Genomic DNA, 116734 nt, shown 5'->3' with positions numbered 1-116734 from the left:
GGTCTCCAACTTTAAGTCATTTCTTGACCAGAGACGTTGTTGTAGGGTCCCAAAAGCTTTCGAGGCGGTACTTATACACTTTAATATTAATCTCTAAATCTACACTGTTCTTGCTCGTGACTGTACTGCCAAGATACGCGATGTCCTCAGCACACTAGAACACCTCGCCACTGACCTGCAATCGTGGCTGCTGTGGATGACTGTCTAATGGAGATGGTTGAAACAGAAGTTTGATCTTGGTAGTATATGTTTTTAAGCCAAACTGCGTGGCAGCAGCTGCAAAGTGGTTCACAATTTCTTGGGTGCTAGCGACGTAGGTAAAAGAGCAGAATCATCAGCAAAGAGCAGTTCTCTAATTCAGACCTTTCTTGTTTGACAAGATGATCGTAGACGTGCAACATTGAGTAGTTTACCATCCAGACATGTTCGCACGTACACACCTTTGGTGAGGTTTACGTCAGCAATATTTAGCACAGCTGCTAAATAGGCCTAAAGCGTAGGCCTAAACAGGGTGGGGACCAAAACACAGCCCTGTTTGACTCCGTGGCACACTGGGAACTCACCCTGCCTGTCATGTTATCATGGAATGACTTCATAATATTGATAAATTTTGGAGGACATCCATAAATTTGTAACACTTTCCACAGCGTTCCCCTATCCATAGTGTCGTAGGCCTCTGAGAAGTCTTCAAAGATGCATGTACAACGGCTGGTTTTGTATGACAACTGCCTTTTCCTGAAGTTGTCTTAGTGCAGATATCATGTCTGTTGTGGTTCGGGATGACTTACAGCAACACAGACTTTCTGGTAGGATTCCTTCCATCTATTGGAAATTTCCTTAATATCTGTCCGAATATGGCTGCTTGGGAGCCGTTACACTGATAGAACCTTTCTATATATTTCTTCAGCTTTCATGTTCCACCAGTCATTCTTCATAACCTGATCTCCTTCTGTACTTTGCTTTTGATTGCTTGGAAAGCAGCCTTGCTTCTGGCAGTATTTTCCTTCAGGTGCTGTGTACATGTGGCAGAGCCAGAAATGTTTATGTTATTAAGTACACGTTTTTACATAGAAGTAGTTCCCATTTAAAATGTTTAACTTAAGTTTAGAGTTCTTGATTTTTTTTCTAGTAGTGTGCCCCCCTGTTCATTTGTTCAAGCCCTAGCTTCCCCCATATAGAGTTGCCACATGGTCTGGTCACACTCAGTGTAGCAGATCAGCAAAGACCAGTCACCTTCACATGCACCTATGTATTGTTCCTCCTAACTGGAGTGTGGTTTTCTGTTTGAGTCCCATTCGGCTAGGAGTCAGTGATTGAAGTCTGAGTGTAAACTCATAAGGTCCATTTTACGCACTGTGTTGGGTTTGGGTTTTGAGTCTTTTAAAGTCTTAGTCTTTGGGTGTGTTTTAGTCCTTGAGTCCTTTTAGTTTTTTTTCATTTTTTCTGTACTTTTTCATTAATAAATTATTTTTTGTCCCTTTTTTTGAAGTCAAATATTGGTGTCTGAGTCCTTATTAATTCAGTTTCCTGCGACTTTTCCTTCAAAGATCTTTGGTTTAGTTAGAGTTTTTGTTGTTTTGCTAATTCCTCATAGCGTGCCATTTTTCCCTGTTACATACACACCTTCTGTTTTTCGTCTAAGAGGGAAGCTTGGATGTGACCTTCGTGATCGTTGAACTAATCAGGTGTTTTTCTTTTCAGGTAAGCAAGAGTATCTTCTGCTGCTGTTGTAATCACTTCTTTGATCCTTCTCCAAACTAATTCCACATTGCCTGGTGTGAGTATCTCGTCTATGTTTCTCAGTCAGCTTTTTATGTCCAACTTGTGAGGAATAGCACAGGCTTTCTTGTGTCTTGGGAAGGACAGACGCAGCTTGAGCTTGGTCCTGATTAAATTAACGATTGGTTGAACAATCTGCTCCGCTCATGACCCTTGTAACTATAGCACATCTTTCAGATCTCTTGCACAAGTCACCACATAGTCCGGAAGATGAAAATGGTTGGACCTTGGGTGCATCCAGCTGTAGAAATGAATGTCAGCTCGATTAAAATAGGTGTAGTAATAAAAAGTTGGTATTGGGCACAGAAATTGAGAAAAAGCTCCCTATTGGTATTCTTATTCCCTTTCCCCAAACTTTCCAATCACATTACTGTATATGTAGGAGGTGTAGTCTTTCCCGACTCGGTCGAGCATTAATTGAAGTCATCAAGTATGACGAGCTTGTCTGCGACGGGTATTGTACTAAGCTGTTTAGCTTGCTGTAGACTTCCTCCCGGCTTCTTCTGTGTACGTCATTGTTGGTGCATATACATGTACCTTGATCAGGGTTACATGACGATCTCTCCCAACATGAATGCGAAGTTACATGAACCTTGCGAGTGTCCCTTTGGGAGAGTTGTGAGTTTGTCCACTCTTGCATTTGAAACTGCAAACGCCACTCCAGCCTCTCGCCTCTCGTCTGTTTTCCTGCACCCAAAAAACGTGTGTGATTTCTCCTTCACCTGGCATTGGCCTTCTAATCTCGTCTTTTGAGTGCCGTTGCAGCTCTTTTAAAATTAGTGCTGATTTTTTTTCAGGTCTATCATCATTGTCCAACATTGTTCGGACATTCCAGGTCGCAGTTGTTGTTTTGAAAATCTTCTTTATTTTTCTTCCCACTGTTATGGAGACACGTTGTCCTTCTTCTAGGTGGGCTGCCTCTCACGGCCAAACAGCCGCACCTGCCCGGAGCAATGTCGTTTTAAGGTGCATCGCCTATCACACCTCTGCCATAAACAGGCAGGGGGTCGGCGCGACTCGGAAGCCAAGCAGTGGGAGTTTGGTTAGGAGAGGCTGTTGGAGCGTGGGTTATTTGCAGTGGAATATTTCATGGGGAGGGAGTGGCTCATTTCTCCCTCCCATCCCGACCATCCTAACCCCTTGACCTCCAGGTTGATACCAAAGGAAAAATTCAAACGCATAATTTAAATTTTGTCCCACCATTGTGTTATCGCTATATCAACGATTATTATCTGGAAACCGGAACAAGGACAAATTATGGCAACGGAGCTATCCCAACTATCATGTCCGCAGTTAGTGTCTGTTATTTCAATCCCGAGGTCTAGGCCTATGTAGTCTTCATATTCGAACCCTAAACGCTCATAACAACTCACAGTTCTGTCGCTTCTAGTTGAGTCTTGTGAATCCCGGCCCTTAGGCCTAATGACCGCATAGTTCCATATCCACCAGAGCGGTGAATGTATTTAAGAAAACGGTTTCTCCAACGAACAGATCTTGGAGGTGAAAATGACACAGTTTGGCTTTCGGAGTTGTTTGATCCAGGTTGCCTTACATTCGCTCAGGCTTTCGTTTAGCATTAATAAGGTAATCTAAGTTGAGACGGATTTAGGTCGTCACACTCCATTCTTCGCTCGTCTTCATCAGTGCACGTGTAAAAGATCGCCCCATAATCCTTCGCCATAGGCACACTATGCAAAGTAACTCAGGCTACTGAGAGTGCGAGGTATCTAAGGTCACATGCATCGGTGCTATGTAGACAACACAAAGGTTACAATTAGCATAGAAGAGTACATGTATGAAATCTTGGGACTTACACGAAACAACGCCATGCTAATAAAAAAAAGCGCGTTGACTAAGACCTCGAGTCTTGGCTACAGTAAGTGGTGCTCACACTCCCGCTGCTTAATTTTGACTGCCGTGGGGAGAGGGTTTATTCCCTTTTTGGGGGAGGGGGCAACACGCATTCAACAGTGTAACTTTTACCGTCTTTCTGGGATGGGTGTTTCTTTTTCGGTGTGTTACAAAGTTTGGGGAGGCAATGAAATACACTTCGTTTCAAAACACGCCATTCTCTCCCTTTGATTTTACAAGCAACACTGAAATCATTCGGGGGGGGGGTAGCCCCCTTTCCACCTTGGAAACGACTGTACATACGATCTTATTCCAATTTCCATACTTTCGTTTTGTGCAATAATAATGTTCGCATAAAACTGAAATGAATCCAGATCCAAGAGTTGAAGTGGTCTGCATTGGCCGCATCAAGGATATACGGGCCCTCGACGGAAGTACCACTTGCCGTTAATGGACTCATACTTAATGAAATCTTTCAGTTCATTAATTATACCTTAACAGTTGCTGACATTCGGGTGTTTAGTTTTATAAACAGATAGTTAGTTATCCGTACACTTTTGCAAAAACTGCTTCGCGTATATACAAGTTGATCTCAGTTAAATAACTCATGATTTACATACGGGTCTATATAGGCCGACATGGTGAACCAGTGGCGTAACTCCTCAGGCTTTTGAAGGCTCGTGCCCCCGGTCATTTAACATTTTGATATTTACACCACCTACACAAGCCGCAGTTCATGGGCTTTTGGTCCTACCCACTTAACCTTTAAGAGATGTGTGCACCACGAGTGCCCCCCCCCCACAAATTAAAAACATGTAATAATAATTCACTGTGATATACTCACGTTGTAGCACCGATACGTCTGTTCTACAACACTGTAAAGTTATGCAGTAATTTGACCATGGTTAAATTACAATTCTCTCTCTCGGAGCTACCTGTTAGAGGATAACGTTCGTGAGGATTGAAAGTTCATGAGAATTACGCATGCTTACTGTAAGGTTAAAGTCAGGAAATGTTGCAGAAATAAATGCTTTCGCGAGCACGCGTGCAAAGGTCGGATCAAAGTGTGCATATATAGGCCCAGCCTCATCAGATTGCGAACGAAAATGAAATCTGTTCTAGTATAAAGTACGAGGTAGCGTGGCCGAGCGGTCTAAGGCGCTGGTTTAAGGCACCAGTCATTTCGATGGCGTGGGTTCGAATCCCACCGCTGCCAAGTTTTTTGTCTTTTTTCCTTTTAAAAAAGACTGAACTAGATTCACACTACCTGACAATATCATGGTAATAGACCCGATTCACCTACGACGTGCGATTTCCATTTGTATTTTAGGAAAAGTACATACTTTTAACGACGTTTTGCCCGTTTTTCTCTTTTTGTCTGTCCGTCAATTACAAGGTATGCAACCATAATTACCCTATGGAATCACTGCTGTAATAATACTGTGGAATGTTTCGTTGTAAGTTCTTAGAAGAGTCAGCTGTTTCAAGTCTCATGTTCGTCATCATGAGGTTTGAAACAACTGGTTCTTCTGAGAACCAAACAGTTCATGTCCACCGTGTAAAGCTATGATCATTGAAGTTTAACTTGGCTCTAAACATAGTTAGAGCGTCCTATAAAATGCAACCAATAGTTGCTTAAAACTGTGCAAACATGGACGAGCCATGATGGGGAATGAATTCTGTTTTCGTTTACGTTTTCCTGTGATTTTATTTTGTATTTTAGTCTTTGTTTCTGTCTTTAAAAAAACCCAAAAAATAACATAGGCTACTGAGGAATCTGCCACGAAATTTAAATGCCACATTTGGAGCCACACTGAGTTGTACACTCCGACCAATAATATTTGCTAGTAACATTCGATTTTCAATCCAGTATAATCCAGTTTAATTATTCATAGTCATTCAAATTTGCTATCATTTATTTGTGCGAAAGGAAAACAAATGATTTCAACTTAAACTTACTATTAATTGATGCCCATAAAATTATAGGCCTCTTTGTCTAACTTGAACCTGAAGGTATGTACAATTTCACAAGAAGGTTCTATCACATGACTGCTTATTTCCTATTTCATTTATGATAAAAATGATTCCATTATACGAACATGGAGATTGTCTAGGCCTACGTGGTTGTGCGACCGGTGAAGTATACAAGACAAAAAAAACTGACAACAACAATAACAACAACAAAGCAAGAAAATGAAAACTGTTTGACTCCAGATCAACGTCTACGATGACAATAACTGCTATCCACATACATGTACATCGATAGTCATAGACGTTACAAGCATTAAAATGATGATATAACGAGATGCAATGAGCAAAAGTCGCGTTTTATTGAAGTATGCCTCAATATTGCGCTTATCAGGTTTCAGTTGAAATTCTGAGCCACAATTGACCCAATTTTGCAGTCACTGATCATACGATCAGTGGCTGCGTTAAACTTGTGGCATTCGAACCTACCCCCCAAAATAAAAGGTACCGAATACTTTTGTCGATTCTGGTATCTTTAATTTCTAAAATTCACAGGCAAATCAGAGAAAACATTAGGAAAAAAATTGGCAGCGGTGGGATTCGAACCCACGCCATCGAAATGACTGGTGCCTAAAACCAGCGCCTTAGACCGCTCGGCCACGCTACCTTACACCAAATGACGGTATGCTTACTCGACCAGTTTCTGCGATGGATTGAATCGAGCTGGCAAGGAGTGAGATAGTAAAAGAAGTACAGTTGGAAAAGATGGCAAATAACCGTTTGATCTCAAAGACAAGGCAACATGATCCATTCTTTGTTAGAAAAGCCAGAATTCCGCGTACCTCTTTGAGAAATGGACTTACGCAAGCGAACACGTGAGGTACCCCGCGTCTTTTGAACGGGTTTTTCATTTGTCCTACATTGATCGTTTTAGTCTGCCAGCTGCTGCTGACCGCAGTCAGCTGACTGCGGGGGCCGTACGTACAGTACATATACACGTGTTACTTCCTGGTTTACGCTGAGCGCCGTGTGGAGCACATGGTTGGACGTTCGGTGACCTTGTGTTATATAGAGTTCTATATCTGTGCTAGTGTTAGGGGTTTATTGACCCTGTCTGATAATCGCATGTACGTTTACAGGATTATTGGGCGATAGTCTACCCAGACGCATGTACATGTACAGTAATGTACACACAAACTGTATGTATGCGAAATAACCAGGTATATTTGATTCAAGGCCAACTACCTTCGCCCGATCCCATGCATGCACGCTCAGCAACGCCAACCACTCAATTTTTTGGCAAATATTAATGAAAAAAATACTGTTCCCAGTTCATAAATTACAACTAAATAATTAGTTTGATCGCATGAAAATTATTTCAAATAATTTTCTAAGGTAGGCGAATTAATTCATGCAGGTAGGAAAACAGAAGTACTGCATGCAATCGGAAATTGAGGAAGACACTCGCTAAGTTGACAACAAATAATGAAACACAAGACAGAAAAGCCCTGTATTATCTGTAAAAAGTTCCAAATTCAAATCTCACGCCTTATACGTTCTGCATGATGGCGTAATAAAAAAGGGGGTTGTTCAGGGGTATATCCTTCAAATAAACTTAATTCCCTTCTCGTCAATTATTTGCATAATATTTTTGACCGTGTGCCCCCCCCCCCCCGCGGATGCGCAGACCTTTCTGTTTGGCTCTATGTGCCCCTTCCTCATATCAAGCTAACCGTGACAAAATTTGCTCCACGCCTACGTAAATTCCAATTTTTGTAGCACTCTGCAGAGGCGGATCTAGAGGGGGGTTGGGGGTTGCAACCCCCCGTTCTGCCGCGGATTAAAAGGAACTACGAGTGAAATGACGGGAAATGAGTAAAAAAGAAAATAAAAATACTGGACGAGAATTGCGCCGTCCATTTCCATCTGCAGTGAAGTTTTCTTTTCAACAGGGAACAGTGCGTGATATGCTTTATTAACAGGGCATCCCTTCAAAGGCTTCAGTACGCACATCAACTCCCGCGTTTCGTGAAGTGAAAGCTATAGATCCGCCCCGCCTGCCCATTGCCTGAAACTTTAGTTGCCGTCACCTTAGAACAGTTTACTTCTGAGGAACCACGAAACGGAACATACATTTACCAAAGGAAAAAGGTTTCAGAATTATTGTGCTGTCTGAAACATAGTATACTTTGGTAATTTGACGGTAGAAAATTCACAGTCGACACTATAACACGGGCCTCCTATTCATGGACATACACTTGTGTAGTGGTAAACATGCACAGATCCTTGTTCAACGTAAGCGATCATGCACATCGTGCACAACAATCGGCCACCAAGGACAGGTTTACGGCGTGGGGGTATAAACTGGACGTTTTCGGTGAGCCATAAAAATTTGAATCAACTTTTGCAAGCAACTTTTGATGGCAAGAGGGATAAAGCTGGATTCTGACATACTTTTGAAAGTAAGAGAAAGGACAAAGTCCCAACAATTGCCCTTCGTTATTAAAAAATGGCTTCGACCCCCCCGTTCCGCCCTTGTCATCCACCATCAAAAGGTAGGAAAACAAAATCCAGCTATTGCTAGAACACAGAGGTCTCCAACTTCTGTCCCATAAAAGTAATTTTATTACCATAACCGGAAAAAAGACATCAAAGATGACCTGGGATCTGGTTAAATTCCATTTGTAATATCCTTTCACCCGTTATGCCATGAACAGCACTAACGTGATATTATTGCCCTCTCGGTACCTAAAATAACATAAAAATCTTCAAGTAAAATGAATTCATAAAGCTAGGGCTCTCATACAAATATTCAATGTATTTGCAACAAATTTGTGGTGACAAATGCAGGAAATAAAATTCCACCAAGGCCGATGTCCTTCCCTTATTGCACTAACGGTAGAATTGAAGTGTCCCAAAATATCTAGTTTTTTTAATTATTGATAACACCATTCGTATTTTTATTACATAAAGTTAAAATGTACAATAAAAAGATTGTCTTTTCAATGTTGCATCCTCTGAAGAAAATTTATTTTAAAATGATGTTGTGCATGTTTACATAAGTGTCAGAAATTTATTTAAAAACTTTAATGAATGAGTGAAATTCATACCTAAGCTTTGATAAATGAAAACCTGATGTTCAAGCAAAGTTACAAAAAAGTGCCGTGGGAATAAGTTGTTGCTGGGGGAGGGATGAATTAAAGTTGCCAAAGGCAAGCACATCTGAGGAGCTGAGAGGTGAAATTAAGGAAGAAATTAAAATCTCTGTCCCAACCAGGAAGGGAGTACAGGGGCATGCCCACCAGTGGAAGTCTGTGCCCCGGAAGTGAAGCCCCCCATGAAATTTTGTACAAAAATGTACAAAAGTCTATGTACAAACCACAGTCAATTTGTTTCAGTGCCCCCTTGGAAACAATGTGTGCACCCCCAGGTGCCCCTTCTGAAATTTCCCCCAAGTTTGCCACTGTTTCCAGCTTCTTTCGATTGACGACCATGACGGCTACAGACCTTTTTCAGGATGCTGCCATGTTTGTCTTGTTCCCTGTAGACCTATTGGCAACAGTGATATAACATAGAAGAGAACAGACTTGGTTACACATGAATTGTATAAAAGCATGATGGCTGCCACATGATGAGGTCAATACCATGCAAAAAGTATCATTTTATGAAGTCGAATATGTGATACATACAGCTCAAGACTTCCTAAGTTTTTAAGCTGAGCCAATTTGAATAATTGAACATTCAAATTTCCACCTTCCATTTGATCAAATGTTGGAATATTTGGTTATACAAGATTGGACACATAATACGCATGTTTATGTGGTTACCTGTCTCGCTGAGCTTTAGCACAGGTGCCCATAACCTGGTTGGTGTTTTATGGCCTTTGGAGCAAGTCAAATCAAGCACCACAAAAAGTAGCCCCCCCAAAAAGACCACCCCCCAAAAAAAAAGACACGAAAAAAAGGAATGCTGGACGGTCATTTTCTTGCTTTTTTTGTTGGGCATACACTTCAGCTGCCTTAACAAATCCAATTTTCTTAAATAAATAATTGCATATTTCCTTGTTAGTTCATTGATTTTTACACGCCGAATATTGGATTTTGAGAATATATATCTGAATATTTGTGATTGAATGTTAAAATATTCAAACATTCGTCAGTACAGCCCTGTAAGTGCTGCAAGAGTAAAGGGTGAGAGACTAAATGAAGCAATACATCATTTGTCTTTCCAACAAGTGTACAAGTCTATTTTTAATTGCTTTCACTTATAAATGCTACATGTTAGAGAAATGTAAGCTTTGCAATTTTTTTGATGGACAGGGGCTAGCCTGCTAGTTTTGTATTCTTTCAAAGTGAACAACTTAAGTCATAGATGTTGGTAGGTGGGAAATATCTTGGTCTCTCTGATCACAGCCAAGTTGGGGTTAAGTTGTCGCTTTCATTCTGTGAGAAACTCGTGGAGGGAGGAGAGTTCAGTCTTCAGGCATGGATGAACTGAGGGCATCTGCAAAATCAAATGACAATGCAGACCTAAGATAAAAAATACCAATTACACATAAAGGCAATAAATATTGACTTCAACCAGTCAACTATTCCACTCCAACTTTTTTAAAGGTTTCTTACTGTGAAGATTCCATTACAAATGCAGCAGGCTAAAAAGTCCAAAATTTAGGACTACTTTTAATTTTCTACATTACATGTATTTAATATCTGGGAAAACAATACATGCTCCAAACAGTTTGTGAAGATTGTCACAGTTGATTTTCAAAACATGCTTATTGACTTTCCCTCAATAGTGTTATAGAGGCTACATGGAATATTAATCCTAAATTGGTCTTATAACAAAAGCAATCATTTATGTGCTTGTTCTCTAACCACACACGATTTGTCACAATGATTCTCCCACTTTTGCAAGAGTTGGTCTCGTGTGATTGATGACAGCGAGACAACTACCTCGGCCATATGCTTCACGGTCTCCTGAAGTTCGCTCATCGCTCCTGAAGAGATCTCGTCCACTTCAAGTCCCTTGGCTACTGAACAGAGGAGCCTGACGTAGAGGAGTTGCCTGTAGATGGCTTGATAGGGTTTGCTGTGGCTGGACACACCGCAGAATGTTCCCCCTGCAGTGAAAAAAGACCAACAAACCTGTGTCAGTGGCGTACTAAAATGGACGCCAACAGGCAGATGCCTTTTTGAACAATTTGTTCAGAGTCCTCTCTGACAGTTCAATGATGATGAGGAGGGGGGGGGGGTTATTTGGGATTTATCCACCCTACAACATAACCAACTGAATCCATTGATGTCTATTTATCTCCTCCACTGAAACCTGACACTGCTTGAGGAGTAGAACCCAACCAGGCCATTCCCTGTTACTGGACTCCAATCCATGTTCACATTCTTCAGCACAGTGGAACATAAACTCCCTCTCTTTTTTCCTTCAGTATCAAGTTTACAGAGAGCACTTTGCTCCTGTTGCTCACGAAGGCACTGGGGAACATGGGTAGGGGGCCATTTAGCCCCTACTTCCGCTCAACAGGTAACTGTGATATTTCTCACCCACATAATGTCTATTATTTCTCATCAGGATGGCATGCACCAAAAGGGAAAGCTCAGTTTGGCTTTTCTCATGCCAGCTAAAACAATATTACCCAGACCAGACGGCCCTGAGACTCTTTTGAAGGATCTGGTCAGTATTATGATTATGTCTTTCAATAGCAAACTTTCACTACAAAACAAGGCACCAGTTTGGACACTTTCAAGCAAGCTCTTGACAAACGAATCCAAAAGAAATATTTCACTTTTGTACAACGACTTTGCAAGTTGTTATAATCATTCCACCTAGTGCCGTGTATGTTTCCAGGATTTGCTGTGTGTTGACCAGGTCTTCGTGGGCATCCAGCAGCTGAGGCACCCCCTCGTACCAGCCACAAAGCCAGGTCTGGAAACCGTCCGGGTGTGCTGCTTGCTCCCTCTCCACTGTGTGCTGTCAAACAGGTCAGGGGGAAAAAAAAACAGCATAAATAAGTTTGTACAAAACCTGTATCAATTCCTGTCATCTGGCTGGTGAGTCGAAGATCACGTATCATGCCCACCACCAGAGATATGTACGTAAGCACGGTGCCGGAGCTCATTCTGATCAAACAAAAATGCATGCTAGAAAAAACATCAGAGCTTTGCATGATTATCGCTGACATGTGCCTTTTTCACAAAGTGGGTCACAAACATGCTCACCATGATTGCTTGGTACAGAAGTTTTGCCTCCATGATGCCCTCAGCATAAATGTTGGCGCTTTCCTGTCCGAAGAGATGAGAGCCACTGGAAAATATAAAAAAGCATTCCTTCCCATAAAAATGACAATAGTTGAAATCGTTCCAAAGTAATTTGCTTTAAAGAAGAAAACTGAATTTTTGTAATGTTGTGCTCAACAGGGATACGCCCATCGACCAGAAGCACAAAATGTACATGTGTGCATCCACACAGAAACAAATGAGTCCCTACCCACCTGCCTACATTTATGTACCTTCTATTGTTTTCATGCAGTTCAGAAAACTGAGTGAAAATACCAATTTTCTTGAACTGCAAACATTCTTTTTAAACTTGAAATTTTGCTGATGGCTTAACTGTTCCTCGTCCTTCTTCAGATATTAACCCTAACCCCCAAAAGCCCCAACAACTGTTTTCCACCGGCAACCTTGTCGTCATTTCGCAATGGAAACTCAGACTCCACAATACCTCTGAAGTAGTTTTTAGAGAGGGGAAAACACTGTGCGGACTCGTGGGAGTCAACAAAATGTCTTCTTACCCTACAATATGTGGACTTCCTTTGAGTGGAAGTCCACACTACATGTATGCTACGCTGGCTCACATTAAGAAACACACAAAAGATGTACAGAATCTTAACCCTCATGACACAAAATACATGCAGCTAGAGCAACAAACAGTCTGAGCATGTGGGATCACAGAGGCACTGAATGGTGTCAAAGCAGACATTTGTACAATCACCCACGTTAATGAGAATACCAGTATGACTGTGCAAAAGCTAAGCTGGAGTTAGATATTCCGTTCTTTGTAGACAGATCTCATACACGTTGAGGGCACATCTGCACAGCCTGGAGTTTTGAGCTGAACAGGCAAAATGTTAGAAGGAAAGGAAGAAAAAGATGGATGACAGTGTATTGCAGATGGACGACGGTTAATCCCAGTACTTGGCAAAAATCGGTTAGTGCGTGTCATTATAACATACCCAGATGCTAGCTGTTCAGTTGTCTCCAGCACATCCACCGATCCGTGAAGCAAGCAGACAACCGATGTCATGAATTTTGGAGACCAGGAAAATGCTTGGCACAGGTAGCCAAGAAGCACCTGCAGAAAGTTAACAATCACAGGGCCACATGTATCCAAGTTTAGAGGCACTCTTCAAATGACCGAGAATTTCTGTAGCGACACTTCTCAAAATTAAAACCCCAAAACACTTTGTATGGGGCGAGCAATAGCATCCGTTTACACAAAACTGAATTCAGCATTAATTGCCTGTGAGTTTGAAGAATAAAGTGTTTGAAACACACCAAGCTAGGCTACTGAACCGACAAGGAACACTTCATAGAGCTTGAAAGCACACTAGCGTAATTGCTCAGCAAACTCTGCATTTCCTTGACACAGGGAGTTTGATGAAATTGACACCTCACTGCCATGACTACGTTCATGAAACGGCTTGCTGATGGACACTGGATTCACCTTTTCACTGGGAAACAGTGCATAGATCAAATACAGTGAAACGCTATTCTGGACAGTGCTCTTGCAAGCTATAAAACATGTTCCCAACAAAATGATAACATTTGGAAAAATTGTTCAGAAGGAGAACGAAACAGTTCACTCTGCCCTATTCTCAACGTGTGCAGTGTGTATGTAATAAAAAACTGCTGCAAACTGCTTGTCGACTACTGCAACTTAAAATACAAATCACAACGTAGGGACGGCCTGATGTTTCAGGAAAGATTCGAAAGGATCGAAATGCCAAGCCCTCCTTATTTTGTGAGAGTGCAGTTTTTGTGTGATTGTCCACGGAAGGAATTCTGAGGGCCAAAATTGACTCATGAAATCGAGAGGCCGGGGTGCTGCATGTACATTTAGTTGCAATTCCATGTCTCCTGCTCACACGTGTGCCACACAGGGAAATAAAAAAGGAAGGAACAGGTTTCTCGCTGACCCCCTGAGCAGCATTGCAGTGCAGATGCCTATGCTGAGGACAGACTGACTCTCTTGGTAACCGCAGCGACACGACCTCTGCAGCCTCCAGTCGAACATCTTGGAGTTCATCTTGTAAGAGACGGAGCAGTACTACCATCAAACTGGGGTAGGAAAACGATACACTCAGAACAGACAGAGTAACACGTCTACTATGCTGGTGTGCTTGAAGGTTTACAGACATCAAGATGGAAGTGTTTTTAATTACAATTGGCAAGATTTTTTTATGTTACTTTAGGTACCAAAAAGGCAACTTTTCTTTTTCTGTGACTGATTAGCCCTGTTCATCCACTTTATTCCACAAACCAGTAAATTCAGGATAAAAGAACAGGAATGGTTGCAAGGAAGAGACAAAGTTTCACAGTTGTAATGAAACACTTTCAGTGGCAGCGTTTGTGCATTTTAACCACAACTGCATTATGTGGTACACGTATCTTCCATTTCGATTGTAATCTCCGCCCTCTAAGAAAAGGGCTAGAATCACTTGTTAGTGATGTTAAGCAGGTTCACATACATCTATAGAACTTGTTCTTTTGTTGCCGTGGTTGCAGAAAACGGACGTTATGAAATTGCAGTTTGTAAAAGGTTGTTAAAGGGATTTTTTAAAACTACAATCCTTGAAAAAATTTGTTCTGTTGAGTGAAAAATACTGGACTCATTGCTGTTTAGTGATGGCTTTCATTCGCTTAAATTATCACACAGATTCTGGGAAAACACTAATAACCATGCAGAACTAAGAAACCATGGTACAAAAACCACAATTCATAACCACGGATGAGAGCCCATCATGTGGCCAGTCTTTAACGAGTGATAAAGCACACTGGCTAACTCATTGTGTGCTGCACCATCTCACAGAGTACACATCATGGGTGCGCCAACTACTCACGACAGGCACATACCATTTTTTTTTTTACATGGGTATAAAAAAATGACGTAAAACTCGAGAACAAAATCATTGGAAATTTGTAATTTTTAAACTCTTTTTTGACTTTCTGACTCATAGTTATGAAGCAGTTATGAATGGGAAATAAATATGTGCTTGGTCGGTCTTCAAGAAATGTTTAAAACAAGCTTAGGAGAATGTACGAGACTGCTGGCCAAGCCTCAGGCATGTGGTTTTCAGTGTTCATTCTTCTCTGTCAGTCTTCTGCACTACGTTAAGACCACCCAGCGCACACTGACTTACTGACTTACAATTTCAAAGCAACAAAAAAGGAATCCAAGTTGAAGTGACTCACTCCAATGCTATGTCTATCCTATCCTCGCTGAGCTGCTCTGCTATCTGGCTCCACACTGCAGGTGCAGCTATTCTCATTGACTGGCCGGCAGCCAATCGTATAGTCTCGCTTTGCGTGGGATGGCTGTATTTAACCATCCAGCTGCACCAGGCATCAATATGTGTCCAACTGGTTTAAAAAAAAGGCAGTCAGTGCAAAAATAGCATAAACGTTATAGGAAATCTGGAAGAAGATGGTTTCATTGTATTGATACAATGACTAATGCTGTAATTATGTGTACTTTGCTATGTAGCCTGCACATAGAATCTGAAAGTTGACCCCTGATGGCGTGCTTCTGGAATCCTTTGATAGGAATAACATGCACAAATTTTAGAATTTGTAATTGTTTTTTGTTCGTTTACTTCTCAAATAAAACAGGCAAGCCCGACTGAACCTAGAACCCACTGACTGTAGGGAGGTAAATCGTCTCAAAGTTATATACCCTCAATCTCAAATAAGTACATGAAGTGAAAACAAACGTGCATATTAAAGGAGACCTAAAATTGACAAGGACAGAATCTCAGTGCAGGTGACTTTTCCCACAATATCTCTACAGTTTTTGGTTCAGAGAATAATCAATCCATCACTGTTCCACTATATACATGTACATTGTAGCCACAGGCAATAAAGTTACTGGTAAACTGGTGGGATTATGAGTCCTTGTTAATACAAAAACTGTGAGACAAATGACAACATGCACCCAGGATACATATTTCAAACAAGGCCTTCAAATAGCCACGTAAGCAGTACCTGTCTTTAATGTGGTTCCATTGCAACATCTGACCAATAGCAGGCAATGACGCTGCAACTAGACCACTCCCCCTTTGGCCCTCCACCAATCCCCTCAGTGCATTCCAGAGACACTCCCAATCACAGGATGGCTGGCTTTGAGAACCCTGCGCTCCTTGTCCTAACTCCACCCAAAGTGCAATGGACCTCTCCAGACAGCTACTGTCTTGCTGTGGACACGTCAGCAAGTCCACCACCCTTTGCTGGAGCAACTGAATACTTGCGGTGTTGCAGCATCGCAGCATGCCTGTCAGGCTAGACTGCAGGTAGCCCAGGGTGGCTAATTTCACATCTGGGTCTTGAGAGGTCAAAAGAGCCTGGACGGAGGTCAGCAAGTCGGACGTCAAAGAATCAGGAGTCATTTTGATCAGTCTGAGGTAGGCAGTTGACATGGCTTTATTGAGTGTGGCTACACCAATCTACATCGAGGTATGAAAACAGACAAAAACAAGGCATGTTAACATACTTTATTACAAAATGATTACAGTTCTCACACACAAAAAGTCTTTTAAAAATTCAACCTAAAAATTCAACGTTTGGATCGGGATTTTCTGATACAGCATTGATTCTGAGATCCTTACAAATATAAGGATTAATCATGACTAAATCTTGAACAACGAACAGACCTGAAACGGTGAAGGAGTACCCTCAAAATATGCCCTCAGAATTCTCCTCATTTCCACTGCAAGCGTCATGGCCCCTGAATCTGGACAAACTCGGTGGCACTCAGCAAGCACCGCCAGAGCCACGTTGACAAACAGAGCTCTGACAGGCGCACAGGGGTTGCTGTGCCCCGCTATCCATGTTCTGTCACCCAGCTTGGCTTGGATTCCGACCAGGTCTTCCTGTTGAATACTGAGAGACAGCCGAGACAGACGTGCATAAGAAACAACTCTGCGCTTAGCTTGACCTTCCAAGTCTCTTAAATTTGCCTGTATCAAGGTGAAATCCAACCCATGTTTTTTGGCCAGAATGATTTAGAGTAAAAATGCTTACTGTTGATTGGTATTCACCTACAATTTTTCTGTTGATGCTGGAAATGACCAACTGTAGAACTAACTACACACAAATGAGGGCGCACTGACTAATACCACTGCCGATGCAGACCTTTCTGAACAGTATACAACTATCTCAACATACGCACATATTTTTCACCTGGTTATGAGGATGACACACATACTGAAATGCAGACACTACCCAAGAAGAGGCTCCACCTTGTGGAAGGGAACGTTTCACCTGTTATCCCGTGAAATTATTTGTACCACTGCACTGATAAACATACATTTTTTGTGTCCTATTTTGCTACAAGACAAGATATCATTTGCAAGAAAATGTAGTTAATAAGCCCTCCAAATGTAGCTGTCATTATTTGATTACATTATGAAAGAGGTTCACCACCTTTCGTTCTGCAGGGCTGCCTGGAACAACTTCTCCACCTGCAGCAATTCTCCGTGAAGACGATTACAATCTCGCGCAGACTCGGCAATGCCAGGCAACTGGTCAATGATTCCGACTATCTCCTGTGGCACATCATGTTGCCGTATGAGGGGAACCAGAGAGCGGGCTGCCAGTTCACGCACAGCGCATATTGCACTGCCGGCCAGCTGTTTCACAGGTTCCACAAATTCCCACAATGACCTGTGAACCGTCACATCAATCTTTTATTGAGGGGTTGGACAATTTGTTAGGTAGCTTGTTATGTCCTTTAAATGGTCTAAAACTGTCAGATGTCCAATTGTAGAAATGGGCGAGGTGTATATTTATCACACATTTTATGGCAAAGTTTTAGTAGAAAGCGCCAGGCATTTTGGAAACATTTTAGTGCCAAAAGACAAGACACTGATTGGAAAGAAGAATTCTTGGAAAAGGTAAAAAGCAATCAGAAACTAAATCTGTTAGGGTTAACACAACCATTCTAGCAGTTGTAGGTTGCAACACAGTACATGTATGCAAATAGCACATTCTTTTAACCATTGGGGTGGCTGGTACCGGAGATCTTGTACACATAGCCGGGGTGCCAAAAATTAGAAAATGGAGCGAGGCCTTGTACAAAAAAACGTACTTGGTACGAAGACCAGGCTGCTGGGAATTGCCAACATTTTTTCATTTGTCAAAAGCGGGGGTATTCCGTAATTGTTTTGAAACAGTATACTACTATTTGTGGCATTCAGTGTGGAAGGATTATCACAGGGGACAAAACCGCTCCAGCAATGAGCGATACAATGCCACTGCATGCTAATCTGGCTGCATTTGAAAAGGTGCAAGCAGCACACTAGGCCAGTTTCGGGAACAAAAGAACATTATGCAACACCGCACAATCTGGGCTCTCTTTACAAGGCGGCAGGCCTGGATGAAATACATGGGCATCAATAGATGTTGCCTATCAGATTAGAATAACCTCCAGACAGTCATTCGTGTGGGTGTCAACGTCCGGTAAATGAAGTTATGAATTTTTGAAGAATTTTGAAAATGGAAAATCTTGAAAATCCCCGGGGAACTCGTCATGCAACTTCAATTTAGACCCGGCAGCATATGGTTAATACAGTGTTTGTTTCTAAGGAAAGTAAGACACTAAATGATAAGCAGACACGCTTTGATACTTACTGAGTGTCACTGTTGCCAACCCCTGGCCCCAGTTTGGACAGTAAGGTGAGCACTGGATGGAGACTGGGATGGAGAAACAGTCTTCCCTCATCTCTCCTACCTCCTCCCGCTCCAACCAGCCCGCCCCTCTGGCCAACTCCATCTCCCTCCATGCCTTGGCCAGCCTCACCAGAACTGCCCACCACTGCATCCTGTCCCTGTCTCCACTCCACTGAGCAGCTGTCCATCTCATCCCCTCCACTCAGTCTCCCTCCAGCTTTTGTGTCGTCCCCATCCTCCTCACCCCTCAGCTCTTCTCCTAATTTAAACTTTCTCAGCTCCTTGAGGAGGAAGTGCTGAAGAGCCGGGTAGCGGGTGAAGAAGGTGATTGCGGACATGGTGTTGATCTGCGAGTGTTCATCCTGTACTTTCTTCTGTCCGAACATGCGAGCAACAAGAGCACCTGAGTTTGAATGAAACAAAATATAGGGTTACATTCATCCCAATGTGTTTTATCTCTGCCACTGTTGGTCTTCTATAAAACCTTATTCTCCGGCTTCACTGCATTAAAAAATTTTCCAACTTATTCCAGAATCAAATGAAGCCTGGTAGTTCAAGAACTGGACCTCTGGGATCTTCTCACTAGATTAACTCATGGCTAACACAAAAAACATGTCTTAGTTTGCAGTTTCAGTGAAAACAAAAAGGGGCTTATTTTGTAAAAGCTTGATATCAAGTAATTCACAGGATGTATGAGGTGACATTGGGGCTAATCAATGCAGAGAATGCTGACTCGACATCCCATAGGTCTACCACATATAACAAACATTTTACATAAACTGTAACTTCATACTAACACAAAATTGTCCATGAAATTCTGTCCCTGGATATGAAGACTGCCAATTATGTTAACACAACCTCCGCTGCAAACTGATTATTAAGCACGTGTGACTGTATCTCATTCTGAGATACTCAGCCACAAACTTGTGATATAAGCCAGATTACAATTACTAACTGAAACATTGAGAGCAAAATGACAATCCACCCTTCAAATTCAAAATCTCACCAAATAGTCTCATGGAGCAATTCCTGATCATCCAGCAGGGTGACGCAAACCCGCTGATGGCCATCTCCACAGCCCCGGGGCAGTGCTTCATCATGTCGGTGCCCACCGCCGAGCAGCGGAAGAGCGCCATCATGACGTTGAGGGCGTGGGCCTGTGGCAAGTCCAGCCTGTCGTTGGGGTTGGATGGTAGGGGCTCGTTGGCTAGGGCCATCAGCTTAGTCATGACGTAGGCCAGCAGTGGTCTCTGATGACAGCAATCATATTAGGCTGCCTTTTATTACCCCTGACTGGCAGGCTTACATTCCAGAACACTCTCTCAGCAATGTTCATGGTGAAAAGTGACAACTGTGGTAGAAATCTTAAAGGTTCCTTTAACGTCAACCTCTGGCCTTCTAAATCTGCTCAGTTTTTCTTTCATACCCAGTGAATGCCTAGATAATTTGCTAATATAACAACTGTATGATCAAACGTGATCATGAGCAAGTGGAGGGCTATTTACTGATGGTGCATACGTGCATGCAAAACGAGGGGGGGCCATAGACTGCTGCGGAAGGCATGACAGATGTGACAGAACATTTTCCAATGGAATGTGCCCTGGACCAATGTACAGTTTGCCCTGGGCCATTGTCAGTCTTCAAGATATGTAGCCAAGTACCGGTCAAAATGCATGACAGAGACTGCTTAAAACTGTACTAGGTGCTGACACCTTTCCAGTAACTTTTGAAACAAAAAAAAAGACTGGTTGGCAGCAATGGGATGGTGCAAAGAAAAATTTCCCTTTATTTTGAAAGAAACATCCCATTCTTTACAAACTCTGCCAAGCACACAAAAATTAAGTCTGGTCTTAACCCCTCGACGACGGGAACTTTTTTCTGAAAGCCAACCCCGAGAATTCCAGCCTCGCTTGGCCACAAAGGCCACCTGCCAAACCGCGAATTCTCGGTTTGTGGCCCTGCGTGCTCTGCACGCTTTGAATTACACAGTGAAAGTGGGGACTACTGTGAAACTGGTGATTATGAAGGAAATTCGGTCTTTCCATTTCTGGGCTACACCACTGCCAATCACCATATATACAAGAGCCAGGGTCTGCCTTCTTTCACCGTGTTTGCTCAAGTATGGCCGAGAATAATAGCTGAAAAGCAGGCTGAGGATCTCAATTTTTACGGCGGCTCTTACCGTCATCCGTTGCGAAGGGGTTAAAGGTTCTAGATTTTTGACATGGAAAAAAAGGAGCAATACAGCATGCTTATGGACACAAGTGATAAGACCCGTCAGCTCAAGGTCCAGACATAGTACAGAGACCAACAAGTAGACCCCAACAAGCCACTTCCAAAAACATACCTCTCGTCCCCGTGGCTCGGCACTGACGATAGATTCCACCAGCAGAGGGAGCCCTGCACTCTTTTTGGTGAAGGAGGACCCGGCTCCTTCGTCGGTAACCAGCGCCAGGACCCGGTCAAGCAGGGTCTTGGGTATGGCCTGCAGCTCTGGACAGGGACTGGCCAGGAGGCAAGAGCACAGCCTAGCAAAGCCCTGGTTGCAGCCATCAATAGCACCCTAAAGGTGAGTAGGAAAAAAACTAATATGCACCATCAGGGAAACCTCACTCGAATCCTGTTATGATGTACATGAAGCTCCACCCTCTACAACCACAGCGCAGCATTAAAATTCTCTGTCACCATCTCTGAAATCCACACTACAATATTCAGAGGAGAGCCATATTACACTGTTGGCAATCTTAATAAACAAGAAAGGGAGCGCTGTTTTCCAAAGAACACTTTTTCTCAGACCACAGATTGCATGCATATGCATCCCCAGGGGTACTTGGTGCTGCCACTTTGAAAGGGCACATACGAAGCTTTGGATTGTGGAAAAAACTATGAAAAAACTTATTCAACCCAAAAAGTTATAGCTGTCAATGATTAAGACTTTTAAGGAACAGATGCTTTTAAGCAGAAAATACACTAAAAAAATTTATGTGATGGCAGGCTTTAATTGCAAGACGGCCATTTGGACTTGTGCTCCCCAACTTCATTTTATTTTGAAGTATCCATTAAATTGCAAGGAAAGTATTCAACATTTTGGCCCTTTTGCATCATCTTTGTCCCACATACATACATGTATCTTGTTTTTTTCAAATGTTTTTACTTGGACGGTCTTGTTTTTGATTAAAGATTCCAATTTTTATTGAAGACTCGTGGACAAGCGTAATGCAACTTTGGATGTGCAGTGGTCATGGAAAGAACTTCCAAAGTGGGGATGTCACGCTCAGAATGTAGCCACTTGATTCACCAGTCAGTGTGGCTGTTCCACTAGGGTTCTCATTATTACCTTGTGCCGACACCTGGTCAGAATGGCTACCAAGATATTGGCCATCATGGTCACCTGGTCAAAGGTCAATATGCCCGGGTCGCCCTCACTGCACATTGGCAGGGCTTCAGCCAAACCTCCTAAGAGTAAGCTACACTCCTGTGAAGTAAACATATACAGGTATGTCAGGCTATCTGCTCTGCATGAGCTGAAGTGCACCCTCACCGGCAAAAGAAGACAGATGGTGCTAAGTTTTCGCACGTGTGAGTCAGTGAATGGCTGGACTGATAGGACCGACTATCACAGGTGTGCGTAGCTCTTTGCGAATAGCCTTGTACTGAGCATGCTCTGTTAGAATACCCCACTGGCTCATTGTCACCGAATGGAATCATTCTTTGCTTTGTTTGTTCTATACAATGCCTGAATAAAATTTATCAGAATATCATTGCAGGGGTTTCCCTTACCGGTAGGTCTGGGCGATGCTCCCATCTTCTCAAATAGCTGTTTAAAAGGCTTCAGTGCTATCAGGACTGTGCCTTGAATATTTTATTACTTTCAGAGATATTTATTTGATGTTATTACCTTGAGATTGAGCCAGCAGCAGGCAAGGATTAGCTGATGTTCCTCCGACAGCCCCAGCATCTCCTCATTGCCTCCTTCTCCAGCCTCCTCCTCCCCTGTCCTGTAGGCTGCCAAGTCTGCTATCAGACGTTCGATGGCCTCTCCCATCTGGCCAAACGAAGGCGCCATCATTGTGGACGCCTTGCCCTGCCCTTCCTTCTCCTCCTGTACCTCCAGGGAGGGTGACAACCTGTCCCGGCCCGACAGGATGAGCAGGATGAAGCCAGTGATGTCTTGGACGATGGCCAGGAGTTTCTCCATGAGGGCTGACCAGTTTGCAGGGTCTGAGGCAAAGATGGGTCCCAGCATGGTCGGCTGCTCAGTCACACACCTACGGATGGCACGGATCAGACCTGGACACAGACAGCAGTAGCACATGATAGACTGGGGTACAGTTTGAGTCCAAAATTACCTGGCTGTCAGTGGAAATAAAACAGGGTTGTATGGGGCAATGCTCAATTTCCACAAACTATATTCACTGCAATATTAGGCATAGTCCTAAGCACCAGATGCCACTCTGGTTGGTATGTGATAGGGGAATGAATACGTGCTTGTCCAGTCTAAGACCGGACCAGGAGAACAGCCGCTGATAATTGCCAAAGCCAAATTGCCCATTCATAACTACCTCTGAACTCACAAATTCAAAACAGGTTTCAAAAATTATGAATTACCAACAATTTTGTTTGACAATTTTACTCCATTCTTTTCGAACACCTTCTAGCCATGTTATGGTATATTCCTCTCACAAGTAGGCGTAAACAAGTTTTCATATGGATATTGGGGTATCGTGGTGCGTACTATGTGAGAAAGCACACAGCCAACCAACAATTTGTCAACCATTTATGCCCAGCTGTGTGATGAGCTCTTGACCAACGGGAATGGCTGACCTCTCAAAGCTATTTCTGAATTAATAAATAGTTATCTTAAATGCTCAGCAAATTTGATCTGCTTATTAACAGCCCCATCCAACTGCGGCCCACCCACCATGCATGGGCGTGACCGAGGCAGCCTGCAGCAGGTTCCGCTTGCAGCACTTGAGCTGGAAGGCGAGGCTCGTCAAGAGAGACTCCACAAAATGGACTGTTCCATTCTCGGTGGAGGGGCTGTTGGATTTGACAGGTGAACCAGGTGGGGAACTCATGTCGCCGTCCAGTTTCTTGAGGCTCTTGACAACCGAGTGTCTGTTAAAAAAAGAGGGTAAGAATCATCTCTTAATTTCAGAAATGTTTTATTTCGTCCGCATAAAAAACAGTTCAAACAAACATCATGACCAAAGACGTGCTACCACCAAAACAAAATCATCCAAAACTAATAAAAACAAAAATGGTATTGAAAAACTGACTTTGGGAAATGCCAAGATATCTTTATGCTGATCTTTTGAAGTGCAAATTCATGCATTAAGCTGGAGTTCTTTGCTAAAACAAATTGACACTAGCAAAAATGTAACCTGCAAAAAAAGGTTGCCATCAATGGACTGGAAGGTATTACTTTGACAACAAAAATTCCACTGCAGCTACAAACAGATGTACAGAGTTCATGAGGTACCACCGATCATTTCATTTCTGTTCCTATTGAACTCTGAAGGCAAACACGTGTGGCTTAAACCAACGCTGGGTTTACAAGGTGAAGTCCGCAGTGAAGGGTAGCAAACTAAATGTAATTAGCTAGAAAAAAAGTTATACAGCCTGTTAGGGAGCGTTTCATGATTGTTGAAGGTGGTACTTACTGCAGTACCGCTGTTTTTTTTAGCGGCACCGCACTAGTTACCCTAAAGGGCTTAATGCTGGTACCGCAAAAATACAGCGGTACCGCAGTAAATACTGCCTTCTGTAATTATGAAACGTTCCCTTATCTACACGGCTATGTTGAGATAACTTCTTGCAGATATTGATTTTGTGTGATCACTGATTTTGCTTGCCGTTTTAACCACAAAGCGACATGCAGCGAGATGTCCAAGAGTTGAAAGGGACTCTGGGAAAACACCAGACAAAAAGAGATCAGCTGAGATAAGATGAGACACGATAAGACAAAAATAAACGGCCAAAACGTCCGGCAACCCACTTGTAGAATATCAGCTTGGTAAGCAATGCTCCAGCCTCACTCTCCTGTACCTTGGGGCTGGATACCAACTGCAACGCCGTGCATAGGACTTGGGAGGAGGAGGTGTAGGGGTAGGCCGAGGAGGAAGGGAGGGGTGCTGGGTAGAAGGTGGCCAGCAGGTGGTAGGACGATGACCTGAGGTCATTGGAGCTGTCCTGGATGCACTCCAGAAGGAGGGAGGCGTTCCTACAAAGATGACATGGGAAGAGGTCATCGTTGTGGTTGGAAATATTTTAGAACTTTCTCTACTGAAAAAATTGTGTGAAAGTATGTTGTCTCTAGCTCCTGTACAGAGTAGATATATTGGCTAGATATCCTGCTCAAGGCATCAATATGGATTCGTCTACAGGTGAAAGATGAACTGGCAGATTTGTCAAGTCTCTGTTTAGCAGAGGTAAGCACAAGAGCTCCCACCAACTTTATCAGGCAAACTAATGAAGACATTGGGTAGCCTACAAAACATGGTCTATACCATAATCATCAATGCAAACACATTGACGGCCTAAGAAGGTACTCATTATCTGAATAGCAACCACTGTGTGGTGCTTACCTTTCAGAGAGCAAGTTGCATTTTCCGTGATCCAAAGCCCATGTCATTAAATCTGTGCAAGGCAAAGGGAAAAAAATCAGAACATTTCACGTGCCTTGTTGCTAATCCATTTAAACAGATGAAATTGATCCTTCACTTTCCAGCAATGATTTGAAGCAGTTGTGCAAGGTTAGCGAAGCCATCAAGGTCTCCTCGGTATTTGAAAATAATGTTAAAAGCCCTGGTACTACATGTCCATGTATCTCAAGTACTGTATAACGACAACAGGAAATCTGTCTCTGGTACAGAAGACCCAACAAACCCAAACAAAACAGGAGACTCACGTCCTTTTATTGCATGTCAACCAAGCTTTGCACCGATAGCCTGGTTCTTTACAATGCTCTAAGCTCTTAGGGCCATTCCTGAAGAGTATATAGGACCCTGGTGTCTCTTGTAAAGTGATTATGTAAGTGTACAATGTAATTTGAAAGTAAGAGATTCTTGGCATCATTCAAACTAAATTGGAAAACAGCTTCTTAACCCTCCTATGCTGAAGTCACTCTTTGGGTCACTTGGTAAATACCTCAAAGAACCGCAGCTGTGTCATGTTGTGCACTGCATCAGCTGTCCCTCACAGGAATATCAGATTGCACTTTTGTGCTGCCCAACAACTGTGCTTCACTGTTTCATGTGCATAATTGTGCAGTAAACCAAATGCAGTGAAGAGGACTGCACCGAAGACCCTGTGTCATTTTGTGCTGGCAACCAACTGTGTACACACTGAACCTGTGCATGTTTGTGTTCCGTATAGAAAACACATGCAAGAGAGTGACCGTGGGCACTCATTCATATTTGTGCTGTAAAACCAAAGGAGGGTTAATTGAGAAATGAAGCTACAGCCTGAAACACTGTACAAAAGTAATCAATACCATTTACATCCTCCAAACAGAATTCCGTATTATGCATCCCTTAAAAGTTAACCAGAGCAAAAAAAACCTGCCCATGTACCTTTAGTGTTTTGCTGCTTGTCTGCAGACAACAAACTTTCGAATGCGACGGCCAGAATGTCCAAGGCTGCTCGCTTGCGTTGATAGCAGGCTCCCGGGAATAGAGACCCAAAACACATTTCTATAAGCCAATCTAGGCAGTCCACTGCCTGGAGGAGTCTTTCCTTTAGAAGGGATAGTTGTGCACTCTCAGTTTCAGTGAGTCCATTGCCAACATGTGAAGAGGATCCTTTGGTTTTCCTCTCGCTCACGTGTGCCTCGCCCATCTTCTGAGAGAGATCGCTCTCCTCTGTTTCAGCAACGAGCTTTGTGAGTCGTTTCAACAAGGCGAGACTGCCGTCGCACAGCCTGGTCACGAACATGTTCACATTGTGCCGCAGTTGGTTGCGGAATGCGGCTGAATCGGAATTCAGGAAGTGGGGGAGAGTCTCCCGCAGCAAGCCTGTCTCGGCCTCAGAGGGGAGCTCCGATTTCTTGGGGGAGCAGCACAGGAGTGCGAAGGCGTCAGCTTGGATGTTGTCCTCTGAGTGCCAGAGTCCTGCTGAGATGATGTCTTTGTACTTGTCCTGAGGCAGGATATCAAAAAAGAGGCTTGATTGCTTTTTTTAGGATTGACAAACTCCCATCAGAAGAGGTAACTATGACAGATGATGCCCGTGGGCAATAACATCTACGTCTGGCTTGAATACTAAGTTTTTATTGGTCCAGAATAATCATGTGACTGGTCAAAAGAATGCATACATGATACTGAACCCACCCCTCAGCCAACTGATATACATATATGTATGACTTGTATGTACATGTACGTATGATCACCAGTTGACAGAATGCTTCATTCTCTTGTTAATGGCTGATGTTTCCGAAGTGATTCCACCTTAAACTCCCTTAACTTTAAGTTTATTCCTTCTTAGTTTATCTCAAAGAAAGTAGACACAAATTTGTGTCATTTCTGCAAACTCACTAGCCAATCAGAACTCAGCAGGCTGCTTATCCGGGCATATTTCAGCAGGATGACACACGTGTGCAGGTTGCGGATGCCTGAGTCATCCACTTGTGCTTGCTGCGGCTGACTTGGCGATCCTCTGGCCAAGCTATCCATCAGGACACTGAAGCAACCAGGGAAGCTCTTGAGAGCTGATGGTAGCCAGTACTTGGCGGTGTGGTATCTGATCAAACTGCAACACAGCAACAAGAAAGGAAATTTGAAAGTGTGGCAAGAAATCAACAATCTTTAGCATCTTTGCACAGGTGTAGTTAGACCCTCCAACCAATGAACAAAAATATACATGTACACACATGTGCGAATGCTGTTGACTGGTTGACAGTTAGTACCTGAGCCTACTGCTTTATCAACACGGATGTCTCCTTGAAGAGATCATATATGTAGGTTTCTGACAAGGATAAGTGATATATTCATTTCAGTGCTGACAGTCGCACATTAACTGAAAGCTGCACCATTCTGCTACACAAATATGCATTTGTTCAACTCCCCATTCAATTTTATTAAGCTTCAAAATTTTGCAGTTTACAAAGCACATGCAACACCTTTGATTTTGGCGATCTTATAATGCAACAGTGAAAAAAGTACCTGCTGCCTTCAACCTTTCCATATTCTAGCCTGGACATTCTAAAACATTTTGAAATAGAAAACTCTCTCTCACTCTCTCAAAAAAAGAAGATATTTCAGACTCTGAGCAACCCTGAACCAAGTGGTTCCATATTTTCCACTTTGTTCCAATGGTGATCCCTGGATAGGAAACTGTTCTCCTACATCCTGATTCAGCAGAATAACAGTGAAGAATTAATTTATATGGTGTACTTGAAGACGCTATTTATTCCAATGTGTATTACATGCTTTAACGCGGGCTGTGAATTTTCCCATCCTTCATAACGGTCCTTCATCATGTTCATTATCTCGTTTCAATGATACTCATTTGAAATGTGAACAGAAGGTGGTTGTGAAGATGTGCTGCGGCAACAAGGGTTGTAGTTTGAGCCAAACCTCACCTGTCTTTGCTGCACAGTCCCTCCAGCATGACGTCCTTCCACACACTCCCCCATGCCTCGGCCTGTCTCTCCTCCTCCCAATCTCCATGGCTGTGCCCACCAGCCACGCCTTCCTCCCTCAGTTTCCGCACCAGGGTGCTGTGCAGCTCAGTAGCAGCAGCGGCCAAGTGATTGGTCGCCAAGCAGCGCAGGAGCTCTCTGGGCAGGCTGGGCCGGGCTGCCAGGAGGCGTGTGGCACCGGAGTGGGGTACCAGACTGGACAGGAGGAGGTACCGTCCCTTGATGTGCCACGCCGTGCCCAGTAGAGAGCTGGCAATGGAGTCCACCAACTGGTGACACAGAAGGACAAGAAATCCAACCCAGCTCATCAAGGAAGGAAGGAATCACTGATCTCTATGTTACATTGACATCATGTGCAAAGAAAGTCACTGTGTCTTGACTTTTTTGTGGTTGATATAGTTATGTACAACTGTGTCAACTGGAAATACTTAACTTGCGCTTACTTTCTGTATCTTCATTCACACATATGTTCATATGGCAAAGCAAACAAGGACCTTTTTTTCTCCTGCTTAATCTAGGAAACAGGTGTCTGACTTCTTCTTTTGAAGCACGCACCTGAGAGTCTGTGACTCCTTGCTTCTTGTTCTCCCGATGATGTAAGTCCAGCAGGGTGGACAGCGCTGACCGCATCATTTCTGTCACTCCGTCCACTGGACTCTGCCACTCCAGCCAGACTAGCCGCAGGACGCTCTGCGTGTGGGCAGCATCTGGGCCAAAAAGCCGGACGGAGTCCTTGCAGAGAGTTGGCAGGAGATGCTTCATTGCTTGAAGGTAGAGTTTCAAGGCTGCAGATAAAAAAATAAAAAATTGAAACAATATCAAAAACCATCAAATTAGCAAATAAATTAAATGAAGCAATATTTCAAAGCCACGGGTAAAAAAATGATCATGATATGAAGTCACAAGTGAAAATAATTTTATAAATGATAAATTGTGAAAATAAATTATGACAGATTTTTGCCCTGGATATAGTGGCTCACACGTTTTCTTTGCTTAAGTGCATGGCTCTAAATTACAGGTAATTTCTTTTAAGAACGCAATAAACTGGAAAACAGAGAAAATTAAACATGTGTTATTTCCTCCAATATTTTGTGTTTAATGCATCAATAGTACCGGTTTCACACAGTGCCCTTACCTGGGTAATCTCGGGATTAACGAAAAAATTAACCCCGAGATTACCTGGGTCTCTTGGAGCGTTCACACAACACTTTTTGGGGTTAGAAATTCTCCGGGTTAACTGCCTCAAAACCCCACTTAACCCGGGTAATTTCTAACCCTGCTCCGGAGATGGGTTAACCAACCAATCTCGGGGTTGAACGGCGGCCTTGAGACGATTCTCCGGGTTGCCCTTGGATGTGTGAACGCTCGCCTAATAGTCCAACCCGGGTATGCTCGCCCATGGTTCGTCAAGCTGTCTGCGTGCTCTCTGCATGCGTAGGAAAAAACTTCACAGCATGGTGCCATTTTTCAATGCGCTTACTGGGCTGCAATGACTTTACTATCTTCCGTAGCTGGTACCTTGTTGCAGCGGGTTTACGTCCATTTGGTAACTTGTATTTTTGTTTGTTTGCCGCACAATAAATTACAGGGCGCCAGTCTTGACCACAAGGATTATGTGTACGTGTAAAGCAGCACATTGAAAGCTAACACGTCAGAAGCCATGTTGGCTATGTCAAGTGACTGAGCGCAAAGGATTGTGGGAAGGCATAGGTCAAGTGATGCTATTCTCCGGGTTTACATTTGCGATCGCGCTCGGTGCGTGAAAGCTGTCGATTACTAACCCGGGTACGCACCAAAGTGGGTAGGATGAATTGCGGGGTGAAGCGTGTAGTGTGAAACCAATTCTCCGAGTTATTTTTACCTGGGTGTGGACAAGTACTTGGGTAATTATTTACCCGGGTAATAAGAGTACTGTGCGAAACCAGTGTAATATTCATCAATGCTTAATTTAGAAGGCAAGCATCTGACAAGTCTATACAATTGTAGGTTTGCCAAAGAATGCAAAATTTTTTTGTCATTCACATCTTAACAATGTTATGTTGCAAACAACATGCAAATGTGATCTTGTCTTGGACAATTTTCTATGTAACAGCACACCTGTTACTCATTTTCAAATAGGACAAACACTACTTTTCCACATGTTTCATCTATCAAGTGCTTCTTGTTTTCCTGATTTTCAAAAGGTGTCAAGTGTAACCATGTTGGACTGTGCACAAATTCGTAAGCACAGTATTCAAATGTGCAAGGACGACGAAAACTTTCCCAAAATGTTTCCCAGAACAAAAAAGGCCTGTGCAATTACGGGTATTACGGAAGCCAGGTGACGTTCCTGTGAACAGGTACCCCGACACCCTCAAAATTACAAAAAAAATGAATCCTTTGGTAATACCGTTAATTCAAGGTATTTTTTAAACATTCTGACACACTCAATATTTTATTTTTTTGAGAAAAGCCAAGTTGTCCAATGAATACGAGAAAGTGGATGTCTTGGCCTTTAGGCCTGTGGTGGGTACCTGACACAGGCCTACAATAAAAGCAACTTGAAAAGGTGACTGATAGTGCTTGGTACCTTCGCTGGCGTGATATTTCAACTCCCCGTCTGCCTTCTCGCACAGGTCACATACTACAGGGAAGAGCACATCGGTGCAAAGAACCTGACGCTGAAAGAAGAAAATAAACAAACAATGCAACCATGAGTTGCCGGAATGTTTCACAAGGAAGATTTCAAAAGGTGGGATGCTCCTCTTGGAAGCGGAACTCTCCCTTATGGAATGCTCTTTGCCCAGCGGCAGTTTATGGCATTTCTATTCAGGAACACACAACTCCCAAGTCAGTTTGTATGCACAAATAACACTATCCTATGGAGGCATGAAGAAGGAACAGCAGGAGGATTCCCAATAAGCCTTTTGGTAGTTAAATTGAATAGAATCTGGTACACTGAGTTATCTGATTGCACCGAAATATAGCAATTTGAATTCCCCAGACTAAAGACACAGTAATACCTCGTGATTCGGGGCAAGCTTTTGCATAGCCACCACTTTATCAGGAATGGACTGGTTCCTTTGTGCCCTTCTTATCCATTGACAATGTACATGTATTAGTGTATGGTGTCTCTTATGTAACTAAGCAAAAGCTTGCCCTGAATCACACGGTATAGCAACAGTGTTTTTAGTATGGAGCATTTCAATTGTTATGTTCATGTGAAGTTAAAGAACTCAGTGAACCAGATTTATTCAAATTTAACTAACTTGCAAAAGCACCGTTCTCATTGGAACTGAACTTTATTTTTATTATGCAGCAGATGATACCCGCAGGTAAGAGGAATTTTTCTTTTTTAAATCTGATACCTTTTCCACATTTTCAATGTCATTCTGGGTAATGAGATTTTTTCAATAATACATGATTCAAAATCTGATATATTAGCATGGAATGTCTATGTCAAACTGATATTGAATAGTCAAGTAATATTGATAATGTCTCCTGACCCTACTGCAAACACTTGGAGATACAGTAAGGAAACACACCAGTGGTCATTTTTCCACAAAACGAACTGAATTTCCTATGGCTCTTGTGACATAGGAAGGCACGGTTGCCCCATCCTTGCACAGATCCCAACACCACTGAATGATCCTACATACCTCTTGGTTCGCCCACACATCCTCTAGGAGTATGGCCTTGCTGCAGCATGCCAGGACACCTCTGGTGATAGCAAGTCTGGCAAATGTTGTAGAGGGAAGGGGCACCAAAGGTACAGCGTCCTTCACGAATGTTCCTATCTGCACCTCGTTTGAGCTTCCTCTGCCTACAGGAACTGTACAGAATACTTACATAAGTGTCACTTGAACCCAGTCTATGAGTAGGTGGAACAAAGTCTTTATGCTTTTTACTTATTGTAACTTTGAAAGAGTAGGGAACTCACGTAAACATTAGTGACTGTATAAATAGGAAGAAAATTTTTGTAGAGCTATTTCACTTTGGGCAGACATTAGACATCAGAGAGTTATTTCAACATCCCTGTTCTCGTACTGGGAGTTTTGCCCTTTGACAAATCACATGTATATATATTTGTAACACTGTGTACTCGGTGTCGTCTAATGGTCAAGTGGGAAGACCTTTGCGCTTGTAGGAAGGAGGTCGTGGGTTGGAGTCACACCCGAGCAAGCTTGTGAATTTCTCAAGAGCCAAGTATAAAGTGTTACAAATACATGCATGTGTTGATGAAGGGAAAAACTCCTACTATGAATAAGTGGGTAGACTTGTTCAGGGTTGTCATTCTCTGAGTCTGCTTACTTTCCCGTTCTCTACAGTAATGGAGACTGGCTATGCTCTGTGGGCTACTTTAGGTACATGCCTTTGGCTCAACCACGATGTAGTTTAGTCTGTCTTATGGTACAGTGCATTTGGACATGTAGGCCTACTGCATGGAATATGTTATTATTGTGGTTTATCGTCGCAGCCCAGAGGCTGAATTGTGGGCCAACTTACACTCACAAAAAAATTACCAATAATTGCCAAAAAAAAATCTTAAAGAATTTACTCAGATAAAACTGCTAGTTAGAAAAATTCAAAAACTTTTAAACGAAACCAAGCTCTTTAAAAAATGTCACTATTACAATTATAAACAATTAAAATAGGACACACAATCTACAGAAAGAAAGTTACACGTAGTTCTTATTCAGTAGTTTAACCAGAGAAGGGACTGAACTGTATCTGACAAATGAGTAAACTTTTCTTATTACTTTGTTTGGACGAGTATCTGGTCAGGAGACTTGCCATCGCCTCTGCAGCTTGTCTTGGCTGAGGTGCTGAATTCATCATCATGGCCAGGGCACTGCCAGCCAGGAGGCCGCAATCTTTGGAAAACCGCTGAGGAGTCGCGACACAAAATGATATTAGGAGTAGGCCTACCGTTTTATGAAAAGTTTGAATTTGAGAAGTAGCATATGCTGAAAGCTGCATACTGACTGAATGTTGATACAGTAAAAGTTGAGAGGGTCTGACGTTTTTATCTCTCAGTACTTTCCCTGATAACATCGAAACATCAGGACTTCCTTAATCTTAACAACTGAGGTAAAAAAAATTTTGACTGACAAAAGGAAGACTGATCCGATACATGCACAATGGTTCAGTTGATTCCAGTATCTTGGCAAATAATGAAACCATTTTACAACTTCAAAGAGAAAACCAGAATTCAATACGAATTCCACTGAAATGAGGATACTGTTCAAACTCTTGAAATATTATGGGATGGCCTCAAAAAGTACAAGGACTGCATGTTTTCTTTATTCTTACCTGGCTCTCCAAGAGTGTCATTAAGCCTGAGATGATCTGATGGAGGTCATAATGGCATTCATTGCTCGGAGGACTATTATTCCTTCCTGGTTCCCATAGCAACGGTTGTAGTAGTTCTTGTCCATGCTGGCACATCTGCAGAAACACCTGAAATTAGAAAACAAAGCACTGTGAAAAAACTGGTGTTAAATCTGACACTTCAATGGAGAATAAATCTGCCATTGATAAAGTGGATGGCACAGAGACCTTAAGGTAATGTTTTCAAGAATCAATTCAAAGAAAGACCAATCATCCTAAAGAAAAAAGAAACATTTTTGGATTCAAACAAAGCTGATCATAATCAGTAGTTTCATGTATCTCTGGATCACATTATTCAAACAAACAAATGAAAATCTGCTACGGTACAGCATGAAAAGGGCTAAAAATGAAGAAAATAAAACCAAACAAAAACAAGACAACTGCTATGAATACATAGTCACTGGCCTCAGAAAAGCTTAGTCATTCTTGGATTAAAAAAGGGCTGCCACATCGATAATAACACATATGTGTACATGTACAACAGATTTTCCTCACATTAAGGTTCTGTTCTCAATTAAGCATTACGTGGCTATGATGCAAGAAAGTGCTTTTACCAACCACGCCATATACATATACAAGTAACTTTGGATCTATTTGCTGACTGGGTTACAACTGAATAACCACACAACACCTCCGGACTATTTGCCTTATTGTGGATGTCAACCTGACTATCTGTAGTTTGAAACAAGTCACAAGACCCAGTCAAAGGTCTCCCAATCGTCACCTTAGCTGCTTGGTAGCTTGCATCCATAGCTGGTGCCCGGCTGGGCTGAACACAGCCGGTGTCTGGCCTGCTGTGTGTCTTGATCTCAAAGTTCAGAGTTTGGGCAACGCAGGAAAGGATTTGATGGAAATTACTTTCCAGGAATCCTCTGACAAGATCACTGGACTCCAGCAGACAAGAGACTGGGAGAAAAAAAGACAGACAAAGTAAAATTCATTTTCAAAAAGAACAAAATTAACAGCAAAGTGAAAAACCTATAATATGTCAATACATGCCGTAAAAGAAGCAGGATCCAAATTATATTAAACCTTGAAATTATCAATGCTGTAGAGATTGACACTTTTAAAACAATATGTGATTTTACACAAGAAATTCTTGCTTAGCTAATTTATATACTACGCAAAAACTAACAGTGTATCAGTCTTGGGCAATATACCAAGACTTTTTGCCAGTTGAACAATTTTTGCTAAGCAAATGTTTTCAGTGCTGAGCAGATTTGTGAGCTACATGTAAGCCGCGTCTGAATCACTTGGCTGTGGCTTGAAATTACACTTGAGTCTATGATAGTGGCTTTAGCCGTACCTATAGACTCAAGTGTAATTTCAAGCCCTAGCCAAGTGATTCAGACTTGGCCTACGCAGCTCTGTGAAGCTGGCCCATGCATGCATGATGAACAAAAACAAAGTTAGATCCAAGTCACTGGTACTGTGCAGTGATGTTTCCAAGCGATCCTCACAAGGTATTCCACACGAAGTGTGGCAACCGGACTTCTGATAGTTGAGGATTCTGGTGGATTCAAGAGGGTGTTCCTGACAAAGCTGTCTGGAGGGGAGGGGGTTGATTATTAAGGCTCAAATCAAAGGGTTCAAGCACACAAATGTTTTTACCAAGGTATTTATGAATGGGGCTCAAAAGGATGATGAAAAGGTTTCAAACTAGTACGTTTTAAACTGGCTGGTCCTCCTAGCAACGGTTGTGTGATCAATCCAAATACCATCCACAACCCACTAGCCTGTTTTAAACGTCTTTAAAAGTACACTGTATTAGTTAAAAATCCCCCATAATAATGACAGTACATGTATATTCCTCAGCTGGTTCCTGCCTCTGAAAGCTTGGATTTCATACATATATTCCCATAATACCTTTGTTCAAGTCTTCCCCACTTATTCCTCCCTCACGTGCTGGCATAGCAATCAGTTTTCGAAACCTCTCCTCAACATGGCTTCTGGTTTCCGCCTGTAAGCTCATGAGTTTCTCAAGGGCCTGACATACAAATAAGAGAATGTGGTTTACTTCTCAAACTGTTAATGGGAAGTACAAAAAGGATCAGACATGTTCTGGAAGGAACCCTGTACTCTGCAAAAAACAAGAAAGTTTGGTAGTGTCACAGCATGCCTAATAAATAAATTTCTTGGTGTAAATAGAACACTGACTGGCATATTTGCGATACTGTATGTCTCTGGGTAATTTTAGTGCCGATAATTCTCCAATTTGTCTTGATCCAAAGCACTATCACCCAGGCAGGCATAAGCATATCAACTGACTGACAGGAGTGACAGTGGTCATGATACAACTATGGCAAGAACGTCTTGTATGGAGACTGCTCTTGAACCTAAGACAGCACTAAAATATAAGAGTGGGTATATAAATAAAGCCCACATCCACCATTACTGATGCAAATGACATCTGGCCATCTTAGCTCCAAGGGAGCATGCTGCTCAGTGCTGCAATTTCAGGTGCAAACAGCTATCAACACATCCATCATACATGTACATGTATCTCTATTCCCACAGGTGCCCATTTGTATCCCTGGTGGGCAGGGGCAGACAAAAGGGAGTAAGGTGACCTGTCTATGGTTACAATGCAACCAGCAGCTGGAGTAACACTTTATGAAGGAGTTAGATGAACAAACCTTGACCACTAGGCCACACACCTTTGGAAAAAGAAACAATCAAATGTCAAACCTTTTTGGATTTCTGGAAGACTTTTGAGTTGTTGGCCTGGTCGACGTACAACTGGCTCATAACTTGACAGGCGAGTGACAAGATTAAGCCTTCTTCTTTGGGGAATGGTAACAAGTGGACTGGGACTCCCTTGGCTGAGATGTGGTGCTGATGAGTAGTGTGGATCCGAGTCAGGCACTCGCTGAGTTGCTCAACGGTCTCTAGGACTGCCTGGACATTAGTCAGCCTGTTGTGAGATATTGAAAGTCCATGCAACAGGTACAATGTACATATGTACAGTATACACGATCAATTTGTTCAAATTTTACCCATTCTTCTTGCCTCAAATATTACTGCAAATTTTTACTTTGCTCTGCCGTCACTTTGTCCCATTTTAATAAGGGAATAAATATGTACTTGAACATTTAAGACCGGCTCGGGAGAATGGACGAGATTTATGCCCAAGCCGCCCTTGGCATTATCAGCATTCACTGTCCTCAGCAAGGTCTTAAACGATAGATATTCCCATTCATAAATACCTTTTTATTTAGAGAGTCAAAAGAAGTCAACATTTGATGGATTTCCAATGATTTTGTTCTAAAACTTTACTTCCATTTTCCTGAACATCGCGTCCTTTTTATGGTATGTACTCCTTTTGAAAGTTGTCCAATAGAATCCCTTCAATAAACTTGGTGCGTGCATAGCGTGTTGTGTGCACACAGATTCATCAGACCCCATTAAACTGTCTCGTATCAAGGCACTACTGCGTGATTTCCACAGCGGGCATGATCACTTCTAAGAGGGCATTATCAAATGTTAATACACGGTCACGTGACGCGTTTTGATCAATAGGAATAGAAAAAATGCCCCAGGTATTTATGAATAATATCTGTGCTTTGTTCATTTTTTGCAGAACGGACTGATTAGAATAAAACCACTGATTTCGTGATTAATTTGGGTTAAAGAAAATAAGATACAACAACAATTGTGGTACTAGTTACACCACCAAAGAAACCACTGGAACCAACTTCATATACTGTACATGTACACATGTATTTGGGGGCAATGTTATATACATGGTTGGAGAGCTACAATAAAATATCAAAACAAAAATGCTAAGGTGTCCTTCATCCAATGTAATACGTAACTCCCAATATTACTCCCACTATATTGTCGCAAGAAAAATGTAAATTAAAATCCAGCATAGACATGACAGAAATTGTATGCTGTAAAAGTATGTGTGGTTCAAATATTCCTTGTGATTGTGACACTGAATTTACGAGATCCATACTGCTCACCCCAAACAAGCACTTGTTCTTTAAAAGTAATCAAACGCAGATTTGTTTTTTTTCATTTCCACAGAAGGAAAAAAAATGTTTGTACCTATTAAAGCAATTCCAACTCAGTCATTCCTAACAAAAGGCACGACAAGTGATTAAAACAAGTAAAACTGAAAAAGGTTACGAGAAAAATCCTACAGCTTGTAAAATTCTAATAATGTTTCTAACATCTCAATTTGGAAAACAGTTTACTGTCCTAGTCTGAAAAGAAACTTTGGTTCTCTGGTTCTGGATCGGCCCTTCTGTGCTAAATAAAATGTCAAATTGGAAATTACAATGTCAACTAGTATTATCATAGCTCCATGGTTCAACCATGGACTTTAAAAGATAATCAGACATGTCACATGATATCCCCAGAACTGTGGGGTCCGACGTCCGTGGCCGCTCCTCTCCCACGGAGAGGAGCAGACGTCGGACCCCACAGTTCTGGGGGTAGGCCTAGGCCAAGTCAAATGACATTTCATTATCGCTCATCAGTAACTTATGCTTACGACGGGCAGTGTAACACTAGAAGCTTTTACTTGTTAAAATGTTAAGTCAATCTTGCACATAAACACCATACCTCTCCCCCGACGAAGCATGCAACGACAGGAAAGTGACACACTGGGACAGCGCTAGGAAATCAGCACCCACTTCCGTGCGCTCCTGATCTGCCGAAGAAGCCAAACGGCTAAGCCGGTCCCGCAGTGAAGCCATCATCCGTCCGATAACCCCTTTACTCGAAACAGATGAAAACATTTTCACGCATTTGTCAGACAAGGGTCATGACCAGGGGTTATGCAACTTCCCTTGTGAATGTTGTGTAACTTGTAAAATGTATAAAACATTAGCAACGTAGCCGAAAAAAGACCCGCAGCAGCATCACAGTGCATGCACAGCTGAAGGAAGTCAGGTACCCGGCTAATTTGTAGCTACAAAATGTTAGACGCAAGCTTGCATGCGTCTAGGTACCATGAGTACGGGGGGGGGGGGGCTGACAGTGATGAATTTACCGCCGCGCCGGTATACGTTTCTCATTGAATTATGCAGTCCTCACCAATGTCCCCTCTAATGTTCCAAACTGAACAATAGTGGTTTGGGGAATCCCCACACACTGTAGTCAATTTCCTCCAGCGTCTCACATTTAAAATTCATAATTCCCAATTACTGCACATTTCTTTCCCCTCCTTCAAAATTAAACATTATCATGCCACGTACATACTGCTGGACCAACTTATCAGATGCATGATTCAATTTACAAAAGTGACAGAGCCCCCCATACATGTGATGGTCTTGACGTTCCGGTAACTTGGCATACACCTTTGTTGATGTATATTCTTGTTTTTCCTCATGCGCAGATCAAAGCATTCACACAGTAATCTTAAAATTAAAAATGACTGAAATGGAGGCTCCAATTACAAAAAGAAAAGCAGAACTGTCCGGTTTGAAGCCCTTGAGTTGGAGATCTTGCATTACAAACATGTCAGTCCAGTACAAAGTGAAAATAAACACGGAATATGACAAATCACATATTTCGAAGAAATCAAATTCTTTTATTATGCCAGTCAAATCGATCCTAGTATTTCATAACTTTTCAATGGAAAATAAAACTTTGACTCACCAATGAATCAAGACAAAATATACATATATACATGTATACTACTGAAACATGTCCTCAGCAGTATCTAACAGCAAATCAAACTGGGTTAACAAAAATGTTGTCAATAAAAAGTGAAGTGATGTTTCAGCGAACCACACTTAATGACCCCATAACTAAATACATTTCAGCCAGTGTTCTCACACCCACACTCCCCTAGATTTAGTTTGAGGCTGCAAAACATTTTCATAAGAGTTATACATGAGATTATGAGAATAGATTAAGCTATAACTCCGTACGTCCGCCGCGGACAACAGGCACAAAATAATGTTGTTTGTTGCACCATTACGCAACTTTGTTTCAAGAGCTTTTGAAACAAATCACCCAAGCATGCCCATGGCTGGGTGTTCCGTACTGCCCAGCCACCAGTCAGTCTTGCGTCTACCTTCTGAACAGCAACACCTGTTTCCAGTGTCGTTTGTCCACTGTCACAAGGTCAACTGCAGGCTCACCCTCCCGCTAAGGTAACGTCTACAATAAGAAATTTGTTAATGTCTACACTCACTGGTTGCATCCTCTGTCCAAGCAACACAAGCATATTTGTCCTCAAATGAGTTTTTTTTCCCATGAAATAACAAATTAACTTATCCCTCTATTAGCAAACCTAATAATGTCTTGTTTTGAACGATATCTTACATATTGCAGTCACAAGCGTTTTGAAAATCTGAACAAAATTACAAGGGCAATTGGAGAGACACACGTAAACCCACCCAGTAGTGCCTGATGTGTGTATCCAAACCATATTTAAACTGTGGACACTCAACAAAAGAGGACAATTGGATCCACAATTGGAAAATGTGAATAAATCCTATGGGAGCCCTACACAAAAAGTTAACTCTGAATGAAAGGACCATACATGACTGAAGACATTTTGTGCGAGTGTGGCAGTATGCTGGACAGAATTTCCAATTATAACAAACACCTTGGGGCGAAAAAAAATCTGGATACCTTGGGGCGAAAAAAAATCTGGATACCTTGGGGTGAAAAAAAATCTGGATACCTTGGGGTGAAAAAAAATCTGGATACCTTGGGGCGAAAAAAAATCTGGATAGGCAATCTGCTGTTGGAAGCAAAGTCACTATCTTCCACATATCGCTCCAGATGCTGGATTTAAAAGATTTTTTTTAGTGACGGGAGCAGTTGAGAGTTGTTCCCTTGGCACACTCCTACAGAGTTCATCAGGAACCAGGGGCCAATTTCATAGAGCTGCTTAAGCACAAAACTTGCTTAAGCGGAAAAAAAATTTGCTTAATAAACAAAGGTTACCAGCTCAAACTCTATCTGATTGTCATGCTGACCCCAAAACAGCTAAATACAATCCCGGAACAATATAAATCACATGGAGTTTTGACTGGTTACTTGATTTATCAAGCAAGTTTTTTCACACTAAAGCAAATTTTGTGCTTAAGCAGCTTTATGAAATTGGCCCCAGCATTTTATCTCCATTGGTATGTACAACTCAATATTGCTAGAATTATAATTTATACATCAAATTTTTTTACATTGATATCACAAGGACATCACTGGCTATGGGTGGTGTTAAACGGCCCAACTGCACCATCGGTGCCTACTACAGTTTGGGGCAGACGTAGCAGTTGGGAAGGACTTCACTATCATCGTGTTTCACTGCTATGTGGAGATGTTGAGTGGACGATGCTCATACATGTAGTAGTGGGATAAGTGCATGTTAGAGCGAAATTCCGAATTCCTGTCTTTTAAAAAGACTGGGCAGGAACAGAGAAGGGCTCTAAGCCTCTGACCATTTTGTAGAGTGGCTCCCTGTGAGATTATTTCAAGGGTCAAATTGCACCAAGAAGACAACACCGTCTTCAGTGAACCTCTGAAGCCTTCAGCTGATGGGGAGTCCTCCATTGGGAGCCACGCAACACCACAGAATAACATAGGCTTGATAATCGATGCAGTTCTAGTACATGTAAAGTATGTCCGCTACAAGTGTTCTGCCATGACTGCAGATTGCAACTCTGTGAGAAAGAAAACGGCTGGAGTATTTGTCACGTGATACGGCAGCAGGCGTCTCATCAGCCCATAAAATCCACAGGCTTGTAGACATTTTCAGCGACATGTTCGGCAAGCTCCTGTTGTCCTGAGGAGGGATATAAAAAGGACACAAGGGTAATGCCTACAGACCAACAGAGCAAGGTTATTCGCAGATCCCACGACTATTCTGTGGATTTGAGCATGGTGTGCACTGTGAAAAAGTTAATTGTTTTTAGAGAAGCAGAGTCAATTTTAGCATTAGATGTTTCTAGTTCACCCAGTTCCTCCATCCCCCCCAAAAAAAATTAAAAAATTGCTTGTTCATTGACCTGTTGACTCTAAAAAGACTGACAGGAAATTTCTTTTGTACAAGACAGAAATTATCACAGTTGGCACTACAATCTGCCTCTGGTTGAAGTGCACCCTCACTGGCAAATACATGTACAGTAAGTGACGGACTGGAAGGAAGTTTTTCAGCTGGGCTTGTGCGGGTGCCCAGCGTACATGCAGAGAACAAGCATTCAAATAGACATTGGTCCCATGGGCTCAGTGTGCCCTGAGCCAAATGAGTATGAATCTGCACATGCATGCCATTGAGTATTTTGAATATAAGTCCAATCACCACTCCATCATTCTTAAACACACAACCCATGGGCATCCAACTTTTAGTTTTAACTTTGAACTACACATACTGGGCTAACTTTTCAAAAGAAAGAGTTCAAGGTAATATTTACTTTCAAGAATGGCAATCTTTTTGTTCTTTATCAGCTGATCTCTCTCTTCCTGGGACAAATTTTTGAAAGTCTCTGTAGTCACTCCAAAGTGGGCTGCTTGGATGGCATCTCCCCCCTTCATCCACTTGAGGCAGAGCACCCCCAGCATGGTCCAGACCCCCATGCCATACAGCACGGACATCCTCCATCCCCACCTGGGGTGTTTGCTGAGGTCAAACCGGCGTCGCAGGTTCTGCCACAGGGTGGACATGACGTGTTGCTGGTGTCAAAGCACACTCTATGGCAAGACTCGCGACTTGTCTGCATAATTTAAAGGAAAGGACATGCCGAAAATGAGCTAAGTGGCCACACAAACTCAGAAAAATTGGCCGAAGTATGAAGCAAGACTGGCAGAGAGTAATTCTTTATCCCTTTTCAGCAAAACTTTCTTACGGACATTGGAGTTATTACACCTAAGTCCTTAGCCAGTGAAACTAGAATGTAACACTGAAACAAAAGGAAACAGGTACAATATATCATGAGTGACAATTTTCATGCTTTTGGGACCCCCTATGTAAATCGTATGTGTGTACATCGTTCGAAACACCTGAGCTGGTAAAGTTTACAATTGCTGTCTAAAAATATCTTTAAAAAGGGTCAGAGTTGAAAAAGAAGACTTCTTGCTGAGTATAAAGATAATTCAAAATGGATATGTACATGTACAGTGTAAAATGTCCAAAAATTGAGTGAAGCAATTAGGCCTAGTGTTGTCCTGAAAGTAGGGCCTACGAAAACATGAAGTTATGATGAACACGATAAAATTTGAAAATTACGGTTTGTAAATATTTTTATCCCAAATCTACAATGTACATGTAACACTGACATAAAAAGAGAAGTACTGGAAAGAGTTCCATAAGGGGACGCCATTTGAAATCCCGTTCATAAACCCTTTGAGATCGCTCTGAAAAAGTCGAGGCTAAGTGAGTGTTTTCTAAGCCATGTAAGCATGGACATGATGGAGGTAAGTAAAGGACTCAATATTTTCTCTCCTAAATTGAACTTTTCTAGACATGTTTTTGCTTTCTGATGACCAATAATACGTTAATAGGCCACTGTCATGACTGTAGGGAATAATTACTTACATCCACAGGCCTATGCCCTATAAATTCCGGCTGTGTAATAAAATCGAAAGAGATTGTTTTGCAGGTAAACGTGTAGGTTCCATAGCGACTAAACTGGGAAGGAACTTCCATTATACGGAGGCCACTTGACACCTCATGCACAAAACCGAGGGTGGTCTGAAAAAATCTACGTGTTTACCAAGTAAACGACTTGGTTTTTTTCTCTCCTAAATTGAACGTTTCTGGACATGTTTTTTCTTTCTGAAGGCTAGTAATCACGAGTAATAGTAATACTGACGGAATAATTTAGAAGGGGGCCTAGTATCTAAGAAAATCTTAAATAGCCTACAGAAAATCTTTCATGACGTCGTATTAAGTAATGTACCCGAGTTAGTTTGAATATAAATTAATTCAAACAAAAATGGCAACGGTTAACCCGAGTAAGTTTGAATATAAATTAATTCAAACAAAAATGGCAACGGTTAAATATTATTGTGTTGTTTTGATTAAAATAAGAGAAACGGTAACCTCTGCTCGGTTCCGGCCTATACCGCTACATACATGACCAGCACTTCATCGTCTCACGTTTTTAACGCTGCGCTTAGGACAAAACCCCGATGGAAAAAAAATTGAAGACGCCTAGGCGCCTAGGTACTGTTCGCAAATCAGACTGGTACTTAAAGCAACCGAAACAATCTTTTTACGATATTGGGTCTGGGACTCGCTCAGTTTGGTGCCACAGTTTCGCGCTTGCGGCCGCGGGAAATTTACATGTCATGCATTTGTCGATCTGAGCGGAACGTGTGGAAAGATGTCACTTTTCTTAAGCAAGAAATCTGTGGCCGATTCATCACCTGCAGATGTGCATCTTTTAGGTTGTAACGTAGAACACACAGGGGGTGCTAAAGTGACTGAGTTCTTCAACAGTGTAATCCGCAAAAAAGGAAACGAAAATGGCAAGTCACCGAGTAGGCCTACATACGGTTTCGAGTCAACTCGGACCCAAACCAACTCGGACCCATACCAACTCGGACCCATGCCAACTCGGACCCAGGACCAACTCGGACCCACGCCATCTCGGACCCAATACTAACCCGGACCCACGACCATCTCGGACCCACAACCAACTCGGACCCAATACTAACTCGGACCCACGACCAACTAGGACCCACCATGAGTCAACTCGGACCCAACCCAAGGAGCGTGATTAACTTGTTGAAAATTTTTATTTTGTCCACTTTTACATTTAAGCATTTGGTAAATGACACTTTTGCACTGCATGCTGCCGAGATTTAACGTCCTCTCTACACATTATGCGGGGAAACAGTGGCACAGGATTCCCAGAATTTCTCCGTTTTCGAGTTTGAACAGGCATGGTGGTTAAAAACCGTACAGGACTAGATTTGATATCAGTGATGTCTTGGAACAAGTGATAAGTAACCGACAAGCGTCGTATTTTTATGGAGGCACATTTCCTTTGATGTCTTATTTGCCGCTTGTAATCTGGAATCTTAATCGGTTATTAGCTTCCGAGGTACCGCCATGATTAACCACAAAGACTGATTTTGTCACCTTCCATTCTTGAAACCCTATGATCGGGGAGTGGGAGCTTGGGACAACCAACGGGAGCAGCTTTTGGAGTGTGATTGACAGTACAAATCATTGACGCCCTTTCTCCGAAGTTTTTTTTTTTTGGCACTCTAGATCACCAACAGAAATCGAATGAACTTTCACCAAACAGCCCCCAAAGTTTTTGTTGCAATAAAAAGCCACAGATAGGCCTTCTGATGTACATAAGAGATACTGCATACATACAACAGATACTGCAGATATACACCAATGTCACGAACATTGACCTTTAATAGTGCCATAATCACGAGGGATCATAGAATTATTTATATAAATCCCGAATTTGGGATTAATAGTTTCCGGTTCAGAGTATTTCTTTCACAAAACGCTCCACAATGCGGACCTATTTTGGATAGAGGCAGGCGGCTACATTCAGAGCTGAACGCATAGTTTTACTACTACTGATTAGGGGGTATCTTTGGAAAAGGCGAATAAAAAAGTTCATAAAATTGAAACGAAAAGTGATCAATCTGGCCATAATCTTGAATTTCAAGTGGAAAAAAAATTATCTTGAATTTCCAGCGAGAAAAAATGAAGGCCAACCTCTTCCCGAGGTTCAAAAGTCGGCGCTATTTCGGTCTACGGGCGCGTATTTGGTGTAATGCAACCGTAAGACTCAGTGGGTCCGAGTTGACTCGAGGTGGGTCCGAAATGGCGTGGGTCCGAGTTGACGTGGGTCCGAGTTGGTTGTGGGTCCGAGTTGGCATGGGTCCGAGTTGGAATGGGTCCGAGTTGGTTTGGGTCCGAGTTGACCTGATCCCCTACATACTAGGGCCTGGGCCTACTAGTACGCAAATAACAGCAGGGCCTACCGTGACCGTAACTTGAACTTAAGTCGAGTGTGTGAAAAAAAGCCCCACGCTGTTGTCTTTGTTTTTATGGGGACTTCCCAGTTTTGCAAGATTAAAGTGACAAAAAACTGGGGGGGGGGTGCCGTATACTCCTCCATCATATACTGTTACTGGTATATGACGGAGGAGTATACGTCGGGCCCTGTTTATGGGTCTACCATGTCTGCATGTACATCTATGCCTACATATCACTTGAAAAGCTGTGCACAAACCTCCATAAAGCCTATTTTCCAACATGCCCAGGAAATGCTTGGAAAGAGTTTCATATACGGATGCCACTTGCAAATGTTGAACATGTAACCTTGTGATATTCAAATGTTGAAAAGTAACCGTTTGACATTCAGGGTGCACACCCCTAGAAATGGAGTGTAACAGGGACAAAAAAACCCACAAAACAAATTGTGCCACCTTGCACATGCATGTATTCATTCACCTGTACCTTATTTACATTGTACATGCCATTGTACATTAATGTATACATTCAAAACACTCTCCCACAAGGATAACCTGTGGCATGGGGCTTTTTGGGGTCAAACAAGCCCTGAAAAGTAGGCGATAGCAATATAATTATTTGATGGAAAATGGTCATTTATATCTGTTGTTTTCATTGCAACTACATGTATTTCAGTCAGTCGAAATAATACACATCAAGCCCATGCCCCGGTCTAAATTTACTTTCAAAGAGTTTCTGTATACTTCAATTTAGTGACCCTGCTGCGTCCATTCCAACCAGGGCAATGTAGTTTTCCGGGTTGAAAATGGCTTTGACTGTTGTTGAAAGTCTTGTCAGTGGAATTCTTCGCTTGCAAACTAAAGTATGGAAGTGAATGCATCACACTACCAGTACACTCTTCTCAAATTGAAATGAAATACCCAAACCCCGATTCCCTCCTGGAGATTACATTGAATCTGATCTCATTGTTCTCAATCAGTGATGACTCATTGCAACCGTGGACGTGGGGTCAGTAAGTAAGACATGAAGTCAAGTTTGATAAAAATTGTTGACATGGTGCCCGTGGGCTACTATTTTTTAGGACCAAAGAAAAGGAGGGTCATGATCAGATCGTAACTCTTTATAGTGCGTTTAAACCTTTTTCTATGAAAGACTTAAGGAACTTTACCAAGAGTAGCAAGATTTTTAATATTGAAACGAAGTGGGCTTTACAGATGCTCTTAATTAGGCTGAAATTGTTTTTTCAATTAATACAGATTTGTCGGCGACATTTCGAGGGCGGACACTGTGTGGACAGGTGTTGAATGTTCCAACAGGATTCACAGGTAATGTAACTCATAATTGTTACACGTATGTAGAGTTGTAGAGGCAGAGAATTGTGTGTTTGAAATTCAACCACTTGCGGGCAGGATATTGTTTTTGGCCCAAACAATTTGACTTTCACAAAGGCAAGTGTAAAGCAGGTAACTTTGATACAGCCTGATTTACAAGAGTCATTTGAATGGTACGTGAACAATAGTTCTTACCACAGCGTCACACATGTACATCTCACCAGCCAGAGCCCACCTGCCGTACGTGTATGGAGTTCAAAATTTTTTGTGTACGCAACAAATAGGGGAATCTTGTGTTGAGAACACATTAGCTGGAGGTGGATTGAGGTGTGCTTGATGTGTTAACCTTTCAGCCCTGCCCTTGCCAGATCATGTGTGCACTGCCCCCAATGGAAAACGGTTCAGTCCACATAGCAGACTGCTGGCACTTCCATGTTGGGTATATGGTGCAACTCTGCTGACCTACTGTAGTTTCCATTTCAGCTCCGGCAAACAGCAACAAAATGTGAAGCGAAAAGTGCCCAACTACGAATGCATAACTTTTAAACGTGTTTTTTATTTGCCCTTTGAACTCTGATAATGCACCAGGTGTACTCTTGTCTAAGACTTTTATTACTTTCTTCTTGGTCTTTTTCCTTCAAGGTCTTGTCCTGAAAGAGAACCAGAGACCATTTATGGAAGAAGAAGTAAGTTGCAGATATGGCTAGGGAAAATAATAAGCTGTCTAATGTACATGTAATGGTTTCTTACTGAATGAAAGTAATGGAACACTGTCTTGAGCTGCGTCATTTAAAGTCTGCTATTTCCATCGATCACATTGTCTGATATTCTGGCACCTGAGAGCAATTTGCTGTGATTACATGCAAGGGAACACACTGAGGGACTCTAATACACATGGACTTCATATGAGGTCATTAGTGTATGTCTACGTGCCCAGAGAGACTGAGCGACTGGAAGAAGGTTCTGTTTTCTGAGGTCAAAGGCCAAGGGAGCTACATGTAGGACCCCCTTCTGGTCTCTCACAAGCCCTTGGGGTGCATGGGAGTGCATAGAAGCGCATGAGTGACCGAATTGTGCTGGTCTATATGTGGTTTGCGACACACCTTTGTCTAAAATGTACATTAAGAGAAGAAACGTTTCATGGTTTCATATTAAACTGAACTGTTGTACCAGTAATTCAAGCCCTTAACACCAGACATACGTATATGTACATATATACATACTCCTGAATAACTTACTCATAATTTAGTTTGTCAAACGTTTTGTTCTCTCCTCTTCAGGACAGAACATTACAAGCTACCCATCAGTTTGACAAGTTCACATACTGGAACTTGGAGATGACTCCTTCCATCAATGATGCTGTTGTCAAGACAATGATGTGGCCAGAGATTGCCGAAGCTGTGAGTAGCACTGTCCGCTGTCGTGGCTTTCATGGGAAAGGGGGGATGCATACATTAGGCCCCATGTTTTTTTGTGTGCATATCAGCAAAATGTAATGGTGTTCAGCAGATGGAGATTTTAACCAAAAGTTTCAGACCTGAAAGGCAGGACATATTTGAAAGTTTTCTAAAATGTGCTTGTGTTGTACCTGTGGGATATTCAAGTCAACAGAATTATAAAAAAACCAAACCCCGCTTATAGTAGGCCTAGTGGCCTTTGTAATCATGGCTAGCTTGTTTCAGTTCCAAATTGATAAGAATTTACTGCAGAATTACTAAGTGTTCAGTTCTGGAGTTTGTGTCTTCAGGATTGAAGGGGGGGGGAAGCGTTTTTGGGGGATGAAAGACTAAGTTAAGGTGGTCCTTTGGACTCTCTGATCGGGTTTGATTTCACAACAGTGTAAGAGCAAGAGGTGGCATGTTTGCACATGGCAATTATGATCCTTTGGTGAGAATCCACCGAGTACATGCACAGTCTTACATCCGTTTGGCATGGGACACGTGACGGTACATTAGAATGTAACGTCTCTGCTCAGTGTCCAGATAGAATGACGGAACAGTCCGTCTCTTCTTTGCTAGTGAGGGCGTACTTCGCCCCTGCAGCAAAGTTTATAACCATCACGTGTAATGGCCGCATCACTAGCACTGAGCCAGCTGCTTTACGGTGTGCAGTTTTTTTAAATTCCTTTTTTTACTGAAACCTTAAAATTCTTTACAATATTCCTTCCTCCCAGATCCACACATCTGGAGACACTAATGGAAGCCAGGAGAGTGTCAAAGGTCAGAGGTGATGACTCATGGTCAGAGTGACATCGTTCCAGAACCCATTGGCACTGAAAGTGAACAGAATCCAGCACAAGGTTCATGCTCTGTTCCTCTTCAGAGACGACAGTCAGTGCTGCTTAGTACCCAAATGAAGACACGGGAAAAAAAAGATGCACTCTTGTATCAAGTCAGTGTCCAGATATTTGAAGAATTTTAATAGCCACTCAACGCACCATGTTTGTAATGCACATACTAGAGTCTAATAAAGATGAAAAACAAAATAGATTTATACATGTATATATATACAGAGCACATATTGCATGAAAACTGACCGTCCTTACAATGGAGAGTTCAATGAGGACATAACTGTTCATTTTTGTAATACAATTTTTGTTTTTAATCTACCATGAAATTTATTCAGTTGTATTTCAGAAGGTGGACCCCTTACTGCTTCATCCAGGATAAATTTGGTTTAATTGGCCAGTTGAGGGGCAAGCTTTACAAACTTAAGAGTTAATTGCAAATAAAGTTTCTGGTGCTCCCCCATGCTTAGCCATGCGCTGGTACAAATTCCTGAGCTTGTTCTGAGCCCTTAGGTTGACGTATTTTTATGTAACCACAGCAGAATTTAACCATTTGCTGCTGGGGAACCCCGTTTTGAGCACCATGGGTTTTATATGCAGAGCCGGGGTGCCCGAAATGGGACAAAAGAGCTGGTCCATGTAATAAAAGACCGTACTTCGAACAAAAGACCTTCTGCTGGGAATTGCCATCATTTTTTGAAGGTAATCCGTCGCTGTTTTTAAACAGTATACCACTGTTTTGGGGCATAGCGCGCCCACAGATTAGCACCACGGACAAAAGTGCTCCAGGGCCCCCATTGATGAGCGACACAGCACCGCTGCATGCTTATCCAGCTGCATCTGAAAAGACACCACTCGCATTTAATGGGGACAAAGGAAATTACACAATACCTCACAATTCTGGGCTCTCTTTACAGGGCGGCGGGCCTGGCTGAAATACTCGGGAGTCAGTGAAGGCTGCCTGTCAGCTTAGAGTAGCCACCGAACAGTCATTCGTGTGGGTGTAAATGTCCATTAAAATGAAATGATGAATTTTTGAAGAATTTTGAAAGCTAAAAATCTTGAAAATCTCCCGTATGTGTGCACTGCATTTTTAATAGCAGCAAGTGGTTAAAAATTATATAGTCGTCTCCTTGGAAATTTCTGGACTTGCATATAAGGCAAGGTGCAGCTCCAAAGCTAGCAGAAATTATTTGCAGCATGATAGTAACAATGTGGTTATTTTATACACAAAAACCACGTGTATCACTGTGTAGACAGCATCTAAATTAAATCCTTTTCCTTGAAATGTTGCCTAAACTTTAATAGACTTTCTTTAAGGTACATGATAATTTAGGCTTCCTTGGCCTCATTTTGAGGCTCTGGACAAGGTCTTGAGTGGAATCCTTCTCAGTAACCCCTAGTAAAAACTTCGGGAAACGTGCCCCTGTTCAGACTAAGGACCCATCTTGAATCAAACAACTCCGTGCAACTTTTTCTTCTGGGGTCAAGCATGCATGTGCTACAGTGAAATACATATACATGTAGAAGGGTCTGTTGGCACAAAATTGAGCCCTGGATGTGCCACTGGACAAGAAACCAGCTTCCATCTTCAGACAGTGATGTAAGTCTTGTGACCGGTCTCGAGACCACATTTTACCGGTCTGAGTCGTGGAAATTCTGGTCTCGATCTTGGTTTTGGACCAAAACACTGTCTTCAGAACTGATAAACATACATGTATGTGCTGTTACATGTACGTGAAATCTGGTGACGATGGTAATGCGATCACTGGTCATCCCCCAGTGGCAGGGAAACTAGCCACTTTTACTTGACTGTAGCTTCATGTTGACCACTTGCCGCCCGGGAGCCCGGTTTCGGGCACATATTCTTTATATGCATAGCCCGGATCTCTGAAATCAGACCAAGGGAACTGGGCCTTGTAACAAAAGACCAGGCTCCTGGGAATTACCAACATTTTGTCACTGTCAATAGTGGAGAAAATCCAGCATTTTATTCAAACAGTTTACCACTGTTTGGGGCATTCATTCCGAGCGGATTACCACCGGGGACAAAAGTGCTGATGATGAGCCACTCAGTACTGCTGCATGCTAATCTGGCCCCTATTGAAAAGAGGTCAGCAGCGTACTGTGCCAGTTTCGTGAACAAAAGAAAATTACCTAACGCTGCAAAATCTGGGCTCTTTTTACAAGGCAGCAGGCCTGGCTGAAATACTCCAGCATCAATAGATGTTGGCTGCCAGATGAGAGTAGAAATCAGACAGTCCTTTGTGTGGGTGTAAGTATCCAGTAAATGAACAAATGAACAAATTTTTAAAGAATTTTGAAAACAGAAAAAAATGATAATTATCCCATCCCAGCATCATCAACATTGATAAATGCCACAGGTGCAAAGTGGTTCATGCTATATATTTGTCTCATAAACACACATACTTAAGGACAGTTTAGCCTGTGGCTTAGACCATTAGCAGCGTTCATAACCAATGTTTATGACTGGCCAAGCATGTAGTTAATTCCTTTCAATAATATAAAATTGAACAAATAATTCTGAACTAACCCAATTCCTTTCATGAACAAATACATCTGACCAAAAGTTTCAAAATTAAAACCCTCAAAAGCATCATTCAAGCCCAAAGAAATGGAAACCTTTAAACAATCTTTTAAACGCCACCACTGATGTATGATTACACTTGTCATATAATGCACTACAGAAGTCAAAAGCAAACACGAGAGGATTTACGGAAATGGGGGCCTGCTTGGTTTACACAAATCTGGATCTCGATCAGATTCCTGTTTTTTTTGTTTTTAACTCATTCATTTCCTGTATTGAGAGCAAAAAATACTCGGCGAAATATTTTCCCAAGACTGTTGGCAATGAAAATCCATTACATGTAAAAAATGCATAGTGCAACTTCACACACCATTTTTAAGGGAGACTTTTGTCATTTTGTTTGTTGAGCTGATGGTTGTTAGGGGATGTTGGGGTAGTCTTAGCCTTTCACTGGTATTCGGAGCTGCCCTTTTTAAAAAAAAAATCATGCCTGAATACGTGAGTCGGCCAATGGACAAACTCGGCCACCCGAAGCATTCTATAACTACTCAACACAAAGCTTCAAGTCCATAAAGTAAAAGATCCCCCAAAATACTTCACAGCGTAAACAATAATATTTTTATAGTATTTTAAGATTTTGCAGATTTGATTGGTGCACTACAAATTGGCATTACTTCAACTGTGACCTGCTCAGTAAAATTGGGTTGCAGGTGGCAAGAGACGCTATCAACTTAAAAGCTAATCAATGAGGCCTTTAAAAGGCTGTGGCAGACAACATTTTCACCCACACTTGTCCATCTTCATCTGGATGCCAAACAATCAAAACAGTGATACATCTAAACAGAGCTAAGCTTGGCTTTTCTAATGAGACCTCAATAAAATGACTGAAAAAAGGCTCATTTTGACCGAGGGGGTCACAAATTAAATCCTCTCAGGTTAAAAACCATTTCAGTTTTCTTACAATACACTAAAAAATGAATCGTTTCCTTGATTTCATATGAATTTCAGCTAAAAACCCCAGATGTGGCAGGGCCAAGAGCAATTGCCGTCAGGTTGATCCTCTCTTGCATGCTTGGTTCCAGCATGACTGCTGTAGCACATTACCTGAAGGTATCCTCCATGATCTGCTTCACTTCCTCCTGATGCAAAGTGGCCACACCCACAGCAGGGCAGCCTAGAACCCTGCGGCCAGCATAGCGTAACTGGATAGGATCAAGAATGGCATAGATTGGTCAGACTGACAAGCTTTCAAACCAGGATGCCATAGTGCCCCAGAAATGACGGGCTGACAATATATACCAGAATATTGGGTTTGAGACCAAATGCAGTAATTAGCACACCTCATACATATTCATGGTCAAGTGAATTCTCACTGGTCCCTGCATCATCACGTACCAGTTGCTACCGTACATTTCTGCTGTTTACCAGGTGTGCAAGCAAAGATCCATGCACAAGTCAAAACACGCAATTATATTATTCCCTGCCTAACCAGGGGAACAGTTTACTACATGTATGTTCCTGCTGTGTGAAACATTGATCACAAGAGTGGCATGGCAGTTAAGTACATACACCTGTGCTACCTAGCGTCACTGCTTTGTTAGTCATCAAATGTTACTGCAATCACACATATTTCACCTTGCATCCTGCCAGATTTTCAAAGCGGGGTGCCACAAAGGTCCAAGCTCCCATGTTGCGATGTTCCTCCTGACTCCAGATAAATTCTAAGGTGGGGGACAGGAGGAAAGGGATAAGCTTAACCACTTCCTGCTGGGGACTCCGGAATCGGAGATGTATGGTTTATATGCGGGGCAGGGGTCTCCGAACTCGGACAAAGGAAACAGGGCCCTAAAACAAAAGACCGTACTCCGAACAAAAGACCAGGCTGCTGGGAATTACCGACATTTTTCACTCTCAAAAGTGGTGATAATCCAGCCTTGTTTTGAAACCGTATTCCAGGTTTTGGGGGCATTGAGAGCGAGGGGATTACTACTGGGGACAAAAGCTCTCCACCACCGCAGCGATTGAGCCACACAGCACCGCTGCATGCTAATCTGGCCCCTATTGAAGGGAGGTCGGCAGTGCACTGAGCCAGGTTCGTGAACAAAAGAAAGTTATATAACACTGCACGCTCTGGGCTCTTTTTATAAAGCTGCAGGCCTGGCTGAAGTACTCAGGCGTCAGTGAAAGTCACCTGTCAACTTAGAAAGTGCCTAAAGATTACTTTGTGTGGCTATAAACGACCGTTAAATGAAATGATGAATTTTTGAAGGATTTTGAAAACGGAAAAAATGATAGTCATGCCGGCCCAGCATCATCAACATTGAAAAATTCCCCGACACGAAGTGGTTAACAGCAGAATTTACCCCCTAGGTCCAGTCAACAAGTTGGGCCATCTCTGGCACCCACAACTTGACATTACAGAGATTACTGGTTCTAATGTCACTTTTTTTTTCCTTTTTCCACCCTAAATTGATAGAAATACACAGGTGGCAAAAAGCAGACCGAGTCATTCCAGCGGTGCACAGGGGTCAGCCATTCCAGGTGTCCATGTCCAAATCAGTACAATGGTGGTGATTCTGAAAACTTGTTTCACCCATGCTCGAGCGTGAAGGATTCAAGCATTGTTCACAACTGCAGCCTTCACACGTGATGAATAGACATGTCTAGAGGATGTAATTGCAGTACCAGGCAGCCCCAGCTAAGTAACTGCAAAAGCATCTTTCCAACGACTGGTCAGAAAATCAAACAACTCATCCAAGGTTTATTTGCTAAGTGGAAATGAGGGAAATAAGCAAACCTTTAGCATTTGGGTACTTGTCCAGCTGTTGATGAATCTCCTCTGCTGGGAATGGACACAGGGACTCCACTCGCACGATGGCCGTGTCGTGCGTGGCCTGGCGTTGATCGCGCTGTTTGTGCAGGGCGTAGTAGTGCTTACCACTGCAAAAGATGACCCTTTCCACTCTGCAGAACAAACAGAACAACGGGTATACAAGTATGTATTTTAGGGTACACTGCCGGTGAACCAAGACAACATTGCTGCAATAGGAAGCCAAGTTAACAAAAAGTGCAGAATAGCTAACTTTTGTCCCCTCGACCTGGGGCCAGATTTCCTTCCAAAAATTTAAAGCAAAACCTTTACCCCTCTAGCCAAAGATGGCCAGGAAGACATTTGGCACCAGCCCGTACGAAGAAAACTTTATGTGTACAAAGGGTTGCCCAGAAATGGCAGAACAACCAGTCACATTAAACATGTAAAACATTGCCACAATGATGTCATCGTGGCTGGGGCATCTCCATACGCCAAACTCAGGAGGGAAAAACGTAAACTAGACCTACTGTTTAGGGTTTGTGGTTCCATCTCCGATGACGGGCACAAAACTGGTTCCTGGAGCCATCTCAGCAAGGGATGAGGTGGCTTCTGGCAGGCGCAGTAGAATTTTAGGTGAAGCGACGACCAATGGTTTGCGGAAATTTCTCACCATCTGGGGGGAATCAGGAGGGTATTTGCTTTTAAAGTGACAAGGTTCCAAAAAAGGTAGTGCCTGGTGCATTTTATCCAGGATAAGGTTATTGGTATCTTGCTGCTGATTGTAAGTTTATGCCAAGCCTTTTGGAACTCTGTTGTACAATGCATACTGTATGTCCATAAGCAAGACACATTACCACTCATGATTGAATCAAGCAAAAAGTAACTGGTGCCTACTACTGTGCATTACAGCAATTTGAACAATAGTTGTGCAGTATTTCTTCCAATGTCTTACACATTTTGTAACACCACGGCGGTGCTGTCACACGGTGATATTGCTGCAACAGGATGTGCAGCCCTCAAGTTGAAGTTCAACACATGGTTTGATTCCCGGACTTCTCGGGCTTTGCAGGTGCATACAAAACAAATGGGGGATTAGCACCCATACAGTATGTTCATCGGAGGTGACACATGGTGCATATAGTGATTTAATCCAGCATCTGTCCTTGTGAATATGGAAAGCAGATTGTGTATTTGAGATATTTGTGCTGCAGGTCCACACTCTATAGAGCAGAGATGTTGAACGGTTGACTGCCTCTTGTTACTGGAATTACATCTGACCATCTGGCAATTAAACTTTTTACAGTTTGTCTCTCCGACAATTTTTTTTGGGGGGGGTAAACCCCTGTGAACAAAGCCTCCTCATCACCCTTGCAAAAACATACCGCTCAACACTCACCTGCCTTCTCAGCAAGTGGAAATACTGGGCTGGTGTGGTGGGATGGACCACAGCGAAGTTGACGTTATCTCCGTCGACAGTATCCTCCTTACTGTCCGTCTGGAGAAGGAAGCGTTCCAGGTGGCTGGAGGAATGCTCGGGCCCAGCTCCGTCAAAGCCATGGGGCAGAAGCATGACCAGGCCGCTCTGTAAACGCCACTTCACTAGTCAGGGAAGAAAAAGTATTTGGGTCTGTTTCTCCATTGCCTAATCTGATACCTTTTGATTGAATGCTAGTAAAACATTTGAAGGGTGTCTGCAGTGCAATTGTCCTCTACAACCCTTGAAAAATGATGCACTTTTGTTGTTCAATTAACTTTATATTTAAGTACTGTTTTGCCAATTCAAAAGGTTTACTGGTGTCTTGCACCAATTTATGCTTATGCCAATTTCCAAACCAAGGAGCAAACATTTCTCAGCTGCCCCAATAAAGCACTGAGTTTCAAATAGTTCATAAAAGTGCATGCTTCTATGCACTTTAACCCCCAAAAGATGTCAAATACTCTTAATATTTTGAGATAAGAACAAATTTGCACCAAAAAGGTGTCTGAAAAAAAGAAATTATTCCCCGAATCCCATGGTGACTTTCATTGCCCCACACCTTTCCGGGTCCTTCAAAATCCTGTGGGGGGGGGGCTGTAGAGAACTCGGCAGGATTAGGGACAGTAAAGACAAGTTGGTTCTACTCTTGATACCCATTAGAACACACAAAGAGCACACAACTGGTTTCCTGTAGCCCAGAGAATTGCGGAAAATTCCTTCAAAGTTCTGTGCAAAATGCCCAGGAAGATAAAAAAATGTAAATACATGCACTTCTAACACCTGATCTATTAATGAATCCTGTGGCTGCTGTTATGCAATAGCTCCACATTCCTGATGACCCCCCCTTCCATAATGAAAGGCACTTTCTACATGTACATGCGCAGTGACAGTTTCCCCATGAAAGACACACCATGCTCTCCTCATCAGGGGCCACAGGGAATGCCCAGTGAACACGATTCCGTATTTGTCAATACATCTCCATGGGAGGCAGTTGGGGGGGGGGGGAAAATCAGGTTGAAATTGGTCCTTAAGTAGCAACTGTAGATCTCTCTCATCAGAGGCCATCTACGTAGGAAAATTACAACTGCGTATACAATGCAAACAGATGCATGTGTGTGCAGTGTGCAAACATTCTGTACTTGTGTGCGTGTTGATCCAGATATCTTTGAAGTACAGCGCAGCCAATGCACGTCACGAAAAAGTTTAAGTAAAAAATGCTGATTCACATGGAAATCTGTAAGAAATGATGTCATTTGAGAGAGACCTACCGGTATTTAATTAAACAGCAACCACATAGCAATATCTCAGAACCAAGGCGAGATCACCAGCTCAGTCTGAGGTAGCAGAGTCACCACCATACTGACTCCATCTCAACCTATCAACAAAAGACTAGAGCTCACCTTCTCCTGCTGTGACGTAGGTGTCGATGATGATCTGCGCCCCGTTGAAGAAATCGCCAAACTGGGCCTCCCAGATGACCAGGTTCTTGGGGCTCTCGATGCTCATTCCATATTCAAAGCCTAATGTAGCCTCCTCAGACAGCGGACTATTGACCACCTGAACATGAATGAACATTCACAAAGACCACTCGTAACTGACACTTGAAACATGAACTAGCAACAGTGATACAAGTTAATACCTTGGCTTGGCCATTATTAAATCTCATTCACCGACGACAGTTTTTCTATTCCTATTGGTCAAAATACGTCACGTGACCATGTATTAACATTTGATAATGCCCGCTGAGAAAAGATAATGCCCGCTGCATACATCATGCGATGGCACATGGTTACAAGAGTTTAATCGAGTTTGATTGGTCAATAGTCTGTCTGCACACGATTTGCCAAGTTCATTTAAGGAGAGCTTCTATTGGACAGGTTTGAAAAGGAATCTACCATGAAATAAACGGGGTGTTTGGAGAAATGAAAGTAACATTCTGGAACAAAATTACTGGAAATCCATCATATATTGACTTCTTTTGACTCTCTGAATAAAAAGTATTTATGAATGGGAATAAACATGTGCTTGGCTGGTCTTATGAATACTGATAATTGCGGCTCAGGCGTTAATCGCATCCATTCTCCTGAGCCGGTCTTAAACACATATTTAAGACCAGCCAAGCATATATTTATTCCCTTATTGAATGCACATTGATTGGCTTCACTGTTAGGAACATTCTATCAACATCAGTTACACCTGTGGTTATACTAGGAGTATGTAATGCATTGTTCATTAATGCACGGACACAGGGGTGTAGAGTTTTCCTATTATACCTGACCACATCTTTTGCAAAAGGCGCTTCAGCATCAGCGCCTTGATGCAAGGTTGTCTCTTAGCTCTTTTCTTCTCTACAAAACATGCTTGTATTTGGGAAATTGGGGATGGATTTGACAAAGATCAGGAGCATGTGCGATGGTGAAACGACATATGCCTTTCACATGCTTTGCCATCAGCAATGACGGTATACAAAGTGTGACACTTCCAGCATGCATACATTGCACTATTGAACATGGCATAATGGTAAGTTCAGTCGTGCTGACATTACACATACACGTGTGACATTTAATCACAGAATGGCAACTTCCAAATCCACTTCATTTACAGAACATTCTGAAAAAGAAGGAACCTATTTTGCTATCTAGATACATGTACACGTATGGTCTCACTTTGAAAACTATTTTTCATTTTGTATAATAAAGTTGACATTTTGTGAGTTGTGTGGTTCTGAGAACAGTGCGTTCTATTTGTTTGGAACTATCTCCAGGGGACGAACAGGACACACTGCTTGAAAACATGGAGTGAAACCAACTGATTCTTCTGCAAACCACACAACTCGTAAAGAAGTTAACCTTCCATGGTGTTACCGCAAACCTTCCACGTTAAGTTCCCATGGGTATAATGGACATTCCTGCTGAGACACAGACACCAGCGTACATTGATAGGGCTGACTCACCTCAAAGAAAGATTTCTGTTCTGGAGTGATGTGGTTGAGGGGTATGTAGGCACCGTCGCTAGTCTGGTCTACGAGCATGGCGTGCCGGTGACTGAAGGTACCACGGCCAACGTCCTGACCACTCAGCCGCACACTGAAACCTATTGTAATGGTGTCACAGATTTTTATTCAGCCTAGTCCCTTAAAAAGAACACCTAGTTTGCACTCAAGGTAAGAGCATAATATTTATTCCAACCATAAATAGCGACTCAATATTTCCAAACCAGACCAAGCTATTATCTGAGATGATCCAAAATGCGTGACAGCACAAAAGTTCAAAGTGCTCATGGCCTGTAACAACCAAAAGTTTCTGCAGAGAAAATATTTTCCTTTGCATGACTCTTAAGTATGAAAATTAACGATAGGGGATTATCAAATATCAAAATTACCTAATTCAGTCCAGTTTGAGATATCTGGTTACCAAAAGTTAAAACATGCGATAAAATAATAGAAATTAGTGGAAATATCAGATTAAAAATTTTTTTGAAATAGCAACATCAGTAGCCCATTTCACAAAACTGCACTGGTGTTGGTTCACTTATCCTACCAAGCATTTTATAACGTATTTTGCACACCACATGACACATTTCATGAAAGATACGTTCTGTGTGCCTCTGTGATTTGTGCAAAATCTATGGTATTGGGCATATGGTATTTAGGCCAAGCATACAGTAAATTATGCCGGAACAAATTGCAAATAAATGATTTTTTATTAATTGTGCTCAGTTTGCTCAACTCAAAAGGTTTATTTGAGAAATGTACATCTTTATTTTTGGCGGTAATGGAAAACTTGTTTGGCAGTGAGAGAATCTCAAGCCATTTTAAGTTCCCAAATGCACCCTGAAACAGCAGAGACTCAAATGCCCTGGCTTCAGCTGTTTCCAATTATTTCTATGCAGTTCCGTGTTCAGGTCTTGGGGTGAGAAAGGGGTCGGGAATATTTTTTTCTTCCCTAAAAAATGACTGTCTAAAGATTTGCAATAAGTCAGCCTGCCCAACTCCCCTCCCTGGAGAGGTGGTACTAGCAATACCAGTTATGTGTTGCCTTCTCAGACGTACCCTGATAGAGCAGAGAGCCGATGGCCATAGCTTCAGCTGTGGCCCAATCGATGCCATTCCCTTCCTGGATTTTCTTCAGCCGTGCCTCCAAGAATGTCTTGATAAGATGGTTGTGAGGGGTCTGAAAATCAAGCAAAATTTCGGCTAATTCTTATTTCCCTCCCTCAGCCCTCGACACTTTAAACCTTCATCTTCTTGTGCCGTGACTGCACAGCCTGAAGTAAATATGACAGAAAGACTTCTGTTTTTTTTTTACCACGCTGCCTGAGGTGTTTTTGAGGTCACTGCAAAGAATCAGTTAGTTTGTCTCTCTATGGCAACTTGTTTTAAGGATTTGAGTGGTACGCTGTAAATTAACACACCTTATTCTGCTCGCCTAAATTTAAAGTGCCAACAGAATTTACTTAGGAGAAACGATCATATCAATTCTTGATTGTGATGACCTCCAACTGCTCCCCCTGTATCATGACCCCTTTAATTTTGTTTAGCTACATGGGCGTGCATTACAAGTTTAACCACTTCGGACCGGGGCATTTTTCAACGTTGAGGATGCTGGGCCGGCATGACTATCATTTTTTCCGTTTTCAAAATCCTTCAACAATTCATCATTCCATTTAACAGTAGATTATAGCCGCACAGAGTAAACTTCAGGCACTACTCTAAGTTGACAGGTGACCTTCATTGACTCCCGAAAATTTCAGCCAGGCCTGCAGCCTTGTAAACAGAGCCCAGATTGTGCGGTGTTATACAACTGTCTTTTGTTCACGAACCTGGCTCAGTGCACTGCTGACCTCTTTTCAATAGGGGCCAGATTAGCATGCAGCGGTGCTGTGTGGCTCATCGCTGCGGTGGTGGAGAGCTTTTGTCCCCGGTGGTAATCCGCTTGCTCTAAATACCCCAAACCCTGGTATACGGTTCCAAAATAACACTGGATTATCACCACTTTTGAGAGTGAAAAATGCCGGTCATGCCCAGCAGCCTGGTCTTTTGTTCGGAGTACGGTCTTTTGTTACAGGGCCCTGTTTCCTTTGTACGAGTTCAGAGACCCCGGCCACACATATAAACCATACGGCTCCGATTTCGGAGTCCCCGGCTGGTAGTGGTTAAAAGGACTGAATCTTGAATGTATCATTTCTAGGGCCATGATCATGCCCAGAAAAGCATTTTTAAAAATTTGTTCTGTAAAAATTATTAGTTTATTACTATCATTTGCATAAATAACCTCTTAGTTGGGCACCTCTGCCGTGCAACTGCTGTAGTGCAAGTATACATGTATGGCCAGTTGATCAGCTATTCTTTGTTGGGTGCACTCTATGTAGCTCTTGGGCGTACATGCAGGTATTGCAAGCACCGAGTAGAGCATATTGGCAGTGCAAAATGTAAGTCAATGCTTGATACGCTGAACTAAAACTGGTGATGAAATATAAATGGGACTCCTCTGGTTATTGTCGCTAAGATTAGTCGGTAGTCAGGAAGTGTGTATATTGTTTTCAAAAGAGTCGGCTTACAGTTTTCCTCTTTGCCCAGAGGGCAGAAGCTGCACCTGTATTAGGGTAAGGACTTACAAAATCTTCCGGCAGTTCTACAGACTTGGCGGCAACAAAGCGTAGCAATTCCATATCAACACCTGTGAACGAATGAATCACAAGTCATTCTGGGTTTTGAGAGTGATGATTACTCGAGCTGTTTGAGTGTGCAGGCATGTTGTGAATGGTCTCAAAAAGCAGCTCTGTAAAGATTCATCAGGACGGGTCAATGGAAGAGGACACACTGTCCAATACTGAGACTGTTTTTAACTTGCACTAGGCAGTTGGCCCAAACCAAAAATACATGTACATGTAGTTGTGTTTCTGGTTACTCAACCCAATCTACAAAGTCTTTTGATTCAAGAAATTTTTCAAAAAATGAAGAACTCAGGCAATGAGCATCGGACTGTAATTTTTCACTACTTTTTAATTCTGATTCACATCTTAAACCTGGCCCATTTAAGAAAGTGCCTTGGTCTTGTGGGTTTATACTGTAGCAACAACCATTTCCTTTTTTTTTAATATCAGCCATTCTTAAACCACTAAACCAGCAATCATGAAGAGCTGAAATGTTGTAATATGTCCAAAATACTTGTTAAATTGTTACATGCTACCTGTTAGCAATGGGTGGACACACAAACAACAAGTAATTGGCCATTTTCCAACTTAAAAAAATGAAGAGTGAAGAACAAAAGATTCTGCGCATTTACCCCTCCCCCCTACCGGTATTTTGTTTGACATTATGAGATGGAACTGTTTTGTTGCTTTGGCCTCAGGACTCTGACAACTTCTGTCACTGAAGCTCCTGGTTATGTACATGTAAGCCTGTTTCATTGATTACAAACACTCTCCCATCAGTTGTTGTCACACTTGCCCACACATGGTTTCAATTCTTAACTAGAGCCATTCAACCTATTACACAAAACCAATTTCACCAGAAAGATATGGTACATGTACAATTTACAATGGTTCCGGGTGAGATCTTCTTTTACTCGAGGGTCAGATCTTGTTTTGAGAGGAAGGTTTGCGGAAGTTCTGAAAAGAACGAGTGGACTTATTCTGAAGATTTTGCTCTGTCCATTGTCAGGAGACTGGCTTTTATTCACTGTATTTCTAACAGCTACCAAAGTATTTTGACTTTTAATACGAAACTTCTTTACTTTTTGAACTTGTTTTCATGTTCATGTCTGTTACCTGCAATGACACGATTGAACTTGTCTGGCAACACCACTGACCTGTGTCCCAAGAGGTTATGTGGGCGGGTGCCTCCACACAGCTGCTCCATTGCTTGCCGAGGGTGGTGGGCTCAGGCTCGTACGTTTTAGCTGCCTTCAGGCATTGATTCAGCTCTTCCTGATTCCTGGCTAGTTCACTGTCAATCTCTGCTTGGTCGACTGCGCCTGCCTCCTACAAGGAGAGAGAAAGAAAAGCAGCGGGTGAGAAAAAGTGAGCAAAGTCAGTCCCCGGTGTCTGACACGGCAGCATTATTGTACACATGTGGACAGGCAATGATGAGGCCACTGGCCGCGTCTATGCACTGTGATGGACTGTGAGTGACCAGAGGAGGATCATCCTTCTCTGGGGCCAAAGGCAAACAGGGGAGATAGATGTGCACAAGTTACACAATTCTGCCAGCCCACTGTGTTTTATAACACACCTTTGATCCAGTATTAAAAAGAATTCCACTGTTGGATGCATTTTTGATTATCAAGCAAGTACTGCTCTATGGCAGATGTGCAGTCAACCTGTGTGGAGACATTTTGTGCACATTTGAGCATGCACGCAACAATTGCTTAGAAGACACAGACAACCTCATGTGGATCTTATGTGGTCGATCACATGATTGGACAACCACTCAGATTTATGACCTACAGTGTACCAGTACATGTAACCTAAGTGTATACAAATGTCCAACTTTACTCGGCACTGATATTTACAGATGGCATCACGATATATCTAGATCGGTACAGTAGTAGATTTTACATGGTTTGTAGATGTACCAGTACAGTACATGTACAGTGTAGCATTGACAATGTACATGTAAGTACACTGTCCATTTCAAGGCTGGCTGGCTGACTGTAATTTTATGCCTTCTTGACATAAATTCAGTGATGATATGTAGACAGGATTAGGGCAAATCTAATTCTTTAATATTGGATAAATATTAAAATTTAACAGCAAAGCCACCATGGTTCACTGCAGGATACTGATTGACATTAGGTTTGAAAACGTATTCAACTTCAGTCAAGATTGAAGGCTTACTGTTGCTCTTCCATAAACTTTTGGCCATTAAAATCTCTAATATCAGGAAGCAAAGGGAGATGGCCTGCCACAGGGCAATCCAGTCATCCACTTTCAAACACCCACGTACATGTAAATGAAGTTGCTTTACTGACCACTTCCCCTAAAACTGTCCACGCAATTATGAAATGACAATCAAAGTGTGTTTACGTTGAAAATTCCAACCAATTTCTCATAAATCACATCCCACACCTGACAGTCGGCAAACAAGCTCAGCTAAGTGTACCTATGCCTACCTGTGCATCATCTGTTCTCGACCAATGACGCTGTCAATAGGAAAGGTACAATGACTGGTAGTAGTTAGGATCATTCTTTGTGGGAACCCAAGACCACGGAGCCTGCAGGGCCAGAGTCTCTGGTGGTATGGTGGAGCCAGCAAATTTCATCTATGGACCTCTCCTTCCACTGCAAGACTGGTAACTGCATTTTTGATGTATTCAACAGTCAGATTACATTGCTTCTTAGCCGATTTCAAGCTCTTACTGCTATCACAAGACTTTGCACCCATGATGAACAAGACATCTTCATCATTAGACAAGCTTTGAGCTGAAACTAATCATAAGGAGGAGGTACTGCTAGTCTTTAGACTAAATAATAAAAAAACACAACTTTATGAGCAAGCCACTGAAGCAGATGACAAAGCCTGTAGTTTTCTAGTAGCAGTGAATGAACACTGTGGAAGTATTTACAATCCTTCAAAATCTACTGCTCTGTCTTCTCTAGAAACCATGGAAACTACAGAAGCTGCTGGATTACATGTCACCTCCAATGCTACATGTACTGATGAGAGTCTCAAACATCAACTGGCACTGACACCAATTCAGATGTTAACATCAGTTTTGACCACACTGACGATCCTGATGATTTTGCTCCTCAATACACTGATGCTTTTCACCTTACGGCGTGTCAACAGCATCCAGCCGACCACCAAAATCTTCCTGGCTTCACTCACCCTGTCTGACCTTGGCAGTGGCCTATGCTGGATCCCTAGACTCGTGGAACTGTTTGCAGTGCGTTGGTTGTTGGGCAATTTTCTCTGTGCAATACAGAATATCGTTGCATTCATATTCAATAGCCTCAGTATGTGGTCACTTCTTCTTCTGACTATAGATCGTTACATTTCTATTTCCCATCCACTACGGTACCCTTCATTGATGACTGTCTTCAGATCAAAGGTCATGGTATGCAGCACATGGACTGTAACATTCATCATCTTTATTCTCATGTATGGGACTAATGACAGTGCTACCATTTCGCAGGATGATCCCATCCAACTGTGTATGGCCTTGAAGGATGACTGGAGAGTATATCTTGTTGCTGCATTATTTGTTATCTCACTGGCAACCATATTTATCCTGTATGCACGCATCAGCCTTGCAGCTCGCAATCAAGCCCGACGCATTGCTGCTGAAAACCGTGCAGGCAATGGTCAAGGTGGGCAGAGAGTGAGCACCAAATCAACCACCACCATCATCATCATAACAGGGACTCTGACCATCACCTGGGCGCCTGCATTGATTATAAATGGGATATCTCCAAAAACTCAGTGGGGAATCTATGACAAGTACATGATCATCATGTTGGCTCAAGCCCTGTTTTTGTCAAATAGCTGGCTGAATGTTGTCATCTACTACTTGCGGAACAAGGATCTTCGCCAAGAGCTGCACAGATTACTACCGTGTCTGACTGGCGCCAATGTCTGATGCAATGATTCTTACATTAGCTTCGGGGGAAGTATAAATATCCTGCTACATGTTGAAATGCTTTGGCTCTCAGGTCCTTTTGTAAGTGCTCAAATTTGACATGTACATGCATGAGGGAAATCATGAAACCCTAATATTTGGTTGAAGAGACATGTTATGCATTTGTACCGGTAACCCTCGTTCCAAGGTATGGTGCCACCGCAGCAATGAATGGTTTCTACCGTATTTTTACGTTTCGAATTAGTCTGTTGGGGATATGAACTTCCGTACCTGCAGATGGAGTCCTAACGGGCATGGTGGCATGTTGTAATTATACACAATATCCATTAATTCTAACAGTCATCAGTCCTCCAACAGGTAAAGGATTGAGGACTGTTAGGGTTAAGGAAACACATCAGTTTATTCCTATTCAGCTGAAGAGTGTGATGCTACTTAGATTAAACCACACCCACTGCAAACAGAGTTCCGCATTCAAGTACATGGGACTGGAAAATAACCAGCAACTTGAAATTGACATGCAAACACGTTTGAGAAATAAACATACATGTTGATGTACATGTGAAAGCAAACTGGACTTTTGGACACAGCAGGGGTGTGGTGTCTTGTTCAGTAATGTGATGCATTGAAAGATGCTGTTCACTGGAAGCAAACTAGAGATGATCACCTGACAAGACTTGAATTTCATTTACATGTATCTTAGGAAACATCTCACTCAGGAAAGTCAGAAAGTTCTATTTGGAACGCTGCATGCTCATTCCGGAACAGACAGCCATTTCACTGGGAGCATCGCATTCCCACAGGAATGCTGACCATTCCCGCTGACATGCGAGGATTCCAGTGGGACACAGTCCAACAGAACTCAAATGTTCCTGACTTTTGAGACATTCCCCTCCGAGACAAAGTAATATATATGCAGTGCGTAGGTATCTTTTATCCCAACATGCATTTTTTTCTTACCATGTTGCGGTTTGCAATTTCCTGCAGCTAGTAGTACATGTATTTTTCTTTTCTCAGTGGGTCACATGAAAACAAGATGGCAGCTACTCTGGTGGCATGAGCAGTACCATCTTATTTGTACTTTGCTCTCAAATTCCACACTTAAATTTCAATTTGAAAAATGATATTGATCAAGGAGCATGATCAATACTGTAAACACACTACCGGTACTGGTATCTATGCAGGAAACTGCTGACTCCTAATAGCAATGCCCTGCACAGCAGGCAGTTTACTGTACTACTGTGAATCAGGTGTGATAATGAGATGGTGACATTTTTCGTATGAGGAAAATTCTTTCTCAATAAATGGATCCATATTCCCTTTCTTTTCAGTTTCCTTTCAGTTTACTGTACTATTCTGAATCAGGTGTGATAATGAGAGGGTGACATTTTTCACATAAAGAATATTTCAGTTTCCTTTCAATATGTATTTAACACCTTTACAGCTTTCAGTATAGATTTTAAAATACTTCTGTTAACTTTAAAGCTCTGCATGGTCTATCCTCAAAGTACATCAGTGACTGTGTTGGTGTAAAAAAGACATCCACTTACTGTTTACATTCCAGTGTTTGGAAAATCCTAAGCGTAGTCTGTTAAAAACACTGGGTTTTAAATCTTTTCCATATGCAGCCCCTGAATTATGGAATAAGTTGCCTACTAATATTCAACAATTGAGGTCCATTGACATTTTCAAGTGTAAAGTAAAGACCTATATTTTTAAACTGCCTTTTACAATGTAACTAATTTTACTGCTCATTTTCATAGCTACAAATTGTGCGTAACACATCAAGTGTACACGTAGATTATCAGAGCCTCAGTAGCATTGTTTAGTTACATTCTTAAGCTTTTAGTTGGGACATGCTTTTAACCCAGTTTTCATTACGTTTCAATGTTCGGTTCAGTCTTTGCTATTGTATTGACATCTTTTCAAGCAGTTTTACCGGTACCTTGTAAGTGGTTTCAGCAAACCCTTATCTAACCAAACACTACAAAATACTACTTAGTAGTAAAATGTACAATACAGTGCTGTGGCTTATGAGTACGTTGACTTTTTGGTCTCTGAAGCTATCAAATAAATAAGACAATGTGTTAGTGCAACGGCACTATGAATACATTCACGATCTCTGTCATGTCTGTACAAGTAACATTGGAAGTGCCCTAGCAAGAAGTACAGATAGTAATCTGTAGCACTTAGTCCTTCAGGCTCAGACTATGATCGGTATGTAGTATTTTGTACATGTACTGTAGTATTGAGTCCTGTACCCTAGGTGATATATACATGTACCAGGGGGGTTAGGGTTAAGTCATTTTAGTAGTATGTCTTGTAACATGCGTTCGATCACTGTTGTGTACATGTACATGTCAGTGTTGTACGGTTGTCGAGACCACTTACATGTAGGACCTTCAAAAGACCACACAAAACCAACACAAGACCTTCAGTCTGAATTCAAGTCACTAGCTATTCAACTGAACTGCAACAGAAGCATTCCTTTGTCAATTTTCATCCTGTTACTTGTGACTGGTCTCGTGTCTGGTCTTGGGATGGTTCGGACTACAACCATGGTACATGTAGACAGCCCAATACAAATTCTGATTTATCATTACTATTTTTAGTTTACCCATTCATGGACGCCTACAGCAGCCACATGTACACCGACTAAATGTACAAACAAATGTGCTCCTGTTAATGGACATGTACATTGTACATGTATTTTTGGAAACAGGATTAGCGTTCTGTTTTCTTGACAATTTTACCAAAGGACTATCCATTTACAACCAATAAAATACTCATGTGGAAGTCTTGAAATCATGTCTATACTATGCCTTGAAAATTGTGGAGTCAATGCAAAGTTTTGAACGTGGCACACCACAAACTTTTCAAATTGTCTTCAACAAAATAGCAAAATGATACATACAATGTGTTTTATTTCTCCATGCATACATGTACCGTATGCAGAACAATAAAACGCCAAATGCTTTGATTGATGGGTTTAAAACTGAAGATCTTTAGCAGGGCTCCTCTCAAATACATGTGGGGGGGGGTTTGCTTGACATGTCAGCAAGCCAGTCATCATTCATTGTCAACTACCCCTGGAGATGATTAAAGCTGCTTGACTGCCTCTTTTCTTCACTGTATTGGTACATGTAGGCCTACATGTGTACGTGTAATTAGGAGATGACAGTCATGGCATGGTCTCTCCAAAATTCCAATCATTTCTTTGTCAAACACACCCCACAGCTGCAGTCAGACAAACCAGCTAAATTATAAATCTAATATCTTCCCTTCTAGTGGCTAGACCCTGAACCGTCCTGTCAAAAAATATTTTGTAGGCACGGAAGAAATACGATCACACTACACGAGAATCAAGGAAGTGAAGTTTCAAAGCTGGAGTCTCAAATACGGGTGAGTGACAATAGAGCGCCATCAAGAGTTTAGAACACGTTGGCCTATCGTAACGCTCGAAATTTATCGGCCCTTTCCAAACACGCACTGGGTCGACGAATTTCGCGCATTGTGATTGGCCAACGCTTGCAAACCCTTGGTGGCGCACTATTGTGAAACAGCCGTATTGGGTGGATACAGCAGATTTCAAAGACTTCTGCAGACAAATAACCACATTGACTATTATGCAGCTTTCAACAGAAACTGCTCTATAAAGATCCCGCTGATGTTTTAGTATAAGATTGACTGACAGGGTCAACCTACATGCAGATGTACATGTACACGTACCACACATCTAATTAAGTAATAATTGAAGTGAAGAACTTTTCATGAGTGAACCTTTGAATCAAAGAACCTTGTGAGTGTGAACAATTAGAAAATAATTCGAAAAGCAATCTTTTTCCTCGGTTGTTTCAGTGTCATCACTTCAAGCAACCATGGGAAATGAAGTGATTGCATCATCTCCAACTCTACAAATGAGGAACACAATATGGCAACTCCATTCTGGATTATCCTCAGTTTGCCTCCTGAAGCCCCTGATGCTTATCAACACCACTATAACCATATTATAGTATGTGTCACTTGTGAGTAGGCCTAAACAAGACTGGTGTGTACTGCATGAGAGGGCACCGAACATGATGAGCCAGTAATGAAGGATACTATCAGGATAAATTCTCCTGAGCTGATCTCAGTGAAGCTTTAAGACTGGTCAAGCACATATTTTATTCCCTTTCATTAGTCAGAGAGTCAAAATAAGTTAAGAATGATAAGCTCTTTTCACACTGATGTGGACTTACCCTGGTAATTAATTACCTGGGTAGTTGTTCACACCCGGGTAAAAACTAAACCGGAGAATCGGTTTCACACAACAAAACTGGGCCATGTTCACACTCAGCGTTCTAGCCAGGATGAAATTAAAGGATAGGGGCATCTGCCTGATTTGCCTGATGGGGGGGAGGGGCTGATATTATTTGACACCTGAGGGCAGTGTTTAACCTTTATTACGTTAAATATAACAGCTTTGCTTTAAGTTCCCATTACCCCGATTCAGTCACTGTAAAAAGCAATTATCATTTTGAGAGAGACTTCTACCATTTTTCTCTCCTTTTTGGGAGGGGAGGGCTTTGCTTTGTGTTTTGTAGTGCTTGTGCTAAGCAAAGGGGTAAATGTATAATAAACTATCGGATATCTGATCCATGTTTCATTACTGCACAATTGTATTTTACATGCGCAGATTTGCTTGATCTTGTTTGAGAAGTTCCATGGTACGAAATTGGTTTTATGTGAATCAATGAAAAATAACTATATGTAACCCCAGGTTCTCTCCAAATTGCAGGAATCAAATACTTGAAATGACTCCCTTGGAGCACAGGATATAGGCTATACACTCAAGACTATGCTTTGCTTATTTGTCATGAAATGGGAAAAATCACTTTAGTAATTGATGGAAAAGAAATATGTATATACATAAAAAGAAACAAAACTTGGAAAAATAAACTGAGCTCAGAAAAAAAAATACGATAAACGGTGTAGGACTGGGAGTACGGCTCTCATTCAACCTCAACAGTTAAGTGTCCATCTGGTGCCTAGCCGCAGTAACAAGTTCAGGCTACATGTACGCACTCCACAGGACACAGGACCTTGGGCTGTCCTCAAGGCTCAAATCAGGGTGTCTTGGGTGCCCAGCGTTGCATGCCTCTGGTGCCAGTAGCTGGCAGTCCCAGGGCATACAGCCAAAGTGGCAAATTGTGGCAAATAACAGAGAGCAGGTCCATTCCATAATCATGATTGATATAATGGGAATACAGTGGACGTTGTTGACCAGCAGGTATATTTACTCCCATTAATACAGAAGGGCAAATAGAAAATCTAGCCGTGGTGAAATAAAACAGTCCCTTGTGGAATCCTCATGGGATTACTAAAACCAGATCAAAGCAGCCACAGACCAAGTGACCAGTGCACAAGGCCAACTCTAATTATACAGGTGATTGGTTTGGTCTCTGGGCATTAACTCTGCTTGATACATTATTTCACCAGCAATTTGAACTTGTCTTGTTTCTTGACTGACACATAAAATCTTATAGAAAACTACAATAACACACACAAGCATATCGTAATTAAGTTCCCACCACAACACACTGCTAATAATAACATCATCCTGTAAACTTTCAGCCCATGAACACCAGGAGTAAAATATAAAAGCCACTCATCAACTTTTTGGTTAAGGCCTCATCCTCAAAAGAAATTCAAAATTCTCAAATTGATCTAAAAATGACAACTCGCCAAATCCAGTAATCAAAAACCGATGTAAAGGATAACTAGCATAAAATCTATTCTGTATGATCACATAATCCTAGAGCACTGGTAGCCATCAAACGCATTCAAATTCAGTTTCCTCTTGGAAAGTCGGCATTGGGAATTCAACAGGCAAAGAAACATAAACGTATATTAATTTTCAAGCAATATGCATCTTAATACTTCCTCAAAATTCCTGGAAAATATTCAGAGAGACAAACCGTAGAAGCCTCGGCTGAAAAAATTTAACATGCCTGAGGAATTGACTGCTCGCTGCTGCCATGCACTATCAATCTTTTAGAACTCCTGCTCATGAAACAATAAATTGCTAATTGCAGGTTCATGACAGCTCATCTCCTTTTTGTCAATTCCAATAACGTCAAAATCCAATGGCAAACAGATAACTTTTCATTAGACTACAAAACAAAATGAAATCAAAGGAACAAACTTCGGGCTCACCCATAACAGAGAGCCAACATTCACATCAAGGGCACTCAGGCGTGGAGAGATGAAACAGACACTCCAATCAAATTGAACAGAACAAATTAGGATCCTCAATAGGAGGCTCCAGTCAGATTTCTCTAATTGTATGCCAGGAGCAAAGAGATGTCTCAAATAGTGGAGTGGAAAGGTCGGCAGTGCTTGCCGTAGGCTGGCTAGTTCATAAAGTGGTGATATGGCAGGAGGAGGACCAGTCGATATACAATGTGGTCCCTGGCTAAAATGTATTTTTGTGCGGACGTGGCACTCTTAGAAAGTTTAGGGTAGCTGGCTCTTACCCGTAGGTGACCCCAAAGAGGACAATGAGTGAGGGGTCAGTCAACCCACCCAGTTGACAAGGGAAAGAGCCATAAATCACACAGGCATTAAAGGCTACTGACAGCAGACACAAATCAAGATGTATTTTTAAGATGTATTTTTTTATATATAAGCAGACACAAAAGTATCTAAAAACCTAAAGAAAAGGAAATGATCTTAAAGGAAGAACTAGGGAGTCTAACATACACAGGGATATATACACAATGACACATACATGTACATGTAAGTAACCTGAACCTTAATAGGGCCAGGGTTACATACAAAACAAGCTTTACAGGCCTACACTGTGAACCTCGGTTTTCATTTCACTTTGAAAAACTTGAATCTGAATAGCTTCTTGGGGCTTGGACTCAACATTATTCTACATATACAAAAACAGTCATGCCTACTTAAAAATTAACTTCATTCACCTAGGCCCCTACCATCGTTTGTACTCTCTTGCCGAGCTCTAAAACCTCTGTCCAAAAGAATATTATTTACCATCAGTCCAAACTTATTCTCATCATCGATATCGCAAGGTTAGATGTTTGTGCCGAAAATTGTAAAAAGTTTGGTCTTAAAATAATGAAGATACACAACCAAAACATAAATGAGAATGATGAACGATACCGAAAATATGAGAAAAATGCTAGAGCTGTTCCACATTACAGAAGATACCCAGTATGGACACGAAAACACAACATGACTGTGTATGGATGGGCTGCCATGTGGTACAGTACTATGCATGCACTGGCCACCAACACCGTGTGTGTGCCACAGTCTTACAAATAATTGTCCTCATGAACCACGACCAAGCATATCAAAATAACCACAGATATAAATTTATGCATTAGAGAAACTACAGAGAGACGAAGACCAAGTTTTGTGACAAGTTATAAGTTGTAGCTTGCTTTTGACAGTTTTCGAGGCGACACAATTTGAAGGGTTTGGGTATCTACCGTACTGCCAGCCATGCCATCATGGCATGTGTTGTAGTCTGGCTCCTAACCGTCTACTCCTGCTGTAAATTGGTCAGCGGCGCGTGGCGGAAATCAGTATTGTGCATGCCGTGCATAGGTGATGTCTCCACAGAGCTGTGAAAACTTGTGCATGTGTACGACGTGTTTACTATGTCGCGTTGTGGAAGTTTCGTTCGATTTCGGTGCATTTTGCCAATATTCTGGTAACTTTTTGTCGGGGTTTTTGAAGATTTTTTTTTTTTTCAGATCTCTAATTGCAATGTTTCTTAAACGTAATATCAGCATTCCCCTGGAAAATAGAAACGAATCGATTGCGTATCAGGGGAATTTCAGGGTGTCAGGGTTTTTGCTCAGCGTATTGGCCCGATATGCTTTTGAACGCCTGGCTAGAACAAAGTTCACACTGCAAGAGCGGCAACCTGCAGAATCGAGTACCCTTGTGCATGCTCGACCATCAACATTCCACAATCCATCGCACTCACTACAGCATCATAGCAAACTGGCACCTGTCATGGGGTTGGAAACCCTAGCATTGATTGTATATGTACTTCTTCTGAATTTTCTTCAAAGTTGGCGAAGAAAACATATGTGTACACACACAATGTACAAACAAAAACCTTCGACCATGCGTCACTTACATTAATGTTCACTCATGCAGCATGAAGTCAACACTGGTGCCTTGCAAATAGTATACATAAAACAAACTCTGAAAGATGAGTTACTGGACAAATAGACGGGTGTCCTCCATACTGGTATGACATGTAAAAATAATGTTATTATGGGAAGATACCAGCCATGGTGGACATTGGCAGCACGCACCCAGCCATGTGAGGCAGTGCTGGCTGCATGTGCCCTGTCCTGTCTATTTGACAAAAAAATACAGGGTTGAAGAAACCTGGCAAGCATTCACACTGCCAAAGGTAACCTGGAAAATTTTCTCGATGCCTCCCAGAATGGTGGGTTTACCCACCTCGCAAGTGGGCTTAAAAAATTACCCAGGTAAGTGACGTTTTGAGGCAGATAACCTGGAAAATTTCGAACCCCAAGAAGAGCAGAGTGAACACTCCGAATTACCCAGGTAATCTGGGGGTTACATTTTTCAATAAGCCAGAGATAACCTGGCTAATGGCATAGAGTGAAACCGACAATAAATTTCCAATGATTTTGTTCCACAATTCAACTTTTTTTCAAACATCCATCCACATGTACATGATATAGCCTTGTTATGGTATGTGACTTCAGTGAAAAGGTGCTTCAATCAAATCATTTAAGACCCACAACATGGACCAATGGGATAGTTTAAACTGTCTGATGGTATTTACAAATATAGTTTTTAAGTCACCATAAATCAAATGTCTTTGCTTACAGTGACCTCCTTCAGGTACAGGTCAGGTACACTGGTTCTGCTACGGATGATGCTGTACATGGTAGGCTGGGTGAAGGATGGATCATCCACCTCATTGTGGCCTAGACGACGAAAACACTGCAGGTCGACAAAGACGTCGCGCCGAAACTTCTGCTGGTATTCCAGGGCAAACTGACCGGCCTTGACTACTTCCTGAGTAAAAGGAAAATCAAGTACATAAAACGTGCCAGTGTGATTAAAAAAAAAGGCGCAGACATGCCGATGAATGCAGGCAACATGGGCAATTCACACATACAATGCACCACAAGAAAGTTGTCAAGGAGCGGCCATTTTGATAAAACAATGGCCGACTTGCCAAGATTTGGATTTGAGCAAATGTCAGTGGACATTCCGAGGAAATGTGTGATTGATTGGGGCATTTCCATGCCTTACAACCACCACCAGATTGTATCAAGTAATGCCATTACTCTCAGCACACTTCAAATCTTCAGCCCAGTCAAACAACAGCCGCACAATTCAAGCTCCTAGTGCTTATCGCAGCCAGCGCAAAGAAGTTCTTTCAACCATTTTCCCATAATGCACTTCCATAAAGGCCTCTCCATCCCAACGTCTTGGCGGCACATGGCAATGCCCTCATTGCAGCAAAACAGGTTCCAGAGGTGAAATGCAGCGAAAGAAACGGCTCCCCAGTAACAAAAACTGTCTTAGTCTGGTGAATTCCGGTGTGACTGTGGGAGTTCCAATTGGAAGGCGAGAGGTCCTGAACATAATTTAATTTTTACCCGCAAATGGCTCCTTGCGGAAGGTGGTCTTACCTCGGGGTAGTCTCCATTTACATGGAGGACTAAGTTCCCATTCAGCTTGGCAATGTCAGTGCAGTGGATGCAGGAACGCCCCCGGTTAGCCGGAGTGGTAAAGCCCAACTGGTTATTGACCACCAGGTGGATGGCACCTCCAACGTTGTAATGGGGGAGTTCTGCAAGAGCTTGGATTTCGCTGGCCATACCCTGCACATTCCCAAAATGACAAAATGGAAAGCGTCACTGTCAATATGACACAAGAGGCAAATGGCTTGTGCATGTACACTGTACATTTTAAAGTCCAATGGCACAATTCCTCATGGCAGGTCAAAGGGGATCATATGCTACCATTGGGTGATTTTGAGTATACCCCTGATTTGAATTGCAAAGTAATTCCTGTAGTGTAGGAACTGTGTTCTTAAGATACAACATGTTTGATCAGCTCAATTAAATTTACAGAACCAATTTCAGACTTGATCTACTGCAATGCCATACACGGCAATTCATTTGTTAGTCATGAACCCATTAAAATGAAGGCTTGGCCTCGTGTGACAGGCAAACTGCAATGGTAAATAAGCCACTGGATATTCTGCCATTTCTCATATACAAAAAGAAACAAAATGTACCAGCCATTTGCCTAAATATTACAATGAGTAGACACTGCTTTGTAAGCGACAAAGGCAACGATGCAGATGCTCGGGTCGCCAGGCTTCTTCCACATTTGCAGTGTTCCATTTGAACCTATCATCACAAGTCCCTGACAGTCCTCCACAAGTAAATCCGGTCACAAAATCTTCAAACGAGCTGTGACAAAAGCATTCCTTTCTCACTGTTCATCCAACCACTTACGACTGGTCTTGTGACAACTTACACTGACATGTACACTTGACTTTGGCTTTGACCGGTAATAACTACACCTGCCAACTTACAGCTAATGCACTGTACATCCTGATCCCACGGGCATGTGCTCATTACCTTCCACTGCTTAGTAAATTCGGATGCATCATAAGATCTTACAGGGTCATTCTGTCATTGTATTTTGGCTAATGACTGCTAAAGCAAATGACATGGGCGGGACAGGTTTCCTCCTGCATCGGGGCACGTTACCTGGGCAGCGTAAGCAGCATCTCCGTGGACATGCACGCACAGGACTTTGTCACCCACTGACGACCCTTCCTCTAGGCTGTAGTCCCCCTCACGCAGCGACTGCTGGCGCGAGCGAACCTTCCCCATGCAGACGGGCAGGTTTGCCTGACGGAATGAATCCAACAGCAAGAGTTGTAAACCTGACCAACCGGCAGGAGTGAGAAGTGACTGCTCTAATCTGCGGATATCATCATTTGATTGATACCATGCCAGAAATTTCGCGTCAGCACAGACATGCATTACCTTGGTCTTAGTGTCCTTAGAAATGAATATATTGAGTATTTTAGTGAACTTTTCCTCTACATGGCTCTATTTTTCAATAAAGAATGTTCTGTGCTGTCATTTACCAATGGCAGATGAAGACAAAGCTGTAATTGCTACAAGACAGTACTGCTGGTAATAGGAGGACACACCCTTATAGCTTCTTATACATGTAGGGTGTGCTCTTTTCACGTGTCAGTCGTATTGTTGCCTATAAATGGCTGGCTGCTAGCCATCAGTACAAAAACAAAGACTTAACAAGCAATGAACATTTCCGCTACATGTTGTACGAAAATATGCCGTCTTAAAAAGAAATGGGACACTCGAACTGTTTTTGGTAAAATCTAATACCAACTAAAGGTGATATGTCAGCAAACTTTGGCAAACCACTGGAATGAGTAAGCAATATCAGAGTGACCTGTAGATAAAATTACACAAGGTGAAGGCTGAAGGGTACGGTTTGAAAAAAAAAAAGCTCAATTCTAACTGAAAACCCTATATATCTATCGTAAGGTCCATTGTTGACAGAAGTGGTTTGTATGGGGGAGGGGACGGAGGATGGCTGAACTCTTGAGATGACCTTACCTCCAGATGTGATGGGTTGGGTATCATGGTGAAATGCAGCCTACCAGTATCGTACTCCAAGTCAACAGACTGGTCTGGATATATAAAATTAAAACAAGTTAAAAAAAAACACAGATGGTCCAATATTGAATGCCGGAAAAAAAACGAGTTTGGTAAATGAATAACAGATGATCTTCCCTACAAAGGGAAAGAGCTTATCAAGTACATTAAAGCAGAGTAGATATCTGCTCAGACCAGAAACAAGAGATGATGTGCTTTTACATAGCAGTGATATTCCTCTGGATGAGAACTTGATGCTTGTGTGCATATGCACATAGCACACGTCCATTTGTACTTGAAGCGCTTTCCACCATCCGGTCTAACCTTTGCCAGAAAAAGATGTCCTTAGAGTGTAGGTTTTACTCGATCGGTGACAAAGTACTGTGCATGAAACTCAATACCAATGGAAACAGCAGACATGTTGTGTAGTTTTGACAAAGAGTAAACAGATGTACATTCTGCGGTAAAATTTGACACTAGCCTGCAATGACACACGTATTCCTGCAAAAGGTGCCTGCCTGTGTAGCAGTAAGCAACATAAGATATCAATAGATACACATGTCATGTACATGTAGGTCTTACCCTGTTTGGCTTACCCTTCACCCAACATACCTCTTGCCGTGTACAGTCAAACCTTGTTAATATGAGGTCCTTGGGATTTTACAAACTACCTTGTTGTGACAGGAACCTTGTATAAGCAGTACTCTTTGTCTTGACGTTCTACTGCATTTGGATATTGATATGAAATAGGGGGAGGCTGTGACTTGCGAGGTGTCTGTCACTCACACAAATGGGTAAGGATGTCACCGGTGCAGTTCTTGGAGGACGATGGGTATTCGGGGAGACCGCTCATCTTCCTGAAGACGAGAGTGGCCGGTACCTGCAACAGACCCACCTGTAGAATGAGCCTGCCTCGGTGGGGCATGCACAGGATCATCTGCTCCAGGTCGGCTGAGTACAGAATGCAGATGTCAAGAAAATTATTTCATGACATTTACACATTAACAGACGCAGCAGGGCAATTCCAGCATCATCACTTTTGCAAAATGAGACAACTTTGACTTCTCGCTGTTTTCACAACGTTTTATCAGAATGATCCAAACCAGCTCTCCAACTGTGGGCAAGGAGTACTCCAACAATTGAACAATTGTTTCTAATGACGTTGCAGGTCAAGAAACTTTTATACCTGAATATAAAAAATTTCTCTTTTCAATTTTCTCAATATGATACCAGTAGGTATGTCACAACACTATTGAAGCCATGAAGGAATGTCCATAGTCAACGTTGCACAGTGCACTGAGCAACTCACACTCTGCAGCTTGTCTGAGCAGCTGGTTGAAGAAGCCAATCAAACTCTCCGCTCCCTCTCCGCCATACCGCTTGACAGTGGTGAACTTAACGGCCATGTAATTCTCCAGAGCCTGCAAGAAATGAGGTTCCATACGTGTACGTTACACGGCAAGTGAAGTGAACTATTTGCCCCTCCCCAGGAAGACATTTTCTATCAATGATGAAAGGGGGTGCTAGTGTTTGAATGGATATGGTAACTGCTGAAACTTGAAAGCTATTTCTCAATGAGCCAAATGCTACAGCATGTCCTCAGCAAGTTGTGATGACACATCAGTACTACTTCGGCCAAATAAGACTAAGGATCAAAGTACATGTTCTGTAAAGTTGGCAAATGAGGAAAATAAGGCAAAATGCCAACGTGTGATGTGACAGGACTGCGTTTTACCCTTTGTATTATTAAACAAACTTACAAAATTGTCTGTCTGATGTGAAACTATGGACTCATTCTGTTTGGTACAATCCCATGAGCAATAGCACAGGCACATTGAACTCGAGTCAAAGAATAAAGAATGCATGTTGCTCTTGTTCATATAACAATGCACGTACAGTACATGTTATTTGGCATTTTTTACGACTTAGGTCGATTTGGGCGGAAGGGCGCAACATTTGGAATTTATTCTGTACCTCTAAAAAGGTTTGCAAACAACCTGAAAAGCTCTGGTGAATTTTACCGCACACAATTTTGGGGATGAGGCAGTGCCCCTGAATGCTTTTCACATATAAATCTTCGTGAACCTCTATCGAACCACGCATTTAACAGGACTTGCGTTACGGACACCGTACATGCAATACCTAATTCACAGCTCCATGAGTATAAACGGGTATACCATTCCTCCTTAAAGCGAACTTGCTCCAAGTTTGGGTGTTATGCTATAAAAATGCAGGGAATTGGGAGATGCCTACGGTACCTGTGCCTTGGCCAATAGCACAGCCAGTTCAGTCTTAGCCTGATTTGAGAGGACCATTTGATGCAGCTCCTCATATCGTTGGGCACACCATTCCCTCTCTGCTATCGTCTGCCGAAAAAAGGGAGATGTGCGCAGGAGAAAATTAAAATCACATTTGATCCAAGTGACAATGAATGACTATAAGCAAACATATCTTGAGACCAAACGTGTTATCTGGTTTTTTCATTCAGAATTTTTTTCAAACACCAACACGCATTTTCAGTTCATCTTTCCTAATGTTTTTAAACTGTACTCACAACTAACACACCTGTCCATATCTGTGTGTGCATTTTCCATGTACAAGTGGTCCTATATGAAGTAGGTTGTGAAAATTGTGTACATTTGAATGTACAGGAGTGGAACGCGGTAAATCGATGTCCGTACAGAAGGGACTGAAAATGTACACATAAATTGGCAGGTGGCCTACATTTACATTCATCAAGTACTGGTACAGTCTCGTTTGATGTCTTTTGCCTCACACATTTTGCAACATACAAACAACCCTTTTTGTCCATATTTTTGTCAGAATCTGTGAGCAAAAGTAAAGCAAGTTTCCAAGGACCTGACCATGAAGGCAGTTCATGATATCGAACGTGAGAAAACAGGGTTCATTCTATAAATTCAGGGTTCAAAAGTGTGACAAATTTGTGTCCCTGACACACCTGTGTAATTTGACATGGAAATGTCACCTAAATTGTTTTCAAACTACATGTAGTTGTATTTGTTTGGCAGGTGATTTCCATTAATTAATCGCTCTTGGAAATTAGAGAATGTGTTCTGAACTTATGTAATCATACCACCGCTAACCAGTATGTCGGATGTGACAGGGACATTAAAAATTGTGGACCCCTAATCTACAGAATGACCCACATATTAATTTAATTAAACATGTATAATTGCCGAGTGAATGTCATTAATCAGCACAGCAACCATATGTGAAACCTCAATGCACATGGAAAGGATCAACAATGTTTAGTTGGTAAGATTTGCTTGAGTACCGTCTTTCTAATTTTCCTGTTTTGGGGTTGTTTTTTTTTTCATTACAAACAATACAAGTAACATTCCTGGATTTAGGATGCATTTAGAATCTCTCCCACCATTACCCACCATCCTTTGCAGTAAACGTCAAGCAACAGTGCAGCTATAGAGCCCTCCAAACTTTTATTTATCAAATACAGATCAAAACAACGTTTAAATCTTAGCAGAATTAATACAAGAGTATGCTAGGATTGCAAACGCCGGGCCCCCTAACATTTTTTTAAATTTAAACTTCTGACTAACAAGGCCAAAATTTCAATAAGGACAACTTGTCACGCACAAACAACATTGGGGAGTCATGAGTGAACTGGGTTTATGAAAGGGGCCTGCACTCTTCATGGCAAGATGGAGGCGCCCAAGATTAACAGTATTTTTTTACAAGGTGCTCAAGACGAACAGCCACATGGTCCAGTACACAAGGGTTATGGTGCCCACTGCTCCCAGCCGGGCTAGGGTATTTGTTAGCAGTCCTACAGTGCAAAGCAAAAGTTAACTATGGGCTGCCTTGACAGGCTAGAATTTGTGATTGGGACACAAGGCTGCATTTTGAATATTTGGTTTTGTCTAGTCACACTCAATGCCGTCCAAAACGTGTATCACTGAGCTCGCCAGGGTCATAATAAACCAGCAATAAATGAATGAATGTCATCTGGTCAGTTGCACTGGTGTAATGAGTAATGAGTTGTGCAATTTTACACCTGTGCAAGTACATTGTACACAGAAGGTCCTGGGTGAACTCAAGTCCCACCAGGGCCATCTTGCAAATTTCTTTCTCACAGGTTTCAAGCAGTACTGCTTCATGTACGCACAGTAAGATTGATTTTATTTCCAGAATTTCAGTAGCTTTACTCCACAGCAATTTCCCTTTTATATTTTTTTTGGGGGAGGGGGGGCTTTTTTTATTAAATTGTACAGTACTGGCAATGTTATACAGAATTACACAGCTGCATTTGTTGACCAATGCTCACAGACATTGGTGGTTGAGCCATGACGACGGCAGAGGACACACCCCCACCCACAAACCTGTAGGTGGTCAATGGGCTTTGAAAACTCAGGCTTCATTTGAGTGAGCAATCAACACCACTGCTCATGTGTACAAACACTGGCAAAGGTGGCAGAGCAGTCTTTTACTGTTTTATGCGTGTACTGTGCCTGCTACCGTAATTCCTAGTATGACTCGCCCGAGCCCAAGTTTTAGAATTTGTAACGCAATCCTTCACCTCTTGAGTACCACTTACCTTGCCTTATGACATTTTTTGAACTTCTTTGTTGATTAACAATGTATGTACACTGTACATGTATATTAATCAGTACAAACTGTGATAACACTCAGAAGAAGCATAAGTATGGCTGCATCACATAGCATCACAAATGTTGCCAGACTGACAGAGGGTATCACTTCTTTTTTTTTCTTGGTAGGGTGGGATTTGACTATGTTCACAAGTTATTCATCGAACAAATTTCATGCACAAAGTACATGTGGTTTTGAACTTGCTCTTATGTGGTACACAGTTTATACTAAAAGCCCCTGCACTTAAGTACTTCAGGTGACATCACAGACACTGCACAGTTCGATCCCCATCGACAGCATGGGACAATTGAAATGTTCAGGGAGAAAGTTCATTTTAAGAAGAATTTTCAAAAAAAGGGGATGACTCTTAATTTATTCTCATGCAGCTCAGACACAGGGCCAGGCACTGTACACAGACTTTCTTTCCAATGCTGAATTCTTTTTGGAGTCTCCATGCGGAATTCTTAAGATCCCAGACAAGGATCAGTACAGTACCTAGAGTAAGGTAGGAAGAGACACTGGACAAGAACTACAGTGTAATTCGGATTCCAAAGTTTCTGAATGATGTACAACTACATGTACCCCGTACACGGCACACGAGCATTACCGGTAGATGCATGAGTTCCACAGACATCCTGCCACAGTACATCCGTTCCAAATGCTGGACGATATCGGCCAGCGAAGCCGACGTCTGGTCCACATTCAGAATACCTGTTTGTTTTGCCGAAATATTACTTGTTAGTGTTGGCGGCTCAACTGAGCCTCTACAACATCCACGGGTACTGTTTGGGGTTGTTCCTCAAGAAAACAAATCATATTCAGCTACATGTACAGGTATGAACAATTTGGAACTTGCTTTTACACATTAAACATGGTGAAAGTAGCTTTCTTACCGTGGATTCACATTACAAAATGAAATTCAGTGTTTTTTCTTATAATATGTGGTAATGGATGAATGGTTACACATGAATGCATCAATTCCCTCAAGCAAAACTGACAATTCACACCTATATTTAGAGGAATACACATGTCAAATGTTTTGAGCTCGACATTTGATAAGCAAGGTGTTCAAATTTGCAGTCAGGTGACAAGTCATTGTGTGGAAGGGCACACGTTACATGACAGGCTGTTTCGCATCTGTCTTACAGTACATCCCACTTCGGCCTTCAATATTCATGTAAAGCATCCATGAAAGAAGACCAAAACTCCATGATTTAGAGTACTCATGCAATAGACAAATCATATCGAGTACTGAAGAAAGACGTCACTGTAAACCAGAAAGCGCAGTGCAAACGAATGGAGTACGCGCGCGTTGGTTCACGCACTCGTGCCTTTATATACACTAATTGTGCGCGTGACGTATTCACTTCGGTACTCTACAGGCCCTCAAAGATTCAAGTACTGAGGCAATTCACAATTCATCTGAATACATAAAGGTACTAAGCTGAGACCGAATATGGTCTAGTGACAAGTGATGACTGAAATATGCACCGGTACACCAATATATATGTCTGTACTGCAACTTATACTGTGTATGTGGGTCTTTCCAATGTAATGGGGTACCTTGAATCCTCTCACATTTTTTCATTCACAAAGAAAAACAGCAACATCAGCTTATCTGGGGTTGAAGATTCAACTTAGTTAATGCACACCCATGACAGATGCAAGTACATGACCATATGACCAGAAAGAGTAAATGCTTTTGTTTTGTGATTGGTTCTACTTCCCCCCAAAATGAACACTCACAGTTGAGCAGGTCGTACAGCAAAGGGCTCAATACATGAACAGGGCACTAGGCTGCAGGCTGCTCATATACAGGGTAGTGGAAGATTGGGAACACAGGATATATACACTGACATCAGAGAAACTTAATACAGAGAAATCTCAATAAAGCTCACAGTGGTACACGGTTTCTGAGAACACCGTGAATGGATTTGAATTGGATTACAGCTGTTAATAAAGAGGTATCAAATATCAAAGAGGTTACTGTCCTCCAAAAGGCCTTAAAGGCCTGCCCATGTACTGTACCAGTACATGTCTGTACAGTACATGACACTTCGTGGGCATGCACATTTTTGCAACTTAAAAAATTTGAAAAATAAACAAGGACCTCTGCAGGCCACAAGGGACATTTATAATAAGAGCCATAACATCCCAACACATGCTCCTGTGTCATAGTGCTGGTGATTAATGCACTTCGTTAATATAGCTTCCACACAATGTGACTGACACAAATGAATAGAAATATCACCAATAAACTAATCCAAGTTGACATTTATTTTTCAAACTATATGGGTGTAGCTTTTAAACATCAATACATGTACACGTACCGTATGCATTGTAAAGAGATAAAAAAAAACACGGGGGTGGGGGGGAAAGGCTGCGTGGTTCATTGTCCACTGCACTCATGAGAGTGGGGCAGACAACAAACCCCCATAGTTCTGGGGGTACAAAAGGTACCCAGTAAATCTGTCCACTGCATTTGGAAATGAAAGGGGATGTACATGTACTGTCCACTTCCACAGAGGGGCTCATCTTTCTCTAAAGACAGTTGTCTGGCTTACTGTGTGAACAATTTTTTTGGGTACAGGTTTGAAAGCAATATGAGAGTACTGGTCATGTACAGTACATGTATGTACCTGTAATTAAAATGGAAACTTCACTACCCATACTGCACCGGTATGACGCCGGTTTTCATACAACAATCCATGTTGTTGGTTTTCCCCAGTGATAAATCATTGAAGTATTAACTTTTCACCATCTTTATCAGACATAAATCTTTACCAAAACTTAAAACAGATAACTACAACAACTTGATTACAAAATATTGGTATATGTACATGTGTATGTGTAACATGATTGTCAACTGAATCAAGAACTGTAGTGATGTTGAATATGCATCAATAAACCAGCCAAGCGTGTCCATCACGTGCAGTGGCTTGGCCACCGCCCGTGGTGCGATAGTCTTGTGTGCGGCACCAAATAGAGAGGATGTGTCTCTCCTTCCTTCGAAGTGTGACCTCGTCCGTGCTGCGCTGCTGCAAATAAGACTCATCCCAAGGCAGAGACCGCTGCTATACAACAGAACTACATGTACATGTACCAGTAAATAAAATTCATAAGTAATAAATACCGGATTTATAATTGAGTATTCCAAGGACATTGACTCGACTAGATCAATTTAAACTTGTGCCTCTTGAAAAGACCGATTCAATAGTTTGAACTACATACATGATCATGTACATGAAGTTGTGCCTTCCACATGCTCAAGGTACACGTACACGTAAGTGTTCACTAGCATCAACAGGCTGCAGTACATGTACATGGGTGGGCATGCACTGTGTTCAGGGGACAAGTTCTTTTGTTAGGGAAATTTGAAATGTGGGGACATTTCTTAGTCCCCACAATGTTTTTGGTCCCCACAAAATACTGTAGGTGAAATGTCGAGTGTATATCCCCACGACTACAGCGTGGGAGAATGTGTACCTGTTTACTACACGTCTGATGAGCACCTTCCTCAATGACCGTCTTTCCCTCAAGGGGGGTGTTGCTGACCGTCTTTTGCCGCCATTAAGGAGGCAAATTGGCTGGCCTTTCCTCCTCATCCTTGGCAACCTGCTAGTTCTTGCAGGTAGCTTGCTGCTGTGCCAGGGCTCATGAGCTGCACTGATGTCACTTGGATGAATGTCGAGCTGGAAGTAGAAGCTCATTTTTCCTCATCAGATTCAGGACGGATGTCACAGATCAAGGATTGATTGAAGAACAGTGGACAAATGGGGGATGAGGTTGGAAAGTGGGACATTTCTGCAGAATAGCCTGGATCCAACTGATTCAAATGAAAGAATTTGCAGCTATTCTGACAAAACGTACAAATACCATACATGTATGTAAGTCTGTATCTCGACTGTAAAATCAACTTCAGAAAATACGAGGCAGCCTCACGATAGATCACTTGCAGTGACACATGATTTCAAGTTAAAGAACAATCATTGTTATGGTTTATTGATCAGAGACAAACAACAAGATCATTACTGTACATGTACATAACATGTGTACTTTACAAAACACAATGTACATGTATCTCATTTGGTCAATCGTACCATGTTACAATGGAGTAATTAATAAGAAATTGTACAATTGTTAAATCTTTAACTTACATGAGTTTCTAGAAGTCAACATACAGCACAACTTTTCCAATTTACTGTAACAACACTGTATACACGTGTACAATGTAAATGTTACAATGTATAAATCACTTATCTAAAATTATCCAAAGTCATCAATTTGGGTAAATCAATTCCAAGCTTTGATTCTTCTTACTTGTACACGCAAGGTTGAAGTTTCTGCCTTCCTCTGCTGAGGGTGTACATGTACTTTCCATCTGATGGCTGCAGGTACCGGTACATGTACACGGCTGGTGGGGAACCACCTCATGAACCAACTTTCCCTTCAGGAGGGTGCTGCAGATGGTCTTCTCTGTCGAGGAAAAAATCTTCATATGCTTGGACGGCCTTTCTTCGTAATCCTTGGCAACGTCTCCCTTTGTCAGCTCATGGTTGGCTACTATGCTAGGGCGAAAATACAGCACTGACTTGGGTGATTTCTGGGCAAAACTGCTTCTCCCTCATCAGATTAAGGACGGATTGAGGTTTCCTGGTCGGACAGATGAAGTGCACGAGAGACCTTTAATGGTAGTAGCAGTCCTCCATAGCGAAGAGGTTAACATTTCCCCCAGAACTTCTTGTTGATAAATCACCAACCACCAAAAACAATCAGGCTCTATCCTTGACTGATCTCAAGAGCAACAGGGTGAGAGAGAAATGACATTTGAGATTTCCTAGTGTTAGGAGTTGCAAACAATCTTGCTGCTACAGTACTCTTACGGGACTTAAAGGTTCAAAATCATGAATGGTTGGGCCTGATGGGTGTAAAGGAGAAGACACAAAAATGAAAAAATGTAAAATTGTCAATGAAGTCCTGAAGGTTATGACATTTATTAACTGTTGAAATATGCTTGAAAATGGTGAAAATACTAATTACACAAAATACAGCACTGCTCTAACAACAATAGAGAAATTTACAAGCCCGCCTCTCTTTCTCCAACACAGATGGTCTTTCCCACGGAAGCAACCTTTACGTGCTTGGCTGGCCCTTCCTTCCCAAGTCTTGACACCATCATGCCAACTCTCAGGGTGGATCAAACCTTCCCGAGCAGGTGAATGACTGGTGAAGTACAGGCATGTGCGTACGGCTGACCAGTGGCAGGATGGGGGTCGGAGAGAGGAAGATTTCTGAATCCTTGGGTTGACCCTCTACATCCCTGGCTGATATCCAGAGTGATGAGGAGAAGGAAGAAGAGTTTGGGTCCACAAGTGTCAAAAGCTTCGAAGAATTTGAAGCCATCCTGACAGAACTGAAATGTTTGAAATCATAAAGAATTACTGGCAGTCTGGTAGATGACTGCATACTTGTACATGTAGGCATAAAGGAGAATACACAAACACACAGCAGACACACAAATGGAGCAAAAATCACAGTCACTGAACTAATTGGAGGTTGAGACGTTTATTAATCTAGTTAAATATTAATGCAGCACAGAAATAGTGGAAAATAAAAACACAAAATGGAGTACATGTACAGTGTAATACATGTAGCATTAACAGAGAAATTTATGAAGTGCATATCTTACCACAAATAGCCCACTTCAAGGTGCCATAAAATGCACTACCTGTATTTCAGCCCAAAAAATGATCACATTTTTTATAGAGACCTTGTTACATATACTGGTACAATGCACGCTGCACACACACGTATAGACATGTAATTATGTACATGCACACCATGTACATGTGGGAAGACCATAATGATCTATAATAGGGACAGGAGGAATACTTGTCCACGTACACAGCTAGCGGTAGGGAGGGGGGCAAGTGGCAGGTGTATTTGGGTGTGTGCATGCATGTGTACTAAGTACATGTACATCATGCATAAACATACACGTATAAGGTGTACATGTAACATGTATGTACACCTAAACTGTGCATTTTTGTAGGAAAGGGAAGGGCAGGAACAAGTACTGCCAACCGTTTGCTCTTTGCAGGCTGCCAGTGCCACCATAGGCATGCACAGCCTCGATCTGGTGCCAGCTTTACACAATAAATACCGCCGTTTCGGTGATTCCCGTGTACGTTGCTGATGCAATTTTGCTCGTGCCGCGTTAGTTCTTATACCATGCGACTGGACAAAGCAATTCTGACGCAATTTCACAAGCCGCCAGTTCGAGGCTCTGCATGCCTACGGCGGCAACGTGCCAAGAGTGAACAGCAGGATCAGGCACGTGTACATGGACATGTACATGTAGCTTCCTCTGAGAAGTTTTTCTGCTATACATGTAGGTTTGAATTCAATATCAATCAGAGTCCAGGGAAACCTGAATAAATCACATTCCTATGTACATGTAAGGTAACACAGGTTTTCACTAGACAATCAATGGTGGTGGTTTTATTTGTAATAATTATTCAATAAAAATTATTCATCAATTTATCAGTTATCGCTCTGGGTGTGTACTAAAGACAATTTTCAGTACAGAAATAAATAAAAAGTTTTAAGACAAAACTCTTCGTCAGAACTCAAGAGAAACAACTTTCCCAATGGGTATAAGCACTAATAACTACATTTAGTATGCTTCTCAATCAAAAAGAATAAAACCATACATATAAATATTTTTAGAGATATCAACACATGTACAACTTTGTTCACGGTCATTAAACTACATTGTAGCTTGATCAAATACGAAAGTTAAACTCATAAAAAGATTGATTCAATAGTTTGAACTTTGTGCCCTCCTGCAATTACATCGTACATGTATAACATGAAAGTGATATGGTGCACTCATTTGCATCTACAGGCCGAAGGTACCGTACACGACTGAAGAGGAACCTGCTCATGGACCGACAATGGTGCTGTTGACAGTCTTCTCCTTTCTGGACGCAATCCTCATGCACTTGGCTGGCCTTTCCTCCTCATTTTTAATGACATCTTCCTGTTTGACATATGTAAAGTAGTTCCTGGTTTGCTGCTGTGCCATGGCTCAAGTGCACCAATGATCTGATGATGACATCATCGCCTCCTCAGATTGACTCCCTCGCAGTCTGCCTTTTTCAGCTGGACTGTAGTTTTTATTCCTCTATGCTGGAAGTTTGCCGAGTATCACCGCTGCTTAATTCCATCCTAGCAAGTCAGTCTCCATCTCATGTACCCTAAAAATATAGGCTTTGGTAAGCATCGACGAAACTTCCCCTCAATCACTGGTGGTCTGCTTTCCTTTGATGGCACTGTACTCACAGAAAATTTAGTACGACAGTTGGACAGGCAAGATTGCACAAGTACGTATCTGGACGAATACAGGGAAAAGTGAATAAACCTCACAGCGACACAGGATTTCCATGAACAAACACTTTGGTTTTTATTGAAGTATCCAGCGCAGGTACATGTACACGTTATACATCACTGAGTGCAGAGCAAAATGTTCTTGTACCTCATGTGTTGTATCTCACTACACATCCATGTTGGATACAGAAAGCTCTTTCCATGTATTTTAGGGGGGTTCGATGCTTGTAAAAAGCAGTCTCGTTCCAATCACTTTTTAATGTTGTTACTCTGTTACGTGTCAGTTTGTTCACAATCCAGTTCCTTTGTGTTCAATAAAGGCTTGATTAAATTTCACTGTATAAGTTACTTGTGGTTTCATCGCTGAGTGACTAACACTTTTTATTCCAATAGGGATAAAAGGTAGATCGTGTATGTACATGTATGTCATTTTGCATCTACACTTCACAATGTTAGACTCTGAGCTAAACACTCTAAACCAATCAAATGAAGTGATTATACATGTGACTCATTAATTCATGCACTGAATCCCAAAAGCTGATTTACATGCAAACAAAAGCAAATGGCATGATTTGAACAAAAATTCATGCCGAACGGGAATGTAAGACCCATAGTCTTTACCATCACCGTATGTAATGAAGGGGTCACAGGAGGGCATTAATTTGCCGTTACACATGTGTGAACAGTGGTTTAAAAAATCAGATGAAAAAAATGGGGAATAAATAATTCTCCTGCCATTTTCTAAAAAAAAGATTTCCATGTAAATTAGTTACTGAAAAAAATCATTTGCTCTAAAGAGCAATTTAAATTGGTGATTTTTATGGCCAAGCCCCGCAAGCTGGTACATATACAAATATGGCTTGTACTTACATGTACTTGCCATTAACTTGGTGTACACTGACGACAGTTTTCCAACACTTCTTGTCCTTTTATGGTCATTCCCCAGCCATTCAGATAAGCAAATTACGAGAGAAAACCTAAGGAAAACTGGACTTCTGCGCTACGGCAATTTACCCCATTACTTATGGAAAGACCCAGGTGCACAAGCAAACAGCAATCTCAGCTTTGGCCAACACTTGGGGCTATGTTTAATACTTCAAATATTATGACTGGCAAAAAATGACATGGACCTTGTACACAAAGTGCCAACAATTAAGACCACTGTGCCAAAATGCCTGATCACTTTCACACAGTTAAGTTCTGCGGATACATACCCTCTCACAAAAACGTAAAACAGCTTGAGAAATTGTTTTCACGGCCCTCCATCTTGATTTCCAAAAGCAAAAGTACCAGGTCCATGTGACATTAAAATGTATCCAACACTGTTTCAAAGTTGGACAAACTTTTCTACTAACCTGTCAGATCAAAGGTCTGGGGCTCTGAAGACGAGAGGCCATAGTGTGCTGGATCAAGCTCAGGTGTTGGCCTGGGGTGAAGGAAAATACAAAAGTATGTAACCAAACAGTTGAATATGCATTTCATTGACTTTCGCACTTCCAACTATTCAGTTTTAAAAACAAATATTTTGAATATGTTATACACATCTGGCCAGTCCGTGTGTTTTATGACATACCTCAACACTCTTTCAGACTTTTAACTGTTTTAATTCAACTTGGAATAGCACTTCCAAAACTGCCAAAAAATGGAAGGTTCATTTTAGTGTCCCTCTCTGCAGTCTAATTTTGAGTTGCTGTATACAACTAGGAAACGAAATCTTCCTGTGTTTCAATTGTACCAATTCAACATTTCACTCAACACCAATTCAAAATTTGCAAAAATGGAAGGCTCATGTTAGTTTTCATAGATGCCGTCTAATTTGAGTGATTGTATGCAACTAGGAAAAGACACCTTCTAGACTTTTAACTCATGAGGACGCAACAACTAGTCAAAAATTTTCAAGACTAGTACATGTATCTGATTAGGCACAGTCTCTGGAACTGATGCGCACGCAATGTCTAGGTGTGTGTCGAGTCACGCTGAGGCCAAATTCATGTACTAGCCCATATTAGTGAACCACACGTGACCGTATTTCAGCCAACCAGGATAAAGAACCAGGAAGGTCTGTTATAAACTGTAATAATCATTCAAATTTCTGAGTATTCAAGTATTCAACACAGCTGTAGTGCTGGACTAACGGGGACTGTGGCACCATGGTGACTGAGATGTATTTACGCCTCTGGAGAAGTCCCAGTCGCTGTATCAACACTCTTGAGGATTAATTTGTGTAAATTCTGTGCCTACACGCAACTGTTCTGCAAAGTACATTCACAGGACATTGCATAGATACAAGTCAAATTCACAACTCCTGTAACTGATCTGAAGCTTTATACTGTATGTACGGTTTTTAGGACTGTTCGCTCTTGTTCAATCTAAACTGACATCAACGCTGCCTGTATTTCAAGGGCATGGTAGTGAGTGCTGAACTATCTATCAATAATTTGATGTGAAAAAAGGGTGATTGTGAACTCACTTGGGCCTCTGCATGTCTAACGCATCCACTTTGGCCTTCTTGTGGCCATAGTAGCGGTAAGCCTCCACCAACTGGACCAGAGCAGCACTGTGGACACGATTTCTCTGGACATCTGGGCAGACTAGGTAGGAAACAGAGGGTGTGGAAAAGAAAAATAGGCTTCGCTCTAGCTTGTAACAAACTATGATTTGAATTTAAATATCCCATTCAGTAGTCTGGCGATGCACACATATGACCTATGGTACTGGTAGTAACCTGGTAAAGGTACCAGGATGTATAGAAATACATACAGTTTATGGTGCAGGGTGTGTTTGACACAATCCACCTCGAGCAGAAGCACCCCCTCATCGGTTAAAAAGAGCCATATTGGTCGGGAGTGTTCATTTTGTTGGTAACGACGCATCCATAATGCGTGTATGTGACAGTTGTTCGTGAACCAGCGAAGTTCAGTTCTGACTTAAGGAGCCTCTGTTGCTAAGAAAATTGCGCCCTCTCTTGGTTCAGCTGGAGGCTCATACCCTCCTGTAGGCTTGTGGTGGCTACTGTTATGTAGGCAGTACATTTAGCTGTTGCCGGAAAATCCAACAAACGATATTTTGCCGGGCACATGTGCAGTGACTTTTTTTTTCATACTTAAAAATGTTTTACCAGTACCACGAGAAATCTTAGTCTGGTTCTGGGCCAATATAGCCATTGTGACTTCACATTCACGAGGTGGGAAATGAATCAGACTAAATTACAATTGTAGACTTTTCCGCCAGAGGAAATATCCTCCCGAGCCATGAATGAGAAAAAAAAATATTAACAAAGAAAGAAATTTTTCATTTTGGGGGACGAAAAAGAAAGGAAGACAGCTGGGAATGGAACCCAGCTGGGAGTATATCTTGTAATCTTAAGATGTACGTGCTGTCCGACCCAACATGTCCCTGGAATTAGTTGGGAATTCAATCATTTTCATAGGTGTACACACACGCACAGATAAATGCATTAAAGAGGGTGCTTTCTTCTTTTAGCGAGTTACGTGTAAGTACCATTTATTTAAATTTGCTGGCAACAGCTACAATATAATCAGTCAGTTTCTTTCTTTTATAATAATTATAATAATTTATTCATTTATAAAGCGCATATTTCATATAGATTGGGCCGGGAATCGAACCCAGGACCACAGAGGTGGAAGGGGAGGAAAGAACTACCAAGCCACCTTGACTTGCCAACCTGACTCCCCAATACATTTCTCTTTTCAAACAGGTTTTAGAGCCTATTTTCAGGCTACAGGGCGCTCTATATCAATATGACATCCAACCTCCCCATACATATATACATCCCTATTATACCTGAGGTTTCTGCAGTGCAGTTTTGCATCCAGGCCGACGGTCTGTAGCCGTACACTCCATGATCTTCATGGTAGCGGGCAATGACCACACATCTCGCTGGCCAGCAGTGACGAGCACCAGCAGGCAAGCAACCAATGATGCGAGTCAGCATGCTTCACGCTGAATGTGAGAATCCACAGAAAAAAAATTGGAATGCTGTAAATTGAAGTGGAACTTGGGAACATTAATCCTAATTCTCAAGGCTACTTTTGGCTAGAAACCCTGTATAAAACCACTTTTTTGATGTACATGTAATTTTGTTCAGAAGTATTTTTTAAGAATGCAGTTAACTTTTGAAAGAAGTTAAATGAATGAACCTTATTGGCACAGAAAATGCAATTCCGACTTTTAATGACCGTCTGATTGCATGTGATCTTCTTATTAAACAGCAACCATATGTACATGTACATGTACTCTACACGTACTTGGTCTTGTCGGTGTTGATGTTCTCCACAATTTTTATTTTGCTGCACTACCATTTTCTGCTTAATTCAATGGCATTGAGGACATTTCATTTAAAGTAAAATAATCCTTTCAGTTCCTTTGTAAATTTCATTGTTTTGTTCACTTTTACTCATAATCCTTTCACTTTCATTGTACTTTTCATTTTATTTTTGTTTATTATTCATGTATGTAAATTACATGTACAGGTATGTGTGCCTCCAGATAATCTATTTGTAGCAGGTATTCGGCATGACCAACAAATTCATCACTTGCTGAAAAGAATTCCAGGGTATAGTTATCAATGAAAAATGAAATGAAAAATATACTGGTAAGTACAACGTACATGTACAGGTAGTGCTCACTAATACGCAACCATTTGGCATAGTGTTCAACAAGAAAAATGCTGATATTGCTGCACACAAGAACCTGCCATGGTAGGATTTGGTACAGATGATTAATCCCAAATGGTGTCACAATGCACAGGGTACAAGTGTGGCATCAAGGTGATCAGTTTTAGCCCTTAAGAAAACTTGAAAACCAGATGAATCTAACAGCTACCGGACGCATGTACATGTACACATGACTGTGTATGTTTGATCATGCGTCTAGACAACGTAGTCCAGACAGTCCAGTCCAGAGCCTGGCGTTCAGAAATTTTCAAGATTGCTTTTTTGGCTAAGAAGATGTACATACACATGTACATGTAGGACGATGTTTGTTTCATGTACAACATGTACAATGTACCACAACAAACATACGCTTACCCCTAGAACGGGGGGGTTCAACGTCTGCTGTGCTCCCATACAGGAGCGCAGCGGATGACCAACCACACAATTCTGGCGTTACAGTACATGCACACTGTACGCTAAGGTGGCGCAGCTTACTTTGATTTGTTGCCTCTAATGCACCTTGAAATTTCACAGCAGGCTGAAGTGAAATTTCATTCGGTTCTTACATTTCCCAAAAGCTTGAGTTAACCAGTACATCCTGTTACCCACCCAGGATTAGCAGCTAACCCCAATCGGCATATGTCCTTGTGGTGCGCCCCCTGGGATTCCTAACCTCCAGCAATGCCTGAAGCTGGTGACAGGGCTGGTAACTACTACAATTTGTTCCAGTTTTTAAAATTTTGGCCTGATTTTCCAACTTGCCTTTCAAAGTGCACAAACTGCAACCAAAAAAGGAAAACAAGGTATTTTTAGAAAAAAATTCCACAGAAGCTACCTACAGTGCACGTGTACAGGTACGTAACACCCCGAGCACAAACCCTTGCTAAGTTTAGTTCATTTTTCCTACTGGTACATGTACATTTATACTTTTCAGCACCATCGTGGATTGTACAAGTGTTGAGAATCAGACAAAGTGAAGAGGGGATCATTAAAAAGCAATATTTATAAAGTTGCTATGTATTGAGCCCCTTTTCATGTTTCTAAATGAATATCTCAATATTTTGATTTTTAAATTTGATGGTAATAATTCCATACAGAAATTACTAATTTTGGGAAGAGTTACCCATATAATACAGACAACCCTTCAGGCCTTGTGCACAAACTTCTGAGACTTGTCTGAAAACTTAAGTGTTAACTTTTTAGAGCATGTTATTACTTTCTGTCAACTGTGATAACATTTAAAGGGAAAATTAGTGTTGGTTGTCCGTGTATGGAACGCTTTCCCTTATTTTCCCCTTGCAGTGTTTTTTACCATCAGAAAATGATGACAATGTCCTGAAAAAAAGTCAAATTTAGCAGGAGGAAATACTGAAGGCAAGCATTTACTTGATACTTAGACATGTTAGAAAACACCATTTTTTCAGACCAGTTCTCATGGGGTTTGTGCAGGATATGCCAAGTGATGATTTGCTAATGAAGGATTTTCAGAAAATTTGTTCGAAGTGTGCCACACATGTTATTATGGGAAAATTTCCGGAAAAAATGTTGCATCCTGACTCATCATATATCATCTCAATAAAAAATCAGTCAATACAGAAATGCTGGAAAGACACGAATTCTGGACTGAGAAACATTTACCGATGTTGTTGGGAAATACTTCGAAAATTTTCTTCACTCCCCATAGACTTTGTACACAACTGCAGAAGTGAAGTCAGGATGCAACATTTTTTCAAAATTTCCTTGCTCAATGGGAAGACTGATTTGCAGTTTATAGGACGTCAGTCTTCATTCATGTAGTCTTTGTAAGCCTAGGCTACAGCTACATGGCAAGGCCAAAAGTATAGCCTGTGTTATGTGTACATTGCCTTCATGAACTTCATAATGCAACTTCATTCTGTTACAATACAAATAAATGTACTAAATAACAATACCAGTAAATGTACTACATGTACATGTACTTGGCACCTAGTACTACCAGTGCGTTTAAGGTCAGGTAGTCCACAGTGGGCTAGAACTCAGTTGCATGTGCCCAATTTCCGGACGCAACCGCTCATATTCCACTTTCGGACTAATTTTCATGACACTGCAATCGTTCCCAAAGGTTCAACAGCATGTACATGTTTTATAAAGTAACAGTGTTCAACTGAAAAGTTCGAAGTTTTTTACACAAATAGGTTTGGCAACACTGCGTGAGCATGATGAGAAAAGTCCAACTTCGAAGTAGGCCTAGGCCTACATGTACTGTACATGTACAGTACATGTACATTCCGACCCTCGCGCTCAATGTCAACGGGTACACGCCTTAAACAGAACTTACGCTGAAAACGTTTATTCCAGACTAACAGTTACTTCTGAGGATGCCAATTAGAGCAACATAGGAGTCTTACTTCACGTGAAATGCATGAAATGGTTTCAATGGTCTCGTCTATTCGTCCGTAGTCCGAGTTTTTCCTTTCTCCTTACACTCGGCACGTCTACATTGCTTGTATGATACGAGGTGTTTTGAATGAACCTCGTGCGTACCGTGTGGGTCACTTTTCATAAATTTGGTCGTGGCTTTAACGAGATTGCCGTTGTGACTCGACTGCAGCCCCTTCCCTTAGCGCCGTGTGTAGTTTCAAGCCGTACCCAAGAAATTCGGACACCGCCTACGGCTCTTTCATTGATCTCAGCCTTTGATGCAGAGCATTAATATTGACTGCTTCGAGGGCCTATAGTAAAACTGGCCATCCGAGGTGATCCATGGAGCATTCTCTTTTCCCGAGGCAAAGCTGAAGGAAAATAAAGAGCTCCATGGATCACTGAGGGAGGATAGGTTTATTGTACCGTGACATAAAGCAGTCAATATTTGTTTCATAATACCTCCCCACAGATTCTGCAAAATTTAAGCTAAAAATCAATAATGAAACACTAAACTGGAATATACATTCATCAAATTCATTTCAAGAATTCCAAGGGAACATGACAACGACGCTTGAAAAAATTCATTGACCAATGTTGTTCACTATGAGCCGAAATACACACCTATGCTTTCGTTGCTACGGATATAGTTCTTTGGTTGCTACAGGTAAGTTCTTTTTCAGAATGAGGCCTGCTGCATGGTATAGTCTTTTTGAAGCAGTGGTATAAAAAAGTAAAATTAGCAAGCGCCACATGACACACTTTCGGCCAATCAAGATACAGAATCTGTGGGTGAGGCGTTATAATGGTTTCTACAAATAATTACAGGCTCGGCCCTTACACCGACGTACATGTATTCATAAACACTGCATCAGAGGCGGATAAAGGAATTTTCCGGGGGGGGGGACCGGAGTCAGGCAGGTTTTTTTTAATGTCTCATTTTTGCGGAAAGAGGAAACAATGATGAAACATTGCATGATTTACATTGTTTACAATGGTATTGGTGCACTCACGGCTGAGTTTCGTAGCTCGAAGCCTTAAAAACTACAATGACCATCTTCTGCCATCTCCAGTTAAAACGCATTTTGGAGGAACCATTTTACAAAAATACCAAGCCGCACCGGAAAGAAGGTATTGATTTCAGCCACGATGGAGCCCAGTGGACGGAGAAGCTCTAGATCCTCCATCCCCGCTGAAACACAGTTTATACGCAGGCCGCTCGGCAAGTCTCCTCCACGCACGCCCTGGACCGGCGTAGAACTTCACCACAGCTGCACGAGCCCACGTGCGGCATATCTGACAGCGGTTCCCCCTTTGACGAGCATACATGGGTACAATTCCTGATCTCATCAGCTGTCTCTTGTTCATGGGTGGTTTTTTTTTTCAGGATGACGTTCAGCATGATTGAACACATAAGTTCATTTGTAGAAAAAATGTGAACTCCTCTGTTTCCAAGACTAGCCTCGGCGACCATAAAAAATGTTACTCAAGACTAGGAGTTGCTTGCGGCTTCACACATGTAAACATTTAAATTGAAAACAAACGCTCCATAAAAACCACCAAGCAACCATCAGATTGGCCAATGAACACAGATTCAGCAAACACAATAGAAACACCTGCAACAAAGAAAAGATTCATTTTATTTCTTAGAGTTCATGTGGTATGTTAAACTTTCTGTTTACTCTGTACGCACAATGACTGCCTCATCAGACGCACTTGAGAAGCAAAACGTCTTGCATGGAGGTAAAACAATCCGTGCATGTGACGGTATATACATGTATGCTTACCAGAAACAAGGACAGAATATTATTGATACTAGAAATGGATATGGTTTGATCATAAGTGTACAGGATTGGCCACTTTAAAGCACCAGTTTCTAGAAAATTTTCCAGGTGGGGGTATCAAGAATGTCAGATTTTTTCTATGTCCGACTGTTGCGACCGACGGTCACATACATCAGGGAGGCAGGAAAACATAGGGAACACGTTACACTATAACTAACGCACTTTATACCTGCAGTAGGATATGATTTTTTTTTCTTATTACTATTACTATTATTTATTTTTTTTAAATTATTTTTTTGGCGCCAGAGTGGGGGGGAGAGGGATATGACCCAACCAACTCTATCTGGATCTGCACCTGCTATCTGAGAACACATCAATTCATTATGTCAATGCATGCTGCTGTATATGACATTACATATACCATGCATTAGTTTTCGAATTGCTTCACAATATTGAAATATATTTAATGTACAATAATTCTTGGACACAGAGACGGTTTATGGTATTAAATATTTTCTGGCGAAAGACATTCAAGCAAAGTTGTTAAGACCTCAACAGGGCAGACCATTTCAGTTATTGTCGAAGATATTCAGAAATGGAAACAATACATGTACATGAACCATTACACCGTATGCTGTAATGAGAAAACACAGATGATACACGCACAGGACTGGACTTGTGACTGTCATCAGAAGTGATGTAGTTCAGACCTTTTGACTTTTTCCCCAATTACTAAACTTATTGGAACCAAAATAAGCAGTGGCATATCCAGGTCTTGGATGGGGGGGGGTTGATGAATATTTCTACAAAAATGACTCTTCAAATTTTTTCAACATAAGAAAAAATCCACATATCCACCCCTCCCCGTCCAAGGTGGTAGTAACATTTCTGAATTGCTGGCATTTTCAATTCAAAGGCAATGCATCAACAATATACAACTGAAGTTAAGCTCCGAAAGAACCATTTTGGGGGTCAACATTAACTTCCAATAAAAACAGTTTTCACTGACGTTTTACTGTTCTCGTTTCCAGTGAAGGATCTCAACCAATCCTAATAAACATTTGAGAAGCAAGTCTCTCGTAAACTGTTTTGAAACCCCCTTAAATTTAAATCATCAAATACATTGTAACAGCACTTAGAATACATTGTATTTGCATGGTCATAGTAGAGGTGACCAGTAACTGACGTTATATAACTACATATACATATGCAAATTAGCCATGCCAAAAATCAAAACTTAGATTCTCAGATGCCTTAACAGTAAGTCATTTCAATTTCCACAATGGTCTTCTAGAATAGTACTCAGTTTGTACATGAATCATTTGAAACTTACAGCATTAACCTTTGGCAAAAGCAGACCTTCTTGAATCATGAAAAGTTGTTAACTGTGCACTGCAGGCTACTGGTGATATCGGGCTTTGGAAGCTACAGAGGCTGGGTTTTTTACCTTCCTCACATCAACGAAAATTCTCCAAATTCTCTGGGTGTATTTTTAGGGATTTGCAAGGTTCAATGAATGGTTCATTGGTTCAATGAATGGAACATCAGTGTAAGTGAATTTCAGTCCACTGTGATATGCTGCAATCTCGTCAAACCACATGAAAATGGCACTGAAAACTTCATCTGTGACCGTTTTATTGCCAGACATATTTTAAATATTCATAATTTTGTGATACACTTCTCCATTCTGTTCGACACACGGTTTTCCAGTCGCATATTGAGTTAAATTAATAAAATTTCATGTTTATTTTTTTCATGCTACGCACATGTAAAGTTCAATCCTTTAATATTCACACCTGCTATTTGGAAAGTGGATCTCAATCACCCACAGTGCAGATTAGAGACAGTACGAGCAATACTGTAGGCTCTTTGTAGGGTATTAATGTAATGCAGAGATGTTTTCACCTGACAGGTGCATTTACACTTGCTTGATGGGGGCATGTCGAGGTCCCACTTTTGACATGTTTATGACTCATGATACAGAGGTTACAATAATACAATTTGATATGCAAGATGCACACCATGAACTTAGATTGGGGGTGCTGACACAAGTGACCCGGTAGACAGAGGTGCACAGTATTTACGTAGAAGATAGGCAAGGCTTCAAATGGCAAAAGGTGTGAGTGAAATGAAGAGCCAGACCCCACTGTGGCACCGGCAGATAACAACAATTGCACGTGGCACAAGTGTGAATCACATTGCCAGTTGATGGAGAGTTCACTATTATTTAACTTGAAAATAAGCTTCACTGTCTACATACATGTACATGTACATGTAGTTTACATGTACAACCCAGGAAATATGGTTGCAAACTTGTGTGTGCTTCTCCAGTGGTGGCCAACCTTGGAGAACTTGTGTGGTCATGTGGTATACTTTGGTGTCTTTTGACAAGACCCTCTGGCATGACTCTTTTCGTCGGAATTTGTACAAATTAGTTGCTTCTCGGTGGGAGCATTGGACGGAAAGTGAGCAACGGTGCTCCCTTATGTCTTCGCCTGGGCCTGATTTACATGTACATGTGCATGGCTCTGCCAGGAAATAACACATGCCCTTATGCAAGCCACATCCACATAGATGTTTCGTACTCCTGGCTGAAGCCAACTGGTTCAGATATGATCTCTTTGTCACAAGCAGTGGGCAGTTGTGCTCCAAGTCCATCTTCAGCACAATGTTTTACAGCATTCACAGATCATCAAAATTCATCATCATCTTCTTCGTCATCATCCAGAGGGTTACCATCCAAATCGGCAAAATCGTCAAAGTCGGGCTCATCACTGCTCAGAGACGACAGCAAATCCTCGTCATCCTCATCATCATCCAAGAAGTCCCAGTCGTCATCTTCCATGTCCTCTATGTCCTCCACGTCACCCAACCCAAACCCAAAGAATCTACGGAAGGCAGGCCCGCCCACGCGATGCTGGAGGATTTCCAGGAATTCGTCCACCTCACTGCTGTCACTGTCGAAGGAGTCATCAAAATCGTCATCGTCGGGGTCCAGATCATCCAGAGAGTGGTTGGCTAGGTTGCCCCATGTGCGGCCCCCTTGCTGCAGCTCCTTTTCCTGGTCTGCATTCAGAACAAGAAGTTTACACAGACAAAAAGAGTTGTGTACGTCACTGATTTTTTGCACAAAGTCTGGCAGGATTTCAGTGCTTCAGTGGGACACAAATAAATTACATGCAACAATGCATAAAGAACCAAGTACTAAAAACGGACCTAATTCCAGGTGAATTTTTTTCCTTTTCTGCTGAATTTGTTAAGTTTGTGACGTTGTCTTCAAAGACTTTGTCATGTGCATAAACTATAAGAATTTTTTGTTTCTAAGAGAAAGAATATTTTGTGGTTTCACACATAACTTGGACAAGAAAGGTTTCAATGTGGATACTTGGTATTGGCGACAGCTCAACAGGAAATTGTTATCACGGAACTTGCTTTAACACATTTGTAAATTGAGAACAATCAATACTATAGACAGTCTAGCATGAAAAATTAATTTTTGAAACACCACATACTTTTAATGCATGTATAAGTTCCCCACTGGAATACGTACATCCCTACATCATCTTACCAGCACCTGTTCTTATTCTCAGGGATAGACCCATAAGTAATCTAATAAAATCAAACTTATATGGCACTCAATATAATTGCACATTGTTTGAGCACGATTCATCACTGAAACCTAATTAAAGCATAACATGCTGTCTGTTCTGTAAAAAACCAAGAGAAATAAAGTGCCTTCAGTTCTGATGGGTTTGGGGCCATCAGGGTTCAACAATGGGCCTCGTACGAGTAACCAAATGGCTAGCTTCACCTTGTCTGTTCCTGACAGTCTCAGCTCGCTTCTTTTCTGCCTCCCGGCCCACCAGCCGGACAAACTTGGCCAGGAAGGTGTCCAGCTTGGGGAGGGGGTTTCGGGAAGAGATATTGGCTCGGCATATGGGGCAGCGGTCAGTCCGCCTCTTCCACTGGGTGATGCAGAAGCTGCAGAAGGTGTGCGAGCAGTTCAGCACCACTGCCTACATTCACAAGAAGAAATGTGGTTAAACAAATCTTCAAACATGTCCCCTTGTGCGAAACAAAAACACATGTACACAGAAGATGTTTTACCACTTGCAGCCGGGTGGTTTGAAAAATGCACACCCGACCCATTTGTGAGCGTCAATGTCTCGTAATGATTCAACTGGAAGTTTTACAACTCACTGATATAAAGAGTTCTGAGCAGATGCTGCATCGAAGCTCACTGTCCAGCAGTTGATACAACTCTGTCAGGGTCTTCTGCTTGGTTTCTCTGTATACAGTTGCTCCACTGGGTGGGCTCTGTAAAGTGAGAAGAGTTAAAGCACAGTGCATACGCTTTGTCAAAAGGTACACTTGTCCAAACATTTTTTTGTTTTATACTGGTATTTTAATACCTCCTTTGGGGTTTTTCACGCGATTGTTTACAACCTACATGTACCATACAGGCAGATGCGGACTGCACATTATAATGCACAGCAATACGTTCATGTGTGTACACGTACATGTATTGTACATGTACATTTATGAATCAATTTTGGAAAACTAGCAAAACAGCATCTCACTTCCAATTGATATAGCTTTCATACCATGCATAATGGCGTTTTCACAGTGCATTTCTTAAAATGCTCCCCACAAAGTTTTGTCAAATGCTTTTCTTTTTTTTAATGCTCTGGGCCAAAAACATGTACATGTGTGCCTAGTGACCAACATTTGAATACATGAAGAACTCAATGAATACCCTGGAAAGTATGCTGTTACATGTATTTCTGAATCTTTGTCAACTCAAACATAATCCCTGCAGTCTCCTGACAATGAACAGAGCATACAGACCAAAACATGGAGTCTCCTACAGTTTTTCAGAACAACACATGTACATGGTCACAAAAAAGATATTTACATGGTGCTACTAGAAATTGTTACCAGTATTTATCCTGAAGGATTCTTTTCTGGGTCTATTACTGCGTAGTAAAGAATCCATCATCAAAGTATATGTAAATGTACTTACCTGTGTATTTACACGTGCACCATCTTGCTTGTTGGAGGCTTCTGGCCCTTTCTTATTTATCTTCCGAGTTACACAATAAATGTTTGCCTTCTGTCGTGGGGCCTGACGTAGACTGTACTTGTGCTTCCCAGCTGCGGTTCTCCAGGTCACTCCGTTCCACTGTAGGCCGTTTCTGGCCATTTCCATCTCCAGTCTGTCTCTCACCTCTTGAACTCGATGGAGCTGGGCAGTCCAGTCCTTCTGCAGCTGCCCCAGTAGTTGTCTCTTCTCCGCCTCGTAGGCCCGCGCCTGCTCCCGTAAGGTTAGCCGGGCCCGCCGCACATCTCCCTTTCGGCACCGGAACTGCTCCCTCCACTCCTGAGCCAGCCGGGTCCTCATGGCTAGCCGCTCGCCCTCTGCCTGGCGCCTGCCGGCTGCCAGCCGCCTCCGGATGCGATGGTCCTCAGCCCGCAGACGCCTTCGGTCCTCCGACTGGACCTTCTCCCGCAGCTTGGCAAGCTCCTTGTGGATGCGGATCCGGCGGCAGCTCAGCGAGGCCCGGGCAGAGCTCTGGTTGCGGGCCAATTCCTCCCGCAGCCCCTGCACTCTGGCCTGCTCCTCCAGTATGCGCCGTCGCATCAGGCTAATCCTGGCTTTGATCGTCTCATGGTTGTTTGAAAAGGCCAGTGCATCATCTCCGCTGTCCTTGTGAGGTGTGGCAGGGATGTTGGACACAGACGTTCTTTCAGCTGTCTCACTGCTTGCCCTATGTAGCGTTTCCTGAGTAGACAAACATGTGCATGTGTCTTCTGCTGGAATGTCTCTCTTGTTCCTCTTCTTGGACTTGACTGGTACACGTCTTCCCGAACACTTTCTGGTTTTGGAGTGTCTCAAACTTTTGCTCGAAGCTTTTCTGTGCTTCAAATCTTTCCCAGTATGGCACTCTTTGGGGTAGAAAATGCCCGAAAATGACGCTTGGTCAACAAGTGCTGGGCCTCTGTTGTAAATTCGGTTTGACTTCATTTTGTTCTCGGGGCCACGATTGATTTGGAGTTGTACGTTTTCCTTTGACCTGAGCGCAGTCTGAGATCGCGTGCACCTTCCTGTGTCACTTTGGCCCGACAGTGATAATTTTCCAGTTCTTGATGGTGCTATGTGTAGTTTTGCCTGACTCTTGCCCCGTGTGTCTCCCGAGGGCTGGCTTTCAGACGACCGAAAACTCGCCATTTTGCATGTTCTTCTCGGTGGTGTCATTACGACTGCTGAGAAATCAAATTAAAATATTTGATGTCTTACATTGTAGATGTCGCAAAGACACTTACAGCTTAGCATTGGCCCTCTAAGATCCCTCAAAAACCAACAAGTTTTTGAAGGAATTCGGCAGTGTTGAGGAAGGGTTCAAATTTTGCCGTGGACCACTAGACCGTGTCCACTGATTTTGATGTCAGTGTCATGCAGCCTATAACAATACATGTCTGGTGAACTAGCTAACACCCCCAGACTACATGTAAAAGTGGAATATAACGCATGCTTACATATTTGGTGTTCATCTTGTGAGGGCATATTAAAATGGATATTCTTTAAATTCATCCGAAAGACCAAAAACTGTAGCTGGTGTCAAATGTATCTATATGTAGGAAGACGGTCTTGTAAAACTGGTTTCTGGCCAGTAAATCTTACGAGTTACTGGACCAGTAGTCCAACAACTTGAGAGTGGTTCATTGACTTCACGGAAAATTTGCGTTTGATCTTTAAAATCAATATCATTTTACCCTAGTTTTAACGTCCTTTAGCATTGGCCAGGCATCTTGTCAACCACAAAGTTTAATCCCTTAGCGTTGGTTGATTTGACTGAACATGTGGCTAAGGGTACTCCACAATGACATACATGTAGCATGCCACGGGGCCTATGCCACTGCATACCCCCAGCATGCCCAGCCATGCCAGCCACTGCAGATCAGTCTGTCAAGTCTACGGTCTGTCAAATCTAAGGTCTGTCAAGTCTACGGTCTGTCAAGTCTATGGTCTGTCAAGTCTACGGTCTGTCAAGTCTACGGTCTGTCAAATCTAAGGTCTGTCAAGTCTACGGTCTGTCAAGTCTACGGTCTGTCAAGTCTACGGTCTGTCAAGTCTACGGTCTGTCAAGTCTACGGTCTGTCAAGTCTACGGTCTGTCAAATCTAAGGTCTGTCAAGTCTACGGTCTGTCAAGTCTACGGTCTGTCAAGTCTACGGTCTGTCAAGTCTACGGTCTGTCAAATCTAAGGTCTGCCAAGTCTACGGTCTGTCAAATCTAAGGTCTGTCAAAGCAAAGGTCAAAGATGAATCATGCAAATTAGTGATTGAAACTGAATCCTGGTCCTTGCCTTAAGCTTGGTTCACTTCCCCATTTGATCTTGGATCGAGCACCTGTCAAGTTGACCATCTGACCATAAGCCTACATGTAGCTAGGGACCATCTGGCTTTGACCGAGTTGACCCACACCATGCGTAAACAAAACAATCTAATGTCATGATGAACATGGTACATCTACATCACTGACAAAGTGACAGTCAAGATTTAGATGTCACAGAAGGTCCCATTGATGGCCAGGTGGACTTCCCGACCATGCTGACCATGGCATCCATTGCCATTGTTATCTCCAGCTATTACATCAGTCCCAACATGCCCAACCATAGTTGGGCATATCCCAACTAGAGGGCTATAGTTGGGCCAGCCCAACTACAGCACAGAGGTCCAGAGTGCATGTGTCCAGCATGTGCCAAAGTCATATCGTTTACAGTGTCATGCCATGAAGTGCCATATTTTAGATGAATTGTGTCAAGTGTTAGATGCATAATTTGGATATGGTTGAGAAAATTTCGATAGAAATTGGTCAACAATACTAGTTGGGCCACTCAACTGCAGCACTACCTGACTACAGTTGGGAGTGTCCCAGCTGTAGTTGGGACAGACGCTATAGTTGGGGCATAACACAAACACCACCCATCATTATCAATCGTCAATTGCCGGCCGCACCAGTAGGTAGTAGTACTGGTACATGTAGTATGATTACCAGGCCTATCATGTGAAAAAATTATAGGCCTAGGCTACTATCAATTATCATTTGATAGGCCTACCTTATTACCGGTACTCAGTACTATTTCACGCGACCTATAACTAGGCCTCAGTAAAACAAACCCTACAAACATGGTTGTTATTTTGATAACACGAATGAATCACGAGAACACTTTACGTACATTGTAGTGTTTCTCAATTTAAACGACACAAAGTTTTGACACCTGCAGTAATTTCAGTGAGTCCGTCACATAAAGCGTCGGTACTGAGGTCAACACTGTCTCACCTTTAACTTACACCAAGACGTGTAGTGAGGGTCGGGATCTGACTACTTTATTGTCGTAAATGAAAAAAATATAGAGGGCGGGCATTCAACGGCTCTGCTCCAACGTTTGTAGACCAACTTACAAACACCCAAAAAATATAAATAAAAATAAAAAATACAAGTTTTTCAAGTGTTCACACATCGAATGCAAGCTCATTCTTCATCTGTCAATTTTCTTTCAATTTCTAGTTGGTTAGTGGAGGACTTTCGAAGACATTTCTAGCCAAAGAATTATGACCCCTAAAAACCAGTCTGGAGAAGGCTGAAGCCCTCGCTAGTTTGAAACTATTGAAACCTACACCGTATTCCGCTGCAAAGGCCCCATTTAGTTCAGTACTTTCAGAAACAGAAGCTACAGTCCTGCCTGTAGCTTCCACTTCCCCCCAAAGTATCCAATATCCAGGCTACCCGCCTATTAATTAACCTGCTGCTTTAATAGCAGCGAATTTAACAGGATGGAGGACGTGATTTATACTAGCCAGTAACCTCCCACCAGAAGCGTTGGAGTACGTATTCCCTCTTCCGGCACAATCTGGTCTAGATAGTCTCTGTTACTATTTAGTCAGCAAATATCGTTAAAAATAGGCATCTTCTTCCATGCATCAAACTCCGCAAGTTAATATAAAAGTACAAGCCTTTTAAATAGTATTTGTAATGTAGAGTTACTTTTATTTCATCTCATGGCACATCCATGTACAACTCAAGGGCATACATAAAATTGTGGTGATCCTTATCTGTATATAATAGGCCCTAATGATTAAGAGAGAGAGAAAAAAAACCAATTATTGTGAATATCGAGAAATGCATGGAACCCACAAAAACGCAAGCTTCTCGAGTGTAAGTCCCGCGCTGAACAGCTAACATAAAAAAAACAGGGTACGTAACAGAAAATGAGCAAGATAAACTTTAGATGAATGCATGTAAATAACATTGAGGACGATTATAAATTAGCGTAGTGATATGTGTTCCAAATGCGAATTTAATTTTGTAAATGTATATGTAGCTGGGCCTGATAAATTTTAAAGGTGATGTCTTTAAACAAGCTGGCTTTAAGGAAATTTAAAGTTGCGTACATGCTTATAGCAAAATAATGTAAGAAATAAACTGAATGCAGTCCTCTGTAGTGGAGACGTGGGGACAATACGAATTGATTTTGAAATTAGTCGAAGATGGAGTGGGTATTAAAAACTAGTTGTCCATCTTGTGAGGGGACAATTAAATAAAAAAACAATAATTGTTAGGGAAGGCATCTTTGTTGAATAAACATCAGCACTGTTATTGAAAGCACTAAAACGAAATTACCCACATTTCAGTGGTCTTACACAAACCCAAATAAAACAAAACAAACTAAGCAAATTATAGTCAAATTGAATTCACTGTAATCCCCTTCTGTAACACGGGCAATGCTTTCCATTATACCAGCTGCTATGAACGCCATTCATCATCCATCGTCTTAACTTGACTATAACGGTCGTCGGAAACCCGGTGATTATCACCCACTCTTTACACGGACTTTATGCGGACTGACAATCATTCAGCTGTCACGTCCAAAGCAATTCCGACAGAGAATGTCAGTGACAGAGATACAGAAGCATGAGCGAGAAAGTTCTAGACGTCCAAAGCAAAGCAATTCTGACAAAGATTGTCAGTGACGCAATTAAATAATTTACAAAGATGCAGAAGAATGATGCCAGCGAGAATTCTTCTAGAACGAAGGCTTTTAGAAGTGATGTCTGAGACTCTAACGAAACGACAAAGGTAATCCGAGGTCACGCCAATGGTGTTTGTTTTCGAACGGACGTCATTCTGACGTAGGCTGGAATTATTTTACCGTGCGATATAATTACTGAGTTGGATGTAACCTTCGCTTCCAGTACGTTCTAGCTTCATAGTATATTCAAAGATGTGCCCGATGCCTCGGCTTGAAGCATTCAGCTAACCGAACTACAAAAAGGTGAGTCCCCATGTATAGCTGTGTACAAAAATTGAACTGATGGGATGGGTCGTGGTAAAAGTAAACATTGATATCATAATTAAAGGTTATGCTTATTATTCAAGGGATTTATTTGTTACTTGCTTAATACAGGAAGAAATTAAGAGAAATCCACAAGATTTGGCCGACAATTGGAAACAGCAGTATATTCCAAAGCTTGATTTTTCTGCGTACGCCGATGGGAAGATTATCTGTATCAATGCTATATTTTGTTTTTCTAAGTCAAAAAGACGGAATTAAAGAGATGATGGAAAATTGGATAGGGCCTACGAACAACATGTTGGCATTGAGACCTTTTGACATGGGAATTACACCTCTGTAATTTTGATATCAAGAAAGTGTTGAGAAACTGTTTTGGGACTTGCAATCCAGGTAAGGGGAAATATGATCTTTGTTATTTCGCTATTTTTGTATACTATTTGGTGAAGCGTGGTGTACTTTAGAGTGAATATAGTTATAGTTTACAGCAGACTGTTTGGAATTAGTTGTTCGAAATCTATTCGATTGGTATGGATTATGCACGGATTTTGCTTTGCCATTACTTTATTTATTTATTGAATTTTTTTGTAGGGGGGCGTGTGTTGTATAATTTATATAGCGTCATTTCAAAGAAATATTTATTTCACGGTCAAGGAGAACAACCCTAAATGCTGAAAAAATAAAGCACTTAACAACAAACAAAAAGTCCAAAGCATATCGATTTGAAAAAATAGCAACAAAAGCAGCAATATCAAAAGCAGAAATAAAAAGCAGCAACGGACCTTGAATACCATACACACAACAGAAACCAGCCACGCTAACGCAGCGGCATTTTACATGGACGATGCAGCTTTACTCGCTTAGGTAAAGTCTGACCATGTGTCTTGTCAGGGTTAAAACCTTGTCCTTTGCCTGGCAGGTTCTTGTTCTCTTCACCCACTGATACGCCAGACCCCCCCCCCCGCTTGCCCCTATTGCGTGTTTGATTTAAGGACAACACAACGATATTAAATAGTTTCCACAATGGCGACAACTGGGCCTACTGTAATTCCTCCCCCCCCCCCCCAAAAAAAATCAACCTCCCCCTCCCAGCAAAAATCCTGGATCCGCACTTGGAGAGATCCTTTTTCCCTTGTTCTTGTTTTTTCCCACAACTGGTCATTTAATAACTTTAAAAACCAGAAATTCCCACTAAAATATACCCACTAGCAGGCATGCTTGCTATTTTAGGGTACTCGCCCCCATTTTGTAAATGCAGGACGCTAACTCCCACCATTATGCCGGATCCACTGCCATCTACGCAAAATCCTACCACTAAGATGGTACCCTGCGTCTGAAGAAATTTCCGCCGACGTCACGGATGCGATCCTTTTTGTAAAGTCATGATGGTGTTTTTGAAGTAACGACCGATCAGACTTACTCCATTACAAATAAATGCATTTCATTAACAGCGGCCTTGAGCGAGGGCACGACTCGAATTCGCAGGATATTTGGAAAATGGATTTATTGTACCCTCGAATATGTCTTCGCCTTTCGGTAACTCACAAGCAGACTGACGCACAGCCAATTGGATCTATATATAGCAGCAACACACGAATTATTGCTTGACATGGTGGGGACAACTCAAATACATCTTACATTTCATTTTTATTGATGCGTTCGTTTCTTTGCTAATTGGTTTTGTGCGAAACATTCTCAGAAGGAAAAAAATCGCAAAGGGGGCTACAAAGAGTGTACGTGCCTGTGTCCCAATCCTCCGAAGAGTTGAACTCAATAATACTTGCGAAATTATGATAAAAGAGCCTGTTATTGAACAGTGTCACTGAATCACACAGACCGACCCAACGCTTCTCGAATTTTTTTTCCAAAGCCAGCATCGAATTTCCAATTTTTTTCGGTAACGCCGCCCAACTTCTCGACTAGGCTTTCTCTCACTGTTGGAATAAAATATCAAGAACTGATCAGTGTCGACGTCAAATACAGACAATCTGGAACAAACTATTTGTATACATTTATAGGAGAAGCCAGAAACTGCTTGACCTTCTTGCAAATCGAGATTACTGGCACCTATCTCTGGTTTATTCTTTCATCTGATCTGTAGATTACGGTGCCATGGGTGTGGTGTGCTCTTCAAATACCAGCGACCACAGAATAAGGGACACCGGCAATACCAGCCCGTGCAGGAAGCAAGCAACGCCTCGGCAACGACCCCTACGAACACATATCGTGCCCATCTTCGCCTTCTCGACAACGTCCCGTGTGAGACCCAGACCAACCAAGAGCTCCCATGCCGGCAGGCGTGGCAGAGGCAGAGGGGCACAAACGTTATAGCACTCGAGGGAAGATGGGCTGAAATTGAGCTTAAATGTGCTTTGGATTCGGGGATTTCAGCTTCGATCTTGTTTCAGACGGACTAGCAATATGCTACTGTGTTTTAATAGGCGCGTTGCGGAGTGGTGCGGACGTGCATTGAATGGTTAAAGTAACGACGGAACTGACTGTTATGCAGAACAACAACCACTTTTCTTACTTCACTCTAATACGTGTATCTTGCAACTGGTCATGTATGTGACGAGTAATCAGTCACGTTGGTTTTTTGGCTACCCGAATCATACTTCACTGAATATTGCTAACGGACAAACTCTTCCTTATCTAAAGTTATTAAAGTACATCTTTGTTGAACAGTAAATTTGTTTGAGAGCGCTAAAAATTGACTTGATGTGTTCTGGTCACATGAAAGGTATCACCAAACGCCATTTTGTTTACTTCAGTATGTGGCACTTTCTGAAGCCTATAGGGGGCCTACCTTTTATGGAGCCCTAACTAATTTGAGATATTTTCGAGCTATGAATGGCAAGACAACCCCAGTTATTCTAGGAATCTCCTCTGCCCATTCTATCGAACACACGGTCTTTCGTTAATGGCCATGGCATTGCCAAGCAACAGAAATCGCTGGGCTCTGCAGACGTGGGACTCCTGGACACTGCTTTGTGGATCCATTAATTAACAAGGCCTTATGCACCAGTATCAATACATACTGTATGTTCGAACCGCACTCGTTATCTTCCCTTAAGTTCATTGATGCATAGTTTGTCGTTAGCCTTAGATCATATCGCCACTCCAGTTTCTAAAACTGTAATAGTTGAACAGGTAAAAAAATTACTTCTCTTATAAGAGAACTGTTATGATCGGTTGCTTCACTGCACACATTTCTACTGTATTTCAGTTAGAGCGCACTGCCTTAGCAATGTACAGTACACACAGTGCATGTTTGAGAGTATAGTGGTAAGAGTAATTTCACACACCCACACAAAGTTCATTTGGTGATGGATTAAAACGTTCCATTTCACTAGGTTTCACTGAAGGAAACCATTCTTGCCGTTGCACCATTTAAACATTCATTATTTGTATATCACCGTGTCAGCGATGACAGTGTAAGCGAGCGTTTACGAGGGACGATTTGTGACTCAGGGTGTTGACATATGTTCGATTTAATCAAAACCTTGTTTTGAGTAATTGGCGACTGAAGTTGGATATACGTAAAAATCATGTCAAAAGCGATTTTCTGCATTTTTAGATTTTCAGATAGGTTAGGCGTCAAATATTTCCTCCAGCTATGCCATTTATGTAAGAAAATCAAGCTAAGGTGATAAAAAGGAGAATTTCTGGAGTGAGTTTATTTCAATCTTTTCTTAAATTTATAGTGTTTACCTTTTACCTGACGAATTTTTGTCCACATTCCGAACGCGTTTTTGGGCAGTTCGACTGTTGTCCCTGCGTAAAGTTTGGTACTATTGGAAAAGGCTTTCCCTAGAGAGACTATTTATAGCGGTGATATCATTGACTTGATGACCTCTAGCCTGTTCCAGGCCTCAAAAGGAGATAAGCAAATGACGTGACATGTTTCACAGACGTATACGTCTGTAAAACATGTCACGTCATTTGTGCAGGGCATTGACCGTCAGGTCTTAGACGTACGACTTGTGGGTCAAAGCCTTGGCCTTGAGGATCAAACCCTTTGCCCCAACACTGGCTTGTACTCAGACTGTTATATGAAATGGCATAAACGATGACGCGATCATGTGATGCATAAAATTTGAATGTTCAGTGACAACCTATCTTGCATCAAGTTACATTTTGACAATCTGAATTTGCAACAAAGGATAGCTACAATCAATCTCTTTTAATGTAAACCTTCAAAGGGCACCTTTCTGTCTCAGTTAACCTTACTTTCAACTCTGTCTCAAGATTTTCAAAGGGTGTTTTATTGCACTTTTCGTGTTCATGCTACGAGTATTTCCATATTCATGGCACATGATGCTACCCCGGGAGAAAGCCTCAATGCAAGAAAGTATTGATAAGAAGAAGCGCACTGACATTTCACACACACTGAAAATATTATAACTTAAGGTCCACATGTTAAAAAAGAATTATAGCATGACAGTAAAAGTGCCTACTTTCCAACTACGACTTTATAGAGATGAAATTTACAGTAAAGAGGCACCATTCACGTGGCAGGCCAATGTGTCTTGAGAACTACACCACAGATCAGATCCACCACTTAATAACATAACATGCTAACATGACCTATTGGGTCCTGATTCAACCTTCGGCTGTCATTTTGTGCAAGCAAAGAAAACGAAAGAAAAAGCCCTCCTCCACCCCAAAAAGGGAAAAATGGCGTACATTAACGTAATCTTAATGACAGAGTTCATGCATGTAGACGGGTGTCCAGACGTGATCCGGAGACTTGCCCTTATTAACGCGCGCATTCGGAGAAGCTGTCAGGAAGAACATGAACATTTCGTGTTGACGACCGTTGTTTCTGTGTATGTATAATTTTGTTACGTAATGCACTATGGTAGCATTTTGGTCACTCAGTCTTACGCATAAACATTCTCTACAGTAAGGTTAATGGTTTTGTTATCTCCTTGATATGAACAACGAAAAGTAGCTTCTTTGAAATGGCTAAATGGTTAAGGTCGCAGTTTTCACATCGTTAGTCGGTGGGTTCGAATCCCAGCGGTATCTTTTTCTTTTCCCAGCGCTTGCTGTCAGACAGTAGCTATAAGAGACGCTAAATTCACCCTGTCAAATACCATCAGTACCTTAGCCTACCGGGTAAGCTCTTCTGTTGGGACTGTCCGCGAAGTCCAGGTGAGCGCCTTAGTACAGGTTCGAGACGTATGGCCGACTCGGCGGCCAGGGCTTAGGGGCTTGTCTCGTTCCTCCCTTGCATGGTCGCTCAAACCCTTTTGGGTTAAATGGATGGGCAGGGAGGAAGTGCGGTGGGCCGGGAACCCGAGACCCAGAAGAGTCCTATATGGAAGCCGGTAACTGCGATTCGTAGCGAATTTCAGGAGTCCGTGCGCCTGAATGCTTGGTCAACACCGCATAACTTTTGTTTTTTTTCCCCCTCGCCGCATTTTTTTTCACGTCCCTGGGGACCCAGAACCCACAAGGCAATTTTCTAGGTTTGAATACAGTGAGCTTGGTGCTGATTTACTTCATTTATAATCTTAATTTCCTACATTTTCGACAATAAAAGGGATCCCAACTGTTTTCGAGTTTCATTTCTTCTATAGTAATCTCAATATTAAAGCAAAAGTGATTGTTTGTGGTTCAGAAGTAACAGATCCATAGTTGGGCGGAGTGAAGTAATCACGTACATATAACGGACAGCTTTGTTTTTTAAAGTACTGGCACTCAACCAAGTTGAGAAACCGCTCAGAATACCTTTTCTCATGCATATGTAATGTTTTCAATGAGGAATCTTTTATTTTATTGTAAAGTATAATTACAGATGAAATTCCTTTTTTCCCTCAAGTAAGCGCCATTTAATAACTTATCAAATTTCATTTCCATGTTCAAGCCTGATGGATCGGGAAAGAACCACTGGCTTGCCTGAAAACATTTGGTCGATTTAAATATTTGGACTGGTGGGTGTAATGTGCTATTACAAGATAGGAGAGCGAAGGGCTGCTTGCCCAAATTTTGAAACTTAAGAGGTCTGATTGGTCCAGCATAGAGTTTCAGTTTCCAAACACGAGTACTATACTGCGTCCAACCCCGGTCGAGGGCAAACCCTGTGTGCGAATTTCGAACCTACAGTCGGCCAAACCTAACCCTTGTCAACAGAAATTAACCCAAGTTTGCGGTCGCAGGCGATTATTTCCAGCAGTTGAAAAAGTTGGAAATTCACAGACGTTTAATATCAAAACTACGCACTTATGCACTATCAGCCCTACTCAAGGTCATAGGCCCAAAACCTGGATGAGAGAGCCTTTTCCAATTGTTCACCTCAAACCGATTTTGGAACCTTTTTTCACTCTGCTTTACACGTTTTCGTGCAAAACAGAGGTTTTCTAAAGGGGTTTCCGAAAGGATGTAGGCCAGTAAAGAGGCCGAAAATTGCTCGCGCGGGCCAAATCACAATCCTCTACGAAAAAGAGCATTTTGTTGCCTAGGAACTTGAAGATTTGAAAACGGTCTGTTTTTGGAGAAGTGTACGCATCGATATTTCAAAATGGCGAGGGGCATCAATACTGCATTTTAGGGGTGACTTCCGTGGAAGTAAATATCTTCAGAAGTCATCAATTAATGAATGGAAATTTGAAAACAAAAGTGAAAAAATCATGAACTGGGTTCTAATTCGAAGTGCGTTTCAAACGCCTGAGAATCTCGTGAATAATTTTCCTGATTTTGTGAAGTTTGAGTATAGGTTTTTATCACTGTTGGCTATGGCAGTTTATTTAATGGCCTGTGACCCATAGGGGTGCATACCACCCAATGGTTGTATTTCTTTCGGGCCTATTTTAGATAGAGGCGGGCGGCTACATTCAGAGATGAGCACATAGTTTTACTGCTATTTTGGGGGTATCTTTGGGAAAGGCCAAAAAAAATTTCGGCGAATTCCCATAAAATTGACACAAAAAATGATCTTCTGGCCATACTCTTGAATTTCCAGTGAAAAACCGAGGCCAACCTCTTCACGAGAGTCAACAGGCGGCGCTATTTCGGTCTGATTTTGCACTGTTTTACAGAGACTACGCTCTTGTGCCCTCTATTGTCGGTCTATGGATATTTTTCATGAGTCTGTAGGAACAGGGCGACGTCTGTAAGGGTGCGTCTATTTTCCACAAATGTGAGGCGACAGCAGGACAAAGACTCTACACTGCAATAGCACGACACGACAGCTCGCCGGCATGACGCAAACGTGCGTTGCGACGGCACAACGCAACAGCAAAATATGCAAACAAGACGGCACGACGCAAGGCTCTAACGGACGCCAAAGTGCGACACGACGGCAGGATAATACGATGCAACGGCACGACGCGTCGGCACAATTATATACTGCATAACAGACACATAGCATGGCGACAAGCGACGATTTGATTTCACTGTAATAAAATAACAAATCTATTTTGGCCGGCATTGAGAACAACTGCCAATCTGACGATACTCAAGTCATGACTGTTACTGAACGTCATCGTCAGTGCACTGGTATTAGACCTTACTTTTTAAAAGAATATTGCTACTATCCCTGAATGAACCAGGTTTTTCTTTTCGGACCATCTCACAGGCGGTGTTTGTGTATGTGGGTGGAGGGGAGGGGGATAAGCCCCAAGAACTCGACCGTCCCATGCTAGATCAATCTAAAACTCGGGGTGCATTCAAAAACATGGCGTTTGAGTGCATTTGATTTATTTTTTAGAAGCTGTATTTCAACACAACGTGATGTTTGTTGTTATGGTTCGCAACCTCAAGAGCGTCGGAAAGCGTCCGTTGAACACGTAAATGGGAAAAGTTCACATTAAATTTTGGTGGACATGTCTCGGGGGGAAAGGTGGTTTGCGAAAATCGTGAGTCCAATTTTCATAAAATTGAAATCGATGGGTTTTACAGAAAATGTATTCGCAACAATATCAATGAAAATGTGGGGGAGGGGTCGGGTTCCAACCCGGCTGTGTAAAGGTTAAAGGGATCGGCGTTTACTTACTTGCTATACGGTAAACCTCGGCTAATAAGTCAGAATTTTAAACCTAGGAAAACTTGACAATATGCTCATCCTGTCATGCATGCACATTACAATGCAGCTATACTTTTTATGGCATGAGTTCTGTACCATTATTATGAAAATTCTCACTTTTACCGGACCCTCCAGTTTCAAGTCACTAGGTATTTGTCAACCCACTTCTTGGTCCGTCCCATTACAAAATTCGATGAAAATAATTACATATACATGTATTGTCAAAATACCGGTACGTGATCAACGAGAGTTAAATTATAAGG

General features: G+C 42.0%; 5 protein-coding genes, 2 non-coding genes and 1 pseudogene across 16 annotated transcripts; 3 read left to right on the top strand and 5 right to left on the bottom strand.

Moving 5' to 3' along the window:
• Window positions 1-4764: 4764 nt before the first annotated feature.
• Window positions 4765-4846, top strand: Trnal-aag (transfer RNA leucine (anticodon AAG)). Its single transcript has one exon. It is a non-coding gene; the product is annotated as a tRNA-Leu (tRNA).
• Window positions 4847-6183: 1337 nt separating this feature from the next.
• On the bottom strand, window positions 6184-6265 carry Trnal-uag (transfer RNA leucine (anticodon UAG)). Its single transcript has one exon. It is a non-coding gene; the product is annotated as a tRNA-Leu (tRNA).
• A 1929-nt stretch (window positions 6266-8194) lies between these two features.
• On the bottom strand, window positions 8195-38457 carry LOC110979479 (tRNA (32-2'-O)-methyltransferase regulator THADA-like). Its single transcript, XM_022235302.2, has 30 exons — window positions 38131-38457; window positions 36250-36475; window positions 35428-35548; window positions 34286-34467; window positions 33484-33630; window positions 32931-33057; window positions 31830-32002; window positions 30761-30851; window positions 28747-28976; window positions 28132-28460; window positions 27086-27299; window positions 26126-26690; window positions 25139-25190; window positions 24550-24774; window positions 23473-23669; window positions 22450-22841; window positions 21889-22026; window positions 20899-21114; window positions 19558-19801; window positions 18513-18954; window positions 17307-17546; window positions 16535-16763; window positions 15870-16327; window positions 15081-15248; window positions 13805-13946; window positions 12842-12960; window positions 11829-11913; window positions 11436-11580; window positions 10551-10717; window positions 8195-10101 (listed from the first exon to the last, which is right to left on the bottom strand). Exons 1-30 carry the CDS (start codon window positions 38304-38306, stop codon window positions 10036-10038), a joined length of 6306 nt encoding a protein of 2101 aa, XP_022090994.2. The 5' UTR covers window positions 38307-38457; the 3' UTR covers window positions 8195-10035.
• A 620-nt stretch (window positions 38458-39077) lies between these two features.
• Window positions 39078-43708, bottom strand: LOC110979496 (uncharacterized). Of its 2 annotated transcripts, XR_015424647.1 has the most exons (4): window positions 43565-43708; window positions 41937-42236; window positions 40231-41308; window positions 39078-40178 (listed from the first exon to the last, which is right to left on the bottom strand). XR_015424647.1 is itself a non-coding variant. In XM_087134101.1 (3 exons), exons 2-3 carry the CDS (start codon window positions 42184-42186, stop codon window positions 41244-41246), a joined length of 315 nt encoding a protein of 104 aa, XP_086990227.1. In that variant the 5' UTR covers window positions 42187-42236; window positions 43565-43708; the 3' UTR covers window positions 39078-41243. The 2 variants fall into 2 exon arrangements, 1 of the variants encoding a protein (XP_086990227.1); XM_087134101.1 differs by having other exon boundaries at window positions 39078-41308.
• Window positions 43709-43773: 65 nt separating this feature from the next.
• Window positions 43774-49754, top strand: LOC110979494 (ribonuclease H2 subunit C-like). The gene is made up of 5 exons (XM_022235338.2): window positions 43774-43992; window positions 46726-46794; window positions 47443-47486; window positions 48081-48200; window positions 48974-49754. The coding sequence occupies exons 1-5, from the start codon at window positions 43848-43850 to the stop codon at window positions 49028-49030; spliced, it is 435 nt and encodes a 144-aa protein (XP_022091030.2). The 5' UTR covers window positions 43774-43847; the 3' UTR covers window positions 49031-49754.
• On the bottom strand, window positions 49199-96461 carry dhtkd1 (dehydrogenase E1 and transketolase domain containing 1). 5 transcript variants are annotated; one of them, XM_087134081.1, is made up of 22 exons: window positions 96222-96461; window positions 93033-93191; window positions 91699-91819; window positions 90585-90654; window positions 82447-82563; window positions 79472-79579; window positions 78523-78634; window positions 78000-78164; window positions 77175-77248; window positions 76290-76433; window positions 75198-75389; window positions 74383-74574; window positions 62737-62908; window positions 61541-61602; window positions 59976-60096; window positions 58878-59017; window positions 57325-57481; window positions 55844-56046; window positions 54975-55120; window positions 54433-54599; window positions 53271-53356; window positions 49199-52837 (listed from the first exon to the last, which is right to left on the bottom strand). In XM_087134081.1, exons 2-22 carry the CDS (start codon window positions 93181-93183, stop codon window positions 52736-52738), a joined length of 2802 nt encoding a protein of 933 aa, XP_086990207.1. In that variant the 5' UTR covers window positions 93184-93191; window positions 96222-96461; the 3' UTR covers window positions 49199-52735. The 5 variants fall into 5 exon arrangements, with proteins under 5 accessions (XP_086990207.1, XP_086990202.1, XP_022090975.2 ...); XM_087134076.1 differs by having other exon boundaries at window positions 96292-96461; XM_022235283.2 differs by having other exon boundaries at window positions 82447-82550; window positions 90584-90654; window positions 96292-96460.
• Window positions 64531-65525, top strand: LOC110979469 (beta-1 adrenergic receptor-like; annotated as a pseudogene).
• A 1452-nt stretch (window positions 96462-97913) lies between the features above and the next one.
• LOC147800425 (uncharacterized) lies at window positions 97914-106511 on the bottom strand. 5 transcript variants are annotated; one of them, XM_087144709.1, is made up of 5 exons: window positions 106432-106511; window positions 103112-104352; window positions 102289-102405; window positions 101900-102104; window positions 97914-101154 (listed from the first exon to the last, which is right to left on the bottom strand). In XM_087144709.1, the coding sequence occupies exons 2-5, from the start codon at window positions 104342-104344 to the stop codon at window positions 100781-100783; spliced, it is 1929 nt and encodes a 642-aa protein (XP_087000835.1). In that variant the 5' UTR covers window positions 104345-104352; window positions 106432-106511; the 3' UTR covers window positions 97914-100780. The 5 variants fall into 5 exon arrangements, with proteins under 5 accessions (XP_087000835.1, XP_087000818.1, XP_087000820.1 ...); XM_087144692.1 differs by having other exon boundaries at window positions 106328-106443; XM_087144694.1 differs by having other exon boundaries at window positions 103112-104349; window positions 106328-106443.
• Window positions 106512-116734: the final 10223 nt, after the last annotated feature.

This window comes from Acanthaster planci, linkage group LG01 (genome assembly GCF_054643075.1).
Source record: "Acanthaster planci isolate LZ-2023a linkage group LG01, COTS_SCS, whole genome shotgun sequence".
NCBI lineage: Eukaryota > Metazoa > Echinodermata > Asteroidea > Valvatida > Acanthasteridae > Acanthaster > Acanthaster planci.
This window is presented reverse-complemented; position numbering and strand designations above follow the sequence as displayed.

Bases quoted from the DNA above. Each gene is read 5' to 3' on its own strand.
- LOC110979479 (XM_022235302.2), bottom strand. From the start codon at position 38,306: ATGTTTTCATCTGTTTCGAGTAAAGGGGTTATCGGACGGATGATGGCT. The intron at 25,191-26,125 runs GTACATGGGCAG...TGCCTTGCACAG, and splicing joins CAAGCAGCAAAACACTAAAG to ATTTAATGACATGGGCTTTG. The intron at 24,775-25,138 runs GTAAGCACCACA...TCATCTTTGTAG, and splicing joins TGCAACTTGCTCTCTGAAAG to GAACGCCTCCCTCCTTCTGG.
- LOC110979496 (XM_087134101.1), bottom strand. From the start codon at position 42,186: ATGTCCACCCTGTGGCAGAACCTGCGACGCCGGTTTGACCTCAGCAAA. The intron at 41,309-41,936 runs GTAAATATTACC...ATCCCTCCTCAG, and splicing joins AAAGATTGCCATTCTTGAAA to GACAACAGGAGCTTGCCGAA.
- LOC110979494 (XM_022235338.2), top strand. From the start codon at position 43,848: ATGTCACTTTTCTTAAGCAAGAAATCTGTGGCCGATTCATCACCTGCA. The intron at 43,993-46,725 runs GCAAGTCACCGA...CAATTAATACAG, and splicing joins CAAAAAAGGAAACGAAAATG to ATTTGTCGGCGACATTTCGA. The intron at 46,795-47,442 runs GTAATGTAACTC...TTTTCCTTCAAG, and splicing joins TGTTCCAACAGGATTCACAG to GTCTTGTCCTGAAAGAGAAC.
- dhtkd1 (XM_087134081.1), bottom strand. From the start codon at position 93,183: ATGCTGACTCGCATCATTGGTTGCTTGCCTGCTGGTGCTCGTCACTGC. The intron at 79,580-82,446 runs GTAATGCTCGTG...TTTTTTCGGCAG, and splicing joins TGGAACTCATGCATCTACCG to ACGATAGCAGAGAGGGAATG. The intron at 57,482-58,877 runs GTGAGTCAGCCC...ATTCATGTTCAG, and splicing joins AACAGAAATCTTTCTTTGAG to GTGGTCAATAGTCCGCTGTC.
- LOC147800425 (XM_087144709.1), bottom strand. From the start codon at position 104,344: ATGACACCACCGAGAAGAACATGCAAAATGGCGAGTTTTCGGTCGTCT. The intron at 102,406-103,111 runs GTAAGTACATTT...CTCACTTTACAG, and splicing joins GTGCACGTGTAAATACACAG to AGCCCACCCAGTGGAGCAAC. The intron at 101,155-101,899 runs GTGAAGCTAGCC...TTCTGAATGCAG, and splicing joins GACTGTCAGGAACAGACAAG to ACCAGGAAAAGGAGCTGCAG.